The sequence below is a fragment of the Rhinopithecus roxellana genome, chromosome 20 (genome assembly GCF_007565055.1).
Source record: "Rhinopithecus roxellana isolate Shanxi Qingling chromosome 20, ASM756505v1, whole genome shotgun sequence".
NCBI classification, from domain to species: Eukaryota; Metazoa; Chordata; class Mammalia; order Primates; family Cercopithecidae; genus Rhinopithecus; species Rhinopithecus roxellana.
The window spans coordinates 9,139,494-9,244,038 of record NC_044568.1 but is presented as its reverse complement, the minus strand read 5'-3'; the positions used below and the strand labels follow the sequence as shown (position 1 = coordinate 9,244,038).

General features: G+C 50.2%; 4 protein-coding genes and 1 long non-coding RNA gene across 8 annotated transcripts; 2 read left to right on the top strand and 3 right to left on the bottom strand.

Annotated features, from left to right (window-relative positions):
- Positions 1 to 6,365: 6,365 nt before the first annotated feature.
- CDIPT (CDP-diacylglycerol--inositol 3-phosphatidyltransferase) lies at positions 6,366 to 11,729 on the bottom strand. 3 transcript variants are annotated; one of them, XM_010387722.2, is made up of 6 exons: positions 10,810 to 11,729; positions 10,581 to 10,715; positions 9,126 to 9,279; positions 8,603 to 8,684; positions 7,448 to 7,529; positions 6,366 to 7,340 (listed from the first exon to the last, which is right to left on the bottom strand). In XM_010387722.2, the coding sequence occupies exons 1-6, from the start codon at positions 10,850 to 10,852 to the stop codon at positions 7,195 to 7,197; spliced, it is 642 nt and encodes a 213-aa protein (XP_010386024.1). In that variant the 5' UTR covers positions 10,853 to 11,729; the 3' UTR covers positions 6,366 to 7,194. The 3 variants fall into 3 exon arrangements, with proteins under 3 accessions (XP_010386024.1, XP_030780196.1, XP_010386022.1); XM_030924336.1 differs by lacking the exon at positions 10,810 to 11,729 and having other exon boundaries at positions 9,126 to 9,394; positions 10,581 to 10,714; XM_010387720.2 differs by lacking the exons at positions 10,581 to 10,715; positions 10,810 to 11,729 and having other exon boundaries at positions 9,126 to 10,264.
- LOC104681396 lies at positions 11,588 to 16,102 on the top strand. The gene is made up of 6 exons (XR_750580.2): positions 11,588 to 11,725; positions 12,299 to 12,387; positions 12,724 to 12,871; positions 13,156 to 13,189; positions 13,387 to 13,435; positions 15,908 to 16,102. It is a non-coding gene; the product is annotated as an uncharacterized LOC104681396 (long non-coding RNA).
- Positions 16,103 to 18,829: 2,727 nt separating this feature from the next.
- On the bottom strand, positions 18,830 to 47,717 carry SEZ6L2 (seizure related 6 homolog like 2). Of its 2 annotated transcripts, XM_010387660.2 has the most exons (18): positions 47,395 to 47,717; positions 46,287 to 46,418; positions 45,250 to 45,549; positions 44,151 to 44,290; positions 43,689 to 43,890; positions 36,986 to 37,171; positions 36,099 to 36,267; positions 33,874 to 34,037; positions 27,715 to 27,915; positions 26,147 to 26,285; positions 25,201 to 25,397; positions 24,683 to 24,877; positions 21,204 to 21,395; positions 20,906 to 21,097; positions 20,361 to 20,399; positions 20,065 to 20,182; positions 19,870 to 19,966; positions 18,830 to 19,393 (listed from the first exon to the last, which is right to left on the bottom strand). In XM_010387660.2, the coding sequence occupies exons 1-18, from the start codon at positions 47,471 to 47,473 to the stop codon at positions 19,364 to 19,366; spliced, it is 2,772 nt and encodes a 923-aa protein (XP_010385962.1). In that variant the 5' UTR covers positions 47,474 to 47,717; the 3' UTR covers positions 18,830 to 19,363. The 2 variants fall into 2 exon arrangements, with proteins under 2 accessions (XP_010385962.1, XP_010385971.1); XM_010387669.2 differs by lacking the exon at positions 20,361 to 20,399.
- Positions 47,718 to 49,436: 1,719 nt separating this feature from the next.
- Positions 49,437 to 54,666, top strand: ASPHD1 (aspartate beta-hydroxylase domain containing 1). Its single transcript, XM_010387647.2, is given in 4 exon segments — positions 49,437 to 49,492; positions 49,494 to 50,383; positions 53,570 to 53,683; positions 54,490 to 54,666. Coding segments are annotated over 4 exon segments (1,170 nt in total). The 3' UTR covers positions 54,600 to 54,666.
- Positions 54,667 to 55,044: 378 nt separating this feature from the next.
- Positions 55,045 to 76,522, bottom strand: KCTD13 (potassium channel tetramerization domain containing 13). The gene is made up of 6 exons (XM_010387634.1): positions 76,065 to 76,522; positions 73,205 to 73,374; positions 60,593 to 60,682; positions 60,448 to 60,500; positions 59,618 to 59,813; positions 55,045 to 55,811 (listed from the first exon to the last, which is right to left on the bottom strand). Exons 1-6 carry the CDS (start codon positions 76,306 to 76,308, stop codon positions 55,575 to 55,577), a joined length of 990 nt encoding a protein of 329 aa, XP_010385936.1. The 5' UTR covers positions 76,309 to 76,522; the 3' UTR covers positions 55,045 to 55,574.
- Between the last annotated feature and the right edge of the window lie 28,023 nt (positions 76,523 to 104,545).

Here is a 104,545-nt window from a genome sequence, read left to right as displayed (position 1 = left end):
GCCTGCCTCGGCCTCCCAAAGTGCTGGGGTTACAGGCATGAGCCACAGCGCCCAGCCCTAGTTTTTTATACCTTAAAAATTGGGCCTATGTCTAATCCAAAAAAAAAGTTATTTTAGATTAAATTAGCCAGGTGAGGTGGCATGTGCCTGTAGTCCCAGTTACTCAGGAGGCTGAAGCAGGAGGATCACTTGAACTCAGGAATTTGAGGCTGCAGTGAGCTATGACGGCACCGTTGGACTCCAGCCTGGGCAACAGAGTGAGACCCTGTCTCAAAAAACATACATACATAGAGAACAGTGTGAGCTCTGATGAAGTTCAACACAGCCTGTTTTTGTCTAGCACTAGAACAAATGACTTTTCTTTGGTCGAATACCGAAGTAATTGATGTGTGGAAGGACCCCTTTTATAAGAAAAATCTGTATCTTTCAACAGGAAACACATTCACCATGGTAAGATGTTGTTTACCAAATCAGTTTCCTCTTCCTCTTAGACCCACAACTAATCTGTGTCCCAGCTTCCCTTGTCCTTAGACGCTGCCGCGTGGTGATTGAGTTGTAGCCAATGGAATGGAATTGGAAGTAACAAGTGCTAATTTCCTGTCTTTCCATAATAACTTGGCTTCCGCAACCTCCAGGCACATCATCTGCCTACATGATGCAAACAAGCCGGGCAGTCCCAGGAGCCACGTGTTGAAAATGGCAGAACCACAGAACAGGAGATGCCCAAATCCCTGAATCACAACTTGCAGGAGAGCTGTCTCCCAGTCGGCAGCATCTGATTAAGATTTAATATGAGTTAGAAATAGTGTTCTTTTTTTTTGTTTTTGAGACGGAGTCTCACTCTGCTACCAGGCTAGAGTGCAGTGGCACGATCTCGGCTCACTGCAACCTCCGCCTGCTGGGTTCAAACGATTCTCCTGCCTCAGCCTCCCAAGTAGCTGGGACTACAGGCATGCACAACCACACCCAGCTAATTTTTGTATTTTTAGTAGAGATTAGGTTTCACCATGTTGGCCAGGCTGGTCTTGAACACCTGACCTCAGGTGATTCCCCGCCTCGGCCTCCCAAAGTGCTGGGATTATAGGTGTGAGCCACCATGCCCGGCCAACTTTTTAACTTTTTTGTAGCGATGGGGACTTGCTATGTTGCCCAGGCTAGTCAAGCTCCTGACCTCAAGTGATCCTCCTGTTTCGGCCTCCCAAAGTGCTGGGATTACAGGCGTGTGCCACCACACCCAGTCTAGAAATAAACTATCACCTTTGAGGCACTACACATCTTGAAGTTTGTTACAGTAGCTAGGGTTATTTTTAATCACAGAAGGAGAGCCTTGAAGACTGAAGACTGCCTAGAGAAACAGCAGATGTACAGTACAGGTACCGATCTCCTGCCCTCCGAGTGGGAGTCATTGAGTGAAACAAATGAAACTTGTTTCATAGTGGCCTGGTGTTCATTCATTTATTCTGAAGGCATATAGCTAAATTCCAGAAGGCTATTACTGCACATACAATGTGACTCCACCGTGTTCCCTAGATCAAATATAGAGACTCCAGGGTCCAGCTCAGCTCAGCTTTTCCCCACTCCCCACCTCCAGATCAAGGGCTCTGCAGGTTCCTCCTGAGCCCAGGCCAGCCACTAGACATGGAACGCAGGCACCAGACTGACTTCAAGCCATGTCCCTGTAGGCCAAGGGGACTTAAAAGCCCTCCTGTGAGTCTTCAGTGCTACCCTACAAGCCTCAGGATGCTCGGGTGCAGATGCTTTTAGACTGCCGTGCTCACACTCTCCTCCCCAACTCTCTTTTTTAAGATCACATATGGCCGGGCGCAGTGGCTCACGCCTACAGTCCTAGCACTTTGGGAGGCTGAGGCGGGTGGATTACCTGAAGTCAGGAGTTCCCGACCAGCCTGACCAACATGGAGAAACCCCGTCTCTACTAAAAATACTAAATTAGCTGGGCATGGTGGCGGGTGCTTGTAATCTCATCTACTCAGGAGGCTGAGGCAGGAGAATCGCTTGAACCCCAGGGGCAGAGGTTGCAGTGAGCCGAGATTGCACCACTTCACTCCAGCCTGGGCAAAAGAGTGAAACTCTGTCTCGGGGAAAAAAAAAAAAAAAAATCACATATGGCCAGGCATGGTGGTTCATACCTGTAATTGCAGCACTTTGGGAGGTTGAGGTGGGAGGATCACTTGAGCCCAGGAATTCAAGACCAACCTGAGCAACATAAGGAGACCCCATCTCTACAAAAAATACAAAAATAATTAGCTGGGGGTGGTGGTGCTGCCTGTAGTCCCAGCTACTCAAGAGGCTGAAGCTGGAGGATCACTTGAGCCCAGGAGGTGGGTGTTGTGAAGAGCCGAGATGGAGCTACTGCACTGCAACCTGGGCGACAGAATGAGACCTTGTCTCAAAACAAAACAACTCAGTGTAGCTGGATCTACACAGTCAGTCTTCTGATGTCACTGTAGATGGTTAGCACCTAGGAGCCAGTCAGGGACATGGGAGTCAGGCAGGCCAAGGGCTCTGCACTCTGGGGCTGGAGTGTGCCCAGAGGACTCTGTGCTGGAGGAAGAGCTGACAGGGAGAAAGGGCTGCAGGGCAGGTGCGGGGACAGCCCCTGACCCAGTCTCCTACCTTGACTGCACCAGGCCAGGTAGGGTGTACCTCATGAGCTGGAAACGCACCTCAGTTTTTTCTTTTGTTTGTTTTTTGTTTATTTGAGACAGAGACTCATCTGTCGCCAGGCTGGAGTGCAGTAGGGCAATCTTGGTTCACTGCAACCTCCGCCTCCCGGGTTCAGACGATTCTCCTGTCTCAGCCTCCTGAGTAGCTGGAACTACAGGTACGTGCCACCACGCCCAGGTAATTTTTAGTAGAGACAGGGTTTCACCATGTTAACCAGGATGGTCTCTATCTCCTGAACTCGTAATCCGCCCACCTTGGCCTCCCAAAGTGCTGGGATTACAGGCGTGAGCCACTGCACCTGCTACACCTCAGTTTTGTGCAGCAATACCTTCTTCAAGCACAGGTCTGTCCCTGTCACTGTCCTGCTTTAAGCCCCTCAACATTCATCCTATACGTGTCCCCCAAAAAGTGCGAGATGATTTACCACAGCACCATTCACAGTGGCAGGACCAGGTTAAACCGATTTTTTTGTTGTTGTTTTTGTTTGTTTGTTTGTTTGTTTGTTTTTGAGACGGAGTCTTGCTCTGTCGCCCGGGCTGGAGTGCAGTGGCCGGATCTCAGCTCACTGCAAGCTCCGCCTCCTGGGTTTACGCCATTCTCCCGCCTCAGCCTCCGGAGTAGCTGGGACTACAGGCGCCTGCCACCTCGCCCGGCTAGTTTTTTGTATTTTTAGTAGAGACGGGGTTTCACCGTGTTAGCCAGGATGGTCTCGATCTCCTGACCTCGTGATCCGCCCGTCTCGGCCTCCCAAAGTGCTGGGATTACAGGCTTGAGCCACCGCGCCCGGCCGTTTTTTTTGTTTTTGAGACAGAGTCTCACTCTGTCACCTACGCTGGAGTGCAATGGTGTGATCTCAGCTCACTATGACCTCTGCCTCCCGGGTTCAAGCAATCCTCCTGTCTCAGCCTCCCAAGTAGCTGGGATTGCAGGTGCCTGCCACCACGCCCGGCCTTCTATGCAACCGTTCAGAAGCCCGCTGGTGTGAAAGTGCTGTACAGTTAAGTGTTCAGGTACAGGCTCTGGAACCAGACTGGCCAGGCTGCCACCTCTCTGGGCCTGTTTCCTCTCTAGGGAATGAGGACAGTAACAGGGCTGTCGTACTGTGTACAACTGTACAATCGTGAGATAAGATGGTGCATGCAAATAGCACTTAGAGCAGGGTAGCTTGTGTTAGCAGAACAGGACATACATAAAGTGAGTGTTAAGATATGGAAATGGGCTGGACACAGTGGCTCACACCTGTAATTCTAGCGCTTTGAGAAGCCAAGGCAGGAGGATCACTTGAGGTCAGGAGTTTGAGACCAGCCTGTGCAACACAGTGACACCCCCATCTCTACAGAAAAAAATAAAAATTAGCCTGACATGGTGGTGCATGTCTGTAGTCCCAGCTATTCAGTAGGCTGAGGCAGGACTGCTTGAGCCTGAGAGGTCGAGGCTGCAGTGAGCTATGATCATGCCACTGCACTCTAGCCCAGGTGACATAGAGAGACCCTGTCTCCACAATACAATTTTAAAAAGTCCTCTGGGCTCCTAGGCTGCCCCAGCTGGCTTCTGCCTCGCCTCTCACCAGCTCTCCCAGCCCCCAACCTCCAGCACTTAGTGCTCCAGGCCCTGTGATCCAGATCCATTTCTTTTTTTTTTTTTTAACCCACCTTGACTGGAGCAGACCAGGTTGGCGGGGATGGGGGGATGCCTGATGCGCTGGAAACACACTTGCTTTGTGCACCAATATTATTATTATTATATATATTTTTTGAGACGGAGCCTCGCTCTTTGGTTGGGCTGGAGTACAGTGGCATGATCTCGGCTCACTGCAACCTCCACCTCCTGGGTTCAAGCAATCCTCCCACCTCAGCTTCCTGAGTAGCTGGGACTACAGGCGTGTACCACCATACCTGGCTAATTTTTGTATTTTTTGTGGAGATGGGGTTTCACCGTGTTGGCCAGGCTAGTCTTTAACTCCTGACCTCAAATGATCCACCCCTCGGGGTTCCAAAGTTCTGGGATTACAGGTGTGAGCCACTGTGCCCGGCTTAGATCTGTTCCAATTTCTGATGTCACTGTAAATGGTTAGAATCAAGGAGCCCAGGAGCCAGTCAGGGACATGGGACCCAGGCGGACGGAGGGCTCTGTACTCTGGGGCCGGAGAGTGCTCAGAGGACCCACCATGCTGGAAGAAGAGCTAACAGGAAGGAGAAAGAGGTGCAGAGTCCAGGGGCCTCTCTGGTCTCCCTGCCTTCCCATGCCATTCCCTCAGCTAAGAACCAATCTCCTCTGCACTAACCCTCTCCAATCCCTACCAGCCTTCTACATGGTATACCCAGCCCCTTCACCAAACCCTAGATCAGGTCCTAGGTGTCTTCTATTCCCACCCCCAGCGAGCACTTTCCTGTGTTGTTGTAGGGGAAGCCAGCTGCCCAGGACCCAGTGAATCCCCTGGGCCTAGCACAGGAATTGAGGTTCAGTACATGTCTGGTAAATTTCCGCTCTCTTGGACATGGGGGCCTCTTGGGCCACTTGACTAAGCTATTATGCAGATAAAATGAGTAACATCTGCAAAGAACCCCCAGCACAGAGTCTGGCATACGGTACACTAGTTTAAAAACCACAGATGACAGGGGATAGATGCCCAGAACAATGCCTAGTATAAGAGCCCACAAAAAGAGGGAACAGTGTTTCTCAATATTACTGGAAGAATTCCCCAGCATTCAAGTTGCAGGCTTCTGGGCCCATCCCTAGAGCCTCTAACTCTGAAGATCGGCTGCAAGGTCCAAGAAGTTGCACCTATTTTATTTTTTGAGACATCTTGTTCTGTCATCCGGGCTGGAGTACAGTAGCATGATCATGGCTTACTACAGCCTTGACCTCCCAGGCTCATTCAATCCTCTCACTGCAGCCTCCCCAGTAGCTGGGACTAAGGCATACACCACCATACTTGGCTAATTTTTGTTTTTTTTTTTTTTTAATAGAGACGCGGTCCTGCCATGTGACCCAGGCTGGTCTTGAACTCCTGGGCTCAAGTGATCCTCCCACCTCAGCCTCCCAAAGTGCTGGGATTACAGTCCAGGTGTGAGCCTCCAAGACGGGCCAAAGTTGTTTTTTTGAGACTGCCTGGCTCTGCCTCCCAGGCTGGAATGGCACCATTATGGATCACTGCAACCTCTCCCTCCTGCCTCCCAGGCTCAAGCCATCCTCCCACCTCAGCCTCCTGAGTAGCTGGGACTACAGACACATGTCACCACACCCGACTAATTTTTGTATTTTTTGTAGAGATGGGGTTTCACCATGTTGGTCAGGCTGGCCTCGAACTCCTGCACTCAAGCAATCCACCCAACCTTGGCCTTCCAAAATGCTGGGATAACAGGCGTGAGCCACCACACCTGGCTTGAATTTGCATTTTTATCCAGCCAGGCTTGGTGGCTCACGCCTGTAATCCCAGCACTTTGGGAGGCTAAGGCAGGAGGATCACTCGAGGTCAGGAGTTTGGGGCTACAGTGAGCTATGATTGCACCACTGCACTCCAGCTTGGACGAGAGAGTAGGACTCTGTCTCTGAAAAAAAAAAAAAAAAAAAAAAAAAAAAAAAAAAAGAAATAGAAAGAAAGAAAAGAAAAGGAAAGAAAGAAAGAGAAATAGAAATATTCCACAGGCAGTCTAAGGACCACACTCTGAGAAACCAACTCATTGACGGACTAATATTTATTAAGCAGCTACTATATGCCAGGTTCAGGTTGGTCTTATTCTAGGGATACAGAAGGGAACAAGAAAAGTCTGTGCCTTCATGGAGTTTACATTCCAGTGAGGGTAGAAAATACCAAGAATATAAATACATGTAGACAGTCAGTGAGATCAAACAAGTGGGGGACACTGCATGAGCATGGGTGGCAGGAGGGCCTCTCTGTGAGGTCACTGTGGATAGACGGAGAAGCCAGCCAGCAAACTGGAGGAAAAGCACCCAGATGGACGTCCTTCCCTAAGCTCCCTCAACCCAGGCCCTGAGCCAAGAATATCTGAAAGGAAAGCAAGTCAAATAGTGAAGTCCCGCCAGGACCAGGGTAGACAGGACAGAGAAGCCGGTGACGGGGAAGGCTGTGGACAGGCTTCTTCCCTCCTAGGCACGGTGCCCCAGACTTGCTCTAGCTGGGGGCGGAGGTCTGACTCCCCTGCCTTTCGGGAAACGCGGCCCTCACACCATCTCCCTCACTCAACTGTCCCTAGCATCTCGGACCCCAGGGCTGAGCCAGCAGGGCGTGACACTGCCCGGTCCTGGCACCCCAGGAGCACCACCTGTATGCATGGGGCCTCCCGCGTAACCTCGCTGATTTGAGGCCTGGGTTCTCGGGATCCCAGAGAACATGACGTCACCAAAGAGAGGCTGACCCCCATCCCAGCAGGTAGAACAACACATGAGGAAGGCGTGAGACTGGGACCTCCTAGCAGGGGGTGGGGAGCTGTGTGGCACAGCAAGACTCCCAGGGCAGGTGGGCAGCCAGGACCCAGGGCTCCTGCGTCACTTCTTCTTGGCGCGGTCTGCTGCGTCTAGGGCAGCCATGTTGCGGGCAGCCGTGATCAGGTGGATGACACTGATGAGCGACTTCAGCAAGGCGATAGGGGCAGTGACCCAGAGGCCCATCCGGAACAGTCCCACGGAGCCAACTGCAGGAAGGCAGCAGGGAAGTTTGGGGCCCGAAGGAGGGGACCTCCATCTCCCTGGGCAGGCCAGATCCCCGTCCCATCCTCCTGCCCCGCCCCTCATCTCATACCTAAAGGTCCCTCAGAGAAATGGAACAGGTAGAGGAGGCAGTAGAAGAGCTCATTCCCAGCACACAAGGTGAACAGAGCAGGCTGCACACACAGCAAACAGGCCACATTAGCAACAGGCAGGCGTGTGCCACCCCCTGCCCCCCAGCACTAATGAGGGTGCAATCTCAGCATATTATTATTTTTTTTTCTTTTTTTAGAGACAGGGTCTCGCTCTGTCATCCAGGCTGGAATGCAGTGGTATGATCATAGCACTGCAGCCTCAAAACTCCTGGTCTCAGCCGGGCACGGTGGCTCACGCCTGTAGTCCCAGCACTTTGGGTGGCTGAGTCAGGCAGATCACCTGAGGTTAGGAGATTGAGACCAGCCTGGCCAACATGGCGAAATCCCTCTCTACTAAAAATATAAAAATTAGCCGAATGTGGTGGTGCATGCCCGTAATCCTAGTAGTCCTAGACTCCTAGTAGTCCTCAGGAGGCTGAGGCACAAGAGTCGCTGGAACCCAGCAGGCAGAGAGGTTGCACTGAGCCGATAACGCGCCACTGAACTCCAGCCTGGGTGACAGAGTGAGACTCTGTCTCAAAAAAAAAAGAAAAAAAAAAACCTTGGTCTCACACAATCCTTCCACCTTAGCCTCCTAAGTAGAGACTACAGGCATGCACCACTGTGCCTGGCTAAGCTAATTCAAGGTTTTTGTGTGTGTGTGTGTGGAAACAGAGTCTCACTTTGTTGCCCAGACTGGTCTCAAACTCCTGGCCTCAAGCAATCCCCCCACTTCAGCCTCCCAAAGCGCTGGGATTACAGGCATGAGCCACCATGCCCAGCCATTATCTTTTTAAAAATCCTTCCAGAGGCTGCCTGTGTTCCTGAAATCAAGTCCACACTCCAGCCCTGCAAACCTCTCTGGCTTATTTCCCTCTCCTCTTTCAGTCCCTCCTCTTTGCAGGCCTCATTCCCACTTGTTCCTTGGAGTAATTCACACAGGCCTTCCCCACCAATCCTCCTCCTCCACACCTCAGCTTACAGGCCCCTCCTCCTGGAGTGACTGGGCAGGCCCTGCTGTGTGCCCTTGCCTTGTCCTAGTCTAGGACCAGGGTTCAGCCCAGGGCTTCCCACAGCCAAGAGCCTGAGGGGCGGGGTGTGCAGGAAATGCTTACCCTCGAGGTGTAATAGATCCGAAGCACTGGATTCCCAGACAAGTCGATCATCTTGTGACTCTCACTGCCTCGGACCACAGAACTTGGGGAGAAAACAGGGGAACCCATGAGGTTTCACGACCACTACTGTGCATCCGATCCTCATGTTAACACCTATTGTACAGATGGAAAACTGGGCACGGCTAAGGACCAATATCCTGCCCAAAGCCAGTTACCTATTTTGGGGCAGAGTCAGGATTCAAATGACACATTTCAAAGCTCCCATGCCCCTTCCTATGAGCTGTCACCTATTTGGAATCCTAGAATATCCAGCTAGAAGAGTCCTAAGAATTGCTTAATGCAACTGTAAACATGACTGAAGCTTTAAAGAGAGGCGTGTTTGCCTGGGGTCCTTCTACAAAGCAGAGCTAAAAAGGAGCCCTTCCAGGACGCCTAGTGCCATCCCAGACACCCTTCCATCTAAGCTCAGCCCACCCCACTGTAGTGTCTCTAACTGGCCAAGGCCCCCAGAATCGCGGCAGACCTGTGGAGGTGCAGCCAGTGACTGGCCACATCCAAACTCATGCTGAGTTGGAAGAACAGCGTGGCTCGAGGGTACAGCAGGGCCAGGTTGACCAACAGGCACATGGTGGAGCAGCGGTCCGTCAGCATGTCCAGCATGGCCCCAAACCGGGTTCCTGGAAGATTAGGTGGGCAGGGGCTATTATGGTGCAGAGGATGCAGGACAGGTGCCCATATTTGGTTTATCACTCTGATGGAGGGTGTAAATGAAGACTGGAAGTGTCCACCTGCCTGGGGAGGAACGCAGGTTGGAAAACAGGCTGTGTGTGAGGTTAGTGGGCAAAGGTCAGCATGGCATGAACTGAGAAAGGCATGAGAGTGAAGGGAACAGGGTAGGAGGAGAGGAAAGCTATGTCTGCAGCTCATAAACCCCAGAACTAAGGCTCCAGGGCTAGAAAAAGAGACTTGATGCCTCAGGTGAAGCCTTAGAGTTGGGTCTGGAGAACAGATTAAAAAATTAGTGAACCCTCCAAAAGCCATCACCCTTCCCTCTCCATCCTCCCTCTAAGCATGCCTTCTGGAACCCCAACTACTTATGCAGGGCACAGTAGGACTCCAGGAAACACCTGTTGATAGGACTTTTTTTTTCCTCCCCGAGACAGTCTTGCTCTGTCGCCCAGGCTGGAGTGTGATGGCACAATCTCGGCTCACTGCAACCTCCGCCTCCCAGGTTCAAGCAATTCTCCTGCCTTAGCGCTTGAGTAGCTGGGATTACAGGCACACGTCACCAAGCCGGCTAATTTTTGTATTTTTTGCAGAGACAGGGTTTCACTATGTTGGTCAGTCTGGTCTCGAACTCCTGACCTCGTGATCCGCCTGCCTCGGCCTCCCAAAGTGCTGGGATTACAGGCGTGAGCCACCGCCCCTGGCCTGAATGGACTTGTGTTCAGAGAGACCTCCAGCAGCACCATGGCCATGTCATGTCTTGCTAATCCACACCTCTCACAAGCAGTGAGTTCTCAAGAGCTAGCTTAAATCCCTTCTGCTACAAAATCAGTCCATTCTTGCTGGGCGCAGCACTTTGGGAGGAAGGCAGGATCGCTTGAGGCTAGGAGCTGGGGACCAGTCTGGGCGACACTGCAAGACTCAGTCTCTACAAAAATTTAAAAATTAGCCGGGTGTGGTGGCACGCGCCTGTAGTCCCAGTTAATCAGGAGGCTGAGGTGGGAGGATTACTTGAGCCCAGGAGATGGGGGCTGCAGTGAGCCATGATCGCACCACTGCACTCCAGCCTGTGACAGAGCGAGACGCTGTCTCAAAAACAAAACACAAAACAAAACAAAAAACCCCAGGCCATCCTGTTCTGTTTTTTTCAGAGATGGGAATGACAGCCCTCTGACTCTGAGGTCCCGAGGAGGCAGGGAAGGGAGCAGGGGGTTGTTGGGCCCCAAGGCTGGCTGAGAGGGGTGTCTGTCACCTTGATTAAGAGCGCGAGCAGCGTGTCCATCGAAAGCGTCCAGCAGGCCGCTGAGCAGGTAGAAGGAGGAGGCCGTGAGGGGACAGCAGGGCATGAAGTAGAAAGAAATGATGGCGAAGACAATCCGGGCATAACCTTGGAACGGGTCGCGGGGAAACAGGGCAGGATTAGGGAGCCCGCCAAGGCCCCTCGCCCCCTCGTCCGGCCCGGGGCCGCGGGCAGCACTCACCGATGAGGTTGGGCACGAAGAGGAAGATATTTTCGTCTGGCATCGCAGCGCCTCCCTTGCTGCCCCGGGCCTGCTCTGAAGATGCCAGCGCTGTCCCAGCCCCGTCGCGCGGCCTCAGCCTCCGGCCCGGCTCATCGGCCGCACCACCTGCGCCCTGGACCCCGCCGCCCCAACCCGGCCCCAGATGCTGAATCCCGCAGCCGTCGGGAGCATGGGCCGGCCCCGAGACGCGCGGGGCGCAGGGGGCGCGCGCAGCCCGCCCTTCCTACCCGCAACCTCCCTCGCCTCTGCCCGCCCCGCAGGCGCTCCGGGCCTCCAGCTGCGGTCGCCGCTGCTCCAGCTGCTCGTGGCTTTCGGGAACCTCCTCCTCCGCGCCCGTCGTTGCAAAATTGGAGAGAGAAAAAAGTGGCTTAAAAAATAGTTGCGGCCCCTTTAAGTCCTGTTCGCTTCCTTCCCCTTTTCCTCCCTCCGCTCCTCTCCCTTGGCTCGTACCAAGGCGCAAAGGGGAGAGGGAGGAAACAACCATTGATGTCGAGCAAAGGCAGAAACGGAAAAGGAAAGAGCAAAAGAGAAAGAGGCCGAATAAAAATATCTACTTTCCTTTTCTGGAGGGTGTGACTTCCTGGAGGCAAAAAAAAGGCGATAAAATTTCTCCTCCTGAGTCTTTGCATCCCCGAGAGGCCAGGATATTTGGTGCAGTCCTCACTTTTCTCCCCGCCCCCTAAGTCTGCAGCCGCCTTTGCTCTCGCAGGCTCCAGGCGGCTAGAGAGGCTCCAGAGCGCCCTGAAGCTGGCTTGCTTCTCGCGTGTCGCTTGTGATGGGAGGATTAGGTCGCAGGCTCCACCTGCGTCATCCTCTCAAACTTCTCAAGCGTCTGGCGCTTGGGGTCACTGCCCCCAAGGAGGCACCTGGAGGGGTACTGAGGGGAGGCTGGAGGAGCAAACGGGGCGAGCTAGGAAATTCCTCTGTCTTTATAGTTCTAGAACCCCTGATCTCCTAGCAACCAGGCTGCGGAACCTCCGCAGACTCCAAGGGTTTTATAGCCGCCGGTAGCGACACGGAGCCGGCTCCCCCTTTTCCAGCCTTCCTCCCCATCTCCCATTCCCCGTCCCCCACGACCTATACCAGAGGTCCTTAGGCCTCCACGTCTCCCCTTCTGCCTAGTAGCCCAAGGTTTCCACCCATCTGCCAGGTCTGGGTCGTCAAGTTGGCTGCCTTAGCTTGGGAAGGGGCTTGAGAGGGAAGAAAGGAGAGGCCCACCAGGCGAAGGGGTGAGGGGTGGGGGGTTGCGGGAGTTCCCTCTCACTCCCGAAGATATAAAGCAACGTTTATTATTATTATTATTTTTTTCTTGAGAGAGAGAATGAGGCAGCGGGATGTTTCCTCTAAAGGCCTTGTTTAAATCTGGGCCCGGGGAATGGTGGTGAGCTGGGTTCTGGGGTACAGCGGGCTGGTTTCTCAGGTCAACACAGGCCTCGACTGTTCCCAGGGGGATGGCGTCCACTCCGATGGGGAATGAGGGGGAGAAGAAGAGCAGCTGGCCGTCTCAAGCTGCACCCTCCTTGAGAGGAGGTCCTGGTGAGCACTGCAGGGGGCCCTAGAGGTGGGAGTGTAATGAAGTGAAGGCCTCCCAGGCAGAGGCACCCCGTCCCGGGTCTGAGCCACAAGCCCTGAGACTCTAACTTCAACCCTGAGTCCTGAAGCCCAGACCCATAGCTCTCAACACTAGGCCCTGACTCTAAACCTCCACCAAACCCCACTCCTCCAGATTCAGAGCCTTCTAGCTAAATCTCAAGGCCCAGTCCTTCAAGAGCAAGCTCCTTGGACCCACAGGCCCCAGCCTGGGAACTCCTACACCCAGCACTTCCATGTGGGAGCTCCCAGGCTGAACCTCTCTGCCTTTTCCCTTCCCAGGCTTCGTTGTCTGGTTCTGAGGAATACCTGTCCCGGATCAGTGCAGAACTCACGGAGGAGGCTTTGTGCACTGCCTGTTGCCACTTGAACCCTGTGCCCATCAAAAAAAAACAGACACAAGACCAAGCGACTCAGATATCCAAACGTGGTAACCCCCTGCCTCAGGACCATCGTGTCTAGAGAACCGCAGCCCCCATCATGCCTGGTTCCAGTCCCTGACCCCTCCCACCGCTAGCTGAACTCTCCAGGAGTCTGTGCCCATCTCGCCCATCTCACAGCCAGCCCTAGGACCTGTGAAGTGCCCCTCTTACCCGCTAACCCAGTACCTACTCCTCACTGCTGGCTGAGAATCCCCTTACCCCGTCTGCCCTGACCACACCTCTTCCTGGCCACCGGGATAGTCCTTTCTCTGACTAGGTCCTCTGCTTCCAGCATTCTTCACCAAGACCTGAGGCACAGACACCCGGTGAGTGAGGCTTCAAGGGAGATGCTCTTTGTCCTGGGAGAGAGATGGGGAACCTGGAGGGGAGAGAGCGAGGGTTTCACATCCCAGCAGGGTAGGGGAATTTTTGAACCCTGCACTTCCATTCTATTCTGCCCTGATCCTCAAATTCTGAGTTCTCAGCCCTCTCGCCTCTCTTCCACCATCTGCCGCTCCGACAGAAACCGTACCCGCAGCAAGGCACACCTCCTGCCAACTCCTCATGAAAAGGTACATGCAGGGTCCATGGCTGCCAAGGCTATTCAATATTAACTAAACCTTTTGAGTTTGCACTATATGCTGGTCCCTGTCTTAGGAGCTTGGGACACAGAAATGAATGATACAGTCTCGGCTCTTGAAGAGTTCAGTTCAGTGTGGGGACAGACAAGGAAATGGCCAATTATAATACAGTATGGATAAGTTTCCATAATAGAAATGGACACAGTGGGATATTACTCTTATCCCAACCTTAACTGGGACAGGAAGGAAAGGAACCATGGAGCTTCTTCTTTTTTTTTTTTTTTCTTTTGAGACAGAGTCTTGCTCTGTCACCCAGGCTGGAGTGCAGTGGCACAATCTTGGCTCACTGCAAGCTCCACTTCCTGGGTTCACACCATTCTCCTGCCTCAGCCTCTCGAGTAGCTGGGACTACAGGCACCTGCCACCACACCTGGCTAATTTTTGTGTATTTTTAGTAGAGACAGGGTTTCACCGTGGTAGCCAGGATGGTCTTGATCTCCTGACCTCGTGATCTGCCCGCCTCAGCCTCCCAAAGTGTTGGGATTACAGACTTTGGAGCTTCTTGAAGGAGGTAACACCTAAAGAAAGAATTTTCCACAGGGCGCATTGGCTCACGCCTGTAATCCCAGCATTTTGGGAGTCTGAGATGGGCCGATGACTTCAGGGCAGGAGTTTGAGACCAACCTGGTCAACATAGTGACAGAGGTTGCAGTGAGCCGAGATTGCACCACTACATTCCAGCCTGGGCGACGGTGAGACTCCATCTCAAAAAAAAAAAAAAAAAAAAGAAAAAGAAAAAGAAAAAAAAGTTTCCAGGAAAAAAAGAAAAAAAAAAAGAGGTTGGTAGGAGTCTTTCAAACAGTTGGGGTTGCATGAACAAAGGCAAAGAGCAGTCTTCGCAGAGCCACTGTGAGCATCTGTGTGTACTTAGGGCAGGGAGAAGCAGTTTAGCAGCTGGAGTCTACAGGCAAGGTAAGAGGGGACTCAAGAGACTTTGTGTGCCTTGTTTAGAGCCGTACACACTTTCCTGGCTGGGTGTGGTCACTCATGCCTGTAATCCCAGCACTTTGGGAAGCTGAAGCAGGAGGATCGCTTGCATCCAGGAGTTTGAGACCAGCCTGGATAACATGGTGATACCCCGGCATGATGGCATGTGCCTGTGGTCCCAGTTACTTGGGAGGTGGGAGGATTGCTTGAGCCCAGAAGTTCAAGAACAGCCTGGGCAACATAGAGAGACCCCATCTCTATAAAAAGTTAAAAAATTAGCTAGGTGTGGTGGCATGAACCTGTGGTCTCAGCTACTCAAGAGGCTGAGGCCAGAGGATCACTTGAGCCTAGCAGGTTGATGCTGCAGTGAACCATGATCATGCCACCACACTCCAGCCTGGGTGACAGTGCAAGACCCTGTCTCAAAAAGGTAATTTTTTAAAAAAGTAAAACAAGAAAGAAATAGGAGGAGGAGCTGGGCGTGGTGGCTCCTGCCTGTAATCCCAGCACTTTGGCAGGCCAAAGCGGGCGGATCATGAGGTCAAGAGTTCAAGACCAGCCTGGCCAACATAGTGAAACCCTGTCTCTACTAAAAATACGAAAGGTCAGGCGCGGTGGCTCACGCCTGTAATCCCAGCACTTTGGGAGACTGAGGCGGGCAGATCATCTGAGGTCAGGAGTTTGAGACCAGCCTGGTCAACATGTAAAACCCCGTTTTACAAAACCCTGTTTTGTAAAAATACAAAAATTAGCTGAGCATGGTGGCATGCACCTGTAATCCCAGCTACTCAGGAGGCTGAGGCAGGAGAATCACTTGAACCCAGGAGTTGGAGGTTGCAGTGAGCCGAGATCGCACCACTGCACTCGAGCCTGGGCTGCAGAGCAAGACTGTCTCAAAAACAAAAACAAAAATTAGCCAGGCATTGTGGCGCACACCTGTAATCCCAGCTACTCAAGAAGCTGAGGCAGAGAATCACTTGAACCTGGCAGGCGGAGGTTTCAGTGAGCCAAGATCACGCCACTGCACTGCAGCCTGGGCCACAGATCGAGACTCTGTCTCAAAAAAATAAAATAAAATAAAAATTAAGCACTTATTATGTGTCAGCACTGCTTGAGGGACTGGGGTGTTGCAGTAAGCGAAACAGAGTTCTTGCTATCAAGAGGTTTAAAAAATGTGCCGGGCATGGTGGCACACAGCTGTGCTCCCAGCTACTCGGGAGGCTGAGGTGGGAGGATCGTTGGAGCCCAGGTTGAGGCTGCAGGAAGATATGATTACGCCACTGCACTCTAGCCTGGCTGACAGAGGGAGACCCTGTCTTGAGAAAAATAAAAAAGACATGAGCCTTGGGTCTAAAGAGTGAAAAGGCTCTTTCTTGTCTCTTTTATGGAGCTCTTCCTAACAGTCAGTTTGGAAGATAAGCCCGCCCCTCTTTGATGCTCCTGGCTTCTCATGCCTCCCCCCGTTTTTGTCCCTAGAACATGCCTCAGAACTCCTCTTTTGCCACTCGTTAATCACTTCCATTGGTGGGAACCTCCTGGTCATGAGCAGCATCATCCCGAAGCCTTCAAAGTGTTCTGGATTCATCACACAACCCTCCAACCTCAGCCAGCAAGGACACCACCAGGAATGAAAGCGCTTTAATAAAGAGACGGGGATCGCTCCCTCCCCCAGCTTGTGCAGTGCTCATGTGTGGTTTCTCTAGGGTGGAGGTGTGGAACAGGGGACCTTTTTTTTTTTTCCCTAGATGTGAGTGCTGGATGTGGGCATACATTGGAGTGTTTAGTTTTTAAAAAAAATTTTTGTGGCCAGGAGCGATGGCTCATGCCTGTAATCCCAGCACAGATCACGAGGTCAGGATATCAAGACCATCCTGGCTAACACGGTGAAACCCTGTCTGTACTAAAAATACAAAACATTAGCCGGGCATGGTGGCACGTGCCTGTAGCTCCAGCTACTCAGGAGGCTGTGGCAGGAGAATTGCTTGAACCTGGGAAGCGGAGGTTGCAGTGAGCTGAGATTGTGCCATTGCACTCCAGCCTGGGCGACAGATGGAGACTTCGTCTCAATTTTTTTTTTTTTTTTGTGGAGACAGGGTCTCACTGTGTTGCCCAGGTCTTGAACTCTTGGCCTCAAATGATCCTTCTGCTCGGCTTCCCAAAGTGCTGGGATTACTGGGATCACTGCACCTGGCCTGTTGACACAGATGTGCACATGGGTCCAAATCCTGGCCACACTCCAGCACCTTAAGTTCTAGGCCTGTGGCATCTGGCAGGACTCCTCTTACTTCTGAAGAGCCACCTCTGCCACCACTGTTGGGGATAGGGACACTGAGCTACAGCCTCTCCCCTCTGATCTTTGGGCTTCATGCCTGCGAGAACATATCACACCCATTACTAGCCAGAAAGCAGTGCATTAGGCTTTGCACAGTTTGCATTTAGCAATGCAAATGCTAAATTCATTTTAGCATTTAGTATTTGCATTGCTAAACGCAAACTGCACAAAGTTTGGCCATTTATTGGAGCCTCCTGAGGAAGTCAATTCCCATCTCTGAGCCTTAGTTTCCTTATCTGAAAAATGGGATTAATAAATGATCCCTGTTCGGTAGGGTCCTTTGGAGAGTTAAAAGACATAATTCAGTCAGGCGTGATGGCTCATGCCTGTAATCCCAGGGACATACCGGACAGTATGGTGGGAGGATCACTTGAGGACAGGAGTTCAAGACCAGTTTGGGTAACAGCGTGAGTTAGCCAGGTGTGGTGGAGCACACCTGTAGTCCCAGCTGCTCAGGTGGCTAAGGCTGGAGGATCACTTGAGCCCAGGAGGTTGAGGCTGCAGTGAGCTATGATGGTGCCACTGTACTCCAGCCTACACTACAGAGACACCATCTCTAAAGAATAAAACAACATAGGCCAGGTGTAGTGACTCACGCCTGTAATCCCAGCACTTTGGGAGGCTGAGGTGGGCGGATCTCTCGAGGTCAGGAGTTCAAGACCAGCCTAGCCAACATAGTGAAACCCTGTCTCTACTAAAACACAAAAATTAACTGCGTTTGGTGGCAGGCTCCTATAATCCCAGCTACTCAGGAGGCTGAGGCAGGATAATCGCTTGAATCCAGTAGGCAGAGGTTGCAATGAGCTGAGATTGTACCACTACACTCCAGCCTGGGTGACAGAGTAAGACTCAGTCGTGAAAAAGAAAAAAAAAAAAAAACATAATGCATACAGTTTGCCTCAGATTCTCCTAAAAGTCCACCCCTTTCTGAATATTTCAGCATCCTTTCAAGTGTCCTAAAAATGTTTAATTGCATTTAAATATAAAATTTTAATTAGGCCAGGCAAGGTGGCTTACACCTGTAATCCTGGCACTTTGGGAGGCCCAGGCGTGCGGATCACTTGAGGTCAGGAGTTCGAGACCAGCCTGGTCAACATGGCAAAACCCGGTCTCTACTAAAAATACAAAAATTAGCTGGGCATGGGTGCCTGTAGTCCCAGCTACTTGAGAGGCTGAGGCAGGAGAACGGTTTGAACCCAGGAGGTAGAGGTTGCAGCCATTGCACACCAGCCTGGGTGACAAGAGTGAAACTCCGTCTCAAAAAAGAAAAAAGATAAAGTGGAAAAGGACACCCCCAAGGATATAAAACAAGTTCAAATTGGTAGATGGGTCACAGCAGATACGCCTAAAATGCTAAAAAGATTGGGGTGGGGGGAAGAAATGGTGTACTTGAATAGATACAAAAATCCTCCAAAGGGGGTTGAATTTTAGGCAAACTGGTCATAAGACAAATTGAAAAGCCAGGCTTGGTGGCTCATGCCTGTAATCCCAGAACTTTGGGAAGTCGAGGAAGGAGGATTGCTTGAGGCCAGGGTTTCGAGACCAGCCTGGGCAACATAACAGGATCTCATTTCTACAAAAATTTAAAATTTAGGCAGGCACCTGTAGTCCCAGCCACTCAGGACGCTGAGGTGGGAGGAGCCCTTGAATCTAGGAGTTTGAGGTTGCAGTGAGCTGTGATGACACCACTGCACTCCAGCCTGGCCGGCAAAGCCAGGCCCTGTCTCTAAAAAGAAAGAAATTGAAAGCTGTTTGCCTCCTGGCCAACAGTAAGAGAAGATGGGTGGCTCCTGTCAGTTCTCTTCCAGCTGGAAGAGGCCCACAAGGTCAAACAAGGCCTGGTGGAGAGGCCACTGCGGCCTGGAGTGAGGCTGGTCACAGGGAGGGCTTCACAGAGGTTGAGCCTAAAGCCAGGCTTTCTGACCCCAGGCCAGGCCTCCGGACACTGCCCTCTGCCCACTTTCGCATTTCCTCTTTTTTTTCAAATTGTTCCCCTTTCCCCAGCCCTCTCCCCAGAGAGGTGGTCCAGCGCTCGGTGGCCGCCTCCCCACACCCCACCGGCCCAATTACAAGTCATGATTTTCTGTTTATTGCTCAAAAACAAGAATTCAGAAGCAAAGGTGGAGAGACTGTGGGTTGGGGAGATGGCAGGAAGGGGGCAAGGCCTTGTCCCAGCTCTCCCCTTCATCCTTCTTCTGACCCTCCTGGCTGGAGTCAGGCCTAGGGCCAGGGCATCTGGGAGGGGGGTGCCTTCAAGGGAACAGTAGAGCTATCGGGGGCAGTCCTTGAGGGGTGCCCTGGGCAGGAGGGGCCGCAAGATTTGCAGGGGGCAGAGTTCCCCTCCCAGAATCCAAAAGCCAGTAGGGTGGGGGGGCAGGTCCCTCGTTTGGCAACTGAGAAGAGGCGGCTTTGGGCGGCAGGATGCTGGTTTATTTACTGTAGGATCTCCAGGGCCATCAAAGCCCCCTCATGGGACGGGGAGACTATTTACACAGCCAGGGAGGAGGGCAGCCAGGAGGCAGAGACCGGGTCCCGTACTTCCCCCGGCCCGAATGAGGAGGGAAGGGGCATCCTGGGTCCTGCAGCTGTAGTCTTGGGGTTCAGATGGAAACTTCATACTCCCGCGTATCCTGAAGACAGAGAGATCACGTCAGTTGTTGGAGTCTGATAGGGGTGGAAGAGGCAGTCGAATGGGAGGAGGGGCAATGACCCTGGGTTTTAAAGTAACATTGACCACTGGGGACTAGGCGGCCATAGGGGCTAATCTGGCCAGTGAAAGTGTTTGGTTCATCCTATAGTGTCGTAAAATGACACAAGAATCTGAATTTCTGGCTTGTCTTGAATAATTGGAAGATCTGCCAATTGTGCCTCAGTTTCCACTATGGGGTAGAGCTGTATTCTTCAGATGGGGCTCAAGTCCTCCACTTAGCCACGGTCCTCACTGCTCCCTATTGTCCACATGTGGCTTGCTGTGCTCATTGACATGGCCTCTGTGGGCAGCTGAGTTTGAAATTCCCAAGACAGAGATTCCAGAGACCTTGCGAGAAGGTTATGGAGTCCTGGGAGAGCCAAGTGGTGGCTCTTCAGGGGCAGGGGAGGTGCTCACCCCAGCTTCATACAGCGGGTTGCTGAAGTCCGACTCCACGGTGATGGGGCTATAGGAGTGGGAGCCCGAGAAGCCGAAAAGGGACTTTCCCTGAAGCCTGGGAAAGGGAGAGGACAGAGGAGCTTATCAACAGGGTTCGGTGCCAGGCGCACAAGATGTCTGCCCTGGCTGGCAGCCCCCAAGCAGGCTACTTACTTGGTGTAGTATATGTAAACGCCACTGCCGAGAACAATGACCAAGCCTAGAGGCAGCAAGATGGCTAGGGCCAGGTTCCCCCCTTCCAGCTGCCGTGATGGATCTGTGGTCTGGGTCACTACAGGAGGAGGAGAGGCTGGTGAGCTGTGGTTGGGCCCGGTCCTGGGCTCTCCCAACCTCCTGCCCTGTGCCTCAAACCCTGGGCTTCATCCCTCCAAGGCCTGGCCTCCTGCCCCGGCCTCTGCCTTGCCCTCCCGACCTGGCCAGCCTGGGTCTCCACCTGTGCCCTCACTGACCTTCCAGTTTTCGGTTGTCCAGGAGCTCCTCATAGGCAACTGCAGGGAGAGGAGGGGGAGGGGATGGGGTCTGAGCCAGGGAGGGGAGGAGGCTGGGAGGGGCCGGGAGCCCAGTGGGGCTGGGCTGGACAGTCTGGTTCTCTCTGCCCTCTGCTCAACCTCAACTTTCTCTCTCCCTTGGTGGGGAAGAGAGAGGAGTGACCAGCACAGGGCCTTTGTCCTCTTTCTCCAGACCCCTAAAAAGTCAGGGTTCCTGGACGGTCTGAGCCAAACTTTAGAATTTGTCAGAGATAGGGAAACTGAGGCCTATCCAGAGAGAGCAAGGGACTTCCAAGCCAAGGCCCCCTCTACTACACCCCTGAGCCAATCCCATGACCTCACACGACCCAGGGCTTCTGGACACACCCGTGAGGACGCGAGGCCACAGGAGGAGAACCGGGAGCTCTGTAGGGTCGCCCATTGGTCTCAAATGTGCTACCTGACTCTCCCAGCCCTGTCACTTCCCAGACACTGGTGTGCCCCTCCTGCCCTGTCTGGCCAGGCACCTTTGCAGAGTGGGGGCTGGCTGGTCCACTGGGAGGGGTGGCCGGGCACACAGGTGATGGTGACCTCGCCGATAAGCTCAAAGCCCTCATAGCAGAAGAAGCGCAGAGACTCGCCCGCCTGGTAGTGGTGCTTGTACAGCGTCTGGTAGCCATTCTCGGGAACCCCTGGGTTCAGGCACGGCTCGTACTTCACTGCGGGGAGCATGCCAGTCACATGCCAGCTGCACTACTGCGCACAGGGCAGACAGGCTCTCCCAGGGCTACCCAGCCACCCTCCCAGGGTGTGCTCCAGACTCACAGGCGCATTTGGGGACCCTGTCGCTCCACTTGGGTGTGCCTGTGTCCCGGCTGTAGCAGGTGAGCATGGCTGCCCCCTCGAGGCTGTACCCTGGCAGGCAGCGGTACTGGACGTGGGAGCCAACGGGGAAGCCAGCGTCCGAGGCAGTGCGGTGCCCGTTGGCAATCTCGCCAGGGTCAGCACAAGTCATGACTGGTGGCAGAAGAACAAGGTCACAGAGAGTGAGGGCCTTAAAAAATCAGCCTGGGCAACACAGAGAGACCCCATCTCTACAACAAATTGAAAAATTAGCCAGGAGTGGTGGCGTGCTCCTGCGGTCCCAGCTAATCAGGAGTTGGAGGTGGGAGGATCGCTTGAGCCCAGCAGGTTGAGGCTGCAGTGAATGGTGAGCGCACTACTGCACTCCAGCCTGGGTGACAGAGTGAGACACAGTCTAAAAAATAAACAAAAGAAAATCTCCCAGAAGCCTAGGGCTGGGAGAGGCCTGGGCCTCGGGCCATTTCCTCTGAATACCTCTGCACACACGCACTTCCCACCAATTCCTCAGAAGGAAGAGAGCATGAATTGGAAAAACTTAAAATGCAGTGCATTTATTTTCGGACCAGAATGACAGGCTTAATTTTTTTCAAAATTCAATGTATGTTGTATTTCAGGCTTCTTTTAGAAAACAGTTTGCTTGGGGAAATCCCAAGCCCCTATCCTGGGGTGAAATTCAAAATATTTAACCACCATACCAGAGCATATGGGCCAAATCCCAGCAGGGTGAGCCCAACATGGCTTGTCATCTGTGGAACAGTAGCTGCCCTCTTTAAAGAGGGCCCAGCTCTTCTGTCCCCAGTATTCTCATTATGCCCAGCCTAGTTCACTCACTTACACTGCCTGCCTGCAGGGGTTTGAGTTTACAACCCTGTTGTGAAGGAATCATAATCATAGCCATTTCTTGTATATAAGCCTGAGCTAGGTACCCTGCTAAACATTTTACAAACAAATATAATTCTTTGTGTGTGTGTGTGTGTGTGTGTGTGTGTGTGTGTGTGTGTGTTTGAGACAGAGTGTCTCGCTGTCGCCCAGGCTGGAGTGCAGTGGCGCTATCTCGGCTCACTGCAAGCTCTACCTCCCGGATTCCCAGGCCTCAGCCTCCTGAGTAGCTGGGACTACAGGTGCCCGACACCACACCCAGCTCATTTTTTGTATTTTTAGTAGAGACGGGGTTTTACCATGTTAGCCAGGATGGTCTTGATCTCCTGACCTTGTGAACCACCCGCCTTGGCCTCCCAAAGTGCTGGATTACAGGCGTGAGCCACCGCGCCCGGCCTTTTGTTTTGTTTGTTTGTTTGTTTTGAGAGTCTCGCTCTGTCACCCAGGCTGGAGTGCAGTGGCGCATCTCAGCTCAGGGCAACCTCCACCTTCTGGGTTCAAGAGATTCTCCTGTCTCAGCCTCCTGAGTAGCTACAGTTATAGGCGTTCGCTAGTACGCCCAGCTAATTTTTGTATTTTTAGTAAAGACAGGGTTTCACCATGTTGGCCAGGCTGGTCTCGAACTCCTGACCTCAGGTGATCCATCCATCTCAGCCTCCCACAGTGCTGGGATTACAGGTGTGAGCCACCACGGCTGGCTCCAAATATAATTCTTTGTTTTGGAGACGAGAACTTGCTCTGTCACTCAAGCTGGAGTGCAGTGGTGAGATCACGGCTGACTGCAGCCTCAAACTCCTGGGCTTAAGCAATTCTCACACCTTAGCCTCCTGAGTAGCTGGGACTACAGTCATATACCACCATGCCTGGCTATATTTTTTATCATTTGTAGAGACAGGGTCTCCCTATGTTGCCCGAGCTGTTCTCAATCTCCTGGGCTCAAGTGATCCTCCCGCCTTGGCCTTCCAAAGCACTGCAATTTCAGATGTGAGCCACCACACCTGGCACAAACATAATATTTAATCCCAATTATCTTGAGAGGCCAATGTCACTGTCATCTCCCTTGGAGCCCAGGGCTCTCAGGGCAGTCAAAGGACTTGGCCCATGGTCACTCAGCCAGGGAGTGGCAGAGCAGGAATCTGCGTAGGGTCACAGCCATGGAGCACTGGACAGGGACTCAGAGATGTGGGTCCTGGCACACCTTCAGGCTCAATCTGCTGCCTTGGGCAGGTTCCCTCCTGAGCCCGAGGCAGCAGGGCCAGCCGAACTCTTAGCCTCATCCAGGCCTAATATCCTGTGAGTCCTTCCAGGGGCGGGGAGCTGTGTCCAGCCCAAATCTGGCTACCTGAGGTTTCTCCCCTTGGTCCCACCATTGCTTTCAGATGTCACATGGAACTACAGCCCCACGTCCTTGGGGCTGGCTTCCCAAAATTTGAAGAAAGTGACCAGCTGCCATTCCTTTCTGCTCTTCAATTTTCTTTTACTTTTTTCTTTTTTTTCTTTTTGAGATGGAGTATCACTCCCGTGGCGCAGGCTGGAATGCAGTGGCATGACCTCAGCTTACTGCAACCTCAACCTTCCGGGTTCAAGCGATTCTCCTTCCTCAGCCTCCTGAGTAGCTGGGATTACAGGCGTGTGCCACAACGCCCAGCTAGTTTTTTATTTTTAGTAGAGATGGGGTTTCACCATGTTGGCCCGGCTGGTCTTGAACTCCTGACCTCAGGTGATCCACCACACCCGGCCCTTTCTGCTCTTCTAAAATATACACACTCCCAGCTCCTTTAAATGTCACCTCCTCTGTGAAATCTCCTGCCCCAGCCCTGAGAAAATTAGCCCACTGCTCTCCCCACAGTCCTTCATCACACCCAGGGCAGCATGCACCCTGTGAAGTTTCCATCTGCGCTTCACACCTGAGTCCTACTCCACCGATGGGGAAACCAAGGTTCAGAGATGCTAAGTGCCTCGCCCAAAGTCACCCAGTGATCACCATCCTGCGTATCACTCCCAGATTGTGAGCTCCACAAGAGTATGGAGGGGCTTGAACTCCCTTCTCCTAACCTCAACCCAGCACGGGGCTTCAATGATGGCATTCAAATAAACCAAGTGCTCTGACAACCTTGGTCCTAGCAAAGTGGCTCCCTACAATTTCAACTGAGAGGACTGCGGGATTGCGGCGGGGCGTAGGACAGGAAGGATGGAGCCAAGTGTGGACACGGGGAGCCGAGTGGGAACCTGGTCGGAGCCCTGTTACGAGCGAAACTCAGACGCCGCAGAAGAGGGATCAGGAGGGGACGGGGCGGGGCCATGAGACGAGGAAACAGGGACCGAGCCCAGGTCGGTGCAAGAAAGAAGAGGGATGCAGCCTGGAGAAGGTGACAGGGAGACGCAGAGGGGACAGTTTCGGGGAACCGGGCGGAGGAGTGAGAGCTAAAGGGCATGGTGTCAGGGCCTGAAGAAGATCCAGGAAGGACCCGGAGCGAAGGGACTGGAACACAGAAAGCAGAGGGGCCGGTACAGGACAGGGAAGGGGCGGGGCCGACAGGACGCGGGCGGGGCCGGCTCACTCTTTTGGCAGGCTGGCGGCGCGGCGCTCCAAGAGAGGTCCCACTGGCAAGTGAGAATGTCGGAGCCTAGCAGCTCGTAGCCAGGCTCGCACTGGTAGGTGAGCACCGTGCCCCGGATCAGGTCCCCGTGGGATGCCGTCCTCCAGCCCCACTCCGGAGGTGGCAGCTCGGGGCACGTGTCGTTCCTCGGGACCTCTGCAGGGGAGGGAGGGCGAGTTTGGAGGCTGCCGTTTTAACTCTGGGCTCCCTTCCAGCCTCGGAGGCTTTGCTCTGTGCCCCCTCTCGGGATCTCTCTCTCTCTCTCTTTCTTAGAGACAGGGTTTCCTCTGTCGCCTAGGCTGGAGTACAGTGGTACAAGCATAGGTCACTGCAGCCTCAACCTCCTGGCTTCAAGCGATCCTCCCACCTCGGTCTCTCAAGGCCCTGGGATAACAGGCGTGAGCCACCACGACCGGCCACCTCCCGGGATCTCTGGCTTGCCCGACCCCTGCCCATCCCGGGACTCTATCCCTCAGTACCTTTGAAGTGCAATACAAAGCCCTGGCCCAGGCCTGGATTTGGGGGCCCGGGCGGTGCCTGAAACTGCAGTGTGAGGTCGGGCCCAGAGGAGAGGAGGCGGCGGCGCGGTTGAGGTCCCCGCAGCTGGGCCAAGACTCGGGCGCTGGGACCGTCCCCGTCGAACAGTGTCAGCATGTCCCCCTCCCGCACATTCAATCTGCAGGGAGTGGGATCAGACAATGGGGCGGGGCTGCGACTGGCCCCTCCCATCCAGCTCTGCCCCAATCTCAACTCTGCTCATTGGTAGCCCCGCCTACCCTGCAGCCCCGTCCATAATTTCCTCTAGTCTATGGCTCCTCCCATGTCCTACCTCCCAATCCCTAACCTTGCTCAGTACTAACTCCGCCCACTGTCCAGTCCCTCCTTCATCACCATGGGATCCAAAGCCTAGCCCAACTCTTGCTCTGGCCAAGCATAGACCAAATTCGCTACTACCCTACACAACTCTAGGCTCTGCCTGAGTGCCTGCTCTGAAGCTACGCCCACTTCAGCTTCTGTGCGGTCTCAAGACCCCCTGATACCAATTCAGCTCACTGGATTCTCCTCAGCCCTCCCCAATTTGTTGGTGATACCGCAACAGTTTGGATCTGTGTTCCTGGAAGTAGCTCCACGGGCAGCCTCAGAAACCTCCAAAGAGTGAGAGGCACCAGGCCGGAGCCCCTTGTTCACAATAGCCCCCAAGGAAGGCTGCATTGCCCTATTTATTTGTCCGAGGTTGCCTGGCTAATACGTGATTTGAGCCCAGCTCTCTCACCTCTATCCTGAACCCTTAGTGCACCAGCCTATCCACCGAATTCTGGATAGATACGCAAGAGCCAGGCAGGCTCAGAATGCAGGCTAGTGCATTGGCATACCACACTTTCCTGAGCCTACACCCGTCGCACCCTCTGCAGGACCCAAACATACATCTCAACTTGGAGCAAGATGCGCTTCTCTTCCTGGACGTGTAGGCCCCACACGCAGTCCTGGCCCGGGCTATAGCTCTGGGGCCAGTCGGGAGAGAGGACCACGCCAGCTGGCTCCGACAGCTCCCCTCCACACATGGCTAGGGAAAAAGGGGTGTCAGGTTCGGGACCCAGGTAGGCACGCCGTCTCCATTTCACCATGGTCCTCACTACTCGTGATGCATGCACCACATCACCTCGCTTGTTTCCTATTACCTATGATCCACCTGCTTCTTTTATTCTTTTATTTTTATTTTTATTTATTTATTTTTTCACTTTTTTTTGAGACGGAGTCTCGCTCTGTCGCTCAGGCTGGAGTGCAGTGGCGCAATCTCAGCTCACTGCAAGCTCCATCTCCCGGGTTCATGCCATTCTCCTGCCTCAGCCTCCCGTGCACCTGGGACTACAGGCGCCCGCCACCACACCTGGCTAATTTTTTTGTATTTTTAGTAGAGACGGGGTTTCACCGTATTAGCCAGGATGGACTCCATCTCCTGACCTTGTGATCCGCCTGCCTCGGCCTCCCAACGTGCTGGGATTACAGGCATGAGCCACCACGCCCGGCCCCTATTTTTATTTTTTTAGACGGAGTCTCACTGTGTCGCCCAGGCTGGAGTGCAGTGGCACAATCCCGGCTCACTGCAATCTCCACCTCCCAGGTTCAAGCGATTCTCGTGCCTCAGCCTCCCAAGTAGCTGGGATTACAAGCACGCACCACCATGCCTGGTTATTTTTTGTATTTTTAGTAGAGATGGAGTTTCACTATGTTGACCAGGCTGGTTTCCAACTTCTCACTTCAGGTGATCCGCCCGCCTGAGCCTCCCAGAGTGTTGGGATTACAGGCCTGAGCCACCGTGCCTGGCTTTATCCACCTGTTTCTTTTTCTTTTCTTTCTTTTTTTTTTTTTTTTGAGAAAGAATTTCACTCTTGTTGCCCAGGTTGGAGTGCAGTGCCAGTGATCTTGGCTCACCGCAACTTCCACCTCCTGAGTTCAAGCGATTCTCCTGCCTCAGCCTCCCGAGTAGCTGGGATTACAGGCATGCACCGCCACACCCAGCTAATTTTGTATTTTAAGTAGAGACAGGGTTTCTCCATGTTGATCAGGCTGGTCTCGAACTCCTGACCTCAGGTGATCCACTTGCCCCGCCTCCCATAGTGCTGGGATTACAGGCGTGAGCCACTGCACCCAGCCATGATCCACCTGTTTCTTGCCACGTCTAGGTCCTTTTGTGTTCAATATCCAGTCCTGCTCTTAACAAACCCCACCCACTCGCCAGCCTGCCCAATCTGTACTTAACCCAACAGCAATTATTGCTCTTGAAGACATTTGCGTCTGTGACCCCTGCATTCAGTAACAAGCCCACCAGTCATTCAGCTAAGAAAACAGTCTCTGAAGGGACAGGGATTTACCCAAGGCTTGGGTCGATTAGGTCTGGATATGCAGCCTTCCTTTCTGAATGGCCTTGCTGGGATTTCCAGTTCAGGGGGCATCATGGACTGAAGGACCTACCTGTGAAGAGGAAGGCTCACCTTTGCAGGCCGGCTCTGTGTCGTTCCAGTGGGGTTCTGTGGGATCCACACATTCGATGGCATTGGGAGGTCCAGGGGGCTCCAGGGCGTATCCTGGGAGGCACGAGAAGGTTGCCAGTGCCCCTGGGCGATACTCAGGGTCCGTGGTAGTGACATTTCCGTGTGCCAGGAAGGGGGCGAAGCAGCGATCCTCCTCAAAGGCTGGGAAGGAGTCAGTCATAACAATTAAGCATTAGGGCAGGCCTTAAGGGATCTCAAACTGGGGATGTGAGCTGAATTGGGGTGTTGTTTGGCCACTCACTGGGGTTTTTTTTTTTTTTTTGAGACAGAGTCTTACGCTGTCACCCAGACTGGAGTGCAGTGGTATGACCTCGGCTCCCTGCAGCCTCTGACTCCCAGGTTCAAGCAATTCTCATGCCTCAGCCTTCCAAGTAGCTGGGATTACAGGTGTGCAGCACCATGCCCAGCTAATTTTTTTTTTTTTTCTAAGACGGAGTTTCACACTTGTTGCCCAGGCTGGTGTGCAATGGCACGATCTTGGCTCACCGCAACCTCTGCCTCCTGGATTCAAGTGATTCTCCTGCCTCAGCCTCCTGAGTAGCTGGGATTACAGGCATGTGCTACTACGCCTGCCTAATTTTTTTGTATTTTTAGTAGAGACGGGGTTTCTCCAGGTTGGTCAGGCTGGTCTCAAACTCCTGACCTCAGGTGATCTGCCTGCCTCAGCCTCCCAAAGTGCTGGGATTACAGGCATGAGCCACCGTGCCTGGCCAATTTTTGTATTCTTAGGAGAGATGGGGGTTTCACCATGTTGGCTAGGCTGGTCTTGAACTCCTGGCCTTAAGTGATCTGCCTGCCTCAGCCTCCCAAAATACTGGGATTACAGACATGAGTCACTGTGCCCAGCCTGGGTTTTTTTTATTTTTTATTTTTTTAGAAACAGGGTCTCACTCTGTTGCCCAGGCTGGAGTGCAATGGTGTGATCACAACTCATTGCAGCCTAGATCTCCTAGACTCAAGCGATTCTCCCACCTCAGCCTCTCCAGTAGCTGGGACTACAGCATGCACACCCTACCCAGCAGCTCATTTTCCAATTTTTTTTTTTTTTGGTAGAGATGGGGTTTCACCATGTTACTCAGGCTGGTCTTGAACTCCTGACCTCAGGTGATCCGCTGGCCTCGGTCTCCCAAAGTGCTGGGATTACAGGTGTGAGCCACTGCCCTGGAGTTGGTGAGTTTTTAAAAACTGAATGCCACTGGGTTTAGCATTCACTCTCCAGATTGTCAAAAAATTTCTAACACTCCTCATTCACATATTTATATTGCCTCCCTGGCCTCTTGAGGGAAGCCGCTGGGCTAGCCAAATCCCAGCCACCATTCTACAGAGAGGAAGTTCATAGACAAAAAAGCCACTTGCTCAAGGTCACCCAGAAGACAATGGCAAAAGCAGGTCTCAAACCCAGATGGCTTGATTCCCAGCCACAGATACTTGGCTCTGGAAACGGCAAAGATGGGCGGGTAAGGGTAGGGGTGCCTTTGGAGAACTGGCTGGCGTAGGTGTATTCTCTCCTCAGAAATAACAATTGGATTCTGATCATCCATGCTGTTGCTAGAACCCAAAATTTCAGCTAATGCAAAAACTACTCAGTTTTTACTTTAAGTCAACAAAAGTGAACATTTGTAGAGCATTTGAGTTTCTGTGCACCTGATCAGATCTTAGCTGCAAAACTCCCTGTGAGTTAAGATTTAGGTGCCTATGATACCAATGAGGAATCCTTTTCTTTTTTTTTTTTTTTTTGAGATGGAGTTTCGCTCTTGTTGCCCAGGCTGGAGTGCAATGGTATATCGGCTCACTGCAACTTCTGCCTCCCAGATTCAAGTCATTCTCCTGCATCAGCCTCCCGAGTAGCTGGGATTACAGGCACCCACAACCACCCCCAGCTAATTTTTGTATTTTTTTAGTAGAGATGGGGTTTCACCATGTTGGCCAGGCTGATCTCGAACTTCTGACCTCAGATGATCCACCCGCCTCAGCCTCCCAAAGTGCTGAGATTACAGGCATGAGCCACCACACCAGGCCTTTTTGCTTTTTTTTTTTTTTAGATTTTTAATTTTATTTTAATATTTTATTTTTTATTTTTTGAGACTGAGTCTCGCTCTGTTGCCCAGGCTGGAGTGCAGTGGCATGATCTCACTTCACTGCAACCTCGGCTTCCCAGGTTCAAGCGAGTCTCGTGTCTCAGCCTCCTGGGTAGCTGGGATTACAGGCACGTGCCACCACGTCTGGCTAATTTTTGTGTTTTTAGTAGAAATGGGGCTTTGCCATGTTGCCCAGGCTGGTTTCAAACTCCTAGGCTCAAATGATCCACCTGCCTCAGCCTCCCAAAGTACGGGGATTATAGGCATGAGCCACTGTGCCTGGGCTATTTTATTTATTTTTAAAAATGAGGGCAGACACGGTGGCTCACAACTATAATCTCCACACTTTGGGAGGCCGAGGCAGGTGAATCATCTGAGGTCAGGAGTTCGAGACCAGCCTGACCAACGTGGTGAAACCCCATCTCTACTGAAAATACAAAAATTAGCTGGGCGTGGTGGCTAACACCTGTAATCCCAGCTACCCAGGAGGCTGAGGCAGGAGAATCACTTGAACCCGGAAGGCAGAATTTGCAGTGAGCCGAGATTGCGCCATTGCACTCCAACCTGGGTGAGAAGAGCGAAACTCCATCTCAAAAAAAAAAAAGAAAAAAAGAAAAAAAATGAGACGGGGTCTTGCTTTGTTGCCTAGGCTGGAGTGCAATGGTGGGATCACAACTCACAGAAGCTTTGACCTCCCGGACTCAAGTGATCCTCCTGCCTCAGCTTCCTGAGCAGCTGGGACCATAAGCGTGCACCACCACACCTGGCTAATTGTTTGTTTCGTTTTGTTTTGTAGAGACAAAGGTCTTGCTATGTTGCCCAGGCTGGTCTCAAACTCCCAGGCTCAAGTGATCCTCCCATCTTAGCCTCCCAAAGTGCTGGGATTACAGGCGTGAGCCATTGTGCCTGGCCACAGTGAAGAATCTTAAACTCGTAGAACAGCAGTGGCCTACAACTATGGAGGCACGTCTCAAAACTTGCCATTTTCACTAAAAGACGTGGGCTGTTTGCACTTTAACACTCCCAGAATCTATCCCGCAGTTGATTTTTGCAGATCCACTGTTCTATTTCACTATTACTTAACCTGCAAGGTATCATGTCCAAATCCTAAGCATCCATTACAGCCCAGTGCCAATTCCATTTCTTCCATGATTCTCATCAAACACTAGACCCTCCCATCTCTGAGCACTTCACTTCACGTTTTTGGTCTCTCTCTTGCTACTGTTTATACAACTCCTCTGTTTTCAGCCACAGTGAAATTCTGTTTCCCAAACATACCAGGCATTTCTCTACTTGCTCTTTCCCAAAGTTCCTTTCTTTCCTTTCCTTTTCTTTTGTTTTTTTTTTTTTTTTTTTTTTTTTTGACAGGGTCTTGCTCTGTTGCCCAGGCCGGAGCGCAGTGCTGCAATCATAGCTCACTGCAACGTCTTGGGTTCAAGTGATCCTCCCACCTCAACCTGCCATGTAGCTGGGACTAGAGGTAGTATGCCACCACACCTGGATATATATATATATGTATTTTTAAATTTGCAGACACAGGGTCTCACTATGTCGCTCAGACTGGTTCTCAAATTTCCGGCCTCAAGCAATCATCCCACCTTGGCCTCCCAAATTACTGGGATTAGAGACATGAGTCACCACAACTGGCCTTGATCTTCCTCTTTTAAAATATCCTCTGTTGGGCCGGGCGCGGTGGCTCAAGCCTGTAATCCCAGCACTTTGGGAGGCCAAGGCGGGCGGATCACAAGGTCAGGAGATCGAGACCATCCTGGCTAACACGGTGAAACCCCGTCTCTACTAAAAAATACAAAAAACTAGCCGGGCAAGGTGGCGGGCGCCTGTAGTCCCAGCTACTCGGGAGGCTGAGGCAGGAGAATGGCATGAACCCGGGAGGCGGAGCTTGCAGTGAGCTGAGATCTGGCCAGTGCACTCCAGCTTGGGTGACAGAGCGAGACTCCGTCTCAAAAATAAATAAATAAATAAATAAATAAATAAATAAATAAATAAATAAAATAAAATATCCTCTGTTGGTTGGGCAGGGTGGCTCGGGCCTGTAATTCTAGCACTTTGAGAGGCCGAGGTGGGAGGATCACTTCAGCTCAGCAGTTAGAGATCAGCCTGGGCAGCATAGTGAGATGCTATCTCTACAAAAAATTAAAAAATTACCCAGGCATGGTGGTGCACACTTGTGGTCCCAGCTACTAGGGAGGCTGAGGCAGGAGGATCACTTGAGCCCGGCAGGTTGAGGTTGCAGTGAACCATGACTGGGCCACTGCACTACAGCTTGGGTGATAAAGCAAGACCTGTTTCAATAATAATAATAATAATAATAAAATACCTTCTGTCCTATAAGGCCAAGCTCAAATGCTTCTTCCTTCACGATCACTTCCTTGTTTCTACCCCTTCACATTCATTCCCCTTCTTCTGGTAACAGCACCCCAATTTTAATTTTGGGACGCATGCCTACCCCACTCCCAGTCCACGAGGTTGAGTTGAAGCCCACCAGGGGAGGCCACGTGAGGCAGATTAGCCTATCCCAATACTGTCTTCTCCTAGCTCGGTGATTGGCTCAGGCTAAGGCCAACCAGGACCTTAGCCAGGTCAATGAGCGCCTCTCCTGGCATTTTTGCTGAGCTCTCAGGAAATACATGAATGTTCTCTCTGGTGAGGTTACTAAGTTGGTGGTATGGGCTGGGCAAGGTGGCTCACGCCTGTAATGCTGGCACTTTGGGAGTCCCACGGGGGCAAATCACTTGAGTCCAGGAGTTCAAGACCAGCCTGGGCAACATGGTGAAACCCTGTCTCTACTAAAAACACAAAAATTAGCTGGGCGTGGTGGTGTATGCGTGTAGTCCCAGCTACTCGGGAGGCTGAGGCATGAGAATCGCTTGAACCTGGAGGAGGGGGCTGCAGTGAGCTAAGATCCCACTACTGCACTCCAGCCTGGGCAACAGAGAGGGACTCTGTCTCAAAATAAATAAATAAAAATGAATAAAAGTTAACAAAAACTTCCAGGCGTGGTGGCTCACGCCTGTAATCCCAGCACTTTGGGAAGCCGAGGTGGGCGGATCACCTGAAGTCGGGAGTTCGAGACCAGCCTGACCAACATGGAGAAACCCTGTTTCTACTAAAAATACAAAATTAGCTGGGCATGGTGGTGCATGCCTGTAATCCCAGCTACTCGGGAGGTTGAGGCAGAAGAATCGCTTGAACCCAGGAGGCGGAGGTTGCAGTGAGCTGAGATCACACCGTTGCACTCCAGCCTGGGCAACAAGAGCAAAACTCCATCTCAAAGTAAATAAATAAATAAAGGCCAGGCGCGGTGGCTCACACCTGTAATCCCAGCACTTTGGGAGGCCGAGGCGGGCGGATCACAAGGTCAGGAATCGAGACCATCCTGGCTAACAAAGTGAAACCCTGTCTCTACTAAAAATAAAAAAAAATTTTTTTTTTTAAAAATTTAGCTGGGCCTGGTGGCGGGCGCCTGTAGCCCCAGCTACTCGGGAGACTGAGGCAGGAGAATGGCGTGAACCCAGGAGGAGAAGCTTGCAGTGAGCCGAGATCACGCCACTGCACTCCAGTCTGGGTGACAGAGCGAGACTCCATCTCAAAAAATAAAAAAATAAAAAAAAAAAAAGAAAAAGAAAAAGAAAATAAATAAATAAATAAAATAAAAACTAAGTTGGTGGTAAATCAGCAGCTATGTCCATCACACAGGGAAAGCCTGCCTGAGAATGAAGCCAACACAGAGGAAAGAACTGAGATACTGAGATAACTGGTCTCTGGGCTGTGTACCTGGATCCAGGCATGCATGAAGCTTAAACAGAGAAGGCTGCCTCGGGAAAGGAGAAGGAGTCCCTAGAAGAGACCCTTGCAGTTTTGGGGCAGGGAGGCAAGTCACGTTTCAGGAATCCCAGCATGGAGATGAACAGGCATGGAGTTTGTGCTTCCAACTATGCTTGGTGTCAGGAAGAGGGGAAGGTGTGGCAGCTGGGGTCCATTGGGGGAGTGGGTCACTTACCTTCAAATCGGAGGCTTAACAGCAGGGGATTGGCAGGTGTCTCCGACAGCAGCTCCACATAGAGGGACTGGGCGTCACTGATGAGACCCCGCTCAGGGACATCGTCCATGTCTGAATCATAGATCACGGGGGATAGGGGGCTGCCCCCTGAGCGCACCATCAGCCTGGGATGGACAGAATCGTGACCAGGAGCTCAACCTCCCTCACAAGCTGCCTCACCCCTTGCCCGCTCTCCTAACTTATTTTTATAGCTGTTATCATCACACATTAACTATATGCCACACACTCTTCTAAGCACTTACCTATTCTTTCTCATTTAATTTTCACAAGAACTCTTGAGTCAGACACTATTATCCCTTATTTTATAGAGGAGGATATTGGGGCATAGAAAGATCAAGTAACCTGTCCAAGGTCACAGAGCAAGTAGTGGCAGGGCTGAGATACCTAGTTGCTAGGTAAAGGATGTTAATGATGATGAAGATAGCAGATGCTTGACCAGGTACGGTGGCTCAGCTCACACCTGTAATCCCAGCACTTTGGGAGGCCAAGACGGGTGGATCACCTGAAGTCAGGAGTTCAAGACCAGGCTGGCCAACATGGTAAAACCCCATGTTTACTAAAAATACAAAAATTAGCCAGGTGTGGTGGTGCATGCTTGTAATCCCAGCTACTCAGGAGGCTGAGGCAGGAGAATCGCTTGCATCTGGGAGGTGGAGGTTGCAGATAGCTGAATTCATGCCACTGCACTCCAGCCTGGGTGACAGAGTGAGACTGTCTCAAAGAGAGAAGAAGAAGAAAGAAGAAGAAGAAGAAGAAGAAGAAGAAGAAGAAGAAGAAGAAGAAGAAGAAGAAGAAGAAGAAGAAGAAGAAGAAGAAGCAGCAGCAGCAGCAGCAGCAGCAGCAGCAGCAGCAGCAGCAGCAGCAGCAGCAGCAGGAGAAGGAGAAGGAGAAGGAGAAGATAGGGCACATGCGGTGGCTCATGCCTGTAATCCCAGCACTTTGGGAAGCCGAGGTGGGCAGATCACGAGGTCAGGAGATCGAGACCATCCTGGCTAACACAGTAAAACCCCATCTCTACTAAAAAAAAAAAAAAGTACAACAAATTAACTGGACATGGTGGCACGCACTTGTAGTCCCAGCTACTCGGGAGGCTGAGGCAGGAGAATCACTCGAGCCCAGGAGGCAGAGGTTGTAGTGAGCCAAGAGCGCGCCACTGCACTCCAGCCTGGGCGACAGGGTGAGACTCCATCTCAAAAAAAAAAAAAAAAAGAGGATAGCAGACACTTTTATAGTGCTTATTGTCTTAGGCACCATTCTAAGGACTTTATATAACTTCAGCACTTATCCTCACAGAAACCTGAAGAGGGAGGTACTGTTATCTCCATTCTACAGATGAGGAAGCTGAGGCACAAAGAAGTTAAGTGATTTGTCTCAGGTTGCACAACTACACTTCCTAAGAAAGGCTTAGGACTGGCCGGGCACAGTGGCTCCTGCCTGTAATCCCAGCACTTTGGGAGGCCGAGGCGGGCAGATCACCTGAGATCGGGAGTTCGAGACCAGCCTGACCAACATGGAGAAACCCTGTCTCTACTAAAAATACAAAATTAGCTGGGTGTGGTGGCCCATGCCTGTAATCCCAGCTAATCAGGAGGCTGAGGCAGGAGAATTGCTTGAACCTGGGAGGTGGAGGTTGCTGTGAGCGGAGATCGCGGCACTGCACTCCAGCCTGAGCAACAAGAGTGAAACTCCGTCTCAGGGGAAAAAAAAAAAAAGGCTTAGGTCTAAACTGTGATGCATATCTCAACCAGGATCCACCCCAGCTATGTCCAAGTCCCCAATTAGCCTCCCTACTTCCCTGAGGTGGGGACCTTTTTTTTTTTTTTTTTTTGACAGAGTCTCGCTCTGTTGCCCAGGTTAGAGTGTAGTGGCCCGATCTTGGCTCACTGCAAGCTCCGCCTCCTGGGTTCATGCCATTCTCCTGCTCAGCCTCCCGAGTAGCTGGGACTACAGCTGTCCACCACCTTACCTGGCTAATTTTTTTTTTTTTTTTTTTTTTTTTTTTGTATTTTTAGTAGAGCTGGGGTTTCACTGTGTTAGCCAGGATGATCTCGATCTCCTGACCTTCTGATCTGCCCGCCTTGGCCTCCCAAAGTGCTGGGATTACAGGCATGAGCCACCACACCCACCCAAGGTGGGGACTTCTGACCCGAGACCCAGACCCTCACCGGTCATTGTCTTCATCCAGCGAGACCCTCTCGAAGTGCAGGTGCAGCCGGCGCCCCTCAGCTGCTTCAATGACCCAACGGCAGGTGAGGTTGGGCCCTACAGCTCCCCCAGGCTCTGGGGACACGATGCGGCCCAGTGTGGCATTGTGGATGGTGCCACCACAGGATGCTGTGGGCAGATGAGGGGCAGGTTAAGGTAGCCTGAGGTGACTTGTCCTTCTCCTCGGGGCCTCGGCCTGTTTTCAGAGCTGTTGAATTCACACCTTTGGCTGGGACCCAGCCCAGGGCTGGCCTCTGTCCCATGAAGTCACCCCAGAGGACGGGACCTTCTCCAAGCATGAGCCAGGAGAGAAACCAGCCCTGGTACAGGAGAACCCCAGGATTGACACCTCCTAGGATGGAGACACCACTAAAATGAAGACTCTCCAGCTATGGATACTCTAGGATGGGGAGTTACGAGGATCCCTAAAATTGAAAGCCTTAGCTGGGAAAGCTTTAAGATAGGACTTTCAGAATGAAGACGCCACGGGATGGGAATCCCAGTATGAGGCTCTCCAGGACAGAAGCCCTCTAGACATGAACCCTAAGAATGGTTTCCTCTAGGATGAGGACGCTACCCTAGAAGGGACCTCCAGGATGGTGACTCCCAAAATAAAATCTCTAGTGGGACACCCCGAGATGGAGACCATCCAAGGATGGAGACACCTGAAGGAGAGAGACCCTCTGCATAATGACCTCTGGCTGCAGACCCCAGGATGGGGACCCCTCAGGGTAGATAAATACCCCTTCAGAATGGGTTTTTCCCAAAGGTGGACACCCCTGAGATAGGACCCTCCCAATGTGGTTCCGAGAACAGACGCCCCCACCCACTGTGGCAGGCAACTCACCCATGCAGCTGGGGGTTTCGCCATTCCAGGATGGCCGGGTGCCATTGAGGCAGATGAGGGTCTCCTCTCCTTGCAGCTGGTAGCCCGAATCACAGTGAAAGGTGGCAGTACCCCCGGGGTGCAGGTCCGTCACACTCACGTCCCCATGGGCCGGCCGGGGAGGGAAGCCACAGCTCAGGAGGTAGGCTGTACCAGACAGACAGGCGGTAGCAGGGCTCACTTTCCCATGCCACCCTTTCGGACTGATCCCCCAGCACTTCCCCCCTCTCCTTTCAGGCCAGCTTGCCAGGGCACAGTGGCTCCACACTGGCGTACATACCGAGAAGTAAGAGCTCCTCACACAGGCACCTTGCCTCACGAAGAGGAAATTCCAACATCCCTTATCTCCCCCACTCATTGTAATTCACCCTCGTTGGCCCCCATTTAATAGATGAGGTAACTGAGGTTCAAACAAGTTATTCTAGACCCTGCTACTCATTTGTTGTGTGACTTCAGGCAAATCAATGAACTACTCTGAACTTCATCCAGCTCTAATAACAGATAGTATTTGCAGAGCTTGTTCAGCTCCCAAAGTGAGTCCACACAGAGATTTTGAGGTAAGCAGACAAAGATTATGTGACCTGGCTAGGTGTGGTGGCTCACACCTGTAATCCCAGCACTTTTGGAGGCTGAGGCAGATGGATCACGAAGTCAGGAGTTCGAGACCAGCTTGGCCAACATGGTAAAACCCCGTCTCTAAAAAAATATAAAAATTAGCCGGGCGTGGTAGTAGGTGCCTGTAATCCTAGCTAATTGGGAGGCTGAGGCAGGAGAATCACTTGAACCCAGGAGGCAGAGGTTGCAGTGAGCCGAGATCGTCCCATTGCACTCCAGCCTGGGCGACAAGACCAAAACTCTGTCTCAAAAAAAAAAAAAAGATTATGTGACCTGTTTTGCAGATGTGAACACTGAGTCTCCAAGTTATTAAATGTTTCTCTTTGCATTTTTCTCCCCTCCACACATACAGCCTTTCTTCCACCAAGACACCCTGTGGTATACCCTGAGCTTCCATCCAGAAGAACCAATTGAAACTTTTTTTTTTTTTTTTTTTTTTTTTGAGATAGGGTGTCACTCTGTTGCCCAGGCTAGAGTGCAATGGCACAGTCATGGCTCACTGGAACCTTGAACTCCTGGCCTCAAACCATCCTCCTGACCCAGCCTCCCAAGTAGCTGGGACTACAGGTTTGTGCCACCATGCCCCACTAATTTTTAAATTTTTTGTAGAGATGACATTTCAGTATGTTGCCCAGGCTGGTCTTGAATTCCTGGCCTCAAGCAAACATGAAACTTCTTGAGGACATTTGACTATTTTGTCTTTTTGTTTTTGTTTTTGAGGAGGAGTCTCACTCTGTTGCCCAGGCTGGAGTGCAATGGCATACAATCTCGGCTCACTGCAACCTCTGCCTCCTGGGATCAAGCGATTCTCCTGCCTCAGCCTCCTGAATTGCTGGGATTACAGGTGTGCACCACCATGCCCAACTAATTTTTGTATTTTTAGTAGAGATGGGATTTTACCATGTTGGCCAGGGTGGTCTCCAACTCCCGACCTCTTCAGATCTCCTGACGTCACTTTCACTGGGGGATTCATTTACAGGCCACTGAGTATTAAGGTCTTTAAAGACAAAATAATCTCTAAAGGCACAGTGGCTCACACCTGTAATCCTAGCACTTTGGGAGGCTGAGGCAGGTGGATCACCTGAGGTCAGGAAAAAGACCCAGGCCTTGTCCTCAGGAGTCCATCGTCTACTGAGATAAACATAAGAACAACCTTCCAGAACACAGTGGTTTCAATAAATGGTAGTCTCGGTAATGGCTGCTGCCAACAGAATCAAGTCTGAATGCTTTAGTTTGACATTCAAGCCCCTTCCACAGTTAAATGCAGCCCAGCACATTCCAGCTTCAGGGTTGAGCTTCCAAGACCAATATAGCCTACACAACACAGTTTTGTGACTCCTTAAGTTTCCACCTCCATATTTTCGCTTGTGCTCTCCCCCTACTTTCTCGTGTTTTAAGAGATCAGACTGGGAGGCTTACGTACCACCTCTTCCAGGAAGCCTTCCTGACTCTACATCTCTCCAACAGTTACTTGTTCTCTTACCTATACACAATCCTGCATGCATGATTTTGTCATCACATTAACCATTGTATTTTTTTTTTTTTTGAAACAGAGTCTCTGTCACTCAGTCTGGAGTGCAGTGGCTTGATCTCAGCTCATTGCAACTTTCACCTCCCAGGTTCAAGTAATTCTCCTCCCTCAGCCTCCCAAGTAGCTGGGGTTATAGGCGTGTGCCTTGACTCCTGGCTAATTTTTGTATTTTTATTATTAGTATTTACTTTATTATTATTATTTTTTGAGGCAGAGTCTTGCTCTGTCACCCAGTCTGGAGTGCAGTGACATAATCTTGGCTCACTGCAACCTCCACCTTCCAGGTTCAAGCAATTCTCCAGCCTCAGCCTCCTGAGTATCTGGGATTACAGGCATGCGCCACCACACCCAGCTAATTTCTGTATTTTTAGTAGAGACGGGGTTTCACCACATTGGTCAGGCTGGTCTCAAACTCCCGACCTTGTGATCCGCCTGCCTCGGCCTTCCAAAGTGCTGCGATTATAGGTGTGAACCACCGCGCCTGGTCAATTTTTGTATTTTTAGTAGATACAGTGTTTCATTATGTTGGCCAGGCTGGTCTTGAACTCCTGACCTCAGTGATCCACCCACCTTGACCTCCCAAAGTGCTGGGATTACAGGTGTGAGCCACCGTGCCTGGTCTAACCACTGTCTACACTGGCCCAAGACTTATTTATTTTGTGTCCTAAAAGGCTAGTCTATCTGGTCAGGAGTTCAAGACCAGCCTGGCCAACATGGTGAAACCCTGTCTCTGCTAAAAATACAAAAAATTAGCCGGGTGTGGTGGCACACGCCTGTAATCCCAGCTACTCAGGAGGCTGAGACAGGAGAATCGCTTGAACCCAGGAGGCGGAGGTTGCAGGGAGCTGAGATTGTGCCATTGCACTCCAGCCTGGGCAGCAGAGCAAGACTCTGTCTCAAAAAAAAAAAAAAAAAAAAAAAGGGCTAGCCTGGCTGATCAATGGGTGCAGCCAAGAGGCAGCATGGAACCACTGGATTTGTCGTCAGGCAGACTTGAGTTCCAGTTCTAGCTCCAGAACTTACTAACTACATGACTTTGAGCAGGTGACTTCATCTCTAGGGACCTCTCACCTATTAACGGCAATAATAATTCCTGTCAGGGAAGATTGGCCTGAAAATTAAATAAAAGAAACACGCAAAGCACCTGGCACATAGAAGCTGCTGAGAAAACGTTAATCACACGCCCCTCAGCCTCAATTAATGAATGGCTGGGAGCCAGGGACTCGGGGATCTGGTGTCTGGCTGCAATAAACGTGCAGGTGGCTGAGCAATCTACATGACCTTTGAGTCTTTTTCTTCCTTTGAGAGATGGAACTGACAATGGCCACTCTCAGGGTTTCTGTGAGAAGCAAATGAAACTACGGTTGGTGAAAGGGCTTTGTAATGGGAAAGTTTGCTGAACTTGGGGTGAGGGGTGAGGGAGCCTTTGGCTTTTCAGAGAGAAGCTAATGAGGCCACTCTGGGCCAGAGGCCCCAGCTAGTGCAGGTTGGGAAGGGCTGAAACAGGGCCTCGGTCCCAAAGGTGCCTGGGGCAGCTGCGAAGCAGGGAAGACTGAACAATGAAGGCCAATTTATGCAATAGTCCTGCTTCCCCAAATGTTCCACTTAGCCTAAGGAGTCCTATTTTCAGTGCCCTGGGGAAGTGTCTGCTTAAAGGAGCCAATGGGGAACCGTATCTTCAGATTTCATAACATCTGAAGTCCAGCACTCAGTCCGGGCCTTCCAGGCATGCTCTTGCTCCCCAATAACCAGGTCCCTACTGCCAAATACATGTCCCCTAGCTCGCTGGCCCCCCAACGAATAGGCACCTTTGCTATGCACACATGAGCCCCTAGGGCAGGTCCTGAGCAGAGGCTTCAAAAGAGGCTGGAGAGGATGTGAGAACAGGATTCAGGGTGTACCCTGGATGAGGCACACAAGGCATCTGCGGTCAGCAGAGCTTTCAAGGAGGGCAGAATGCACAACACCAGCCAAGGCCATGTGGTGATGTGAAGCGGGCATTGGCCTGACACAGTTCTTTCTGTCTCCACGAAGCATAGGAAGACAGTGTGTCTGGAACAGGGCACTGGCTGGGCCCTTTCCTTGTGCACACGTGTATGCTAGAACATACCCTTGTACTCTGGGAAGGTTCCTGCACACACAGGTAAGCGTGGATGTACACACATGTGCAGGTTATGTGTCATAGGTCCTAACAAATGCAGTCATGCATGAATACAGCCCCGCTTCCCTGCCCCCAGATGTCAGAGGATCTTTCTAAGTTGCAAATCCGAGGCTCTCACTTTCCTGCTTAAAACATTTCAGGCCAGGCGTCGTGGCTCACGCCTGTAATCCCAACACTTTGGGAGGCCAAGGCGGGAGGATCACTTGAGATCGGGAGCTCGAGACCAGCCTGACCAACACGGAGAAACCCCGTCTCTACTAAAAATACAAAGTAAGCCGGACGTGGTGGCGCATGCCTGTAATCCCAGCTACTCAGGAGGCTGAGGCAGGAGAATTGCTTGAACCTGGGAGGCAGAGGCTGCGGTGAGCCAAGATTGCGCCATTGCACTCCAGGCTGGGCAACAAGAGTGAAACTCCATCTCAAAAATAAATAAATAAATAAATTTCAAATTAAGAGGCCTGGTGTGGTGGCTCATGCCTGTAATCCCAGCACTTTGGGAGGCCAAGGTGGGTGGATCACTTGAGGTCAGGAGTTCAAGACAAGCCTGGCCAACATGGTGAAACCCCATCTCTACTAAAAATACAAAAATCAGCCAGGTGTGGTGGCAGGTGCCTATAATCCCAGATACTTGGGAGGCTGAGGCAGGAGAATTGTTTGAAGCTGGGAGGCAGGGGTTGCAGTGAGCCAAGATCACGCCACTGCACTCCAGCCTGGGTAACAGTGAGACTCTGTCTTAAAAAAAAAAAAAAAAAAAAAATTCAAATTATCTCCCTGTCACACCTGCAGGTTGAAGTAGTCTGAACTCCTTACTGAAGCAGGTAAGGCTCTTTATGGTCTGAATCTGACCTGCCTCCCAGCCTGGTCTCTGGCCCATTTCCCCTTCACCCCTTTCTGTGCTTTGAAGGTAATAGCGTGACTGACAGTTTTGAGCTCTCACTGTGTACACACGCTGTTTGTGTTTTTGCTTGTTTTGTTTTTTTGTTTGTTTTTGAGATGGAGTTTCGCTCTTGTCACCTAGGCTGGCGTGCAATGGCACAATCTCAGTTCACTGCAACCTCCACCTCCTGGGTTCAAACAATCTTCTTGCCTCAGCCTCCCAAGTAACTGGGATTACAGGTGCCTGCTACCATGCCTGGCTGATTTTTGTATTTTTGATAGAGACGGGGTTCTGCCACGTTGGCCAGGCTGGTCTTGAACTCCTGACCTCAGGTGATCCACCTGCCTCGGCCTCCCAAAGTGCTGAGATTACAGGTGTGAGCCACCATTCCAGGCCACACACTGTTTTAAACACTTGACATGTATTAATTCATTTGATCTTCCACATAATACCAACTATTGTGATCCCTGTTTTTCAAATGACATCATGAGGCACAGAAAGGTTAAGTAACTTGTCCCAGGTCACACAGCTAGGACAATTCTATTTTCCATGCTAAATTCCTTCACCTCATCTGGGGGTCACATCTTCTCTCTCTGGGTCTTGGAGTGTGCTTTTTCGTCCACCTAGCCATCTGCCTCCCTCCTCTCCCTCCCTCCCACCCTTTCCCTGGCGAATTTATCCTTCAGGTCTCAGCTTAGTCATCATCTCCTCCAAGAAGATGTCCCCATATTCCTTGGGAGAAATTTAGGTCCCTTGGCTATGTGCTGCCCCCGCTGGTGTTTCTGCCATCATATTCCTTATCTCCTTGAATTGTAACCATCCTGATTACTCATCTGTCTTCCTACCTAGATTCTGAGCTCGTTGAAGCCAGATATACACCTGGTTTGTTCATTCCTCCTCCAAGGCTAACATAGGGCCTGGTATGAAGCAAGCACTTGATCAACATTTGTTGAGTTCAATGGATGAATTGTCCCTTGGATGTGTGCACAGATCTGTGAGTGTGTGAGATAAGTATGCATGGGTCTCCTCTGAGGGCCTGGCCCCCCAGGGTCACAGTCAGGAGGAAAAGCCCCCCTCAGCACCCTGTGCTTCGATGGTTCTTAAAGATGTCCCCTGTATAGGCCAGGCACAGTGGCTCATGCCTGTAATCCCAGCACTTTGGGAGGTTGAGGGGGTGGATCACGAGGTCAGGAGATCGAGACCATCCTGGCTAATACGGTGAAATCCCATCTCTGCTAAAAATACAAAAAATTAGCTGGGCATGGTGGCGGGCGCCTGTAATTCCAGCTACTCAGGAGGCTGAGGCAGGAGAACGGCGTGAACCTGGGAGGTGGAGCTTGCAGTGAGCTGAGATCACGCCACTGCACTCCAGCCTGGGTAACAGAGCAAGACTCTGTCTCAAAAATAAATAAATAAATAAAGATGTCCCCTGTATGCAGTATGGCCCCTGCCCTTCCAGCAGCACCCTCAAACTCCTCACCCTGATAGTGGATCCTGAAGCCACCGCCCCTTGGGACCCGTGGGCTCTGGAAGTGCAGAAGCAGCCGGTTGGTTGGGCTCCGAAGGACTTGTCCTTCTCCAAGCATGGACGAATTGGCCAGGAGTCGGGGGGCCAGGCCTGGGGATCCCCCACCAGCCAGCACCAGGAGCTCCTCCTCCTGAGACAGATTCAGCGTCTGCACCTAGAGAAGCCAGACACAGACCTGCCAGGGCAAGTCAGCCAGGGGTTTGACTTCCAAAGCCCCTGTCCTGTGCCTTTTCCCTGTGTGTAGCAGCCCAAAAGGCACCATGCTGCTGCCCAAGTTGTAGAAATCTGGAAGAGCTTTTGAGGTAACCTGAGTCATCAAATAGGTTCTTTGGCTCCCAGGCCAAACCCGTGCACACCCACAACCCAGAGGAAAAGGCTTGGAAGGTGCATAGTCACATGCTTTGGTCCAGTTACCTGGATCTCAATGCCGTAGCCAGGGTAGACATGGATGCTGTAAGTGCAGTCCAGGAGCCCCAGGGTACGGCTGGTGGGGCTCTCCAGATCTGGAGACTCCACATACCCTTCGCCCTCGGAGATGTTGTTATTACACAGAACTGAGGAGATACAAATGGCTGGGATGGAAGGAATGCCTGTGCTCTTGCCTTCCCAGCCAAGCAACTCTGAAGGCCTTCATCTGCCTTCTCCTTAGCACCTCTCATTATTTTTTTGTTTTGTTTTGAGACAGGGTCTCACTCTGTCCCCCAGGCTGGAGTTCAGTCGCGCAATCATGGCTCACTACAGTCTGAAACTCCTGGGCTCAAGTGATCCTCCCTCCTCAGCCTTCCGAGTAGCTGGGGCCACAGGTGCGCGTCACCACGCTGAGCCAATTTGTAAAACTTTTTGTAGAAATGGGGTCTTGCCATGTTTCCCAGGCTGGACTCAAACTCCTGGCCTCAAGCGATCTTCCTGCCTTGGCCTCCCAAAGCACTGGGATTACAGGTGTGTGCCACTGTGCCCCCTTACCATCTTTTTTTTTTTTTTTTTTTTTTTGAGATGGAGTTTCACTCTTGTTGCCCAGGCTAGAGTGCAATGGCTGGATCTCAGCTCACCACAACCTCCACCTCCCTGGTTCAAGCAATTCTGCTGCCTCAGCCTTCCGAGTAGTTGGGATTACAGGCATGCGCCACCACGCCTGGCTAATTTTGTATTTTTAGTATGACGGGGTTTCTCCATGTTGGTCAGGCTGGTCTCAAACTCCGGATCTCAGGTGATCCACCTGCCTGGCCTCCAAAAGTGCTGGGATTACAGGCATGAGCCACTGTACCCAGTACCATCTTTAAGCATACTCCCTCTCCCACCTGAGCCAGAACTCCCTTTCCTAACTGTTATATAGCTGAAACAATTGGAACACTGCCTGGTACTTAGTAAGGGTACAGAAATGCTACCTTTGTTATTTTTATTCTCCCATCTGTACCCAGGACTCCTTCCACAGTTCCCAGGAGCCTCTTTCCCATCCATCCCCAGCGTGTACCTATCTGGTGCTCCCACCCCCATCCCCTTGCCTTCGCCTCACCTGGGCTGGTCACCGTAGTGGTAACAGTTGTTGTGGTGATGATGGTGGTTGTGGTCTCCTCCTCTCCTCCCTCAGGCCCAAGGGGAGGCCCTGGGGAAGCAGGGCTGGGTGGGGGTGGGGCTGTGGTTCCTGGGGGCGGGGTCAGCAGCTCTGGCGCGGTGGGGCCTGCCCCCCTGACCCCCTTAGGGGTGACGGCTGTTGTCAGAGGCCCTGTCCCCGGCTCAGTGGCCCGTGGCAGGGAGGGCACTGTGAGAGTCTGGCCGGCCGGAGGGGTGGCTAGCGTGGGGTCCGGATCAGATCCTGGGACAGTGCAGAGAATGTCAGAGCAGAGGAAGAGCACACGGAGGACCTTGGGTGGGGAGCAGGGCTGAGGGAAGCTAGGAGTTCCCCTGCCATACCCCAAAAGCCTCCCCCACAAGGTACAGCACCCCCACCTTTCCCTTTCCCACTCTAGTCCCCACCTCTTCCCAAGGCTTCCACAGCCTGGGTCCCCCTCTTTCTCTTCTGGTCCCTTCTCTCCACCCAGCCCCTTCCACCCTGATACTCCTCTCCCCGAGCCTCTCTCTCTGCCTCCTCACTCAGATCACGTTCTCTCTCTGGTTATCTCCTCTCTCCTCTGTCTTGCTCTCTCTGGAACTCTTTATTTCCCCATTTCCCTGTTTAGTATTCTGATTGCACTCTGATTTCATGATTCGAGATCCACTAGTTTTTGTGTTTCATTCTCTCTCTCTTTCTGTCTTCCACCATTTCTCTGACTCTCGTTCTCTGAATTTCCATCTCTCTTTCTATGTGTCTGTTTTTCTGTCTGACCATCTCCTAATCATTCTGTCTCTGTCTCTCTGGTTCTGTCTGTGCCCAGGTTTGACTTCCTCCCACGATCTTGATTTGTGTCCCCTGAATCTCACAGGCCTTCCTGCAGGCTCTTTCCTCCTCTGCAGTATCTCTCTGCCTGCTCTTGTCTAGCCTGGCTCCCCATCTCCCTCAGCCCATTCCCTCCCTCTGCCTCCAGGCCACTCCTGCCACTCTAGGTGCCTCACCCGGCAGGTAGCCCAACTCTGGGCCCCTCCTCAGCAGGGCCCCATGGAGCAGTTCAGCCAGGGCCTCAGAGGCCACCGTGGGGGTCTCACTTCCAGGCTCTGGCAATATCTCCTCCTCCTTCAGGGGCAGACCTAGGAGGTGAAGTTGTGTGAGCTTCTCCACTCCCCCACATCCCTTCCTTCTTCAGAGAGATATTTTCTAGAACTCTTCTTCCCTCCTCCATCAGCTGGGCCTGCAGGGGCTCAGAGGGTCCCAGGCTCGACTGAGGGCCAAGATTGGAGAAGGGACTCCCAGCTGCCCTCATATTCCCACTCCCACACCTCTTCTCTCCCGTCCCCTCTCCCTTCTCCCCGGCCTGTGTGGGCCTTCAGTGAACATCTTAGCTCTTATGAACCCTGGACAGCGCCAGCAAGGCAGAGGGGTTGCCTGTGCTGCCTTCCCTTTCACCTCAGTGGTGATCTCCCCCCAAACCTGGGGCTCTGCAGAGGGTCTGGCGGCACCTCCCAGCCCTTGCTTCCGCAGTGCCTGGCTTTCTCTCTGGGCTTCTGTCTCTGCAATGTGGCTGTCTTTTTTCTCTCCCTCTCCTTCTCTCTCTCTCTCTCTCTCTCTCTCTCTCTTTCCCTCTCTCTCTCTGGTCCTCTGCAGTCTCTGCCTCCTTCCCTGGAGTCTGGCTGGGGGTCAGAGTGGGGGACTGAAAATCTGGTCTTTGAGCCCTGCCTCTGCTCATCTGTCTTTGACCATTCATCCAAGAACATATTTGTGTGTACAGCGCCTGGCATCTCTCTCAGCATCTCCATCTCCCACCCGGGTCCCTCCGTGCTTCTACCGCCTCCGCAGACATCCCCCCAACTTTCCCAGCCCTCCTTTGTGGATCTAGCTCCTGAGACACTGCTAAAAGCTTCTCTCATTCATTTCCCTGCCTTCTCAATATTGAGGCTTAAGGGGCTTTGGGTTCAATCCAGAAAGCTCTGGCTTGCCCTTTCCCCATCAGTTGTGCCTCTCCCCTCCCCCATGTGCTCGGAAGACCCAGGATGTTAAGAGAAAGGAGGGTGGAGGACCCCGCTGGGTGCCTTCCTGGGGCCCACCCCCACACTCTCATGTCCTTACCCTGGATCCAGGGACAGCTCAGCAGAATTAGGAACAGCAGCTGGGGAGGCGGCGGGTGCTGGGCCCTGGGAGTCCCCATGGCGACTCACCCCGATCTCTCTCCTCTGTGCCTCTCTAAGTAATCTGGCTGCCACCTTTCCTCCGTCTCCGATTATCTTTCCCTTTAATTCTTTTTTTTTTTTCTTTTTCCTGGTAGGAGTCAGCAAAGAGAGACAATTTCTCTGCCCCTTGGGATGGAGGGGCAGAATTGGGCTAGGGGTCGCCTGGAGCCCACCCCCCTTTGCTCAGTCTCCTCTGTCCTCGTCTCCCGGCTCTGTGGTAGAGGGGGCGCGGCTCCGGCTGCAGGGGGTGGGGCCGAGAGGGCCGAAGGGGCCGGGTGGCCTGGGTTACCCTCCTGCTCAGGCGCCTGGGTCCACCGGGCTGGCTGGACCCCAAGCTAAGGGACTGGGGAGGAGAAAGGCAGCTTCTGGGGGCTTAGGGTGGGGTCGAGGATCGGGGGGTTCCCCACTGGGCTCTAGCGGGGATTGTCGGGGAGGGGAAGGGGTGGGTTGGGGAACTGGGAGAGCCGAAGCTCGGGCACTGGAGCTGCGGGAGGGAGAAGCTGAGAAAGGTATCAAGCCCACGTCAGATCCTGGGGACGGGCGGAGGGAGGGGCCTGGGATTTATTTGACGGGGAGGGAGGAGGAGGAAGTGCAGATGGAGGAGGGAGGGATCATACGAGCCAGGGCCGTAATCCTCACTCCCGCGGCCCCTAGGGGAGGCAAAGGAAACTCTCTGGTCTCAGCAGTAATTAGCCCCCTCCGCCAGCCATTCCAGCACATCTGGAATCTGAATTTCCTCTTCCCAGGGCGCCGAGAGGCTGCACAGCTTGGTTCGCGCCTGCTCGGTCCCCCATTATGCCCCCTGTTCACATCCAGACCTCCCACGGGGCTTCCCTTTGCCTTTTACAGCAGCTCGGGTGGAATGGGCTCTCCCTCCTCCGGGAGAATGGCGAGCTTCCACGATTGTGAGAAGTCTCGTGAGTGACGGGCCGGGGTTTGGGGAGGAGAGACAGACCCCTCCTCTTCCATTAACCGTGACCCTGGCCAGTTAACAGGCGGCCTCGGCTCTGATTTTCCCTCTGCAGCGCCCTTTTCAGCACCAGCGACGCGCGGACAGCTCCCCTCGCCCCGCCGGGGCGGGCCCGGCCCGGCGCCGCCCGCGATTGGCTGAGGCCGCTTTTGGTGTTTGCCGGGCTCGTGGGCTCCTGGACTGGCCTAAGGCCAGCGGGAGTCACAGGCCGACCGACTGAGGGACCGGCCGTCCGACGGACTGGCCTTGGCATCCTTGCCCGCAGTCTCGGGCGCCTGCCCAGCCATTAGTCCGCGCTCGCCCCGCCCCTCGTGCCCCGCCCCCTCGTGCCCCGCCCCCCGTGCCCCGCCCCACGAGACCCGCCCCTTCTTTCGCATTGCGGGACGGCTGGAGGCTGGCACCCCGGCCCCTGCGCCCCACGTGGCGCCCTTTCCGGGCTGGGGGGGGGGGTGGGGAGGCACATCCAGAGACGACTCTCCCCCTCCCCCGGCCCCCGACTGAATTGCGGCGCCACTGGGAGGGTTCGGGGGTGGCTGAGCTGAGAGGGCTCCGGGAAGGAGTGACGTCAGGGTGAGTGGGAGCCAAGGAAGGAGCGAGTAGGAGAGAGGGAGCGAGAGCCAGGCAGGACCGCAGGGTCGTGGCTAGTGAGGAGCGAGGGCAAGGAGAGAGCAGTGTGGCCGGAGAAAAAGAAGCTGCCACGGAGAAAGACAGGCTGCGGGTTCCCGAGACTGCAGGTCCAGGCGGGGTAGGAACTGCTGCCCAGGGGAGCTAGAAGGAAGCAGGAGAGAGAGCGAGCGAAAAGCGGGGGTGGGGAGGAAAGGGGGAGATTGAGGCGGGAGAGAGAAGCAGAGCGAGAGAGAGGAGGCTGCTGAAGGCGAAAGAAGAGGGAGAGCAGGCGACAGAGGGAGAGGAGGAAGAAGAGGTAGAAGGAGAGAGAAGAGGGGAGAGAAAGGAGAGGGGGTTAGAAGTGCATGAAGGAGGGGAGAGGGAGCTTCAACGTGGAGAGAGGACCGCGGAAGGAGAGAGAGAGCCCAGAGTGGAATGTGGAAGGGAAATAGTCCAGCGGGGAGCCAGGGGGCAGCCATGGAAGGGACAGGTGGGGAGCTGGGGGTACAGGGGAACTGGGGTCCGGAGGACGCCCCAGGCCTCTTGGCCAGGGCCTCCCTGACCATGCTCCCGTGGCCACTACCCCTGGCCTCCTCGGCCCTCACCTTGCTCTTCGGGGCCCTCACTTCCCTGTTCCTCTGGTACTGCTACCGCCTGGGCTCCCAAGACATGCAGGCCTTAGGGGCTGGGAGCCGGGCTAGGGGTGTTCGTGGTGGGCCTGTGGGATGCTCGGAGGCCAGCGGGCCAAGCCCAAGGGGTCCTGGGGATCCCGGGGAAGGACCTAGAACGGAAGGCCTAGTGAGCCGGCGGCTTCGGGCCTACGCAAGGCGCTACTCCTGGGCTGGGATGGGTAGAGTGAGGCGGGCAGCTCAGGGTGGCCCAGGCCCTGGGAGAGGGCCAGGGGTCCTAGGTATTCAGCGCCCAGACCTGCTTTTCCTACCAGACCTGCCTTCAGCCCCCTTTGTGCCGCGGGATGCCCAGCGGCACGACGTGGAGCTCCTGGAGAGCAGCTTCCCTGCCATTTTACGGGACTTCGGGGCTGTGAGCTGGGACTTCTCAGGGACTACCCCTCTGCCTCGGGGCTGGTCCCCACCTCTGGCCCCCGGGTGCTACCAGCTCCTGCTGTACCAAGCAGGCCGGTGCCAACCCACCAACTGCCGCCGGTGCCCGGGGGCCTATCGGGCACTGAGGGGGCTTCGAAGCTTTATGAGTGCCAACACCTTCGGCAATGCCGGCTTTTCCGTTCTCCTGCCTGGGGCCCGGCTCGAGGGCCGCTGTGGGCCCACCAATGCCCGGGTCAGATGCCATCTGGGTAAGTAGCTGCCGCCTACTGACAACCTCCTTGCCTTGATGATTTTCCTCCCAGACCCTTCTCTCCGGCACAGAGCTGTCTGCTCTACGGTTCTCATTGTGCCTCTCTGCTTCCATGGCTCCCTGTTGCCACCCACAGCAGCATTTCCTGAGCCTTGGCTATCAGCACACCATATTCATAAGCTTTGCTGTAGTCATTCCCACCTGTACTGCGTTTCTTCACCTTGGCTCTCCCCTCGACCTTTTGTTCTTCGTATTTAAAAGAAATATTTATAGCACTATCATCAGTATTACTTGCCCTAAGTAGAAGTACTCATAAAAAGCCTGGACAGGCCGGGCGCGGTGGCTCAAGCCTGTAATCCCAGCACTTTGGGAGGCCGAGACGGGCGGATCACGAGGTCAGGAGATCGAGACCATCCTGGCTAACATGGTGAAACCCCGTCTCTACTAAAAATACAAAAACTAGCTGGGCGAGGTGGCGGGCGCCTGTAGTCCCAGCTACTCGGGAGGCTGAGGCAGGAGAATGGCATAAACCCGGGAGGCGGAGCTTGCAGTGAGCTGAGATCTGGCCACTGCACTCCAGTCCGGGTGACAGAGCGAGACTCCGCCTCAAAAAAAAAAAAAAAAAAAAAAGCCTGGACAACATAGTGAGACTCTGTCTCTACAAATAATAAAACAATTAGCTGGGCATGGTGGCCCGTGCCTATGGTCCCAGCTACTGGAGAGGCTGAGGTGGGAGGATCACTTGATCTCAGGAGTTTGAGGCTGCAGTGAGCTGAGATTGTGCTACTGCACTCCAACCTGGGTGACAAGAAAGTACTCATAAACACAAGCTGAAATTTAAAAAAGAAAGCTTTCAACAGTCTAGAACATTCTAGTTAAGTGCTCTAGTCTCTCTGATCCTGAAGCCTACACTTTTTTTTTTTTTTTTTTTTGAGACGGAGTCTCGCTCTGTCGCCCAGGCTGGAGTGCAGTGGCATGACTTCGGCTCACTGCAAGCTCCGCCTCCCAGGTTCACGCCATTCTCCTGCCTCAGCCTTCTGAGTAGCTGGGACTACAGCTACAGGCAGGCACCTGCCACCTCGCCGGGTTAATTTTTTGTATTTTTAGTAGAGACAGGGTTTCACTGTGGTCTGGATCTCCTGACCTCATGATCCGCCCGCCTCCACCTCCCAAAGTGCTGAGATTACATGTGTGAGCCACCGCGCCCGGCCTTTTATTTTTTTTGAGACAGGGTCTCGCTCTGTCACCCAGGCTAGAGTGTGCAGTGGCACAAATATGGCTCACTACAATCTTGACTTCCTGAGATCAAGGGATCCTCTCACCTCAGCCTCCTGAGTAGCTGGGACCACAGGTGCCCACCACTATGCTTGGCTGATTTTTAAAAAATTTGTGTAGGCCGGGCATGGTGGCTCACACCTGTAATCCCAGCACTTTGGGAGGCCGAGGCAGGCAGATTACCTGACATTGGGAGTTCGAGACCAGCTGACCAACATGGAGAAACCCTGTCTCTACTAAAATTACAAAAAATTAGCTGGGTGTGGTGGCGCATGCCTGTAACCCCAGCTACTTGGGAGGCTGAGGCAGGACAATCACTTGAACCTGGGAGGCGGAGGCTGCAGTGAGTGAGTCGAGATCACAACATTGCACTCCAGCCTGGGCAACAAGAGTGAAACTTCATCTCAAAAAAAGAAAAAAATATTGTGTAAAGACAGGCTGGACCCGAACTCCTGGGCTCAAGTGATCTTCCTGTCTTGGCCTCCCAAAGTGCTGAGATTATAGGTGTGAGGCACCGCACCCAGCACTTTTTGATGTCTTAAAGACTGGAAGAAAATGGAAAGGGAAATAATTTTCTGTTATTCCATGCCATGACCTTGTTTTGCCCCAAATTATCTCCTGTGCTGCCAGCTGGATGTGTCCTACACTTCAGGGCACACTGGCCTCAGGATCAGTTCCCGATCCTTCCTCTCCTCCCTCTCTCTGTGCTCTAAATCATGAAAGCCTTCTGGCCAATCCTGACAGATGCCACACGTGCTGTTCTTTTCAACCTAGAATCCCCTTCCCCCGTACCACCTCCTGGAAAACTCCTACTCAGCCTTCAGGATTCCAGTTTTCAAGTACCACACTTCCTCTGGGATGCCTTCCTGTTCCCCCATCATTTGACTTGGCTGCTCACTTTCCTCACCGCACTCGGCCATGTGGTCCTTGGGCCAGGATCCTCTTTAATCTTATACCTCGTGGGGAGACAGCACCTATCACACAGTAAGCTCTTGAGTCAAACTGTCAGGAAGCCCAGGAGGAAACGCCATTTCCTCCAGGAAGCCTTCTCTTTTCTCTAAAATGAGAGGTTGCTGCCAGGCGCCGTGGCTCATCCCTGAAATACTAGCACTTTCGGAGGCCAAGGCAGGAGGCCAGGAGTTCATTGCTTGAGGCCAGGAGTTCAAGACCAGTGCTGTCTGTATAAGAATAAAATAAAATAAAATAAAATAAAACAAAATAAAATAAAATGGATCTGGCCAGGCACAGTGGCTCACACCTGTAATCCCAGCATTTTGGGAGGCTGAGGTAGGCAGATCACTTGAGCTCAGGGGTTCGAGACCAGCCTGGCCAACATGGCGAAACCCTGTCTCTACTAAAAACACAAAAATTAGCCAGGCGTCGTGGTGGGCAGCTGTAATCCCAGCTACTTGGGAGGCTGAGGCAGGAGAATCGCTTGAACCCGGGAGGCGGAGGTTGCAGTGAGCCAAGATCATGCCACTGCACTCCAACCTGGTGGTAGAGCAAAACTACATCTCAAAAAAAGGAAAAAAAAAAAAAATTAGCCCGGAATTGTGGCACGTGCCTGTAATCCCGGCAGCTACTCAGGAGGTTGAGACATGAGAATCACTTGAACCTGGGAGGCAGAGTGAGCTGAGATCACACCACTGCACTCCAGCCTGGGTGACAGAGTGAGACCTTGTCTCAAAAAAATAGATGGGTCACACTACCCACAGCAGCGTTTTGCTAATCTCCCAGCACTTCCCTCCTCCAGGACTGTATTATAATTATACTGTGGCCACTTTCTGGAAAGAAAGGAGGATGACCACAAAACCTGGCATTTAAGACGCTTAGAGCTGTAAACTGACTGGCCAGAATGGGCCCCTGGCTTGGAGGCAGGAGTGCTGGATGCCCGCGTCTCTTCTTACAGGCCTAAAGATCCCTCCTGGCTGTGAGCTGGTGGTCGGCGGTGAGCCCCAGTGCTGGGCGGAGGGGCACTGTCTACTGGTGGACGACTCTTTTCTGCACACAGTGGCTCACAATGGTAACGGGGTGCCCATTCTGCAGGGGGGATGAGGGACTCAGGAGCAAAGGAGCGTAGACTAGAGGACAGCAGAATCAGGCCCAACAGACTTCCTGTCCTATCACCACCATCTTCCAGCTGCATGACTTGAACAAGTCACACAACTTCTCCAATGCCCTAGGACCACCACCTTCTTCATCAAGTGACTGCAAGGATTAAATGAGATAATGTTAAGTGCACAGAAAAGCGGTTACCAGCACAGGACTCTGGGTTCCTGTCCTACCTCTTGCACTTGGGCAAAGGACTTAACCTCCTTATGCTTGTTGCTTTGTATAAAATAGGGATAATTATGGTAATACCACAGTTTGTTTTGATTAAGAGTTGATACATATCGGCCGGGCACGGTGGCTAACGCCTGTAATCCCAGCACTTTGGGAGGCTGAGGTGGGCGGATCACCTGAGGTCAGGAGTTCGAGACCAGCCTGGTCAACATGGTGAAACCCCGTCTCTACTAAAAATACAAAAAAATTACCCAGGCGTGGTGGTGAATGCCTGAAATCCCAGCTACTAGGGAGACTGAGGCAGGAGAACTGCTTGAACCTGAAAGGCAGAGGTTGAAGTGAGCTGAAATCACGCCACTGCCCTCCAGCCTGGTGACAGAGCAAGACTCCATCTCAAAAAAAAAAAATTTTTTTTTTAATACATTTAAAGGGTTAGAACAGGGCCTGTCACTTATTCACTGTTTGCTTTTATGGTGTTTGGTGAGTGCTCTGGTGTGGAAATACCTAATGTCAGTGGCTCTGCTATTCCTGTCCCATGTGCCCTAGGCTCCCCTGAAGATGGGCCTCGAGTGGTCTTCATCGTGGACCTCTGGCACCCCAACGTGGCAGGGGCTGAGCGTCAGGCCCTCGACTTTGTCTTCGCACCAGACCCCTGAAGGAAGGTGCTCCCTTCACACACCTGGGCTGGAGAGACACTGCGCTCAGGGACGGCTTGATGGTAGCCAGGACCTCCTCTCTACTGCGGGGGGGGGGGGGGGTGGGTGGGTGCGGAGGGTGGGAACTGGCTAGTGAGCACTGAAATATAAATTCTGAATCCTCTCCTAACTCCTGACTACTTCCTTCCCAGGGAGAGGCTGGGGCAGGGCCTTATGTCTTCTCCTGGTACAATCAAACAGGTACTTCCTCTTTTTTTTTTTTTTTTTTTTTTTTGTAGAGTCAGGGTCTTGCTTTGTTGCCCAGGCTGATCTTAAACTCCTGGGCTCAAGTGATCCTTCTGCCTCAACCTCCACAGTCGTTGGGATTACAGGTGGGAGCCACCATGCCCGGCTAGATACCTCCTAACACAGGCATCTCCCCATCCCTCTCCCCAGGAGCCAGCACCAGTTCCTCAACTCATTTCAATAATTTAATAGAAAATTAAAATAATAAATAATATGAAACAGACTGAGAACGCTGAGCTGGGCAGGCCCAGGCCAGTCTAGTACAAAGTTAAGGAGGTAGGGAGGATGGTGGGGAGGAGGGTGCGGACTACCCTGCACGACGTGGGAGGCGGCTCAGACTGCGGTAATGTTAGGAAGGACGGCACACTTTGGCATGGATGATGCACTGAAAAAAGAGAGAGGGAATTCTAAATCCCTCTTAACCAGCTGGAGAGGGAAGGACACAGGGCCAGGATAGGGACAAGTGTTGGCTTCGGAAGGCTCTGAGTGGCGGGTCCGGAATGTACCATGTTGTTAGCAATGGGGTCGGGATGGATGGAGAAGGGCCAAAGTGAGCTGTGCCATGCAATGAAGGGACAGAGGAGGACCCACGACTTGGCCAGCAGAGCCGGGGCAAAGGTCTGGGAAGGGGAGGGAAAGAGAGAGGGACTGGGCCCCAAGGCAAGAGGAAGGCAGGGGGAGGGTCAGAGGTCAGTCCTTGAAGACAATTTGTTGGCCATGAGGACGCTCATCGTGGGTGATGTGCCGCCGGACATGGATCCTCCGGACACGGTGCTCTCGGTTCTCTTCATCCTCCCCACGGCCAGCCCCACCAGCTCCAGCTGCTCCCCCTGTGGCCTCCAGGAGGGCTGGGTCTGGGCCCCGGGGAGTCTCGTAGATCAGGATGTTCAGGGTCTCCTCAAAGATCCGGGCTTCTGGAAATTCCACCTGCAAAAGGCCAGCCAGCCCCAGCTCTTCCTTTCTGGTGCAGTCACACAGGGCCATCCCCTGCATCAACACACCTTCTAGCCCTGCAGTCAGGTCCTTGGGCCTGGCCTGGCCTCTCTGCCACTCCTTAACTCAGCAAAGTCATACTTCAAGGCTCAGCTCTGAAGTCAGGCAAGCAGAATCATTTGTTTTCTCTCCCTCATCTCCTTCCCTGTCTAGTCTCTTGGTACATTTTTTCATTTGACAAATACTGAGTGAGTGCACTGCACCAGGTATTGTTCTAGGCACTGCAGAAATAGCAGTGAACAAAACAAGGGTCCTGTCCTCAGGAAGTTACATTCTAGTGGGAGGACTCAGTCATACACTTAAGAAAATATGAACTAGCCTGGCATGGTGGCTCACACCTGTAATCCCAGCACTTTGGGAGGCCAAGATGGGAGGACAGCTTGAGGCCAGGAGTATGAGTCCAGTCTGGGCAACATGGCGTAACCCCATCTCTACCAAAAAATTAGCTCGGTGTGGTGGCCCACACCTGTGTTCCCAGCTACTCAGGAGGCTGAGGTGGGAGGATCACCTGAGCATGGGAGACAGAGGTTGCAGTGAGCCGAGACTGCACCACTGCACTCCAACCTGGGTGACAGTGAGATGCCATCTCAAAAAAATAGATGAATAAAATAAAATATAAATGAAGTCAAATGATGATGTTTAGAAAAAGAAATAGGCTGGGTGTGGTATCTCCTGACTGTAAGCCCAGCACTTCGGAAGGCTAAGGCAGGAGCATCCTTAGAGCCCAGGCGTTCAAGTTCAATGTAGCAAGACCTCATCTATTAAAAAAAAAAAAAAAGAGAGAGAGAGAGAGAGAGATACATCAGGAAAAGGGGATGTGATGGCCAGAGACAGGAGTATTACAACTTTAAGAGGGACTCCAGGGAAGGCCTCACTGAGAAGGTGATATCTGACCAAAGGAGTTGGGGAGGGGACCAGGCACACAGACCAGAAAGAGCAGCCTGGGGAGGGCCAGGGCCAGTGTGAGAGCTGTGGGTCAGGAGTGCACCCGGGATACTGGAAGATCAAAAGGAAGGCCAATGCAATTGAGGCAGAGATGAGAGGGAGTGGAAAGGGATGAAGTCGAAGAGGTGACTGGGGTGTTCCCTTGTGTGGCCTTGGAAGCATCTAACCTGTGTTTGCTCTTAGCAAACTGGTTTTTTAAATTTTATTTTTATTTTTTATTTTTTCCTGAGACAGAGTGTTGCTCTGTCACCCAGGCTGGAGTGCAATGGCGCCATCTTGGCTCACTGCAACCTCCACTTCCCAAGTTCAAGCGATGTTCCTGCTTCAGCCTCCCGAGTAGCTGGGATTACAGGCATGTGCCACTATGCCCAGCTAATTTTTGGATTTTTAATAGAGAAAGGGTTTCACCATGTTGTACAGGTTGGTCTCAAACTCCTGACCTCGTGATCTGCCCACCTCAGCCTCCCAAAGTGCTGGGATTACAGGCGTGAGCCACCATGCCCGGCTTTTTTTTTTTTTTTTTTTGATCGGTGTTTGTTTGTTTCTGAGACAAGATCTCACTCTGTTGCCTAGGCTGGAGTGCAGTGGTGTGATCATAGATCCCTGCAGCCTCGACCTCCTGGGCTCAAGTGATCCCCCCACCTCAGCTTCCTGAGTACCTGGGTGTGCCACTATGCCTGATTAATTTTTTTTTTAATTTTTTGTAGAGATGGGGTCTTGCTGTGTTGCTCAAACTCCTGGCCTTATGTGGTCCCCTGCCTCAGCCTCCCAAAATGTTGGGATTACAAGTGTGAGCCATGCACTCTAATTATTGGTTTATCTTCCTGTCTTCCCAATTACAGAGGATGTTTCTTGGAAGCTAGGTCACTGATTCATTCATTCATTCAAGAAATGTTTCCTAGCCTCCAATGTGTGAAAAGTACCTGGCTAATGGGAGATAGGAAAGAAAAAGACATGGCCCTGCCCTCAAGAAACTAACAGCCCGCTGCTGATGCAAACCCCCTCCCCTCTACCACACATGATAAAACACTGTCTTTAGCTATGAAGGGAGTGTGACCAGCTTTGGGGTTGTTGGATTGAAAGTTCATGAGTGAAGGTGACCCAAAGAAAGTGATGCTTAGGTTGAGTCTTAAGATTAAGTACAAGTTCATTAGGCAGATAGAAGGAAAGAATTCCAAGAGGCAACGGTATGTGCAGAGGTAAGAGGTGTGAAATAGCACTGAGTGCTTAGAGACTTGCGATGACTGTGGTGTACCTGAGGTATGTGGCTCATGTAAGCTCGGAAGGGACCAGATGAGGAAGGGCATGAGGCACTGCTTGTACTCTGCTCAGCACTTCATTCCCCTTGATTTCCAGCCTGGTACAGTACTTAGCACAGAGCAGGGGCTTGGGGAATATCTGCTGATGATTGCCACATTAATGACTCAGGATGTACAAACGCAGAGGATGTTCTAAGAGACATCTGGTCCTGAGGTTTTAAGAATCTATTTTTGGCAATGGGCCTTTCTGAGTTTCCTATTTTTTTTTTTTTTTTTTTTAATTAGAGTCGGGGCCTCACTTGGTCTCCTAGGATGGAGTGCAGTGGCATGATCACAGCTCCCTGCTGCCTCAAATTCCTGGGCTAGGCCAGGCCCGGTGGCTCATGCCTGTAATCCCAGCACTTTGGGAGGACGAGGAGGGTGGATCACTTGAGGTCAGGGGTTCAATACCAGCCTGACCAACATGGTGAAGTCTCTACTAAAGAGACTTCTCTACTACATTTAGTCTCTACTAAAAATACAAAAATTAGCTGGGCATGGAGGCGGGTGCCTGTAGTCCCAGCTACTTGGGAGGCTGAGGTAGGAGAATCACCTGAATCCGGGAGGCAGAGGTTAAGTGAGCTGAGATCACGCCATTGCACTGCAGCCTGGGCAACAGAGCGAGACTCTGTCTCAAAAAAGAGAAAAAGGCAGTGGCTCACGCTTGTAATCCCAGCACTTTGGGAGGCTGAGGTGGATGCATCACAAGGTCAAGAGACTGAGACCATCCTGGCCAACATGGTGAAACCCTGTCTCTATTAAAAATACAAAAATTAGCTAGGCGTGGTGGCACGTGCCTGTAGTCCTAGCTACTGGGGAGGCTGAGGCAGGAGAATCGCTTGAACCTGGGAGGTGGAGGTTGCAGTGAGCGGAGATCGTGCCACTGCACTCCAGCCTGGTGATAGAGTAAGACTCAGTCTCAAAAAATCATAATCATAATAATAATAATAAATAAATTCCCGGGCTCAAGCAATCCTCCTGCCTCAGCCTCCTGAGTAGCTGGGATTACAGGTGCATGTCATCATGCCACCACACCACCATACCTCGCTAAATTTTTTGAGTTCTTACAGAGATCAGATCCCACTATGTTGCCCAGGCTGGTCTCAAACTCCTGGGCTCAAGTGATCCTCCTGCCTTGGCCTCCCAGAGTCCTGGGATTACAGGCTAAGCCACTATGCCTGGCCCCTTCTGAGTTTCTAATGACAACTGTGGACCTCCTATGCAGAACAATGCATACGTCCCCATTTCAGGAGTTGCAAACAGCCTTGAAACACATTCATCAGGCCTAGGCGAAGCACCCTGCTCTAACCCATGACCCCCATTTCACAGAGAAACAGAGACCCACAGGGATAGGGTGGAGTGCCCACTGCTGCGCACCCCAGGCCCCAGGATCTGGCTCCTGCCTCCCGGGGGTGGGCTCTTTCCCCTGCCAACCTGCTTTTGTCCAGGGTCCTGGTCATCCCCAGCCCCCCACGTAGGCTCTGGAACCCCTCTGACCTTGGTCTGCTTCTTCTCCGTAGCATAGACAATGGAGGTACAGCACACCTCGGCGATTTTGCGGCCCTGCCCGTAGAAAGACCAGCAGCAGATCTCGTCCCCCAGGACATCCTTGAGGAAGAGCAGTCGCCCGTGGAAGCGCAGGGCCAGCTTGTCGAACAGCTCGATGTTCTTAAGTAGGTTGTCATCTGAAGTGCTGGGGACCAGGGGACCAGGAGGCCTCAGCGTTGGCACCCCTTCCTCTATAACCCCAGGACAGGGGCCTGGATGCATTCCTAGTCCTCTGCTCCTGCCCAGGGCTTTGGTGCTCAACAGGAAGCCTCCTCTGCCCCTGGGGCCAGGCTAAACAGGCCTCAGAAGGGAAGCCACATGCACTGAGCAAATCCCAGCATAGCAGAGCAGCTGCAGTGCGGGACCTAGAGCCAGGCTGCCTCCCTGGGGGTCCTGGCACCCCATTTTTTAACTGGGTGACACTAGGCAAGTTACTTCACCTCTTGGTGCCTCAACCTCCTCATCTGTAAAATGGAGCTCACAACAGTGCTGACCTCAAGGGGGAGGACTCTGCCAGTTCCCAGAGAGAAAGCACTTGGGACAGGCTCACCATTATCACTTCATCCTCACCCAAACCCATTTACTGATGACTAAGCTGAAGGTGAGAAGTGGAAAGGACCTGCCCAGAGTGCCAGGGGTAAGAGGCAAAGCTAAATCTGCAAGCAGACAGGCAGATGTTCTTGTAGGCACTCTGCGTGGCTGTGGCCCTCGTCTTGGGCAGGAGCAGGGCTGTGCTGCATCCCAGGGTCCCGCCCAGTGCCCCGCACCCTGGTGGTCACCTGGTGTAGGAGTACTTGTTGTTACTGCGGTTGTGCAGGAGCTTCACCACGGGCTAGCAGGGGAGAGAGGATGGAGGAGAGGAGTGAGGCTGCAGGGAGAGGCTCCCGCAGTGAGCCTCCACCCTGCAGGGCTTGGGGGCCTCACCTTGGAGGTGCTGGCCAGGAGCTGCTGCTCCTCCCGGGGAGATGTCACCGTGGGAATGAGGCACAGCGGGGACAGCGTCTCCCTTTTTTGCTGGGGAAGAAGCGGAAGGTGGTTAACAGCACAACCAAAGGCCACATACTCCCTCACTTAAAAGCCTTCAAAAGCTGGTTGGGAACAACTCCAGTCTCCTCAGTGGTCCGCAGGGATCTGCAGGCTCCAAGCTCCGCCGACATCTCTGCCACTCTCCCTTGGCTTGCTGGGCCTTGGTCCCATGGACACCTTGCTGCTTTACACATCCAGCTCGTGCCCACCCCAGCCATTGGCTGTGCCCCTGCCCGGGATGCTTCTTTGCTCAGCTGTCAGCGTGGCAGCTCTGTCATGCCATTCAGATCGCAGCTCACACAGTGCCTCCTCAGGGCCAGCCCTCCCCATGCCCACTGGCTAAACAGCCTCCTCTACATCCTGCCTTTTGTGTTATCAGTTCATTTTCTTTTCTTTTTTGAGACAGAGTTTCATTCTTGTTGCCCAGGCTGGAGTGCAATGGCGCGATCTCGGCTCACTGCAATCTCCGCCTCTCAGGTTCAAGTGATTCTCCTGCCCCAGCCTCCCGAGTAGCTGGGATTACGAGCATGTGCCACCATGCCCACTTGATTTTATATTTTTAGTAGAGATGGGGTTTTTCCATGTTGGTCAGGCTGGTCTCCAACTCCTGACCTCAGGTGATACCCCCCGCCTCCGTCTCCCAAAGTGCTGGGAATATAGGCATGAGCCACTACGCCTCGCCTATCAGTTCATTTTCTGTACGGCACTTAGTGCCTGACTTTTTCTAATTTTTTGTATTTATGATCTGTCTCTACCCACCTAGGAATAACTACCTAGTATACAACTGATGCTCTGTGAGTATTTGTTGAACAAATGAACGTATTTGTTGAGTGAATGAACTTCATTGGCTGGGATGATGTTGGAGAAACAAATCAGAAGCAAATGCATGGGCTTCTTTCTCTTCTGTCTTCTAGAATCTTCATGCCAAAATCCCTCTCACTTCTCCCAACCTTGAAAACCCAATGTGCAATTCTAATACAAATTCCAGATTTGTTTTTTGTAGAAACTCGTAAGACTCTCTAAAATTAACATAGAAGAATAAAAGTCTACAATTACTTAGGTCTTTTTTTTTTTTTTGAGACAGGGACTTGCTGTCACCCAGGCTGAGTGCAGTGGAGTGATCACAGCTCACAGCAGCTTTGACCTCCTGGGCTCAAGCCATCCTCCCATACTTAGGTCAGTTTTTAAAAACAAGAGCAAAGAGGAAAGGCAGATCCTGCCAGACATGAAGATAGGCTTCAAAGCCACAACAGTGAAAACGGTGTTAGTTCGGGCACAAAAACAAAAACACCCGAGAAACACAACAGAGAGATCAGAAACGTACCACTGTGTATATGAGAACTGGTAGTTTTAAAGACACCACAGATGTACAAGGGGAATGATGGAGTATGAATTCGTTATCTATCACTATGTAATGAACTGCCCCCAATTTAGGAAGTTAAATTAACAATATTTATTACTTCCGTTTCTGAGGGTCAGGAACTCAGCAGTGGCTCAGCTGGATGGCTCTGGCACGGGGTCTCTTGTGAGGCTGTGGCCAAGATGTCAGTGGGGCTGTGGGCATCTGAAGGCATGACCGCCCCTAGAGGATGCATTCTGAGAAAGCTTGTTCATGTGGCTGGCAAGTCTGCACTAGCTGCTGGCAGGAAACAGCAAATCCCTGCCATGTGGATCTCTCCACAGGGTTGCTTGAGTGTCCTCACAGCATGGCAGCTGGCTTCCCAGGGCAAATAATTCCAAAGAGGAGAAGGTGGAAGCCTTGTTGTCTTTTTTATTTTTGAGATAGAGTCTCACTGTGTCACCCAGGCTGGAGTGCAGTAGCGTGATCTCGGCTCACTGCAACCTCCACCTCCCAGGTTCATGCAGTTCTCCTGCCTCAACCACCCAAGTAGCTAGGATTACAGATGTGTGCCATCATGCCCAGATAATTTTTGTATTTTTACAAAAATAGAGATAGGGTTTCACTACGTCGGTCAGGTTGGTCTCAAACTCCGGACCTCAGGTGATCCGCTCGCCTCAGCCTCCCAAAGTGCTGGGATTACAGACGTGAGCCATGGCACCTGGCCCCTCCATTGTCTTTTACAACCTAGGTCTGTTGGTCCTATCCAGTGTGGAAGGAGATAACACACAGGAACGAGCACCAGGGGATGAGAATCATCAGGCTGCCTTGGCGGCTGGCTCCACAGGCCATCACTGGCCCTCAGTGATTTCCTCCCTCCCACATGTCAAATATACTCACCACCTCCCAGGATCCCCCATCATCCCATTACAGCATCAGCTCAAAGTATAGAATCTCGTCATCTCCATCAGGTCCAGGTGGGGATGTGGCTCTAGCATGCAGTTCCTTAACTATGGCTCCTTAAGTGCATTTCTTTTTTTTTTTGAAATGGAGTCTTGCTCTGTCTCCCAGGCTGGAGTGCAGTGGCACCATCTCACCTCACTGAAAACTCTGCCTCCCAGGTTCAAGTGATTCTCCTGCCTCAGCCTCCCGAGTAGCTGGGATTACACGCATGCACCACCGCCCCAGCTAATTTTTGTATTTTTAGTAAAGACAGGATTTCACCATGTTGGCCAGGGTGGTCTTGAACTCCTGACCTCAAGTGATCCAACTGCCTTGGCCTCCCAAAGTGCTGGGATTACAGGCGTGAGCCACCGCATCTAGCCCTTAAGTACATTTCCTATTTGCAGACCTGTGAACTAAAGAGACAGGTCATTTCCTCCACACTCCCAGTGTGCAGTGGTAGAAGCAGGCACAGGATAACCAGTAACAACACTCTTGCTCAAAAGCAGGGGAAGCTGGATGTGGTAGCATGTGCCCATCATCCCAGCTACTTGGGAGGCCAAGGTGGGAGAATTACTTGAGCCTAGGAGTTCGAGACCAGCCTGGACAACATAGTAAGACTCTGTCTCAAAAAAAAAAAAAAAAAAAAAAGGGCAGGGGACAGCAGGCACATAGAAGTCACTGGTCTGTAGAAATTCTGTAATCCAGTTGGAGAAATGCTAGGAACTCTTTGATGCCTACTCCTGTTCAGGAATGATTCTCCATGGCTCTCCCTGAGTCATCACACCTCTTCCATAAAAGATGTTTGCAGCTTCACAGTTTCATCTGCCTGCTTCCTGCCTGTAGAAGTTCGGGTGTGCAAAGGCCTCTTGTCCTTTTGCACTGGCTCTGTCCCTTCTGGTCCAAGCTGGCAGTGTTTCTGCCAATACAATTCTCTTCATAACTTACTGGGTATCTTGCATGTCTTAGGGTTCACTACATTAGAAAAAAGCCACACCTAGAAATATCTGCAAGTGGCCAGGCACAGTGGCTCACGCCTGTAATCCCAGCACTTTGGGAGGCCGAGGCGGGTGGATCACCTGAGGTCAGGAGTTCGAGTGGTCTGACCAACATGGTGAAACCCCATCTCTACTAAAAATATAAAAATTAGCGGGGCGTGGTGGTGGGCACCTGTAATCCCAGCTACTCGGGAGGCTGAGACAGGAGAATCGCTTGAACCCAGGAGGTGGAGTTTGCAGGGAGCTATCTCAAAAAAAAAAAAAAAAAAAAGCCGGGCGCGGTGGCTCACGCCTGTAATCCCAGCACTTTGGGAGGCCGAGGCGGGCAGATCACAAGGTCAGGAGATCAAGACCATCCTGGCTAACACGGTGAAACCCCGTCTCTACTAAAAATACAAAAAATTAGCCGGGCGCGGTGGCGGCGCCTGTGGTCCCAGCTACTCGGGAGGCTGAGGCAGGAGAATGGCGTGGGCCCGAGAGGCGGAGCTTGCAGTGAGCCGAGATCGCGCCACTGCACTCCAGCCTGGGCGACAGAGCAAGACTCCGTCTAAAAAAAAAAAAAAAATCTCTGCAAGATAAGCCCTTCTCTACTTTGGGGTTGTGCTAAGATGCTGAGAGACAACACCTTTAACCTGCTCAGAAGCGCGATTATTATTTGATTCGACTGGAAGATCCCTCTGAAGCATGTTATTGGTATTTCTGAGGTCTTAACAAAGGACTTTTTCATCACATCCTCAGCTTCACCTTTAGACCACATTTTCCTGTATTTAATGCCTTGTATTTAATCTTTGCATGGAAGCTATTTGATTTTTTTTTTTTTTTTTTTTTAAGACAGGAGTCTGGCTCTGTCGCCCAGGCTGGAGTGCAGTGGCCGGATCTCAGCTCACTGCAAGCTCCGCCTCCCAGGTTCACACCATTCTCCTGCCTCAGCCTCCCAAGTGGCTGGGATTACAGGCACCCGCCACCTCGCCCGACTAGTTTTTTTTTGTATTTTTTTTTTTTTTTTTAGTAGAGACGGGGTTTCACCGTGTTCGCCAGGATGGTCTTGATCTCCTGACCTCGTGATCCGCCCGTCTCGGCCTCCCAAAGTGCTGGGATTACAGGCTTGAGCCACCGCGCCCGGCCGGAAGCCATTTGATTTTAACATCACTTGTTATCTGGAAAGCCTGGGGATTTTCAAACCCAACAATTTCAGGCTCCTTTTCATTCAAGTGGTTTTTTCTTTAACTTACTCTCTCCTCTTCAATTTTACTATAAGCAGCAAGAAGCCAGGTGGCACCTTCAACATTCTGTCTGGAAAGCTCCTTAGCTAGACCATCTGTTCATTAGGTATGTTTCCTACCCTCCACACTAATGCAGGAGACAGCGTTGCTAAACTTTCTGCCGCTACACAAGGATGTCCTTTCCATCAGTTTTCCTAACTGGTTTTTAAGCCCTTATTGCAGCTTTCTTAAAGGTCACTGGACTCTTATCAACAGACTTTCTTACCTTTTTTCTTTTAATTTTTTTAGAGACAAGGTCTCACTATATTGCCCAGGCTGGTCTCGAACTCCTGAATTCAAGTGATCCTCCCACCTCGGCCTCCAAAAGTTATGGTATTACAAGTGTGGGCCACTGTGCCCAGCCAACACTTTTTAACACTCCTTAAGCTTTTACTAACAATCTCCTCAAAGTCCTTCCAGCTTCTTCCCACTTCTCAGTTGTAAAGTTACTTCTACATTTGAGGTTTCTGTTATGGCAGACCCCCATTCCAGAAACCGAAGTCTGTTCTCTGTTGCTGGGTAACAAATTACTACAAACTTAGCAGCTTAAAACAATAGTCCAGGTGTGGTGGCTCATGCCTGTAATCTCACCATTTGGGCAGGCCAAGGCTGGAGGACTGTTGGAGGTCAGGAGTTCGAGACCAGCCTGGCCAACATAGCAAGACTCTGTCTCTATTTAAAGATAAATAGCCGGGCGTGGTGGCTCAAGCCTGTAATTCCAGCACTTTGGGAGGCCGAGATGGGCGGATCACAAGGTCAGGAGATCGAGACCATCCTGGCTAATACGGTGAAACCCCGTCTCTACTAAAGAATACAAAAAACTAGCCAGGCGACGAGGCGGGCGCCTGTAGTCCCAGCTACTTGGGAGGCGGAGGCAGGAGAATGATGTAAACCTGGGAGACGGAGCTTGCAGTGAGCTGAGATCTGGCCACCGCATTCCAGCCTGGGCGACAGAGCCAGACTCCGTCTCAAAAAAAAAAAAAAGATAAATAAATAAAAATAAACATTATCTCACATAGTTTCTGTGGGTCAGGAATTTGGGATGGGCTTAGCTGGGTGGCCCTGGCCCAGAGTCTGTCACGAAGCTGCAGTCTCGATTTTGGCTAGGGCTGCAGTCATCGGAAGGTTTGCCTGGGCCTAGAAGCTCTGCTTCTGAGACAGGTCACCAGTATGGCGGGGAGTCTGTGCTGGCTGTTGGCAGGGGCTTCAGTTCCTCACCAAGTGGACCTCTGCTTAGGGGTGTCTGAGTGTCCTCACATAGCACTTTTCAGAGTGAGTGACCCCAAAGAGAGGCAGAAGCTGGAATGTCTTTTATGACCTAGCTTCAAAGTCACATGCTGTCATTTCTGCAATGTCCTATTGGTCATACACAAGAGTCTCCTTGGTGAGGAACTGAAAAAGTCAGCCCTATTTCGTGTGGGAGGGGATTAAACAAGAGCCTGGAAACCAGGAGGCAAGAACCCCTGGTGGCTGTCTTGGGTGCTGGCTACCTCTGGACTGTTTAAATAGCTGGCACTGGGAAAACTACCTAACCCTACAGAAGACAAAAATGAGCTAAATTCCTTCACAATTCATATTTACAAAAGTGAGCTCCACTTAGATTAAAATACCCATATATGAAAAAAATCCATATTTAAAACCATAGGCCAGGCATGGTGGCTCACGCCTGTAATCCCAGCACTTTGGGAGGCTGAAGTGGGTGGATCGCTTGAGCTCAGGAGTTTGAGACCAGCCTAACCAACATGGCAAAACCTCCTTTCTACAAAAAATACAAAAATTAGCCGGGTGTGGTGGCTCATGCTTGTAATCCCAGCACTTTGGGAGACAGAGGCAGGCAGATCACAAGGTCAAACACAAAAATTAGCCAGGCATGGTGGTGCACACCTGTAATCCCAGCTACTCACGAGGCAGGGGCAGGAGAATCGCTTGAACTCGGGAGGCAGAGGTTGCAGTGAGCCGAGATCATGCCACTGCACTCCAGCCTGGGCAACAGAGTGAGACTCCGTTTAAAAAAAAAAAGAAGAAAAAAAATCAGCCGGATGTCATGGTGCATGCCTGTAATCGCAGCTACTCGGGAGGCCTGAGACATGAAAATCATTTGAACCTGGGAGGTGGAGGTTACAGTGAGCGGAGATGACACCATTGCACTCTAGCCTGGGCAACAGATCAAGACTCAGCCTCAAAAAATAAAAATATGCCGGGCGCGGTGGCTCAAGCCTGTAATCCCAGCACTTTGGGAGGCCGAGACGGGCGGATCACGAGGTCAGGAGATCGAGACCATCCTGGCTAACACGGTGAAACCCCGTCTCTACTAAAAAATACAAAAAACTAGCCGGGCGAGGTGGCGGGCGCCTGTAGTCCCAGCTACTTGGGAGGCTGAGGCAGGAGAATGGCGTAAACCCGGGAGGCGGAGCTTGCAGTGAGCTGAGATCCGGCCACTGCACTCCAGCCTGGGCGACAGAGCGAGACTCCGTCTCAAAAAAAAAAACAAAAAAACAAAAACAAAAAAATAAATAAAATAAATAAAAAAAATAAAAATAAAACTATAAAGTTAACAAGAAATAGAAAATCAGAAAAACATTTTTAAACAAGAGCATAAGGATACAACATCAGGCAAAAAATGATGAGGAATTGGTGGACCACATCGAAATCAAGAATTTTTCAAGTTGACAATGGAAAGCATGACTTTACAAATAATCTCATGTAATACTGTTGAAGAGATAAGACTTATAGGTATTCTATGGCACAAATGTAATTACTGGTTCAGGTAAAGATTATCAATTTGTATGTCATTGATAGGTAACTGCCTTAATACAGTGGCCAAATGATACCATATGCATTATTTTATAGTTGGCAACAAGGAAATGTAACAATGATAGATAAATCAAACCACCATCCCCTAGATCCAGAGGCCAATTATGAATGTCATTAAGGATGAGTCATGCTAACAATATTACAGGTTGCCTGATGTGGCCCAACGTGAAATACATACATAATATTACCTAAAATGTATTCTAACCAAAAGGTTTAATATCAGTCATTTGATTTTATTTATTTTATTATTTATTCATTTATTTTGAGACGGAGTCTTGCTCTGTTGCCCGGGCTGGAGTGCAGTGGTGCGACCCTGACTCACCGCAACCTCCGCCTCCTGGGTTCAAGCAATTCTTCTCCCTCAGCCTCTTGAGTAACTGGGACTACAGGCACTCGCCACCACTCCCAGCTAATTTTTGTAACTTTTCTTTCTTTCTTTTTTTGAGATGGAGTCTCGCACTGTCGCCCAGGCTGGAGTGCAGTGGCGTGATCTCGGCTCACCATAACCTCCACCTCCCGGGTTCAAGCAATTCTCCTGCCTCAGCCTCCTGAGTAGCTAGGATTACTGATGTACACCACCATGCCTGGCTAATTTTTTTGTATTTTAGTAGAGACGGGGTTTCACCATGTTGGCCAGGCTGGTCTTGAACTCCTGACCTTGTGATCCGCCCGACTCAGCCTCCCAAAGTGTTGGGATTACAGGTGTGAGCCACCATGCCTGGCTTAATTTTTATATTTTTAATACAGACAGGGTTTCACCACATTGACCAGGCTGGTCTCGAACTCCTGACCTCAAGTGATCCACCTGCTTTGGCCTCCCAAAGTGCTGGGATTACAGGCATGAGCCACTGCACCCGCCCAATATCAGTCATTTAAAATCTACGGTCTGGTTTATAGGAAATTAAGGATAGGGCTGGGTAATAAACCAAATGATACTGGGAGTAAACAACCAGGCAAAGTTGGAAAGCGGGTCATTGTGCAGGACAACTGGCAGTCTCTTTGTGAGGACACAGGGACCCCTTGGACTGTAATAAAGTAATGCATGTGGTATTATTTCACCACTCTATTAAGGCAGTTACCTATCAATGACACACCAATTGATAATCTTTACCTGAACCAGTAATTACATTCGTGCCATCGAATACCTATAACTCTTATCATCTCTTCAACATTCTTCCATGAGATTATCTGTAAAGTCGTGCTTTCCATTGTCAACGTGCAGATAACCAGGCGCAATGTGAAGATCTAGACTGGGTTCTGGTTTGATGAACCAGCTATAAAAACACATTTCCGGAACAATTGGAGAAACCGGAGTATGCCCTGGACTGGATATTAAATAAAAATTTATTGACATGTAAAGATGGCAATTATTAACAACAAAAAAGCAGATTATAAAACATTCATACAACACGATTGTATTTTGGCAAGCAAACACACACACACACACACACACACACATACTCTCACACAGGAGAGGACCTGGAAGGATATTTGGTGCTTTTATTTTTTAGATTATTTGTGTTTCCGAAATTTCTACAATTAATAAATGCTGCTTTAAAATAATAAATGATTATTTGCAATTTTAAAAAATCAAGATTTCCATTCAATGCTAGATGCCACAAGCAGGTGACATTCTAAGAGAAAATATTAGCGATATCTACATTGACTAGAAATTTTTACCTAGAACAGACTTTTTCAACTGGAGTTCCTCATCTGAATCTCAAAAACCAGCAAATACGGCCGGGCACAGTGGCTCATGCCTGAATCCCAGCACTTTGGAAGGCCAAGGCAGGAGGATCACTTGAAGTCGGAGTTCGAGACCAGCCTGGCCAACATGGTGAAACCCCATCTCTACCAAAAATGCAATTAAATTAGCTGGGTGTTGTGGTGCGCACATGTAGTCCCAGCTACTTGGAAAGCTGAGGCAGGAGAATCACTTGAACCCCAGAGAGGGAGGTTGCAGTGAGTCAAGATCGTGCCACGGCACTCCACCCTTGGCAACAGAGTGAGACTCCATCTCAAAAAAAGAAAAACAAAAACAAAAAAACAGCAAATAATTCGAGTATTTTCTGAACTTTGCTGAGGACGGTAGGTAAATAGTCCCATGCTACAGGCTTAGAGGTTAATTTGTTATGTACAATCCATGCTCCAGGGCATGTATAAGACATGCCCATATGCAATAAGGTTTAATTATCCCTAGGAACTGAACTAAAATATGCAAGGATCTCTTGTTAAGCAACATGAAAAAGAAAAAAGCAGAAAATCTGGTAAAGAACATGAATAAGCAATTCACAGGAAGGGAAACAAAAAAACACTAGTGAGTATAGGAAAAGATGCTGAACCTCATTAGTAATCAGAGACATGCAAATGAAAATGAGATCACACTACATTCATCAGATTGGCAAAATTAGAAAGCTGGATGATGCCATGTTTTGATGAGGACATGCAGAAATGGGATCTCTTATGCACTGCTCATTATGAGGATAAAGTACTATAACCATTTGGGAGAGCAACTGGATGATATTTACTAAAACGCCATTTGCAGGTGTCCTGTTATCCAGCAATTCTACTCCCAGTTACAATCACGGGAGAATGGCACAGAACCAGAAGGGAACATGTACCAGGATGCTCATGGTGACACAGTTTGTAGGGGCAGGATCTGGAAGGCAATCTAGGTCTCCAACCTCATGGGAATGTATGAACAAAATATGGTGAATGAACACCATAGATTCCTCTGCAGCTGTCAGAAGCAAAGAACTAGATGTACTTGGAGCAGCATGAATAGATCTTGAAAAAAGTGCTGAATTAAAAAAACACAATGCAACAGAAACTGATTCACAGCTTCAAGGCCATTTATGGACATTTGAAATGCACACATATGCAGAACAATGCTTTAGCTTTTCGAGCATATGTATCAAAACATAAAAACTGGATGGGTGCCCCTGGGGAAAAGGAAAGTAGGCAGGGGATTAGGAATGAAGGGAAAGAAATAAAATTAAAAGACAAAAGGTTTGCATAGACCAACACTGATGAAGTGCCACACACTGAGGCGTGTGCTGAGCTGTGTGAGGTGCGGAGGGAACCTGGAAAGGAGAGAGCAGGAGTACAGAAAAGTACTGCCCTTGGGAGGTTGAAGGTCAGATAGTCAGATAGCCTGGGGTCAAATCTGAGCTCTGCTGCTTCCCAGCTCTTTGACCTTGGATGCATCATCCAAGCTCTCTCACGTTTCTTTTTATGTCAAACAAGGGTACAAGACGTATACAGAAGCAGATAGCAGAATTGCTCCTGACACACAGTGGGTACATGATAACATTAGTAAATTTAAAACTACACACTGGGTACAGTGGCTCACGCCTGTAATCCCAGCACTTTGGGGGGGCCAAGGCGGATGGATCACGTCAGGTCTGGGGTTCAAGGCCAGTCTGGCAAACATGGTGAAACCCCGTCTCTACTAAAAATACAAAAAAGTAGCAAAGCGAGGTGGCGGGTGCCTGTAATCCCAGTTATTCGGGAGACTGAGGCAGGAGAATTGCTTGAACCTGGGAGGCAGAGGTTGGGGTGAGCCAAGATCACACCATTGCACTCCAGCCTGGGCGACAGAGAGACTCTGTCTCAAAACAAAACAAAACAAAACAAAAATGCTACAGAGCAGGAATGCACTTCCAAGATGTAGTCCAATGAATGTTTCTCAAATGCAAGTGGTAATTTATTAATGGGTCATGAAATAAGTGATGGGTCCCAAACAGCATTAAAAATAAAGAAGATTATCAGAGTACATTTCACTAAAAGTATCTTTTTATAGAACTGTTATTTCAGTTATATACAATGAGCACTAAAATGCATTTTTTCCCGATGGGAGGCAATCGAAAAGTTTGAAAAACATAGATATTGTCCAAAGGAGATCTACACCTTTGGGTTTCAAGAACCAGTAAGCATTCCCTAGACAAAAGTTGTTCAGAGAGGCCACCTTTTAATCTATAAAGGGCATTTGAATAGAAACTCTTATAATCTCCTCTCACTATTGTGTCATAAAAGAAAGGACATTTTTAACACTGTACAAATAGAACAGAATAGCAGGCTTTATGTAAAACTTACTACTTTGTACTTATTTTTCTCCCTTCCCTATCTTTTGGAACATGAGGACAGAATCCCAGAGGTAGGAATGGACTCACTGAAGGTCACTGAGTCAGCTGTGACAGAGGTGACACGGAACCCTTATGTCCTGGCTTCACTTTCCAAGCTCTGCTCCTCAGAACCCTAAGGGGTCCACAAAACCGGAGCCCAGCAGGTGGGGTCTCTAGAATCCCCAACCCTGTTTTACTGGGAGTGGCCCTGCTTCTGTGAGATTTCATTTGAATAAAGAATTTCGGCCTTGAAGAACTTGAGCGCGGTGGCTCAAGCCTGTAATCCCAGCACTTTGGGAGGCCGCGACGGGCGGATCACGAGGTCAGGAGATCGAGACCATCCTGGCTAATACGGTGAAACCCTGTCTCTACTTAAAAATACAAAAAACTAGCCGGGCGACGAGGCGGGCGCCTGTAGTCCCAGCTACTGGGGAGGCTGAGGCAGGAGAATGGCGTAAACCCGGGAGGCGGAGCTTGCAGTGAGCTGAGATCCGGCCACTGCACTCCAGCCTGGGTGGCAGAGCAAGACTCCGTCTCAAAAAAAAAAAAAAAGAATTTCACCGTTTAAAAAAAAAAAATAGAAAGCCCGTGGGGGGCGGAAGCCATGGGAGAATGCTGCCTCCCAGGATACCAGATCACAGAGGTTATTATATTTCAATTTCAATTTAGATGTTTTTCCCTAGTGACATGAGGGAGCTATTTAGGATTTCTGAGCAAGAGACAGAATAGATCAGGGTTGTGTTTAAAGATAATTACTCAGGTGCGAGTGTAACAGCTGGACTGGCTGCATAAGAAGAGTGGGAAGCAGAGAGTAGCTATTTAACCATTGCAAACGTCCTGGCATGAGGTTGGGGTGGGGATGCTGCCTGAGGCAGCAGGGATGCAGAAGATGGCACCTCAAATTCTCTGGGGTTATGGCCAGTCAGAGCCAGGCTCTCCAAGCCATACCCCGTATCTCCTTTTTTCTGCCCTAATACCTGCTTGGGCAGCTCTCCCAGGAACATAGGCACAGGGACTCGGAAGGCCCTCACCTGCAGCGCCAGCTGGCAGTCCTCAATCAGGCCCTGCACCAGGTAGTAGCGTGCTTCGCCCAGTAGCTCCCCCAGTTCTCTGGTACTCTCCGGCAGTGGCACAGACCCATCCCGCAGGTAATTGAGGATTGTACCAAAGTGGCGGCCGCTCCGGTCAATCAGCACCCAACCTAGTGGGGTGGGGAGAAGCAGGGGGAAAGATGGCTTTGCTGAGTGACCTGGAACTACTAAATTAAAAATTTTTTTTTTTGTAGAGACAGAGTCTCACTATGTTGCCCAGGCTGGTCTCAAACTCCTGGACTCAAGTGATCCTCCCATCTCGGCCTCCCAAACACTTGGATTATAGGTGTGAGCCACCAAACCTGGCCTAAATTATAAGAAAAAAGGATTCCAGCCAGGTGCAGTGACTCACACCTGTAATCCCAACACTTTAAGAGGCTGAGGCGGGCAGATCACCCCAAGTCAGGAGTTTGAGACCAGCCTGACCAACACAGAGAAACCCCATCTCTACTAAAAATACAAAATTAGCTGGGCTTGGTGGCGCATGCCAGCTACTTGGGAGGGTGAGGCAGGAGAACAGCTTGAACCCGGGAGGTGGAGTTTACAGTGAGCCGAAATCACGCCACTGCACTCCCTGGGCAATAAAACGGAAACTCCGTCTCAAAACAATAAAAAGAAAAAGAAAATAAGGCCAGGCGCGGTGACTTACGCCTGTAATCCTAGCACTTTGGGAGGCCGTGGGCGGATCACCTGAGGTCAGGAGTTCGAGACCAGCCTGACCAACATGGAGAAACCCCATCTTTAATAAAAACACAAAATTAGCCGGGCGTGGTGGCGCATGCCTGTAATCCCAACTACTCAGGAGACCGAGGCAGGAGAATCGCTGGAACCTGAGAGGTGGAGGTTGTGGTGAGCCGAGACAGCCTGGGCAACAAGAGCGAAACTCCGTCTCAAAAAAAAAAAAAAAAGAAAGAAAGAAAAGAATAAGGATTCCAAAGCCACAAAAAAGTCTGAATACTGATCTGTCTCAAACCTGTGCCACAGCCAAGAAATCTCTTTAAAACATCTCCAGCAAGTTCTCTCATAAGTTTATACATATCCAGCCAGAGAATTAATTCATCCAAATCTGGTCTACAGTCAGAAGACTCACCATGAGAAAGTTCTTGCAGAATTACCTTATCAATAAATTGCTAACCCCCGATGTTAATTCTCACCATTCTATTTAATTAAAATGTCTACCTCCCTCCGTCCAGTTCACTGCCATTTTAACTTTTATATTCTTCATAGAACTTACTATCAAAAAAAGAAAAAAGAAAGAACTTAATACTATCTGCAACTGCATATGCATACACATTTTGTTTACTTGCTTATTGGTCTTCTGATCTCCCACCTCCCTAAAAAAAGGGAAGTTACATAATTTTGTCAGGTGCATTTACCTATCTCCAGCACTAACTGATATTTTACAAATACTCATTGGACAAATGAATTCTTCCTTTTTTATTCTGAGACAGAGTCTCAACTCTGTCGCCCAGGCTGGAGTGCAGTGGCGCCATCTAGGCTCACTGCAGCCTCCGCCTCCCAGGTTCAAGCGATTCTCCTGTCTCAGCCTCGCAAGTAGCTGGGCTACAGGCTCACACCACCACGCCCGGCTAATTTTTGTATTTTTCGTATAGACGGAGTTTCACCATATTGGTCAGGCTGGTGTCAAACTCCTGACTTGGCCTCCCAAAGTGCGGGGATTATAGGCGTGAGCCACCGTGCCTGGCCGAATTCTTCACCTTTGATACTTGAAGGCAGATCTCCGCCGCCCAATATTTTTTTTTTTTTTTTTTTTTTTTTTTTTTTTTTTTGCGACGGAGTCTCAATGTCTCCCAGGCTGGAGTGCAGTGGCACGATCTCACCTCACTGCAAGTTCCGCCTCCCAGGTTCACGATTCTTCTGTCTCAGCCTCTCAAGTAGCTAGGACTACAGGCACCTGCCACCATGCCCGGCTAATTTTTTGTATTTTTAGTAGAGATGGGGTTTCACCGTGTTAGCCAGGATAGTCTCGGTCTCCTGACCTCGTGATCCGCCCATCTCGGCCTCCCAAAGTGCTGGGATTACAGGCGTGAGCCACCGCGCCCGGCCCCAAATTTTTATTCTCCTGCTCTCACAGTCCTTGTTAACCCCTCCCTTAAGACTCTCCCACTCCCAAACTCCAAAACTTCAAGGTCTCACTTGGGCACGAAGGGTCCAAACTTGAATGCAACACTCCAAGAAGGTAAGGTTCACCTGCCAAGGACACCTGTCCACCCTCCACTCTGGTGTCCCTGGCAAACCCAAAGCAGCCTCCTTCTGCAATGTGTATATACAGATGGATTCCTAGAGTGTACAGGGACCTGTGTCAGGGGAACACAGAGGCAGACAAGATCTCCCAGCTCTCCTGGCTGGTTGTTAGCAGTTCTGAAGCAGAGAGGGAAACAAAAGGCTGGGCGGTCGGAGGAAACTGATGAAGGCTGCCAGGAGTAGTACTGCAGGCAGCAGGGCTGGTTCCCAAGTCTTGAGCTGAGGCGTGAAGGGTGGGAGAGGTAGTCATGAGGATTATGAACTGACACGTTCAATCACTTACCACAGCGCCTGGCAGAGTTAGGGGTTCCGTAAGTGTTGGTTATTGCTGGGGGTAAAGGATTAGGGGAGAAGAGAAATTATGAATGAGAAAAGGCGAGGAGATGGGATGTCGGGGCTGGAGGGAGCTGAGAATGAGTTGACGGGACAGCAGCGGGCAGAGAGAAGGGGCATGAGGAGCCCCGTTGGTGAGAGACTGAGGGGAACGGGAGTTGGGGATCTGGGGATAGGGGCACAGTGGGGGCGCCGCTCGTACCTCCGGCATCGGTCAGCACCTCCACGCGGCCGCTGAACATGGCCTTCAGCATGGTGTCCTGTCCCGTGAGGGTGCGCAGCGTGGTGTAGTGCAGCGAGCCGCCCACGTTCAGCTTCACGTATTTGCTGTTCGGGGTCAGCGGCTTGAGACCGTAGGCGGCGGGGCCAGGCTCGAGACCCGAGGGCTTGGGGGCTTCCAGGGACGGGGCCGCGGGGGCCGCCGGGCCCGAGGCCTCCGCCGACATACCGGGTAGCAGCGGCAGACGGCGATCCCAGGCTCTCTTCGCGCCCTGCGACCTGCTCCCGAAGACCCTCGGCCGGCCGCTAGCCCTCGGGCCAGACCGCTCCGCGCACACGCCCACTCACCGCCGCTACTCGGCGAGACCGGCCCTCCGCCCCATCTCACTCGCACCACCCGGAAGCCAGTGCCGGGTAGCTGCGCAGGCGCGGCCCTGCCCCTGACTGGGGGGGCGGGGCTGGAGTATGGAGCATGCGCAGTGGGCTTGCTGGGGAAGCCGGTGGATGGGTGGCGTGTGGCCGTAAGGTCCCCCGGGCGGGTCGACTTGCTCTTCCCTCTGGTCTCGAGTCCCCAAGACCAGATCGAGGATGCGGCCGACCCGCTGCCCGATGTGGAAAGCGAAGTCTCCGCCTCATGATTGGGTCTCTGCTGTAAGCTTCACGAGCTTGAGGGGAAACAGACCGTGAGGTCTGGGCATTGGGCAGTTTCCCGCCTCCCAGCCCCGCGCACTGAACAGACCGTGACGAGAACTGGAACAAAGCGCGGAGGGAAGCTCTTAAAGGAGGCCAAAGCGGCCGGGCGCGGTGGCTCACAACTGTAACCCCAGTCTGTAAGCCTAGCTACTCGGGAGGCCGAGGCAGGAGGAGCGCTTGAAGCCAGCAGTTGGAAGCTGAAGTTAATACATGATCGGACCACTGCACTCCAGCTTGGGCAACATAGTATCCCTAAAAAAAAAAAGAGGCCAAAAGGGGTAGCAGTGGTGCCCGGGCACCAAGGATAGAAGGCCTCTCTGAGGAGGTGATGCCGAGCTGAAGCTAGGAAGCGGATGTGAGGGAAGAGTTCCAAGCAGAGGGAAGGCAAATGCAAAGATCCTCAAGGCAGGAACACGCTTTCTGTATTTGAGGAGCAGAGTGCGTATCAGTGGTGGCAGCAGCAGCTGAGCAAAGGTCTTAGAATCCTAGCTAATGTCATGGGACCTAGCACCCGATCCCAAAAGAAAGAAGAAAAGATAGGAACCCACTGTTAACAAGAAGGTGCACTGAGAAGTGTTTTTATCTGACCTGATCTGCATCCAGTTTAGAAGCCGATACATCAGGGATTTAACAATCTGCTTTAATGTCTGGCAAGGGAAATTGCTGGAGGGAAAACTCAGAGTCAGAGTTCTATCTTCAGCCCTGCCAGCAGGTCCCTGGGAAATGTTGGACAAGTGACTTTTCTCTGGGCGTGGTTGGTGTAATCACCAACCTCACAGGAGAGAGGTCAGAGTGTAAATGAGTGACGTGGCCCATTACTGGGTATAAGTGGGCTTATAGTGACTGGGAGCTCATGTTCTACCAAAGGGGTTGCCAATTCGGATTTCGAGTGTGGCGGTGTAAAAGAGAAAAGCTGGTTTGCACCCTCACTCCAGAAGCCTTGATGTTGCTAGGAGCTGGCCTGGCACCATCAGCGAGGCCATGGTGGTGTCCTGTTGAGCATAATAATTTCACAAAAAACACCAGACAAGGTCCCTCTTTGACTGATGATAGAGAAAAAGACCATTCCATAATTAAGCCTCAACACAGAAACAAGAACATTGTCCAAACCATGAAAGTTACCAACACAATCCTCGCTCCCACAGCGTTAAGTCACTGCTGTTTCTTTTTTGATTGTTGTTTTTGTCTGTTTTGTTTTGTTTTTGAAATGAAGTCTTGCTCTGTTACCCTGGCTGGAGTGCAGTGATGCACTCCAGCCAGGGTAACAACCTCCACCTCCAGGTTCAAGTGATTCTCCTGCCTCAGCTTCCAGAGTAGCTGGGATTACAGGCACCCACCATCATGCCCAGATCATTTCTGTATTTTTAGTAGAGATGGGGTTTCACCACGTTGCCCAGGCGGGTCTCGAACTCCTGACCTCCAGTGATCTACCCGCCTCGGCCTCCCAAAGTGCTGGGCCTACAGGCATGAGCCACTGCACCTGGCCACTGCTGCTGCTTTACTAAGTACAGTTTTAGCTTGATTCATTCCTGCCATCTGCTAGATAAGAATTATTAAGATAACCAAAAATAATTATCCCTACCTCCTGATAGCATCCAATCCAGAGCAAATGCCCCCCTTCTTGAACCTGCCTAAGAAGTCACCTAATGAAAGCTCCAATCCTGTAATAAGTCCTTTCACACATGCTCTTGCTGAGATGTCCGTGTTGTTCAGCCTCCCTTGTTCAACTACCGGTGCTTCCTGGTGGTCCTTGGTTGGCAGATACTATCAGAAATGGAGAAGCAACAAAGATTCAGCTGAAGCCCTCACTGCCTGGGACTGGGACCCTTGACTCATTGTATGTACACCTGAAACTGCTTATGTCTCTGAGGTACCATCCTACTGGTGGTTGGGAGCTAATTGAATTGAGTTCTGATATTTTGTTGATATCCTTAAGCATTGGGTTTACAATTTATTTATTTATTTTTGAGACAGAGTTTCGCTCTTGTTGCCCAGGCTGGAATGCAATGGCACGATCTCAGCTCACCGCAACCTCCACCTCCCAGGTTCAAGCGATTCTCCTGCCTCAGCCTCCTGAGTAGCAGGGATTACAGGCATGCACCACCATGCCCAGCTAATTTTGTATTTTTAGTAGAGACAGGGTTTCTCCATGTTTGTCAAGCTGGTCTCGAACTCCTGACTTCAGGTGATCCACCCGCCTCGGCCTCCCAAAGTGTGGAATTATAGGCGTGAGCCACCACCGCGCCTGGCAATGCCAGTTAATTTTTATATATTTTTTTGTAGAGATAGGGTTTCGCCATGTTGTCCAGGCTGGTCTCAAACTCCTGAGCTCAAAGCGATCCTCCCACCTTGGTTTCCCAAAGCACTGGGCTTATAGGCATGAGCCACCATGCCCTGCCAAGCATTGGGTTTATTTGGTTTTTCAGTTTTTTTACTCCTGGAATAAGGCCCCCATGCTGGATTTTTGGTTATCTGATCAGGTATTTATTTTGTCCTTGGTGCAATTGTTTTCTGTCCTTCTACACTCATTTCTACGGTGTCTTCTTGTCTAGTATTTTGAATATCGTTTGTCTGTAAGAGGCAAAGTCAATATAAAAAGGATGGATGTAGACTAGGCGCGGTGGCTCAGGCCTGTAATCCCAGCAACTTTGGGAGGCTGCGGTGGGTGGATCACCTGAGATCAGGTGACCTGGCCAACATGGCAAAACCCTGACTCTACTGAAAATACAAAAAATTAGCTGGGCATGGTGGCAGGCACCTGTAATCCCAGCTACTTGGGAGGCCGTGGCAGGAGAATCGCTTGAACTTGGGAGGCGGAGGTTGCAGTGAGCTGAGTTCGTGCCATTGCACTCCAGCCTGGGCGACAGAGCAAAAAAAAAGTCTCTGTCTCGGAAAGCAAAGGAGAAGGGAGGGGAGGGAAGGGGAGGGAAGTGGGAGAAGGGAAGGGAGGGAAGAGGAAGGGGAGAGGAGAGGGGAGGGGAGGGAGAGAGGGGAGGGGAGGGAAGGGGAGGGAAGGGGGAGAGGGAAGGGGAGGGAAGGGGAGAGGGGAGGGGAGGGAAAGGGAGGGGGAGAAAGGAGGGGAGGCGAGGGACAGAGGGGAGGGGAGGGAGAGGGGGAGGGGAGGGAGACAGGGGAGGGGAGGGGGAAGGCTGGGGAGGATGTGTAACCTCGGATTACAGGCATGAGCCACTGCACCTGGCTTAATTTTTGTATTTTTAAAATAGAGACAGGGTTTCACCGTGTTGGCCAGACTGGTCTCAAACTCCTGACCTCAGATGATCCACCTGCCTCGGCCTCCCAAAGTGCTGGGATTACAGGTGTGAGCCACTGCACCCAGCCAACATCAACAGTTTTATAGAACACCATGACAGAGACAAGGCCACTCTATGACTGGTGGATCAGACAAAAACAAGGCCACTGTGTACTCATGATGACTGGCCAAACTATTTAGTTCTGCTCCTTTCTCCCACCTTTCAGTTGAAAATTAAGATACTCAGACATAGAATTACCCCTTCCCGGCCGGGCGCGGTGGCGCATGTCTGTAATCCCAGCACTTTGGGAGTCCAAGGTGGGCGGATCACGAGGTCAGGAGATCAAGACCATCCTGGCTAACATGGTGAAACCCCGTCTCTACTAAAAATACAAAAAAAATTAGCCAGACGTGGTGGCGGATGCCTGTGGTCCCAGCTACTTGGGAGGCTGAGGCAGGAGAATGGTGTGAACCTGGGAGGTGGAGCCTGCAGTGAGCCGAGATCGTGCCAGTGCACTCCAGCCTGGGTGACAAAGTGAGACTCCGTCTCAAAAAAAAAAAAAGAATTACCCCTTCCTTCGTGATGCATCTAAACCAGAGCAAACCCTCTTGCCTTGAATCCTCTCCTGAAACATAACATGAGCATAAGTCCTACAATAAGTCTTTTTTTTTTTTTTTTTAAATTAGACGTGGGGTTTCACTATGTTGCCTAGGCTGGTCTTGAACTCCTGGGCCTAAGCGATCTTCCTGCCTTGGCATTCCATATTGCTGGGCTTACAGGCAGGAGCCACCATGCCCAGTCTAAGTCATCTTCAATACCTCTTTCTGAGATGCCTTGCGGTTCCCCATATTATGTGGTCTCCTTCACTGCAATGAGTCCGTAAAACTGACTTTGTTTTTTTGTTTTGGGTGTTTGTTGTCATTGTTTTGGGTTTTTTTGGTTTGTTTGTTTGTTTTGTTTTGTTTTTTTGAGACATGGTCTCATTCTCTTGCCCAGGCTGGAGTATAGTGGTGCAATCATGACTTACTGCAGCCTCAACCTCCCAGGCTCAGGTGATTCTCCCACCTCTGCTCCCTTGAGTAGCTAGGACTACAGGCACATGCCACCACGCTTGGCTAATTTTTTGTAATTTTCATAGAGATGGGGTTTCACCATGTTGCCCAGGCTAGTCTCAAACCCCCACGTTCAAGCAATCCTCCCACCTCAGCCTCCCACATGCATGAGCCACCACACTCAGTCCCCCAACTTTGTTTTAAAACTTTCTTTTAAGTGTGTTCTTGGTGGCCCTTAACAGAAGGACATTGACACTGGAATCTGGATGTTTGTTTGTTTGTTTGTTTTGGAGACAGGATCTCACTCTGTCACCCAGGCTGGAGTGCAGTGGCACAATCTTGGCTTACTGCAACCTCTGCCTCCTGGGTTCAAATGAATCTTGTGCCTCAGCCTCCCAAATAGCTGGTATTACAGGTGCATGCGACTACACCTGGCTAATTTTTGTAGTTTTAGTAGAGACGGGGTTTCACCATATTGGCCAGGCTGGTCTTGAACTCCTGGCCTCACGTGATCCACCCACCTCGGCCTCCCATAGTGCTGGGATTATAGGTGTGAGCCACTGTACCGGGCCTGGATTTTTTTTTTTTTTTTCAGTGAAAGATACTGATTTTTTTAAAGTTGACTCAGAACAAGTTTTAAGCACTCTGTGTCCACTTCATGTTGCTATCACAGAATATCACAGTCTGCGTAGTTTAGAAACAATAGACATTTATTTGACTTATAGTTCTGGAGGCTGTGAAGTCCAAGATACAGGAGCTGCCTCTGGTGAGACATCATCATGTGGCAAGACAGCATGAGAGAGAGGGAGAAGGGGCTGAACTTGCTTTTATAACAAACCCATTCCTGAAATAATGGCATTAATCCATTATAATCGCCTCCTGAGGATCCCACCTCTCAACAGTATTACATCAGGGATTAACTTTCCAACACCTGAGCTTTGAGGGACTCATTCAAACCATAGTACTCTGAAATTGGATAAATGGGTCTATGGGTGAGATTCCGGCTGAGGGTTGCCAATTTGAAACCTTTCAGTTGAATGGTCTCCCTTCTGAATGTCAAGGTTAATACTGCTATGAACAGCTATTATGCACCTAAGTTGAACCAGGGAGAGAACACATCCTTCCACATGTACCATTTTATTTAATGTTCTTTTCTACTAAGTCATTCAGAACTCTCTGGACTCTCTTTATGCTGTGTCATTTGCAAGGTTGCCTGCTGCATGTTTGGTTATAAATGAGGTCAAATCCCAATTTTGCAGGAGGACGTGGATGTATGCCCATTCCCTTCACACTGTGAGCCAGTAGCCATGGGAACTATGATCAAGTACACAATAACTCCCCCATGAACAAATCCTCAGGGAACAAGGTTCATTTGAATGAAACTGGCTTGACCACAGAGGAATCTGGGGGACTTTTGGAGCTTCGCGGCCTTGTGCCGCCTCCTGACTTTAAGCTGGCTCTGGAGGAGGAGGAAGTGGAGGTATCTCAGGTATGGACCTCTTTCTGGGAGCTGGTATTTGGACCAGGCAAAGAAAGGAGGCGGTGGGGAAAACTCCCCCAGAGGAGGCAAGAGTGGGCCCTGCATAGCAGGTCCCCAGGTCTCTGAGGGCTTTACTAGTTCTGGGAGTGTGTGGATTGAGCCTAAAGTCTAGGAGGAATTCCAGCATTACCCAGGGCGTTGGCTGGAATATCTTTAGGGACCCTTCCAGCCCTGGAATCATAGCAGCAAAGGACCCAATTGTATGACAGCTGCTTTGGCCAGTGAAGATGGAAAGACCAGGAAAAGCTTTAGGCTAAGCAATGGGGTTCGTACCCCACTAATTCACCTCCCTTGCCGCATCCCTGACATTTCTCACACAATACGTCCTTCACTTTGTTCTCCAAAAAGCCATTGCCTTCCTCTAACTGCCGAGATGAGCCCTGGAAACCCTGATGCCCACCAGACCCCTGCCTTTCCTCTTCTCTGCTCTGTTAGCCAAGGTTTCTGCCTCAGTTGCCCTGTCTGACAATAGTTTCCCTAGGAGTGGAGCTAGCCCTGGCATCCCAGAATTCCCAACAGGTGCTAGCTCCTGGAGTCAGGACTGTCTTCCTGTGCCCCTGTGCTTGCTGCAGAAGAAACTGATTACTTGTAACTGCCATTCTGAATGTAGTCACTACCAGGAACTGCTGGCTACCTGTGACATACCATCTAGCATGGTACCACAGCACCTGGCCCAGCACCTTGGGAGGCCAAGGTGGGAGGATCACTTGAGGGCAGGAGTTTGAGATCAGCCTGGGCAACAACATAGTGAGAACCCCACCTCTACAAAAAATTTAAAAATTAGCCGAGTGTGATAGCACATGCCTGTAGTCTCAGTTACCTGGGGAGGCTGAGGCAGGAGGATCGCTTGACCCCAGGAGGTGGAAGCTGCAGTGAGCTATGATTGCACCACTGCACTCCAGCGTGGGAAACAAAGGGAGATTCTGTATGTAAATGAACAAATAAATAAAAACAAAGGAAATGGATTTTTCTACAAGAGAGTTAACATGCAGGGTGCTATGTACTATGAGGGGTGGAGACTCGCCAAGGTTCAGTGGGAATGGGAGCTCCATCCTGAGAGTGGGGGAAGGCATTATAGAGGCTGTGACCTTTGAAATTGGTCTTGAAGAAAGAGAAAATGTGTACAAGGCAGAAAGAAGAGAGAGCTGCACCAGCCAAAAATATGGAGGTATGGAGTAGGTAGAATTGTGAGACATTTATGTGACTGGAATGAAAAATGAGAGCTGATGCTGGAAAGGAGGGTTAAGGCCAGGTTTTGAAGGATCTCTTAAAAAAATAATAGGCTGGGCCGGGCGCTGTGGCTCAAGCCTGTAATCCCAGCACTTTGGGAGGCCGAGATGGGCGGATCACGAGGTCAGGAGATCAAGACCATCCTGGCTAACACGGTGAAACCCCGTCTCTACTAAAAAATACAAAAAGCTAGCTGGGCGAGGTGGCGGGCGCCTGTAGTCCCAGCTACTCGGGAGGCTGAGGCAGGAGAATGGTGTAAACCCGGGAGGCGGAGCTTGCAGTGAGCTGAGATCCGGCCACTGTACTCCAGCCTGGGCGACAGAGCGAGACTCCGTCTCAAAACAAACAAACAAACAAACAAAAAATAATAGGCTGGGCACAGTGGTCACACCTGTAATCCCAGCACTTTGGGAGGCCGAAGAGGGCAGATCACTCGAGGTCAGGAGTTCGAGACCAGCCTGGCCAACACGGCAAAACCCCGTCTCTACTAAAAATACAAAAATTAGCTGGGCATGGTGGTGCGTGCCTGTAGTCCCAGCTACTAGGGAGTCTGAGGCAGAAGAATTGCTTGAACCTGGGAGGCGAAGGCTGCAGTGAGCAGAGATTCTGCCACTGCACTCCAGCCTGGGCGACAGAGCAAGATTCTGTCTCAAAAAATTAATAATAATAATGCATTAATTTTGAGATAGGATCTTGCTCTGTTGCCCAGGCTGGAGTGCAGTGCTATAATCACAGTTCACTGCAGTCTCAAGCTCTTAGGCTTAAGCGATCCTCCTGCCTCAGCATCCCAAGTTGCTGGGACTATAGCCATATGCCACTGATGGAGCAGGAGCACCGTCATCTAGGACAAACACCACCACTTTAAGTTCCAGCTCCCTTTCTAGCTTCATGCATTTCAAGGAAATCACTTCTAACTATAAGCAAACAGAAAGAGCAGACAGTAAAACACAGATAAGACAGTTTGGGTGCAGAGGGAGGTGGAGGCAAAGTCTCTTGGGTAACTGCCAAACTTCACTTTCATACAATGGGCCCCAGTAAAACAGTGGACTTTAGGCCGGGCGCGGTGGCTTTTGCCTGTAATCCCAGCACTTTGGGAGGCTGAGGTGGGCAGATCACGAGGTCAGGAGTTCCAGACCAGCCTGACCAACATGGTGAAACCCCATCTCTATTAAAAATACAAAAATTAGCCGGGCATGGTGGTGCGCACCTGTAATCCCAGCTACTAAGGAGGCTGAGGCAGGAGAATCCTTTGTACATGGGAGGCAGAGGTTGCAGTGAGCTGAGATCATGCCACTGCACTCTAGCCTGGACGACAGAGAAAGACTGTCTCAAAACAAACAAACAAACAAGCAAACAAAAAATAATGGGCCTTAACAAGCACATTTATTTCCCTTCAGGTGAACTAAGATGTAGAAGTTAAAAGCAGACTCAGGGGATATGCCTGTAGCTGCAGAAAAAAGATAAGCACAAGATAAGTACAACAAAGAGACACAGAAGCAGTCCAAGCCTCTGATAAACTCTCCCACCCTGAATCCTTACAAACTCTTAGTTTGTAAGAGAGGGTGGCTCTGACCTAACCCTGCCAGCCACCCCTCTCAGGTTTATTCAAAATAAACCTGTCCCTGATGACTGTCAAACCACCCTTCATGTTTCTCTTCTCTTTCCTTAATTCTTACAGCCACCACCCCTGGCTAATTTTTTTGAATTTCAGTGGATGTCTTGCTGTGTTGCCTAGGCTGGACTTGAACTCCTGAGCTCAAGTGATCCTCTCACCTCAGCCTCCCAAAGTGTTGGGATTACAGGCGTGAGCTACGGCACCCCAGCTGGAGGATCATATCTGTTTCAAAAGGTGGAGCTTTCGCCATGCACAGTGGCTCACGCCTGTAATCCCAGCACTTTCAGAGGCTGAGGTGGGTGGATCATGAGGTCAGGAGATCGAGACCATCCTGGCTAACGTGGTGAAACCCCATCTCTACTAAAAATACAAAACATTAGCCAGGTGTGGTGGCGGGCGCCTGTAGTCCCAGCTACTCGGGAGGCTGAGGCGGGAGAATGGTGTGAACCCTGGAGGTGGAGCTTGCAGTGAGCCTTGATTGCGCCACTGCACTCCAGCCTGGGCGACAGAGCGAGACTCGGTCTCAAAAAAAAAAAAAGTGGAGCTTTCTGCTGGAGGCAGCAGAGTTCTTCAGGCAGAGCAGCTGAGTCTTGAGGTTGCTCTTTTAGGAAACAAACTCAGGAGGCAATGTGGAGGGTGCATTGAATGGAGGAGAAAGTGGAGGCAGCGAGAAGGGTGAGGAGACACTGCTGAGTCCTGGTGAGAGACAAAGAAAGCCTGAAGGAAGCAAAGGGAATGGAGAGGAGGGGAAGGCTTCTGGAAGACTGTGATGCATGGATTGCGTGGGATAAGGGCAGAGGGTGGAGTCCAGGCTGACTCAGAGGTTTCTTGCTTGGGAGACTGAGTAGATGATCATACTGTTACCTGAGATGAAGACACAGTAAGAGAAGTTTACATGAAAAAAAAGTAGGCCGGGCGCAGTGGCTCACGCCCGTAATCCCAGCACTTTGGGAGGCTGAGGTGTGTGAATCACCTGAGCCCAGGAGTTCTAGACCAGCCTGAGCAACATAGCAAAACCTCATCTGTACTAAAATTCAAAACAATTAGCCAGGTGTGGTGGTGCAGGCCTGTAGGCCCAGCTACTTGGGAGTCTGAGGTGGGAGAACCACTTGGGCCCAGGAGGTCGAGGCTGAAGTGAGTCATGATTGTGCTACTGCACTCCATCTTGGGCAACAGAACAAGACCCTGTTTCAAAAGGAAAACACAGAAAAAGTAATAAGCTTAGTTTTTAAAAAGAAATTGTGGCAAAATAAACACAATGTAAAATTTGCCATTTAACCATTTTACAGTGTACAATTCAGTGGCATTAAGTACATTCATAATGTTTGCAAGCATCACCTTGATCTAGCTCCAAAACATTCTCATCACCCGGAAGGGAACTCCCAAACCCGTTAGGCAGTGATTCTCTATTCCCCTGTGTGCTCAGCCCCTGGCAGTCCCTAATCTCCCTGTAGCTTTGCCTGTTCTGGACATTTTATATGCATGGAATCATACGATATGTGACTATAGTTTATGTCTGGCCACTTAGCACAATGTTTTCAAGGTTCATCCATGTTGTAGTATGTATCAGAATTCTTCTTCTTTTTTTTTTTTTTTTGGAGACTCAGAGTCTCATTCTGTCACCCAGGCTGGAGTGCAGTGATGCAGTCTTGGCTCACTGCAACCTCCGCCTCCCAGGTTCAAGTGATTTTCCTGCCTCCGGAGTAGCTGGGATTATAGACGCACGCCACCACACCTGGCTACTTTTTGTATTTTTAGTAGAGATGGGGTTTCACCATGTTGGCCAGGCTGGTCTCGAACTCCTGACCTCAAGTGATCTACCCACCTTGGCCTCCCAAAGTGCTGGGATTACAGGCATGAGCCACCGTGCCTGGCCCCTTACCCATTTTTCAATTGGTCTATTTGTCTTTTTGTTATTGAATTGTAAGAGTTATTTATATGTTTTAGGTACAAGTACCTTATCAGATGTAGGATCTGCAAATACTTTCTCCCATTCTGTGAGCCGTCTTTTCACTTTGTGGCTGGTATTCTTTGAAGCACAAAACTTTTTATTTTGATGAAGTCCCATTTATCTATTTTTACTTTTGTTGCTTGTGCTTTTGGTATCATATCTAAGAAATCATTGCCAAATACAATATGATGAAGATTTCCCCCTATATTTTCTTCTGGGATTTTTATGGTTTTTGCACTTAAGTTTAGATCTTTGATCCATTTTGAGTTAATTTTTTGTATGTGAGCTAAGCGTTCTATGTGGGGGTACAGAAAAGGTCTAATCTCATTATTTTGCATGTTTCCCCCACTGCCCACCAACATTTGTCAAAAATACGAATGCTTTCCCCATCGAATAGTCTAAAAAACTATTTTCAACAAGGGAAAAATAGTTGAAAATCAATTGTTGAAAATCAGTTAACCATATATGTGAGGGTTTATTTCTGGATTCTCTATTCTACTCCATTTGTTTCTCTATCTACCCTTAGGTCAGTATCACACTGGGTTTTTTCCTTTGTTTGTTTTAACTTTTTTTTTTTCTTTTTCTTTTTTTTTTTTTTTGAGATGGAGTCTTGCTCTGTCGCCCAGGCTGGAATGCAGTGGCTGGATCTCAGCTCACTGCAAGCTCCGCCTCCCGGGTTCACGCCATTCTCCTGCCTCAGCCACCCGAGTAGCTGGGACTACAGGCGCCCGCCACCTCGCCCAGCTAGTTTTTTGTATTTTTTTAGTAGAGACGGGGTTTCACCGTGTTAGCCAGGATGGTCTCGGTCTCCTGACCTCGTGATCCACCCGTCTCGGCCTCCCAAAGTGCTGGGATTACAGGCTTGAGCCACCGTGCCCGGCCTGTTTTAACTTTTTAAAGTTCTTGTTTTTAATTCTTGTGGGTACATAGTAGGCATATATATTTATGGGGTACATGAGATACTTTGCTACAGGCATGCAACACATAATAATCACATCATAATAAATAAGCATTTATCCTTTGTGTTACAAATAATCCAGTTATATTCTTTAAGTTATTTAAAAATATACAATTAAATTATTATTGACTGGCCTGGCGCAGTGGCTCGGGCTGTAATCCCAGCACTTTGGGAGGCCGAGATGGGCGGATCATTTGAGGCCAGGAGGTCAAGACCAGCCTGGCCATGGTGAAACTCCATCTGTACTAAAAAGACAAAAAAAGTTAGCCAGGCCTCAGGCACCTGTAGTCCCAGCTACTTGGGAGGCTGCGACAGGAGAATGGTGTGAACCCAGGAGGCAGAGCTTACGGTGAGCTGAGATTGCGTCACTGCACTCTAACCTGAGTGACACAGCGAGACTCCATCTCAAAAAAAAAAAGTTAGCCAGGTCTGGGGGTGCATGCCTGTAGTCCCAGCTACTTGAGAGGCTGAGACAGGGTAATTGCTTGAATCTGGGAGGCGGAGGTTGCAGTAAGCCATGATCACGCCACTGCACTCCACCCTGGGTACTAGAGCTAGACTCCATCTCAAAAAAAAAAAAAAAAAAAAAAGAATGGCTGGGCGCTGTGGCTCATGCCTGTAATCCCAGCATTTTGGGAGGCCAAGGCAGGCAGATCATGAGATCAGGAGTTCAAGACCAGCCTGACCAACATGGTGAAACCCATCTCTACTAAAAATACAAAAATCAGCCAGGCGTGGTGGCATGTGCCTGTAGTCCCAGCTACTCAGGAGGCTGAGGCAGAAGAATCGCTTGAATCTGGGAGGCAGAGGTTGCAGTGAGCCAAGATGGCACCACTGTACTCCAGCCTGGGGAACAGAGCGAGACTCCGTCTCAAAAAAAAAAAAAAAAAAAGAAGAAGAAGAATCATATTGCTAAAAAAAACCATATTCATTCTGTCTATATGTCATAAGTGAGATGACTTGAACTCCCTGAGCATATGTGTCCATTATTTCTACCATTAAAATGAATGAAGGTGCTTGGCATGACTGTCCCCCGTTTATTAGTTCTAATAGTTTTTTGGTGGAGTCTATGTTTTTTCCAAATATAAGATCCTATCATCTGCAAACGAATAATTTTTACTTCTTCCTTTCCAATTTGGATGCCCTTTGTTTCTTTCTCTTGTCTAATTATTCTAGCGAAGGCTTCCAGCTTGGGAAGTGACAGTGTTGTTGAGTAACCGTGGTGAAAGTAGGCATCCTTGTGGTGTTCCAGATCTTAGAGGAAAGTCTTTCAGGTTTTCCCCATTCAGTATGGGTCTGTCATACATGGTTTTTATAATGTTGAGGTATGTTTCTTCTATACCCAGTTTTTTGAGGGTTTTTATTATGAAGTAGTATTGAATTTTATCAAATGCTTTTTCAACATCAATTGAAATGATCGTATGGTTTTTGTCTTTCATTTTGTTGATATGATGTATCACATTAATTGATTTGTGTATGTTGAACCATCCTTGCATCCCTGGGAGAAACTCCACTTCGTCATGACGATCTTTTTTTTTTTTTTTTTGAGACAGAGTCTTGCTCTGTCACCCAGGCTAGAGGGCAATGGCACAATCTCAGCTCACTGCAACCCCTGCCTCCTGAGTTCAAGTGATTCTCCTGCCTCAGCCTCCCTAGAAGCTGGAACTACAGGTGCATGCCACCACAGCCAGCTAATTTTTTTTATTTGTGGAGTCAATATTTTGCCATTACCCAGGCGAAATGAGTAACATTTTGAACTCCTGGGTTAAAGTGATCTTCCTGCCTTAGCCTACCAAAGTGTTGGGATTATAGGTGTGAGCTACCATGCCCAGCCAAATACTATGTTATTACCCATTATTTTAAACTGATGACAACTTAACACTGGCTGTATAAACAAACAAGCAAAATGAAAAATAATAAAAACTCTACACTTTAACTTCATCTACTCTGTTTTGCTTTTTTTTTTTTTTTTTCGAGATGGAGTCTCACTCTGTCGCCCAGGCTGGAGTGCAGTGGCGTGAGCTCAGCTCAGTGCAACCTCTGCCTTCCATGGTTCAAGCAATTCTCCTGCCTCAGCCTCCCAAGTAGCTGGGACTACAGGTGCGCATTACCACGGCTGGCTAATTTTTGTATTTTTAGTAGAGACGGGGTTTCACCATATTGGTTACGCTTGTCTTGAACTCCTGACCTCATGATCCACCCGCCTTGGCCTCCCAAAGTGCTGGGATTACAGGCGTGAGCCACCGTGCCCACCCCCCACTACTTTTTTTTTTTTTTTTGAGGCCGAGTCTCACTCTGTTGCCCAGGCTGGAGTGCAATGGTGCAATCTTGGCTCACTGCAAGCTCTGCCTCCCGGGTTCATGCCATTCTCCTGCCTCAGCCTCCAGAGTAGCTGGGACTACAGGTGCCCACCACCACGCCCGGCTAATTTTTTGTTGTTGTTGGAGACGGGATTTCACTGTGTTAGCCAGGATGGTCTTGATCTCCTGACCTCGTGATCCGCCCGCCTTGGCCTCCCAAAGTGCTAGGATTACAGGCATGAGCCACTGCACCCGGCCCCCACTGCTTTTTAATTTGGTTCCCTTTATGTCTTATTGTACTATGCCTTGAAATGTTGTAGTTATTATTTTTTATTGGTTCATTGTTTAGCTTTTCTACTTCAGATAAGAGTAGTTAACCGGGCACGGTGGCTCATGCTTGTAATCTCAGCACTTTGCGAGGCTGAGGTGGGCGGATCACCTGAGGTCGGGAGTTCGAGACCAGCCTGACCAACATGGAGAAACCCTGTCTCCATTAAAAATACAAAATTAGCTGAGTGTGGTGGTGCGTGTCTATAATCCCAGCTACTCGGGAGACTGAGGCAGGAGAATTGCTTGAACCCGGGAAGAGGAGGTTGCAGTGAGTCAAGATTGCACCATTGCACTCTAGCCTGGGCAACAAGAGTGAAACTCCGTGTCAAAAAAAGAAGATAATGGTAGTTTATGTACCAAAAGTACAGTGTTATAATATTCTGTATTTTTCTGTGTGCTTACTATTACCAGTGAATTTTGTACCTTCAAATGATTTTTTATTGCTCATGAACATCCTTTTCTTTCAGATTGACGAACTCCCCTTAGCATTTCTTGTAGAACAGGTCTGGTGTTGATGAAATCCTTCATTTTCGTTTGTCTGGGCAAGTCTTTATTTCTCCTTCGTGTTTGAAGAGTATCTTTACCAGGCGTACTATTCTAGGGTAATTTTTTTTTTTTTCTTTTAGCTCTTTCAATATGTCATGCCATTCTTTTCTGGCCTGTAAGGTTTCCACTGAAAAGTCTGCTGCCAAATGGGAATTGGAGCTCCATGGTTTTGTTTGTTTGTTTGTTTGAGATGGAGTCTTGCTCTGTCGCCCAGGCTGGAGTGCAGTGGCACAATCTCAGCTTATTGCAACCTCCACCTCCCAGGTTAAAGCAATTCTCCTGCCTCAGCCTCCTGAGTAACTGGGACTACAGACATGCACCAATACGCCTGTTTATGTGTGTGTGTGTGTGTGTGTGTGTGTGTGTGTGTGTGTGTATTTTTAGTAGAGATGCGGTTTCACCATGTTGCTAGGCTGGTCTCAAACTCCTGACCTCAAATGATCTGCCTGCCTCGGCCTCCCAAAGTGCTGGGATTACAGGTGTGAGCCACTGCACCCAGCCTCCATTGTATGTTATTTGGTTCTTTTCTCTTGCTGCTTTTAGGATCCTTTATCTTTGACATTTGAGAGTTTGATTATTAAGGTAGTCTTCTTTGGGCTAAATCTGTTTGGTGTTCTATAACCTTGTACTTGAATGTTGATATCTTTCTCTAGGTTTTAGAAGTTTTCTGTTATTATTCCTTGAATAAACTTTCTACCCCTATCTCTTTCTCTGCCTCCTCTGGTAAGGCTAATAACTCTTAGATTTGCCCTTTTGAGGCTATTTTCTAGATCTTGTAGGTATTTTTCATTATTTTCTATTCTTTTTTCTTTTGTCTCTTCTGCCTATATATTTTCAAATAGCCTGTCTTCAAGCTCACTAATTCTTTCTTTTGCTTGATCAGTTCTGCTATTAAGGGACTCTAATGCATTCTTCTTTTCTTTTTCTTTCTTTCTTTTTTATTTTTTTGAGACGGGGTCTCACTCTGTTGCCCAGGCTGAAGTGCAATGGTGAAATCTCAGTTCACTGCAACCTCTGCCTCCCAGGCTCAAGTGATTCTCCTGCCTCAGCCTCCTGAGTAGCTGGGATTACAGGTGTGTGCCACCATGCCCAGCTAATTTTTGTATTTTTAGACAAGATGGGGTTTCACCTTGTTGGCCAGGCTGGTCTCAAACTTCTGACCTCAGGTGATCCACCCACCTCAGCCTCCCAAAGTGCTGGGATTACAGGCGTGAGCCACCGTACTTTCTAATGCATTCTTTAGTATGTCAATTGCATTTTCCAACTCTAGAATTTCTGCTTATTTTTAGTTATTTCAATCTCTTTGTTAAATTTATCTGATAGAATTCTGAATTCCTTCTCTATGTTACTGTGAATTTCTTTGAGTTTCCTCAAAATGTCTTTTTTGAATTCTCTGTCTGAAAGTCCCATCTGTGTTTCTCCAGGATTAGTCCCTGGTGGCTTATTTGGTTCATTTGGTGAGGTCATGTTTTCCTGGATGGTCTTGATGCTTGTGGATGTTCATCGGTATCTGCACATTGAAGAGTTAGGTATTTATTGTAGTCTTTGCAGTCTGGGCTTGTTTGTGCCCATCTTTTTTGGGAAGACTTTCCATGTATTCAAAGAGAGTTGAGCTCCAAGCCCAATAACACTGTGGTTCTTGTGGACTCATGTAAGTACCACCTTGGTAGTCCTAGATAAGATCCAGAAGAATTCTCTGATTACTAGGCAGAGACTCTTGTTCTCTTTCCTTACTGTCTCCCAAATAAATGGAGTCTCTGTCTCTTTGCTGAGCTTCCTGGAGCTAGGGATGGAGTGATGCAAGCCTTCTTATGACCACCACCACTGGGACTGTGCTAGGTCATGCCTGAAGCCAGCATAGCAGTGGGTCTCACCCAAGCCCCACTGTAACCACTACCCGGATACCACCTGTGTTCACTCAAGGCCCTAGCATTCTACAATCAGCAGCTGGGGCCACCAGTCAGCTGTCTATCTTTCCCTTCAGGGCAGTGAGTTTCCCCAGGCCCTGGGAGGGTCCAGAGATGCTCTCTGGGAACCAGAGATTAGAGTCAAAAACCTTAGAAATCTACGTGGTGTTCTATTCTACTGCAGCTAAGCTGGGACTCAAACCACAAGACAAAGTGCCTCCCATTCTACCTTCCCCTTTCCATAGACAGAGGACCCTCTCCCAGTGGCCACCACCACCACTGGCCCACAGAGAGTTCTGAACACTCACTTAAAGCCCAAGGGCTCTTCAAGTCAACTTGTGGTGAATGCTCTCAGGCCTGGGACTCACCCTTTAGGGCAGTGGGTTCCCCTCTGGCCCACGGCAGGTCCAAAAATGTTGTCCAAGAGCTTAGGTCTGGACTCGGGGGGCCCCAAAAATCTGTTTGGTACTCTACCCCACTGTGGCCGAGCTGGTACCTAAGGTGCAAGATAAAGTTCCCTTTACTTTTCTCTCTGCTTTTCTCAAGCAGCAGTCTTTCACCAGAGCCACCACAGCTGGTAATGTGCTGGGCCTTACCCGAAGCCAGCACAACTCAGACTCTTATTCAAGGTCCACAGATACTACCTGGGTATCGCTGTTGGCTATTCAGGGACCAAGGGCTCCTTAGTCAGCAGGTGATAAGCCCTTCCAGGACTGGATCCTTCCCTTCAGGACGGCAGGCTCCCTTCTGGCCCAGCATATGTCTAAAAATGTCATCCAAGAGCTAGGACCTGGAATGAGGGCCTCATGACTCTGCCTGGTGCTCTATCCTATTGTGGCTGATCTGCTATCCAAGATGCAAGACAAAGCCCTCTTTACTCTTTGCTTTCCTCTCCTCAAGCAGAAGGAAGGAGTTACTTTCGTTGCTGTGAGCTATGCCGCCTGGGATTGGGGGAAGGGTGGTACATGCACTCCTTTAGCTGCCCCAGCTAGTGTTTAGCTAGGTCATGTGCCATCCTAGTCCACTGGCTCTAAGGCCAGCCCAGCACTAGGACTTGCCAAGAAGTTGCAGTCCTTGTATCCTAAAATGCCTTTCAAATTTATCTAGGACCCCAGAGCACTTTAGCCTGAGGTGGCAAGGCTTGCCACAACTTGAGTTCTGACCACTAGGATGGACAATTCCCCTCTGGTTCAGGTTGATACAAATGCTCCTTCCTTGGGAAGGCACTGGCTGAGTCCAGCATGGCTTTGCTCTCCACTGTGACAGGGCAGCACTGAGTTCATTGCCAAGTCCCTCAGTTCAATGTGCCAAATCCCCCAGTCCATGTGCTCTCTCTCCTCCAAGTGCACAGTTTCTCTCTGTGCCACGTAGCTACTGCTAGGGGGTGGGGGAGGAGTGGTGTCAGTGATTCAAGACTGTCTTTCCTGGCTGGTGCGGTGGCTCACACCTGTAATCCCAACAATTTGGGAGGCCAAGGCAGGCGGATCACTTGAGGTCAGGAGTCACTTGAGGTCAGATCACCTGAGGTCAGGCCAACATGGTGATACCCCGTCTCACTGAAAATACAAAAACTTGCCGGGCATGGTGGCGCACGCCTGTAGTCCCAGCTACTAGGCAGGTTGAGGCAGGAGAATAGCTTGAACCTGGGAGGCAGAGGTTTCAGTTAGCCAAGACTACACCATTGCACTCCAGCCTGGGTGACAGAGGGAGACTTTGTATCAAAAAAAAAAAAAAAAAAAAAAAGACTGTTTTTCCTACCCTCTTCAGTGCCTCTTTCAGTGATATGAAGTTAAAATCAGCTACTGTGACCACTCACCTGATTTTTGGTTCTTATGATGGTTCTGAGGAGGCTTCTATTCTGCCATCTTGCTCTGACCTCCCACTACATCGTTTTTTGTTTGTTAGTTTGTTTGTTTGTTTTTGCCACTCTGTCACCTAGGCTGGAGTGTAGTGGCCAAATCTCGACTCACTACAACCTCTGTCTCCCAGGTTCAAGCAATTCTCGTGCCTCAGCCTCCCGAGTACCTGGGATTACAGGCACTTGCACCCACTCCCAGCTAAATTTTTGTACTTTTAGACTGGGTTTCACCATGTTGCCCAGGATGGTCTTGAACTCCTGGCCTCAAGCAATCCTCCTGCCTCGGCCTCCCAAAGTGCTGGAATTACAGGCATGAGCCACCACGCCTGCCCCCACTACAGTTTTTGTTGGTTTGTTTGTTTGAGACAGAGTCTAGCTGTATCCCCCAGGTTGGCGTGCAGTGGCGCAGTCTTGGCTCACTGCAACCTCCATCTCCCGGGTTCAAGCGATACTCCTGCGTAAGGCTACCGAGTAGCTGGGATTATAAGCACTCGTCACCCAGCTAATTTTTGTATTTTTAGTAGAGATGGGGTTTCGCCATGTTGGCTAGGCTAGTCTCAAACTCCTGACCTCAGGTGATCCGCCTGCCTTGGCTTCCCATAGTGCTGGGATTACAGGCGTGAGCCACTGCACCCAGCCCCTACACTGTTTTGATTATGATAGCTTTGTAGTTAAATTTTAAAATCAGGAAATTGAGTCCTTCGATTTTTTTTTCAAGACTGTTTTGGCTATTGAGGGTCTCTTTAGATTCTCTATGAATTTTAGGATGGGTTTTTCCATTTCTTTAAAAACCATCATTGGGATTTGATATGATTTGTTAGGAATTTGCATTGAAACTGCAGATCACTTTGGGTAGTATTGCCATCTTAACACTATTAAGTCCTTCAATCTATGAATGTGGGATGTTTTCTCTTTTGGGGGTCTTCTTTAATTTATTTCAGCAGTATATTGTAATTTTCAGTGTACAAATCTTTGAGCTCCTTGGTTAAATTTCTAAGTATTTTATTCTTTTGATACTATTGCAAAGGAAATTATTATTTAAATTTCTTTTTCAAATTGTTTGCTGCAAGTGTATAAAAACTGAATTGATTTTGTGTCCTGCAACTTTGCTGAACTTAATTCTAAAATTTTTGTGTGGATTCCTTATGAGTTTCTATATATAATTATATCATCTGTGAAAAGAGATCCTTTTATTTCTTCCTTTCCAATTTGGAAGTCTTTTATTTCTTCTTGGCGAATTGCTTTGCCTAGAACTTCTAGTACTATGTTGAATAGAAGTGATGAGAGCAGGCATCCTTGTCTTGTTCCTGGTTTGAGGGGACAAGCTTTTAGTCTTTCCTTGTTGAATATGATGTTAGCTGTGGTTTATGGCCTTTATCATTTTGAGGACATTCCTGTGTATTTCTAGTTTATTGAGAGTTTTAATCATGAAAGGGTGTTGGCCGGGCACGGTGGCTCACGCCTGTAATCTCAGCACTTTGGGAGGCCAAGGCGGGCAGATCAGTTGAGGTCAGAAGTTCGAGACCAGGCTGACCAACATGGAGAAACCCCGTCTCTACTAAAATACGAAAAAATTAGCCAGGCATGGTGGTGCATCCCTATAATCCCAGCTACTCAGGAGGCTGAGGCAGAATTGCTTGAACCTGGGAGGCAGAGGTTGTGGTGAGCCAAGATCACGCCATTGCACTCTAGCCTGGGCAACAAGAGCGAAACTCCATCTCAAAAATAAATAAATAAATAAATAAATAAATAAATAAATAAATAAATAAATAAAATCATGAAAGGGTGTTCATTTTTTCAAAGCCTTTCTGCATCAATTGAGATGACCATGTGTTTTCTCCCTAGTTCATTCTATCAGTGTGGTGTATTACATTGTTTTTGTTTTGTTTTGTTTTGTTTTGTTTAAGACAGAGTCTTGCTGTGTCACCCAGGCTGGAGTGCAGTGGCTTGATCTCAGTTCACTGCAACCTCTACCTCCCGGGTTCAAGTGATTCTCTTGCCTCAGCCTCCCAAGTAACTGGTATTATAGGCACCCGCCATCACGCATGGCTAATTTTTGTATTTTTAGTACAGTGAGGGTTTCACCATGTTAGCCAGGCTTGTCTCAAACTCCTGACCTCAGGTGGTCTGGCTGTCTCAGCCACCCAAAGTGCTGGGATTACAGGTGTGAGCCACTGCACTCAGCCACGCTTCGCATATTTTGAAGTGCATCTATTTACTTAGCATTCATGACTTGAAAAATTTCACCAAATGAATAATTTTGGGTAGTTTGAAATTCGTTCTTCCAATTGTTACAGTTTGTTTGGTGTTTGTAATAAATATGTAAAGGTAAAAGAAACAGTTTTTCTGTATTCTGCCAATCATGTTTTTACATAATAAATGATCCATTTTTTTCCCCAGGAAAAAAAAGAAGAAAGTTATTGCTTAATGTTACAGAATTTCTGTTTGGAGTGATGAAAAAGTTTTGGAAATAGTGGTGACAGTTGCACAAAATTGTGACTATAATTAATACCACTGAACTATGTGCTTAAAAATAGCTAAAATGGCCAGGCGCGGTGACTCACGTCTGTAATCCCAGCACTTTGGGAGGCCAAGGCGGGTGGACCACCTGAGGTCAGGAGTTCAAGACCAGCCTGGCCAATATGGTGAAACCCCGTCTCTACTAAAAATACAAAAAATTAGCCAGGTACGGTGGCAGACTCCTGTAATCCCAGCTACTTGGGTGGCTGAGGCAGGATAATCACTTGAACTCAGGAAGCAGAGGTTGCAGTGAGCGAAGATTGCACCATTGCACTCCAGCCTGGGCAACAGAGTGAGACTCTGTCTCAAGAAAACAAAAAACAAAAAACAAAAAAAGCTAAAATGGCAAGTTTTATATTATATATGTTGTTTACCACACACACACATACACACACACACAAAAACACTAAAAAAAAATCAGGCAGATACTCCTCTAATGACACAGTCTATTAAGTGAATGTGGGCATTTTAAAGAAAAAAATAACTATATGTGGTTACGGAATCAGGATAGTAGTTGCCTATGGACACGGGCAGTGGGGACTGACTAGAAAGGGGAGGGAAGGAAGTTTTCTTGGAGTGCTAGAAGTGTTTTATGTCTTTTTTTTTTTGAGATGGCATGAGCCACCGTGCCCAACCCGTGTTTTATGTCTTGATTGGGGTGTTTAGATAAGCATTACATTTGTCAAAACTCAAGAAATTTTATACTTTAAGATCTGTGCATTTCACTATATGTAAAATTTTTGTTTGTTTGTTTGTTTGTTTTTTTGAGGCGGAGTCTCGCTCTGTCGCCCGGACTGGAGTGCAGTGGCCGGATCTCAGCTCACTGCAAGCTCCGCCTCCCGGGTTCACGCCATTCTCCTGCCTCAGCCTCCCGAGTAGCTGGGACTACAGGCGCCCGCCACCTTGCCCGGCTAGTTTTTGTATTTTTAGTAGAGACGGGGTTTCACTGTGTTAGCCAGGATGGTCTCGATCTCCTGACCTCGTGATCCGCCCGTCTCGGCCTCCCAAAGTGCTGGGATTACAGGCTTGAGCCACCGCGCCCGGCCTGTTTGTTTGTTTTTTGAGACGGAGTCTCGCTTTGTTGCCTGGGCTGGAGTGCAGTGGTGCGATCTTGGCTCACTGCAAGCTCCGCCTCCTGGGTTCACGCCATTCTCCTGCCTCAGCCTCCCAAGTAGCTGGGACTACAGGCGCCCGCCACCACGCCCGGCTAATTTTTTGTATTTTTAGTGGAGACGGGGTTTCACCGTGTTAGCCAGGATGGTCTCGATCTCCTGACCTTGTGATCTGCCCGCCTCAGCCTCCCAAAGTGCTGGGATTACAGACGTGAGCCTCCTCGCCCGGCCTATATGTAAATTTTACCTTAGTAAAAAAAAACAGACCGGGCACGGTGGCTCACGCCTGTAATCCCAGCACTTTGGGAAGCCGAGGCGGGTGGATCACTTGAAGTCAGGAGTTCAAGACCAGCCTACCAACATAGTGAAACCCTGTCTCTACTAAAAATACAAAAGAAATTAGCTGGGTGTTGGCAAGCACCTGTAATCCCAGCTACTTGGGAGGTTGAAGCAGGAGAATCGCTTGAACCTGGGAGTCCGAGGTTGCAGTGAACTGAGAGGGACCCACTGCACTCCAGCCTAGGTGACAAAGTGAGACTCCATCTCAAAACAAAACAAAACAAAAAATGTTAGCAGCTTCTAATCCCTTGATGGTTTATATAGACTGCAGCAATTTTCTCCAACTTCTCACTCACATGGCATCTTATTATACAGAGGTTTTAAATTTTAAATAATTAAATGTATCAACCTTCTTCATTTATGGTTTCTATATTTGTGTGTCTTGCTTCAGAAAGTTTCTCTTATTCCAGGTAATCATATTATCCTATTTTTTAATTTCTATTTTAGAATAAGTATTTCTTATTACAGGCAATCATATTAGCCTATTTTTTTCAATATGTTTATTGTTCATTCCTGTGTGGGACATGTAACTGGTGGGCTAGCTGGAGACCACGGACAAGTTTGCTAACATTGCTAAGTCTTGGTTTTCTCATCCATAAAATAGGGATAATAATTTGTTTTGTTATGACATAATTCAAAAAAGTAATATTTATTTGTTTATGTATTTACTTTAGAGACAGGGTCTTACTCTGTCACCTAGGCTGGAGTGCAGTGGCAATCTCGGTTCACTGTAGCTCAAGTGATCCTCCCACCTCAGCCTCCAGAGTGGCTGGGACTACAGGTGCACGCCCCCATGCCCAGCTAACTTAAAACTTTTTTTGGACTGGGCGCGGTGGCTCACGCCTGCAATCCCAGCACTTCAGGAGGCCGAAGTGGGTGGATTAAGAGGTCAGGAGTTCGAGACCAGCCTGGCCAAGATGTTGAAACCCTGTCTCTACTGAAAATACAAAAAATTAGCTGGGCGTGGTGGCGAGCACCTGTAGTCCCAGCTACCCGGGAGGCTAAGGCAGGAGAATCACTTGAACCCGGGAGGTGGAGGTTGCAGTGAGCTGAGATCGTGCCATTGCACTCCAATCTGGGCGACAAGAGTGAAACTCCATCTTAAAAAAAAAAAAAAAAAAAAAGCCGGGCACGGTGGCTCATGCCTGTAATCCCAGCACTTTGAGAGGCCGAGGTGGGCGGGTCATGAAGTCAGGAGATTGAGACCATCCTGGCTAACGTGGTGAAACCCTGTCTCTACTAAAAAATACAAAAAATTAACTGGGTGTGGTGGCGGGTGCCTGTAGTCCCAGCTACTTGGGAGGCTGACGCAGGAGAATGGTGTGAACCCGGTAGGTGGAGCTTGCAGTGAGCAGAGATCACCTCACTGCACTCCAGCTTGGGCAACAGAGTGAGACTCTGTCTCAAAAAAATAAAAATTTTTTTTTGGCCAGGCACAATGTGTCACACCTGTAATCCCAGCACTTAGGGAGGCAGGAGAATCACTTGAACCCAGGAGGCAGAGGTTGCAGTGAGCCAAGATCACACCATTGCACTGCAGCCTGGGCAGCAAGAGCAAACCTCTGTCTCAAAAACAAGACAAAACAAAACAAAACAAAAATTGCCTCACTATGTTGACTAGGTTGGTCTTGAATTCCTAGGCTCAAGTGATCTTCCCGCCTCGGCTTCCCAAAGTGCTGCAATTACAGGCGTGAACCACCGTGGCAGGCTTTGTATCTGCCTGTTTCGTTAAGGCTTTTCCGTGGTAGGAAGTGTGGCTTCCCACAGTGCCTAACCAAGCACCTGGCATTTAGCAAACGTTTAAATGTTTCTTGAATGCATGAACTGGTTGACAGAATGGATGAATAACACATGATAAAAACCAAATTGTAAAGGGGAAAGGAAGGAGTAATTTCTTTTTTTAGAGATGGGGTCTTGCTATATTCCCCAGACTGGTCTCAATATCCTGGGCTCAGACAATCCTCCTGCCTCAGTCTCCTGGGTGGCTGAAATTGTAGGCACTGGCCACTATGCCTGGCTCAGGAAAGAGTAATTTTATCAGTCGGTTCTACTATGAAACTAAACACAAAACTAAGGCCCAAGTAGGGTATAGAGAACCATATTAAATACATTATTTAATATCTACATTGTGTTCTTATTCAAGGATGGGCTCCAAGAGGACTGAACTTCCACTGATTGAATGTGCATGTAAAACTTTAGGTGGATGGCTGGGCGCAGTGGTTCACGCCTGTAATCCCAGCACTTTGGGAGGCCAAGGCGGGTGGATCACTTGAGGTCAGGAGTTCGAGACCAGCCTGGCCAACATGGTGAAACCCTGTCTCTGCTAAATACAAAAATTAGCCAGGCATGTGGCATGCCCCTGTAATCCCAGCTACTCAGGAGGCTGAGGCAGGAGAATCGCTTGAACTCAGGAGTTGGAGGTTGCAGCGAGCCGAGATCGCGCCACTGCACTCCAGCCTTGGCGACAGAGTAAGACTCCATCTCAAAAAAAAGTTTAGATGGGGCCGGGCAGAGTGGCTTACACCTGTAATCCCAGCACTTTGGGAGTCCGAGGCAGCTGGATGGCTTGAGCTCAGGAGTTCGAGACCAGACTGCACAACATGGTGAGACCCCGTTTCCACTAAAAATACAAAAAAAAAAAAAAAAAAAAAAAAAGCTCAGCGTGGTGGTGCACACCTGTGGTCCCAGCTACTTGGGCGGATGAGGTAGGAGGATTGTTTGGGCATGTGGGGGAGGGAGGTTGCACTGAGCCAAGATTGTGCCACTGCCCTCCAGCCTGGGTGACAGCCTGGGTGACAAGACCCTGTCTCAAAAAAAAAAAAAAAAGAAAAAAAAAAAGGCCAGGCTCACTGGCTCACACCTGTAATCCCAGCACTTTGGGAGGCTAAGGTGGATGGATCACTTGAGGTCAGGAGTTTGAGACCAGCCTGGACGACATGGCAAAACCCTGTCTCTACTAAAAATACAAAAAAATTAGCTGGGCCTAGTGATGCATGCCTATAGTCCTGGCTACTAGTGAGGCTAAGGCAGGACAATTGCTTGAACCCAGAAGGCAGAGGTTGCTGTGAGCTGAGATCGCGCCATTGCACTCCAGCCTGGGCAACCAGAGTGAAACTCTGCCTCCAAAAAAAGAAGAAAAAAAGTTTAAGCAAACATGCACTTTTCTTGTTGCCTTTTTTTTTGAGATGGAGTTTTGCTCTTATTGTCCAGGCTAGATTGCAATGGCGTGATCTCAGCTTACCACAACCTCTGCCTCCTGGGTTCAAGCGATTCTCCTGCCTCAGCCTTCCGAGTAGCTGGGATTACAGGCATATGCCACCACGCCCGACTAATTTTGTATTTTTAGTAGAGACAGGGTTTCTCCATGTTGGTCAGACTAGTCTTGAACTCCCCACCTCAGGTGATCCTCCCACCTTGGCCTTCCAAAGTGCTGGGATTACAGGCGTGAGCCACCGCACCCAGCCTGAACATGCCAGATTGTAGTTCCAGGAGGCCAGATATCATGAATACTTTGTCCACCACTATATTTCCAGCCCACAGAATACACAGCCTGGCAGCCAACAGATGCTTATTGAATGAATGAGCCTCAACAGGGCTTTCTCATTCCCACATGCCATGCTGTGGTCAGGCTTAAATCATAACCCAACTTCTGCCACCTAATATATGTATGACCTTGGTTAAATTAAACCAGCAGTCCCCAACCTTTTTGGCACTGGGGACCAGTTTCATGGAAGACAATTTTTCCACTGGGGAAGGAATGGTTTCGGGATGATTCAAGCACATTGCATTTATTGTGCACTTTATTTCTATTACTATTACATTATAATGTATAATACAAATAATTATACAACTCATCATAAAGTAGAATCGGTGGGATCCCTGAGCTTGTTTTCCTGCAACTAGGTGGTCCCACTTGATGTTGATGGGAGACAGTGACAGATCATCAGGCATTAGATTCTCATAAGGAGCAACCTAGATCCCTCGCATGCGCAGTTCACAATAGGATTCATGCTCCTATGATAATCTAATGCCGCTGCTGATCTGACAGGAAGCAGAGCTGAGGCAGTAATGTAGGCAATGGGAACAGCTGTAAATACAGATGAAGCTTCAATCACCAGCCATTCACTTCCTGCTGTGCGGCTCAGTACCTAACAGGTCACGGACTGGTACTGGCCCCACGGCCCAGGGGTTGGGGACCCCGACTTAAACTAAGGCCCAGGTTTCCAGAATAACATTCACTTTGAGGGCTTGTTGAGCGGATTAAGTCATAAATGTTGGTATACTTGGCCGGGCATGGTGGTTCACGCCTGTAATCCCAGCACTTCCGGAGTCTGAGGCGGGTGGATCACTCGAGGTCAGGAATTTGAGACAAGCCTGGCCAACATGATGAAACCCCATCTCTACTAAAAATACAGAAAATTAGGCCGGGCGCAGTGTCTCATGCCTGTAATCCCAGTACTTTGGGAGGCTGAGGTGGGTGGATCATTTGAGGTCAGGAGTTTGAGATGAGCCTGGCCAACATGGTGAAACCCTGTATCTACTAATAAATACAAGAATTAGCCGGGTGATAGTGGCATGAACCTGTAATCCCAGCTACTCAGGAGGCTGAGGCGGGAGAATCCCTTGAGCCTGAGAGGCAGAGGTTGAGGTGAGCTGACATTGGGCCACTGCACTCCAGTCTGGGTGAGAGAGTGAGATCCTGTCTCAAAAAACAAAACAGAATAAAATTAGCTGGGCGTGGTGGTGGGCGCCTGTAATCCCAGCTACTCAGGAGGCTGAGGCAGGAGAATCACTTGAACCCGGTAGGCGGGGGTTGCAGTGAGCCGAGATTGCGCCATTGCACTTCAGCCTGGGCAACAAGAGCGGAAACTCCAACTCAAAAACAATGCAAAAGAAAAAATGTTGGTATACTGTTGGAGCATTATAATGCACAACTAATTTTGTGTCCTCTCCTGCTCCCCCACCACCACTTTACTTTCTCTATGTAAGTCGTTTGTTCTCGGGCCTCAAGGCAGTTCCTTGCTCTAACCAGTTTGCCTCTACTAGTCCATAGAATTGCTTGGTTTGGCCGAATGAGTAAATCAATTACGGTCATTTACAAGAACCATTGCCCAAATATGCCTACTTACTCCAAAGCACAAGAATCATGAGGGGCAGTTCACATTTGTTGACCTCCCATGATGTACGGGTCCTATGCTGGACACTTTCATGCTTTATCCCACAAATTAGGCTTGTCCTTAAGTAGAAGCATTGACAAAGTTT

Coding starts and splice junctions, on each gene's coding strand:
- CDIPT (XM_010387720.2), bottom strand. CDS start 9,643: ATGGCTTTTGGAGGGTTCACTAATTTTTTAATCTGTTCTCCAGACCCA. Junction 8,685..9,125: donor CACTGGCTGCACCTCCACAG/GTCTGCCGCGAT, acceptor TTTCTCCCCAAG/TTCTGTGGTCCGAGGCAGTG. Junction 7,530..8,602: donor GGATCTATTACACCTCGAGG/GTAAGCATTTCC, acceptor CTGTGTGTGCAG/CCTGCTCTGTTCACCTTGTG.
- SEZ6L2 (XM_010387660.2), bottom strand. CDS start 47,473: ATGGGGACTCCCAGGGCCCAGCACCCGCCGCCTCCCCAGCTGCTGTTC. Junction 25,398..26,146: donor ATCTTGCTCCAAGTTGAGAT/GTATGTTTGGGT, acceptor CACTCCCTGCAG/ATTGAATGTGCGGGAGGGGG. Junction 19,967..20,064: donor GTTTACATATACTACACCAA/GTAAGTAGCCTG, acceptor TCCCTTTCCCAG/GCTTCAGGGAAAGTCCCTTT.
- KCTD13 (XM_010387634.1), bottom strand. CDS start 76,308: ATGTCGGCGGAGGCCTCGGGCCCGGCGGCCCCCGCGGCCCCGTCCCTG. Junction 73,375..76,064: donor GGTGCTGACCGATGCCGGAG/GTACGAGCGGCG, acceptor CCACCCCACTAG/GTTGGGTGCTGATTGACCGG. Junction 59,814..60,447: donor AACAAGTACTCCTACACCAG/GTGACCACCAGG, acceptor CCTGGTCCCCAG/CACTTCAGATGACAACCTAC.